Source organism: Oncorhynchus tshawytscha, linkage group LG28 (assembly GCF_018296145.1).
Source record: "Oncorhynchus tshawytscha isolate Ot180627B linkage group LG28, Otsh_v2.0, whole genome shotgun sequence".
NCBI lineage: Eukaryota > Metazoa > Chordata > Actinopteri > Salmoniformes > Salmonidae > Oncorhynchus > Oncorhynchus tshawytscha.
The window spans coordinates 17,404,916-17,545,970 of NC_056456.1; the positions used below are offsets into that span (position 1 = coordinate 17,404,916).

Here is a 141,055-nt window from a genome sequence, read left to right on the forward strand (position 1 = left end):
AGAGCACCAGCACCAGGACCGGCACAGTGCCCAGGACAGGACCGGCACAGTGCACCAGACGACCCAGGACCGACACAGAGCACCAGACGACCCAGGACCAACACAGAGCACCAGACGACCCAGGACCGGCACAGTGCACCAGACGACCCAGGACCAACACAGAGCACCAGACGACCCAGGACCGGCACAGTGACCAGACGACCCAGGACCGGCACAGTGCACCAGACGACCCAGGACCGACACAGAGCACCAGACGATCCAGGACCGACACAGAGCACAAGACGACATAGGACTGACACAGTGCACAAGACGACAGGACTGACACAGTGCACAAGACGACCCAGGACTGACACAGTGCACATAGGACTGACACAGTGCCAGGACTAGGACTGACACAGTGCACAAGACGACCCAGGACTGACACAGTGCACAAGACCAGGACTGACACCCAGGACTGACACAGTGCACAAGACCATAGGACTGACACCCAGGACTGACACAGTGCACGACATAGGACTGACACAGTGCACAAGACGACCAGGACTGACACAGTGCACAAGACGACCCAGGACTGACACAGTGCACCAGACGACCCAGGACTGACACAGTGCACCAGACGACATAGGACTGACACAGTGCACCAGACGATCCAGGACTGACACAGTGCACCAGACGACCCAGGACTGACACAGTGCACCAGACGACCCAGGACTGACACAGTGCACCAGACGACCCAGGACTGACACAGTGCACCAGACGACCCAGGACTGACACAGAGCACCAGACGACCCAGGACTGACACAGTGCACCAGACGACCCAGGACTGACACAGAGCACCAGACGACCCAGGACTGACACAGAGCACCAGACGACCCAGGACCGGCACAGTGCACCAGACGACCCAGGACTGACACAGTGCACCAGACGACCCAGGACTGACACAGTGCACCAGACGACCCAGGACCGGCACAGTGCACCAGAGACCCAGGACCCAGGACTGACACAGTGCACAAGACGATCCAGGATCGATTCAGTGCACAGATCATCTTCTAATCAATCCTTATTTTAATATTGATTTTATGCTGCTGTCATCTACTCTCCTAATCTGTCACCTGTTTCATGTGAAGGTTAGCCGACTTGTACTTCACCTTCCAATGCTGGGGTAGAAAATGTGTCCAGACATTACTGTACACATCACCTAGAGCAAGCACAACAACAACCACAGAGCTAGGTCACAAAGGATCTTACAGACATGGATGTGTGTGTTACTAGCACCCTCTTCTGGTTTCCTGGCTGAAAAATAGACAAAAATCATGCATACTGTCAAACTCAACAAATCTCCATCATATTCTCTCTCTATCGAAAAAATATATAATAATAATAATAATAATAATAATTGTAAGTGGACCAATGACATCATTTTTCCCTTTTGTTTATTCACATTCAACATTGAAAATACCATTTCTCATATACAAATGAACTTTTTATGTCACTTGCTGCAAATCAATATGAAACATAAAAAAATATAATTATTTTTTTCAAACGTGAGATAGTAAAGGTATGATGAGGTACAGACTGTAAATCATATTAGTACATCATGAGCAAAATTTTTTTTTAAAACAACAACTAAAATGTACACAAACAGTGAATGTATTGTATATAAACAAAGTGTATTGGAATTAGGTGGTCCCTGCCCTGATTATTTGACATGAAGAAATGTGACCGTAAAAAAGTTAATCTACACAGAAAAGTGGTTAAAAAGCTGCACTTCATTGAGCTCGCTCGATGCATTGGGTGGGCGGTGTTGACACTTTTGCACTTTTCCATCGATTTCAATCGAGCCCCAATGATCGCCTATTGTTCCAACACAATATTTATTTCATAATTCCAAATGAAATATATAATACAAAATGTCATCTACTGAGTATAAAAACATTAAGGACTCCTGCTCCTTCCATGGACATAGACTGACCAGGTGAATCCAGGTGAAAGCTGATGTCACTTGTTAAATCTACTTCAATCAGTGTAGATGGAGGCGAGGAGACCGGTTAAAGAAGGATTTCTATGCCTTGAGACAATTGAGACATGGATTGTGTATCTGTGCCATTCAGAGGGGGAATGGACAAGACAAAATATTTAAGTACCTTTGAACGGGCTATGGAAGTAGGTGCCAGGCGCACCGGTTTGTGTCAAGAACTGCAACGCTGCTGGGTTATTCACGCTCAACACTTTGCTGTGTGTATCAAGAATGGTCCACTACTCAAAGGACATCCAGCCATCTTGACACAACTGTGGGAAGCAGTTGTGAGCAGGAGTCAACATGGGCAGCATCCCTGTGGAACGCTTTCGACACCTTGTAGAGTCCATGCCCTGACGAATTGAGGCTGTTCTGAGGGCTAAAGGGTGGGTGCAACTCAATTTTAATATTAATCAATACTAATGTTTGGTACACTCAGTGTACTGTATATATTTTAACACTGAGACATTTCAATATATAGTTAGTGCCAATAATATACCACCAAATAGTCCATTTAAACACTTATTTGAGACTAGCCAAAGGAAAAACATACAGAAATGTATCAATTTTAAAACAATCTTCCAGACAAAGCAGTACTGAATGAAGTAGTACATGAGTTCACAGTACATGTAATTGACAAATGATATAAAGGAATCATAGAATATATTAGGGTTTACATATATAATATTTTTCTGTGGTCTGATTCATTCCAACGCTCCCCTTCCAGATCTTTACATTTTTGTGTGTTATTGCTTTGATGGTGGTTTTAATTCGCATGCATATCCAGAGTTGAGCAATATCAAAATTCAAGATAAATGATTGGGATGGTGAAACATTAGTTTAGGGAAAATATTTATATTTTTTTGTTCTAACATAAAGTCAATAGGTATTACTTTTCAAATAGTATATGATGCATTTAAAAAAATTAAGTTTTTCATAACACAAGGAGAAGTTATGATTTACAGTATTTTTTTAATACTGTTTTTAATAGTTTGAATAATGCTTTATATAGTTGATTTATTTTTGGTTAAATATTAAACATGACAAAACCCTTACATGCCAGGCTTCTATGCTTCACTATAGTATAGTATAGTATCACACCATACGGAGCAAGTTGAGAATAGGAATATGTAACTAACTTTAGTATAGTATCACATCATACAGAGCATGTTGAGAATAGGAATATGTAACTAACTTGTAAAGATTTGGGATACATAAAACTGTAAGCCCTTTCGAGACAGAAATGCAAACATCTGTATTAGTTCTACAATGATACATAAAAATGAAATACACATCTTATAACGTAGCTGTTGTATATTATCTTTTTCCTTCCAGACAAACCCCTAATAATCATCATAAGGAAAGAGTCTGTTAGAAAATGATGGCAAAGGAGTTCTGAGTTTTCATTCGACTCAATGAAAGATCTCAATGAGTCTCCTGTCCTGCTGATGGTCCACAGTTCCCTCTGTGTTGTAAGCAGGAGATGACTTGGTTGTGGAGTTGTAACTTGTAAGTCTTTTCATGCTTGTTGCCAATTGTATAAAGGAGAAGGAGACCCGCACACTCTAGGAGCTCAGATGCAAAAATATTTATGTCCAACGTTTCCACAGACAAGCCGTCTTCATAAGGGCAGCACTCCATCACTTGTCTGTCGAAACGTAAACGTTGGACATAAATATTTTTGCATCTGAGCTCCTAGAGTGTGCGGCTCTCCTTTACTTTTTTTAAGTGTTCCACTCCGCTAGCCAGCACCTCGCCTAAATAGGTGTGTGTTTCTTTCGCCTCAAGATTATTGTTATCAATTGTATCCCATTCTTAGGTAGTGTAACCATTGAAATAGTATCTCGCAAAACCCATTCTAGTTCTGTGGATGGAACTCTGTTCCACTGCCTTCCTGTCCAAGTCCTGGCTCATAACCTTCAGGTTGAGGGTTGTACGGTTTTAAGTTTTAGAAACAGCCCCACTAGCCAATTAGCTAGCAGCGTTGCAGCGCTACTTGGTCTTCTGGAAGCCAATCATCACCTTGGAGACGAAGTTGACGATGGCGCTGGCGGGCTGCTCGGGGTCGTGCTCGGCGAACAGGTGGCACACGTTGTCCTGCCCACTGCCCGTCTTCCTCGCCACAAAGCCAAAGATCTTTGCTGAAGTGCAGCCATCTTTTTTCCACCTAAGAATGGATGGGGGAAAGAACACAGAAGGAACATACAAGGCATCATACAGACAGTGTAAGCTGATGACATCATTACCACAGTACTTTTATTTCAAATGATGTTAATTCTGGCATATTTGACTCACTTCCGATCTTGAGGGTCCAATGCACAGAAGATGACAGTGGTCACTGCATAATGCCTTCTGAAGAACAACCTGGGAAGAGGAGAAGAGAACCTGGGTAAAAGAGAAATACATAGTACAACTGTGTATATATGCAGTACCAGTCAAAAGTTTGGACACACCTACTCATTCAAGGATTTTTATTTTATTTTCTACATTGTAGAATGATAGTGAAGGCATCAACGCTATGAAATAACACACATGGAATCATGTAGTGACCAAAAAAGTGTTAAATCAAAATATGTTTATATTTGAGATTCTTCAAAGTAGCCATCCTTTGCCTTGATGACAGCTTTGCACACTCTTGGCATTCTCTCAACCAGCTTCATGAGTTAGTCAGCTGGAATGCATTTCAATTTACAGGTGTGCATTGTTAAAAGTTAATTTGTGGAATTTCTTGCCTTCTTAATGTGTTTGATCCAATCAGTTGTGTTGTGACAAGGTAGGGGTGGTATACAGAACATAGCCCTATTTGGTAAAAGACCAAGTCCATATTATGGCAAGAACAGCTTAAGGTGAGGATAAGTTCATTAGAGTTACAAGCCTCAGATATTGCAGCTCAAATAAATGCTTCACAGAGTTCAAGTAACAGACACATCTCAACATCACTGTTCAGAGGAGACTGTGTGAATCAGGCCTTCATGGTCCAATTGCTGCAAAGAAACCACTACTAAAGGACCCATGAGAATAAGAGACTTGCTTGGGCCAAGAAATGCGAGCAATAGACATTAGATCGGTGGAAATCTGTCTTTAAGTCTAATGAGTCCAAATTTGACATTTTTGGTTCCAACCGCCATGTCTTTGTGAGATACAGAGTAGGTGAACGGATGATCTCCTCATGCGTGGGTCCCACCGTGAAGCATGGAGGAGGAGGTGTGATGGTGTGTTTTGCTGGTGACACTGTCAGTGATTTATTTAGCATTCAAGGCACTCTTAACCAGCATGGCTACCACAGAATTCTGCAGGAATACTCCATCCTATCTGGTTTGTGCTTAGTGGGACTATCATTTGTTTTTCAACGTGACAATGACCCAACACCCCTCCAGGCTGTGTAAGGGCTATTTGACCAAGAAGGCGAGTGATGGAGTGCTGCATCAGATGACCTGGCCTCCAAAATCACCCGACCTCAACCCAATTGAGATGGTTTGGGATGAGTTGGATCACGGAGTGAAGGAACAGCAGCCAACAAGTGCTTACTATACGTGGGAACTCCTTCAAGACTGTTGGAAAAGCATTCCAGGTGAAACTGGTTGAGAGAATGCTAAGAGTGTGCAAAGCTGTATTTGTTTTTATTATGGATCCCCATTACTGGGGTCCAGCAACATTATAGGTTTATACTATTTTAAAAGCATTACAATACATTCACAGACTGTGTGCCCTCAGGTGCCTACTACACATATATATATAATACAAAATCCATGTGTACATGTGTATAATGCATATGTGTGTATGCATATGTCTGTGCCTATGTTTGTGTTGCTTCACAGTCCCTGCAGTTCCATAAGGTGTTTTTTTAATCTGTTTTTAAATCAAATTTTACTGTTGCATGAGTTACTTGTAGACATGGCTGTATTTAGTATTGTGCTCCTTCCATAGTCTGTTCTGGACTTGGGGACTGGGAAAAGACCTCTTGTGGCATATGCATGTGTGTCCGAGCTGTGCGCCAGTAGTTCAAACAGACAGCTCGGATCATTCAACATGTCAATACCTCTCGTAAATACAAGTAGTGATGAAGTCTCTTCCACTTTGAGCCAGGAGAGATTGACATTCATACTATTACTATTAGTGCAGCAGTTTAGCTTCTGTCCCTCTCCTCGACCCGAACCAGGGACCCTCTGCACACATCAACAACTGGCACCCACGAAGCATCATTACCCATCGCGCCACAAAAGCCACAGCCCTTGAAGAGCAAGGGGAACAACTACTTCAAGGTCTCAGAGTGAGTGACATCACCGATTGAAATGCTATTAGCGCGCACCACCGCTAACTAGCTAGCCATTTCACATTGGTTCCATTAGCTCTCTGTATACATCCAAGGGCCAGCCGTGCTGCCCAGTTCTGAACCAATTGCAATTTTCCTATGTTCTTTTTTGTGGCACCTGACCACACGACTGAACAGTAGTCCAGGTGCAACAAAACTAGGGCCTATAGGACCTGCCTTGTCGACAGTGCTGTCTAGAAGGTAGAGTAGCGCCTTATCATGGGCATACCTCTCCCCATCGTAGCTACTGTTGTATCAATATGTTTTGATACAACAATACAACAATATGACAAATTATGATCTAGGGTTACTCCAAGCAGTTTAATCACCTCAACTTGCTCAATTTCCACATTATTTATTACATGATTTAGTTGAGATTTAGGGTTTAGTGAATGATTTGTCACCAAGGCAAAAGGTGGCTACTTTGAAGAATCTCAAATCTAAAATATATTTTGATTTGTTGAACACTTTTTTGGTTACTACATGATTCCATATGTGTTGTGTAATTGTTTTTATTCTACAATGTAGAAAATAGTACAAATAAAGAAAAACCCTTGAATGAGCAGGTGTGTCCAAACTTTTGACTGGTACTGTATTCATTTATATATCATTTTATATTAGCTATACATGCATTACTAATGTGATCATGTAGGTGTGCCTCACTGTCTGTCTGCCTGTCTGTGTATTCTCCATGACTCACTTCCTCTGGTTGTCGGTGAGGGTGATTCCCTGTGAGGAGACTTTCAAGTGGACCACGGTGGAGGTGGGCAGGGGGTCTGAGCCCAATGTTACACTGGTGGCCTTCTGCACAGCCTGGTACCCGGTCAGAGACTCCATCTCCACTGAACCCAGGAACCACACATTACACGCTGTAGAGAAACAAGGAGCAGGTAGGGCTTAAAGTGACACGTTACACACAGATACAAACACAAACTACACAATGAACACAGACTGGATCCACACATTACACACTGCAAGGCCACAGGAGAGAGGCGCTAACACAACATGTTATCTACACAATCCCTTAGGAACAGAAGTTGTTGTTGTTGAGGCTTACCCAATACTTATTTAGCCTAAAAATGGTATCCACAAATTCATCTGACTGAAGTAGATAAAGGACCACATTGCCAAAATCCCGAAGTATCACTTTAAGCCCTACCTGCTCCTTGTTTAAGGAGCTCAGCAGCAGAGTTGGTGACAGATTGTGGAGCAGTATTCTCCACCACGTCTTCAAGAGGATCTACCAACATAGGAAAAACATTATTTTTTTTTTGCATATGATGTAGAAGTAAGATGTTTGACATGAAGAATGGGAGGCAGTGACATATCACTGAATTAAAATACATCTGATTAAACTCTCCCTCGATCTCTCCCCTTCCTCTCTCCATTGACCCTCTGTCACTGATGACATTGGTTTATGGCTACCACGTAAAGGCAATTCATCTACGTTGACATGAGTTGCAGGCACAGGCTTATAAATCACGTCATATAATTCGAAACTGCCCTGCAATTTCCGGCCCTGCCACATTTAGTTACACAGAGAGGACAGAGACTAGTGTTCGTTAAATTGCTTTGGCAGAGGACACAATTATGTTTTATAAAATCTAAACCATCTTTACCTTGTTACTGTAACACAATGTTATGTATAAGGACATTGAGATTTGGCATCTTACCTCTGTCAAGTATGATGAGTTTGCAGGGCAGAGCCAAGGGAGTTATGGAGTGCTGACACACCAACGCAGTTAAGCTACCTGTAAAAAAACAACAAAAAAAACAACTGTAACCATCCTATTACTTCAAAGAAGATTTCATATTAGCTATAAACATCATCTGAAGAAGCACACTTGCAATCATTATCCAGTAGAGGGCACACAAGAACGTTATGCTTTTTTTTTCCAGTACAGAGAGTAACCAGCAGGGGTCACCGTTGTGTTATCACTGTCCCCAAAAGGGTATGACAAAACGTGTGCTACAGAGGAGACACTCACCAAAATAGGGCTCATTGGGACAGCCCTTCAACCGAACTCCTTTCTGTGTACACTCAATCAGGAAGTGACGGACCAGCTCATTGGACAGATCACCTCCAATCATAGAGTGAGAGAGCGATAACATTATTATACACAAGAATGCTATAAATGCTCATACATGCCTACAACACATTATAACGGGTTTACCTGTTGACTGTAAGTTAAGTGTTAGCGGAGTCTCAGTTACCTTACCCCTGTTAAGTCCCATCCCAAATTCTAAGAGATACATACATCTTATCCAATCACAGCTGAGATTAGCGTTATTATGATTTAACAGCAGCGTGTCTGAGGGGCATGACGAGGGTGTGTCTGAGGAATGTCCTCCCATAGAAAAGCTTTCTCCTGGAGCTGGGTTGGGTTTCAACCTCTTAAGTCACAATGCTCGGAGAGGGACTGTGTCATGATGTCCCTACAGGTGAGTGAGGGGGTGAGGGGTGTGAGTGAGGGGGCTCCCGACACCGTGTGGAGGAGAAAGGGAGGGGTTAGGACTTAGTGGGCTGTGCTCTGGGCTGGGCATAAGGACACCAGTGTCTTACAGGAATCCCATTTTTAAAAACTTCTTTCTACGAATAAATAATGATTGTGGACTATGGGGGCGGTTGGAGCAGGTAGACAGCTTCAAGTTCCTCAGTGTCCAAATCACTAAAGACTTCAAATGGTCAAAAACACACATGCACAGTTGTGAAGAAGGCGCGAAAGTGCCTCTTCCCCCTCACGAGGTTGAAAAAGTTTGGCGTGGTCCCTCAAATCCTCGAAAGGTTTTACAGATGTACCACTAAGAGCATATTGACTGGCTGCATCACTGCATGGTATGGCAATACCACCGCCCTCGATAGCATGGCTTTACATAGGGTTGTGAGGACAGCCCAATAATTCACTGCGACCGAGCTCCCTGCCATCCAGGACCTCTATATCAGGAGGGAAAGAAGGCCATGGGAAATTTTCAAAGGCTCCAACCACCCAAGCCATAGACAATTTCTCCTACCACACGCCAAGACTGATATGTCTGACACCAATAGGGTCTTGAACAGCTTCTATCCCCGAGCAATACGACTGAGAAATAGCTAACAAAATAGCTCACAGACTTGAGTTAACCTCGTATCTTTCTTGATCTTTAATTTCAATCTTTGCGGTCTCTATGCACAATCACAGGGCCCTACACACTCACTGTCACTCCAACACAAAGATTTTTTGCTCACTCACATATACATTTATTCGGACTCTACACACCCACACGCACACCCACTGAAATACAAGCTGCTGCTACTCTGTTAATCTTATATCCTGTTGCCTAGTCACCTTACCTCTATACATATTTACCTCCATCACTTCAGTATGTATCCCTGCACATTGTAAATATGGTATTGGAACTGACTTTTTATACATTTCCTGTATATATTATGATTACTTACTTAATTGTGTATTTCATATTTCCTATTCTTATTTCTAGAGTGTTTTTTTTTCTAATAATACATTGTTGTTGATTATTGCATTGTTGGGTTTTGAGTTTGCATTTCACTGTACTTGTGCATGTGACATTGAAGCTTGAAACTTATACAGCCATACCTCAACTACTCCAGTATCTCTGCACATTGCCAATTTGCTACTGGCTCTGACAATGTACAGAGCATTCAGAAAGTATTCAGACCTCCTTCCCCTTTTCCACATTTTGTTACCTTACAAGCTCATCAATCTACACACAATAACCCATAATGACAAAGCAAAAACATATTTTTTGACATTTTTGCAAAGGTTCCCATTGATCATCCACGAGATTCCTCTACAACTTGATTGGAGTCCACTTGTGGTAAATTCAATTGATTGGACATGATTTGGAAAGGCACACACCTGTCTATATAAGGTCCCACAGTTGACAGTGCATGTCAGAGCAAAAAGCAAGCCATGAGGTCGAAGGAATTGTCTGTGGAGCTCCAAGATTGTGTCAAGGCGCAGATCTGGGGAAGGGTACCAAAACATTTCTGCAGCATTGAAGGTCCCCAAGAACACAGTGGCCTCCATCATTGTTAAATGGAAGAAGTTTGGAACCATTAAGACTCTTCCTAGAGCTGGCCGCCCGGCCAAACTGAGCAATCGGGGGAGAAGGGTGTTGGTCAGGGAGGTGACCAATTACTTGATGGTCACTCTGACAGAGCTCCAGAGATCTTCTGTGGAGATAGGAGAACCTTCCAGAAGGACAACCATCTCTGCAGCACTTCAACAAAGTATTGAGTGAAGGGTCTGAATACTTATGTAAATGTGAAATTTCAGTTTTTTGCTTTGTCATTTTGAGGTATTGTGTGTAGATTGATGAGAAGGAAAGCAACTATTTAATCAATTTTAGAAAAAGGCTGTAATGTAACCAAATTTGAACAAAGTCAAGGGGTCTGAATTCTTTCCAATTGCACTGTATACACATACGTAGCTTACTTTCAAGTGTTTTCTTATTTCTCGTGTTTAGTTTTTACTTATGCTATTTTGACATTGAATACTGCCCTGTTGGGAAGGGCTTGCAAGTTAAGCATTTCACTGTACTTGTGCATGTGAGAAACATAACTTGAAACGTAACACAAGGAATGCCATGAACAAAGCGATGTATTGCTTGCCAGGACATTTCTAAATTGAATAGAGGCTGTGTTTCATGGTGCGTAATATAACAAGCTGCAGTGAATGTCACACAAAGTTACATTACTGTATGTAGGGCAAAAAGCACCCATGGAGAAAGGCCTGAAATCTGTGCAGGTTTAGAAAGCCTGCTTATTCTATTGTTTGTTTTAAAGCACTAGCTGCTACATCTAAAACTACTTAACAAAGAGCACGCCTGTTTGATTCTATCACAATGCTGCCCAGAAGAGAGACCCAAAGCTAGGAGCTGTTGAACGAACAGAGAGGGGACGATCATGTTCCCTCCATGGAGTTGAATTCAGAGAGTTGTAACAGTAGAGGGCTTTTATAGCTGTTTGGTTCCCAGGATGCTGCCAATTCTGTGATACCCCTGTTCTAATGGGGCCTTCTGGAGCACGGAAAGGTTCTGGAAATGTGTGGAACCTGCCTGTATGTACAGATCTAGGACCAGCTTATCCTCCAACAATTCTAACCATGACCATGGATAAACACAAAATTGACCCTAGATAAGCATACACTCCCCTGCATATTTATTTAGATAGTGAAGCTAAAACTTTGAATTTGGCTCTAAACTTCAGCATTTTGGATGTAAGATCAAATGTTTTATATGAGGCAACAGTGTGTCATCTTTTAATCGAGGGTATTTTCATACATATCTGTTTTACCACACTTTATGTATCTAAGTATTTGGACAAATTCACTTATAGTGTATAACATTTACCGGTAGTCAAAAGATTAGCATTTGGTCCCATATTCCTAGCAGGCATAAATATCATACCCACCCCAAAAATGCTAATCTCCCCTGTTATTGGTAATGGTGAGAGGTTAGCATGTTTTGGGGGCATGATCTTTGACCCTCTGTAACTTTCTGTAACTTTCTGTAACATTATTCACGATTCATACATGATTATGCGTAACCATGGTAGCATCCACATTAATGTGTAAGTGTTCAGAAACATATTATATTCTTATTTACAAAAAAACGTTTTACAATAAAAGTGACTCCAAAATGGCACAATACATTATTTACCATTTCTATTGGGCACAACATAATCCGAAACACAAGCAAAACAAACTGCAAATGCATTCAACAAGTTTGTTGAGTCAAAAGCTTGATATTGTAGGCTTGGAAAATGGGAATAAATACAGAACTTTTGACTTCTTCAATACACTATAAGTGAATTTGGCCAAATACTGAAGACACCTTAAAATGGGGGGACTAGATACATAAAGTGCTTTCGTTCCTAAACGGTAAAACAGATATGTATGAAAATACCCTCAAATAAAAGGCGACATTCTGTACTGTCACCTTATATAAAACATTTGATTTCAAATCCAAAATGCTGGAGTATAGAGCCAAATTTAAAGTTGTAGCTTCACTGTCCATATAAATACGTGTAGCCTATATGGGCTTCATCAATCATCATCCTACTCCTATGTCCCACATCAAACAGGAACCGGTCTGAACCTAAAGCTCTGCCCCCTTATCTCTCTCAGCCAATTCCTACCTTTCTTGCTCTGCTGCAGGACTGAGGGAGGGGGTGTGGCCACCTTCATGGCCAGCCCATAGGCTCCTTTGAAGGAGTGACTGTCCCGTACTATGAAAAATCCGGGCTCCTTGTCCTTCAGGACTGAGATAGCTGAGAGGAGGAGGAAAGAAGGAGGAAAGGAGAAGAGAAGGACACAGGAATACATTTTAGTGACGATGTCACAGAGGAGTGTGGAAACTGTCAAAATCTCACAACACTGTCAAAATGTTGAAGAGCATTATGGAAATTTGGCAGACAAAAAACTCCTGGGAAACAAAACACATATTTCCTAATGTTTTTACCTTGGTCCCTGGAGATATCAGGCTTGTACCAGAATTTCGATGTGTCTTGCACAAAGTTTACAGTCACATGCTTGCTGGCCAGGACATCTGGAAAAACAGTATCACAAACACACCAGAGGTTAGTCAATGCACAAAGACCTCAGGCATTCAATCACTGTAACCAAGTTCAAAAGACATCCATATGTGGCTAATCCGAATTGACCAAGAAAACTCACCTAAAGGATACAGTACAAACAGTCTCAATAAGAAGTATGTGAACCCTTTGGAATTACCTGGATTTCTGCATAAATTTGTCATAAAATTTGATCACAATGGACAAACACAGTGTGGTTAAACTAATAACACACAAAGTGTTATGTTTCTTGTCCATATTGAATACATAATTTAAACATTCACAGTGTAGGTTGGAAAAAGTATTATGTGAACCCCTAGGCTAATGACTTCTCCAAAAGATAATTGGAGTCAGTCAGCTAACCTGGAGTCCGATCAATGAGATGAGATTGGAGATGTTGGTTAGAGATGCCCTGCCCTATAGAAAACTCACAAAATTTGAGTTTGCTAGTCACTAGAAGCATTGCCTGATGTGAATCATGCCTCGAACAAAAGAGATCTCATAAGACCTAAGATTAGAATGGTTGACTTGCATAAAGTTGGAATGGATTAGAAAAGTATGTTTAAAATCCTTGAAGTTCACAGTAAGACAAATTGTCTATAAATGGAGAAAGTTCAGCACTGTTGCTACTCTCCCTAGGAGTGGCTGTCCTGCAAAGATGACTGCAGAATGGTCAATGAGGTTAATAAGAATCTTAGAGTGTCAGCTAAAGACTTACAGAAATCTCTGTAACATGCTAACTAGAGGTCGACCGATTAGGATTTTTCAACGCCGAAACCGATACCGATTATTGGGGGACCAAAAAAAGCCAATACCGATTAATTGTTCGATTTTTATATATATATTTGTAATAATGACAATTAAAACAAAACTGAATGAACACTTATTTTAACTTAATATAATACATCAATACAATCTATTTAGTCTCAAATAAATAATGAAACATGTTCAATTTGGTTTAAATAATGCAAAAACAAAGTGTTGGAGAAGAAAGTAAAAGTGCAATATGTGCCATGTAAAAAAGCTAACGTTTGAGTTCCTTGCTCAGAACATATGAAAGCTGGTTGTTCCTTTTATCATGAGTCTTCAATATTCCCAGGTAAGAAGTTTTAGGTTGTAGTTACTATGGACTATTTCTCTCTATACCATTTGAATTTCATATACCTTTGACGATTGGATGGTCTAATAGGTACTTTAGTATTGCCAGCCTACTCTCGGGAATTGATAGGTTTGAAGTCATAAACAGCGCAATGCTTGAAGCACAGCGAAGAGGAAAGTGCTGTTTGAATGAATGCTTACGAGCCTGCTGCTGCCTACCACCGCTCAGTCAGAGTGCTCTATCAAATCATAGACTTAATTATAGTATAATAACACAAAAATACGAGCCTTAGGTCATGAATATGTTCAAATCCAGAAACTATCATTTCGAAAACAAAAAGTTTATTCTTTCATTGAAATACAGAACCGTTCCGTATTTTATCTAACGGGTGGCATCCCTAACTATAAATATTGCTGTTACATATCACAACCTTCAATGTTATGTCATAATTATGCACAATTCTGGCAAATTAATTACGGTCTTTGTTAGGAAGAAATGGTCTTCACACATACATATACCCTGACTCTGCTTGCACAGAACGCAAGAGAAGTGACACAATTTCCCCAGTTAAAAGAAATTCATGTTAGCAGGCAATATTAACTAAATATGCAGGTTTAAAAATATATACTTGTATATTGATTTTAAGAAAGGCATTGATGTTTATGGTTAGGTACACATTGGTGCAACGACAGTGCTTTTTTCGCGAATGCGCTTGTTAAATCACCCGTTTGGTGAAGTAGGCTATGATTCAATGATAAATTAACAGGCACTGCATCGACAAGCTATATAAACTAGCAATATCATCAACCATGTGTAGTTAACTAGTGATTATGTTAAGATTGATTGTTTTTTATAAGATAAGTTTAATGCTAGCTAGCACCTTACCTTGGCTCCTTGCTGCACTCGCATAACAGGTAGTCAGTCTGCCACGCAGTCTCTTCATGGAGTGCAATGTAATCGATCATAATCGGTGTCCAAAAATGCGGACTACCGTTTGTTATGAAAACTTGAAATCGGCCCTAATTAATCGGCCATTCCGATTAATCGGTCAACCTCTAATGCTAACATCTCTGTTGACGAGACTACGATACGGAAAACACTAAACAAGAATGGTGTTCATGGGAGGACACCACGGAAGAACCCATTTCTGTCAACAACAAAAAAACATTGCTGCACGTCTGAAGTTCGCAAAAGAGCACCTGAATGTTTTACAGTGCTACTGGCAAAATATTCTGTGGACAGATTAAATTAAAGTTCATTGGTTTGGAAGGACCACACAACCCTATGTGTGGAGAGAAAAAGCCAAAGCACACCAACATCAAAACCTCATCCCAACTGTAAAGTATGGTGGAGGGAGCATCATGGTTTTGGACTGCTTTGCTGCCTCAGGGCCTGGACAGCTTGCTATCATCAACAGAAAAATGAATTCCAAAGTTTATCAAGGCATTTTGCAGGAGAATTTAAGGCTATCTGTCCGCCAACCGAAACTCAACAGAAGTTGAGCTTCAGGACAACGACCCAAAACACAGAAGTAAATCAACAACAGAACGGCTTCAACAGAAGAAAATATGCCTTCTGGAGTGGCTCAGTCAGAGTCCTGACCTCAACCTGATTGAGATGCTGTGGCATTACCTCAAGAGAGAGGTTCACACCAGACATCCCAAGAATATTGCTGAACTTAAACAGTTTTGTAAAGAGGAATGGTCCAAAATTCCTCCTGACCATTGTGCAGGTCTGATCTGCAACTACCAAAAACGTTTGGTTGAGGTTATTGCTGGCAAAGGAGGGTCAACCAGTTGTTAAATCCAAACGGTCAGAAACATTTTCCACCCTGCACTGTGAATGTTTATACGGTGTGTTCAATGAAGATATGAAAACGTAAAATTGTTTGTGTGTTACTAGTTTAAGCAGTGTAACGGTTTTCTAGTGGTGATGAAAGAGAGTCGGACCAAACTGCAGCGTGTCGATTGCGATCCATGTTTAATATAACAAAGAAACACGAACTTACAAAAAAACAATAAACGAAACCGAAACAGCCTATCTGGTGCAAACTAACAACGAGTACACATAGGACACTAAGGACAATCACCCACGACAAACTCAAAGAATATGGCTGCCTAAATATGGTTCCCAATCAGAGACAACGATAAGCATCTGCCTCTGATTGAGAACCACTCCAGACAGCCATAGACTTTGCTAGACAACCCACTAAGCTACAATCCCAATACCACCACCAAAACCCCAAGACAAACACACCACAATTACAAAAACCCCATGCCACACCCTGGCCTGACCAAATACATAAAGATGAACACAAAATACTTTGACCAGGGCGTGACAGAACCCCCCTAAGGTGCGGACTCCCGAACGCACCTCAAAACAATAGGGAGGGTCCGGGTGGGCGTCTGTCCATGGTGGCGGCTCGGGCGCGGGACGTGGACCCCACTCATTTAATGTCTTAGTCCCCTCTCCCTTCGTCCCTGGATAGTCCACCCTCGCCGCCGACCATGGCCTAGTAGTCCTCACCCAGAACCCCACTGGACTGAGGAGCAGATCGGGACTGAAGGACAGCTCGGGACTGAGGCAGCTCGGGACTGAGGGGAAGCTCGGGAGTGAGAGAAAGCTCAGGAGTGAGAGGAAGCTCAGGAGTGAGAGGCTCAGGAAGCTCAGGAGTGAGAGGAAGCTCAGGCAGGTTGATGGATCTACCAGATCCTGGCTGGCTGGTGGTTCCGGCAGATCCTGGCTGACTGGCACTTCTGGCGGATCCTGGCTGACTGGTGGGTCCTGGGAGACTGGCGGATCCTGGCTGACTGGCGGATCCTGGCTGACTGGCGGATCCTGGCAGACTGGCGGATCCTGGCAGACTGGCGGATCCTGGCAGACTGGCGGATCCTGGCAGACTGGCGGATCTAACTGATCCTGGCAGACTGGCGGATCCTGGCCGACTGGCAGATCCTGGCCGACTGGCAGATCCTGGCCGACTGGCAGATCCTGGCCGACTGGCAGATCCTGGCTGACTGGCAGATCCTGGCCGACTGGCAGATCCTGGCCGACTGGCAGTTCTGGCGGATCCTGGCAGACTGGCGGATCCTGGCAGACTGGCAGTTCTGGCGGATCCTGGCAGACTGGCGGATCCTGGCAGACTGGCGGATCCTGGCAGACTAGCGGATCCTGGCTGACTGGCGGATCCTGGTTGACTGGCACTTCTGGCGGATCCTGAAAGACTGGCGGATCCTGGCTGACTGGCGGATCATGGACTGGCGGATCCTGGCTGACTGGCGGATCCTGGCTGACTGGCGGATCCTGGCTGACTGGCAGTTCTGGCAGATCCCGGCTGACTGGCGGATCTGGAAGAGTCTGGTTGACTGGCAGATCTGGAAGAGTCTGGTTGACTGGCAGATCTGGAAGAGTCTGGTTGACTGGCAGATCTGGAAGAGTCTGGTTGACTGGCAGATCTGGAAGAGTCTGGTTGACTGGCAGATCTGGAAGAGTCTGGTTGACTGGCAGATCTGGAAGAGTCTGGTTGACTGGCAGATCTGGAAGAGTCTGGTTGACTGGCAGATCTGGAAGAGTCTGGTTGACTGGCAGATCTGGAAGAGTCTGGCAGATCTGGAAGAGTCTGGCAGATCTGGAAGAGTCTGGCTGACTGGCAGATCTGGAAGAGTCTGGCAGACTGGCGATGCTGGGCAGACCGGCGGCGCCGGGCAGACTGGCGGCGCCGGGCAGACTGGCGGCGTCGGGCAGACTGGCGACGCTGGGCAGACTGGCGACGCTGGGCAGACTGGCGGTGCTGGGCAGACTGACGACGCTGGGCAGACTGACGACGCTGGGCAGACTGGCGGTGCTGGGCAGACTGGCGATGCTGGGCAGACTGGCGATGCTGGGCAGACTGGCGATGCTGGGCAGACTGGCGATGCTGGGCAGACTGATGGCGCTGGGCAGACTGGCGATGCTGGGCAGACGGGGGGCACTGGCGGCGCTGGGCAGACTGGCGGCACTAGCTGCTCCATATAGGCTGACAGCTCTGGCGGCTTCTTACAGACTGACCGCTCTGGCGGCTCCGTGCTGACTGGCAGCTCCTTGCAGACTGGCAGCTCCTTGCAGACTGGCAGCTCCTTACAGACTGACAGCTCCGTGCAGACTGACAGCTCCGTGCAGACTGACAGCTCCGTGCAGACTGGCTGCTCCATGCAGACTGGCTGCTCCATGCAGACTGACAGCTCTGGCTGCTTCATGCAGACTGACAGCTCTGGCTGCTCCATGTAGACTGGCTGCTTCATGCAGACTGGCAGCTCGGGCTGCTTCATGTAGACTGACAGCTCTGGCTGCTCCATGCGGACTGACAGCTCTGGCTGCTCCATGTAGACTGACTGCTTCATGCAGACTGGCAGCTCGGGCTGCTTCATGTAGACTGACAGCTCTGGCTCCTCCATGCAGACTGACAGCTCTGACTGCTCCATGCAGACTGACATCTCTGGCTGCTTCATGCAGACTGGCAGCTCTGGCTGCTCTATGTAGACTGGCTGCTTCATGCAGACTGGCAGCTCGGGCTGCTTCATGTAGACTGACAGCTCTGGCTGCTCCATGCGGACTGACAGCTCTGGCTGCTCCATGCAGACTGACAGCTCTGGCTGCTCCATGTAGACTGGCTGCTTCATGCAGACTGGCAGCTCGGGCTGCTTCATGTAGACTGACAGCTCTGGCTGCTCCATGCAGACTGACAGCTCTGACTGCTCCATGCAGACTGACAGCTCTGACTGCTCCATGCAGACTGGCAGCTCTGGCTGCGCTGAACAGGCGGAGACTCCTGCAGCGCTGTGTCGGAGGAAGGCTCTGGCTGCGCTAAACAGGCGGAAGACTCCGGCAGCGCTGTAGAGGAGGAAGGCTCTGGCTGCGCTGAACAGGCGGGAGGCTCCGGCAGCGCTGTAGAGGAGAAAGGCTCTGGCTGCGCTGAACAGGCGGGAGGCTCCGGCAGCGCTGTAGAGGAGGAAGGCTCTGGCTGCGTTAAACAGGCGGGAGACTCCAGCAGCGCAGGAGAGGAGAAAAGCGCTGGCTGCGCTGAACAGGCGAGGCACACTGAAGGCCTGGTGCGTGGTGCTGGAACTGGTGGTACTGGATCGAGGACACGCACAGGAAGCCTGGTGCGGGGAGCTGCTACCGGAGGGCTGGGGTGTGGAGGTGGTACTGGATAGACCGGACCGTGCAGGCGCACTGGAGCTCTTGAGCACCGAGCCTGCCCAACCTTACCTGGCTCGATGCCCACTCTAGCCCGGCCGATACGAGGAGCTGGAATATACCGAACCGGGCTGTGCACCCGCACTGGAGACACCGTGCGCTCCACAGCATAACACGGTGCCTGCCCGGTCTCTCCAGCCCCGGTAAGCACAGGGAGTTTGCGCAGGTCTCCTACCTGGCATAGCCATACTCCCTGTAAGCCCCCCAAGAAATTTTGGGGCTGACTCTCGGGCTTCCATCCGCTCTGCCGTGCTAGCTCCTCATAATGCCGCCTCTCTGCTTTTGCTGCCTCCAGCTCGGCTTTGGGGCGACAATAATCTCCAGGCTCATTCCAGGGTCCTTTACCGTCCAATTCCTCCTCCCATGTCCATAACTCCAGGTGGTGCAACCTCTCCCACTGTAGCTGCTGCTGCTCCTGCTGCTGCTGCCTCTGTTGCCTCTTCTCCTGTTGCTCCTTTGGGCGGCTACACTCCCCTGGTTTAGCCCAGGGTCCTCTCCCGTCGAAGATCTCCTCCCATGACCAGAAATCCTTGGTGAGCATCTCCTTTTTCGGCTGCTCCTGCCTGTTGACACGCCGCTTGGTCCGTTGGTGGTGGGTGATTCTGTAACGGTTTTCTAGTGGTGATGAAAGAGAGTCGGACCAAACTGCAGCGTGTCGATTGCGATCCATGTTTAATATAACAAAGAAACACGAACTTACAAAAAAACAATAAACGAAACCGAAACAGCCTATCTGGTGCAAACTAACAACGAGTACACATAGGACACTAAGGACAATCACCCACGACAAACTCAAAGAATATGGCTGCCTAAATATGGTTCCCAATCAGAGACAACGATAAGCATCTGCCTCTGATTGAGAACCACTCCAGACAGCCATAGACTTTGCTAGACAACCCACTAAGCTACAATCCCAATACCACCACCAAAACCCCAAGACAAACACACCACAATTACAAAAACCCCATGCCACACCCTGGCCTGACCAAATACATAAAGATGAACACAAAATACTTTGACCAGGGCGTGACAAGCAGACTGTGTTTGTCTATTGTTGTAACTTAGATGAAGATCAGATCAAATTTTATGACCAATTTATGCAGAAATCCAGGTAATTCCAAAGGGTTCACATACTTTTCTTGCCACTGTAGAACAGAACTGATTACCTTCTTTACAGTATTGTACCAACCCAAGCCATTGGCTCAGATAAGAAGTGATTGGCTATTAATTGTGTAAGCAAGGGGGTTACCTGGCAGAGGTGAAGTGGTGCCCGGCATCTGTGCAGAGGCTGAGAGATCAGGCAGGATGTTGGGAAATGGGATACTGAGGGAGCTTCCACTATGTGGGCTGGAGAATCCGCTAGGGGCTGGGGAGGCTGTGCCCAAGGAGTGCTCCCCATCCGATTCCCTCCTCTTCTCAGGCAGCAGTGGAGGCAAGGCCTCCTGGGCCTGGAGCTGCTGCAGCTGCGGCAGGTGCTGGGTCCGGATGGTGCCCAGCCCATCCATGAAACCCATACAGGACAGGCCCCTCTCCATGCCTCCGTTCCCCAGTAGAGGAGAGGCAGAGGGTGGGCTGTCGACTGCGCCATAGCCCCCCAGGCCTAAGTTGTCTTGCTCGTCGAAGCTGTGCGCAAGGCTGTGGGTGAGGCCATAGTGTACCATGTGGCTCTGCTGGCTGCCCCGGGGGGAGCTGTGGGCATTGGGCGCAGGGTGAGTGTGGGGTTGGGGGTGCATGGGAGGGGAGTGGTGTCTGTAGTCCAAGGACATGGAGTGGGGATGGAGGGCTCTGTCCTCTGGCCAGGGCTGACCCATGGAGGGGCTTGAGAGAGGAGGAAGAACACAAAAATGAGAAGATCATGAAAAACACCTCTCTAATGAAACTGTATGACCATAATATATTTTCAGAACATGTAGCCTTTAACCATAATTAGCATCTGCTTAAATGTAAAATGTACATGTACAGTACCAGTCAAACGTTTGAACACAACTACTCATATTTTTACTACAGTTGTGGCCAAAAGTTTTGAGAATGACACAAATATTAATTTTGACAAAGTCTGCTGATGGCAATTTGCATATACTCCAGAATGTTATGAAGAGTGATCAGATGAATTGCAATTAATTGCAAAGTCCCTCTTTGCCATGCAAAATTAACTGAATCCCCCAAAAAACTTTCCACTGCATTTCAGCCCTGCCACAAAAGGACCAGCTAACATCATGTCAGTGATTCTCTCGTTAACACAAGGCTGGAGGTCACTCTGTCATGCTGATTGAGTTTGAATAACAGACTGGAAGCTTCAAAAGGAGGGTGGTGCTTGATTTGAATTGTTCTTCCTCTGTCAACCATGGTTACCTGTAAGGGAACACGTGTCGTCATCATTGCTTTGCACAAAAAGGGCTTCACAGGCAAGGATATTGCTGCCAGTAAGATTTCACCTAAATCAACCATTTATCAGATCATCAAGAACTTCAAGGAGAGCGGTTCAATTGTTGTGAAGAAGAAGGTCTCAGGGCGCCCAAGAAAGTCCAGTAAGGGCCAGGACCGTCTCCTAAAGTTTATTCAGCTGCGGGATCGTGGCAGCACCAGTACAGAGCTTGCTCAGGAATGGCAGCAGGCAGGTGTGAGTGCATCTGCACGCACAGTGAGGCAAAGACTTTTGGAGGATGTGCTGGTGTCAAGAAGGGCAGCAAAGAAGCCACTTCTCTCCAGGAAAAACATCAGGGACAGACTGATATTCTGCAAAAGGTACAGGGATTGGACTGCTGAGGACTGGGGTAAAGTAATTTTCTCTGATGAATCCCCTTTCCGATTGTTTGGGGAATCCAGAAAAAAAGCTTGTCTGGAGAAGACAAGGTGAGCGCTACCATCAGTCCTGTGTCATGGCAACAGTAAAGCTTCCTGAGACCATTCATGTGTGGGGTTGCTTCTCAGCCAAGAGAGTGGGCTCACTCACAATTATGCCTAAGAACACAGCCATGAATAAAGAATGGTACCAACACATCCTTCGAGAGCAACTACTCCCAACCATCCAGGAACAGTTTGGTGAAGAACAATGCCTTTTTCAGCATGATGGAACATCTTGCCATACGGCAAACGTGATAACTAAGTGCCTCGGGTAACAAAACATCGATATTTTGGGTCCATGGCCAGGAAACTCCCCAAACCTTAATCCCATTGAGAACTTGTGGTCAATCCTCAAGAGGCGTTTGGACAAACAAAACCCCACAAATTCTGACAAACTCCAAGCATTGATTACGCAAGAAAGGGCTGCCATCAGTCAGGATGTGGCCCAGAAGTTAATTGACAACACGCCAGGGCAGATTGCAGAGGTCTTGAAAAAGAAGGGTCAACACTGCAAATATTGACTCTTTGCATCAACTTCATGTAATTGTCAATAAAAGCCTTTGACACTTGTAATTATACTTCATACTCCATAGTAACATCATTTCTAAAGACACTGAAGAAGCAAACTTTGTGGAAATTAATATTTGTGTCATTCTCAAAACTTTTGGCCATGACTGTATGTTCTCCACCATCCAATAGAACAATAGTATAATAATAAGACTATGAAATAACACATATGGAATTATGTTGTAACCAAAAACGTGTTAAACAATTTGAGATTCTTCAAAGTAGCCACTCTTTCATGAAAGTTTTTCACACTCTTGGCATTCTCTCAACCAGCTTCATGGGGTAGACATGTGGAATGCATTTAAATTAACAGGTGTGCATTGTTAATAGGTTAATTTGTGGAAGTTAATTTGTTCATTATTAATGTGTGTGAGCCAATCAGATGTGCTGTGAAAAGGTATGGGTGGTATACAGAAGATAGCCCTATTTGGTGAAATACAAAGTCCATATTATGGCAAGAACAGCTCAAATAAGCAAAGAGAAATGACAGTCCATCATTACTTTAAGACATGAAGTCAGTCAATCAGGAACATTTCAAGAACTTTGAAAGTTTCTTTAAGTGCAGTCGCAAACTGCACTTAAAGAGGACTGCCACAGGAAAGGAATGAGGACTGCCAAAGGAAAGGAAGACCCAGGAAGACCCAGAGTTACCTCTGCTACAGAGGATAAGTTCATTAGCGTTACCAGCCTCAGAAATTGCGGTCCAAATAAATGCTTCACAGAGTCCAAGTAACAAGTAACAGACACATCTCAACATCAACTGTTCAGAGGAGACTGTGTGAATCAGGATTTCATGGTCCAATTGCTGCAAAGAAACCACTACTAAAGGACATCAATAAGAAGAAGATACTTGCTTGGGCCAGGAAACACGAGCAATGGACATTAGACCAGTGTCTGATGAGTCCAAATTTGAGATTTTTTGTTCCAACCACCGTGTCTTTGTGAGACCCAGAGTTGGCGAACGGATGACTATCACAATCACAATCACCCGACCTCAACCCAATTGAGATGGTTTGAAATTAGGTGGACCGCAGCGTGAAGGAAAGCATCCAACAAATGCTCAGCATATGTGGGAACTTCTTCAAGACTGTTGGAAAAGCATTCCTCATGAAGCTGGTTGAGAGAATGCCAAGAGCCTGCAAAGCTGTCATCAAGTCAAAGAGTGGCTACTTTGAAGAATCTAAAACATAAAATATATTTTGATTTTATTAATACTTTTTTGTTTTCTACATGATTCTATATGTGTTATTTCATAGTTTTGATGTCTTAACTATTATTATACAATGTGAAAAATAGTACAAATAAATTAAAACCCTGGGAATGAGTAGGTGTGTCCAAACTTTTGACTGGTACTGTACATTTTGAATAAACATGAGCTGGGCTTCTAATAATTGTGCGAAAGCGTTGTATTTGATTGGCTGTACCTGTCTGTCCGTTGTGGCATCCCACTAATGAACGCCGAGCGAGAGGAGCTGAAGGACCTATGGCAGCTGGGGGAAGAGTCTGGAAGGCCCTCTTCTGCGGACTGGGGAACATGACCAATCATCTCTAAGTATCCTCTGGGCTCTGTGGGGGTGTGAGAGGGCATATATATTCCAAATTACACATATAGGTTATTACATTCAAGGAGTAAGGATAGAATACACTAAACCTAAGTCTGTTGACAGACACTCCAAAATAAATCGAATTTCATCCAGTTTCTCCAAAACATCTGGATATTGCATGAACAGAAACGGAGCAGAAATGTCTCATCTGTTAACCATAACTTTAAGAATTTCAGTCACATAAATGTGCTGTCCCCCCAGGTGAGACATATTTAGAGTACATCCAATAGTAAAGAGAGCAGTCAGCAGTGGAGTTAAATGATTCTCCTGTCAGTCTGCTGCTGGCTCAACAGTACAGCAGCCATCCATCGCTCTGTTCAGTACAGAGCCGATTACTCTGCCTAGCAGAACCCCCCAACATAATTGAATAAATCTTTTATCACTGACATGGAGGCCCTGACAGGTGCCTGCCCCCAAAACCTGAAACCACATGTTTCCAGTCCACGTATTCCACACAGTTTAGTGACTGACGGATGTTTCCATGGGTTACCAGTCATCTCTATGGGAATGTGGAGGGCAAGGCAGACAAAGAGACGAGAGAGGGGGACTGGTATCTTTTTGTCCCTCGCCCCTTCTATTGACACTAGCACTTTCATCAAGGAAATGTAAAATGGTGGGCCACCCGATTACTCGACCCGCTGTAACCATGGCACGGCTGAATGCGGTGATTCGATATGCAGTGCGTGCTTGGATGAAGTGGGCACAGTGGGGGAACAGATCAGTCTGGGGATGCTGTCACTCTCACAACCCCTCTGACACAGATCACTATGTCACTATGACAACAGTCACTGTGTGTGTGTGAGTATAACCCCAGACATCATCACTGCCATTCCTCACCAATGACCCACAGTCACGACAGGGCGGCACAACTCTGTCAACTACTCAACTGAATTTGGAACAAAAACCCTCTTCGTGACTGTTTTCAGAGGAAGGGAACCACAGAAGGTAATTATGGCATGTCTGATTATGTCTCTACACCCCAAACTATTGTTTAATAAAGGGGCAAAAGCGAATTAATGCTCCTGAGGCATTTGTAAGTTATATTCTCCGATAATGAATCAGTATATACAAGTGATTTAAAAGTCCCATAATGGATCCAGCAACTGCAGATGGTGCCTTTAAGATATATGCCAGTACATGATAAATCTCTCCATCAGCAAACAGTTCACTTTCATTGCAGCTACATAAAAACAGCATGATCACTTTTCTCATTGTATATATCATTCCTTCTCACAACTATCTATGCACTCTCCTCCTCTCACCTTTTCCCTTCTCTTGTGGACTTCAGTACACAAAACATCAGCCATTGATGTCAAATTGTGATTGAGAGACTGATGAAGTGTGTGCAGCCTGCTTTCCATTCTAAGAGGATGGTCTCTCAAAAACAAAAATTCTGGTTGGTTATTTCTTTGGATTTTCTCCTACCATATCAATTGTGTTGTAGTCTCATACATTTTTTAAAACATTTCCACAAACTGCAATGTGTTTTCTATTCAATGGTACCAATTATATGCATATCCTGGCTTCTGGGCCTGAGTAACAGGCAGTTGACTTTGGGCACGTCAGTCAGGCAGAAATTGCGAAAGAAGGACCCCAGCCTGAAAATCGCTCAACACAGAATAGCCGCATGTGCACACTTTCTTGTAAATCTTTTGGAGAAAATGTATTTTCTATTTTATTCAGCCTCGTTCAATTGTATTCTTCAAACTATAAGATAATAAAAATAACGCCACGGAATTCTAAGCAAATCTTATTTGTTAAATTAATATGGCTTAGCTATATCAAGGCCTAACATAAGGACAAATCAGAGTATGCTATTCTGTTCTTCTGAAATAGACTACATTTTCTTCATATCATGTTTCTGTAGACCTTTTGTGATGGGGTAGGCTCTATTAAATTGATTTATTAGACTTTTTAAAATGTAGATGTTCCAAAGGACTGCATCAGTTGCTTGCAGGCTATGCGTGGAAGCCAGGAGATGCTAAATGTGTTTATGGTAATTAACAGTAAATTACCATGAGACCGGCAGTTGTTTGCTTCACCGTCAACGACTGTGACTGCCACAGCCCTAATTTATGTCAACTTCTGAAGGACTTCCTCCAACCTATCAGAGCTCTTGCAGCGTGAACTGACGTATTGCCCACCCAATCAAAGGCTCATAGAATGAATCTAGTACTGAAAGCATATGCTACAGCTATCACTGCCATGCATAAAAGGTGGTGAGTAGTTTACTCAAAGAGAAAAAGACAATAGTTGATCCGTTTTGAACAATTTAATTTCTTCCAAAATCAAGGAGAAGCAAGAGAGAGAGAGAGATAGTTGCTTGCATTTTTTTTTTTTTTACTTTCACTTAGCTAGCAAATGCAGCTAGCTGGTTTAGCCTACTCAAACAGAGAGGGATGCTATGTTAGCTAGCTGGCTATGGATATCCAACACCGGAACTATGCCAAGTCAAGCTAAGCTTTTGGGTTTATAAATGTATTATAAATTCTTCGGTAGTGCAAACACACACTTTCATCAGCTGTCGGGTGGCTCGTCTCAGAAGATCCCGCAGGTGAAGAAGCAGGATGTGGAGGTCCTGGTCTGGTATGGTTACACGTGGTCTGCGGTTGTGAGGCCAATTTGATATACTGATATAAAAACAATGTTGGAGGTGGCCTATGGTAGAGAAATGAACATTACATTCTCTGGCAAAAGCTCTGGTGGACATTCCTGCAGTCAGCATGCCAATTGCACACTCCCTCGAAACTTGGGACATTGTGTTGCGTGACAAAACTGCACATTTTAGAGTGGCCTTTTATTGTACCCAGCACAATGTTACAATTTTTTATTTAACCTTTATTTAACTAGGCAAGTCAGTTAAGAACAAATTCTTATTTACAATGACAGCCTACCCTGGCCAAACATGGATGACGCTTGGCCAATTGTGTGCTGCCCCATGGGACTCCCAATCATGGACAACTCATAAAACATGGGACCAACACTTGCATGTTGCGTTTCTATTTTTCTTCAGTGTATTATATTCAGCCCAAGGGCACAATGGCCACTTTGGCCACAAAAGGCATGGATTTTTTTAGGTGACATTATGGTGGGAAATATTAGGCCTGGTGAGAATATTATCAACTGATTGAATTTCTGCAAAAACATTCAGAAACTTCTCAGGGAAGCTCATCTGCACGCTTGTCTTCCTCACCAGGGTCTTAACCCGACTGCAATTCAGCATTGTAACTGACTTCAGTGGGCAAATGCTCACCTTCGATGGCCACTGGCATGTTGGAGAAGTATGTTCTTCCCAGATAAATCCCAGTTTCAACTGTACTGGGTAGATGGCAGACAACGTGTATGGCGTCCTGTTGGTATGTTCTTCACAAATAAATCCCAGTTTCAACTGTACTGGGTAGATGGCAGACAGCGTGAATGGCGTTGTGTTGGCAAGCGGTTTGCTGATGTCAACATTGTGAACAGTGCCCCATGGTGGTGGTGGGGTTATGGTTTGAGCTATGGACCATGAACACAATTGCATTTTATCGATGGCAATTTGAATGCACAGAGATACCGTGACAAAATCCTGAGGCCCATTGTCGTGCCATTCATCCGGAGCCATCACCTTATGTATTATTATTTTCTCCCCAATTTCGTGATATCCAATTGGTAGTTACAGTATTGTCCCATCGCTGCAACTCCTGTACAGACTCAGGAGAGGTGAAGGTCAAGAGCCATGCGTCCTCCGAAACAAGACTCTGCCAAGCCTCACTGCTTCTTGACACACTGCTCGCTTAACCCGGAAGCCAGCCGCATCAATGTGTCGGAGGAAACACTGTCCAACTGGCGACCGTGTCAGTGTGCATGCACCCGGCCTGCCACAGGAGTCGCTAGAGCGCGATGGGAAAAGGAGATCCTGTCCGTCAAAACCCTCCCCTAACCCGGACGACCAATTGTGCGCCGCCTCATGGGTCTTCTGGTCGTGGCCAGCTGCGACACAGCCCAGGATCGAACCTGGATCTGTAGTGCGCACATGGCAGTAGGCTAAAAGCGCAAATGTTCCAAAACGCAATTAACTAGCTGGAAAACACTGTTCTCAAAAGGGACCGCAAATGTGATTATGCATGTAATACTTTATTTCAAAGTTGCATTGTTATGGTGAAAATCATCTCTCCCAAAGTTGCAACTCAAACACCGCCTATGTATGACTCTTGGACTCCACACCCGTTGTAAAGCGGATTAATGTGCTTAATTCACTGAGGAGGATGGTCCTCCCCTTTCTCCTCTGAGGAGCCTCCACTGATACAGATGAAGGATCTTAATTTGAGCACCCTTATGCAGGAAAACATTGCTGCAATGCAGGACATTTTAAACATGTATTATACTTTAGGTTTAAAAAGGCTTCTGAAGTTTGTAATTTCCACTTTGAAATTTCAGACTTGAAATGTATCAACCCCTACAAACATGTCTATTCATTATGATCAACATAGTAATTCACAATTCCTGTTGCTGCAGAATTATTTTCCTGCTGAAGCAGACTGGCTCACTTTAAGAGCCTCCATCTGTATAACTGGGTGTGTTCCACCACTGAGAAACATCTAAGACCACAACAAAACTTCTACAGACAAACAAAAAATGCAACTGTTTCAGGCACTGAAGGCTTTGACACAACGTGCTATAAAAGACTAACTTTTCAGGACTGAAACCACACAGACTTTCTCCAAACCAACCATGGGAGGAGAGAGTCTGGTATGGAACCCCCAGGGAAGGGAGGCAGTCCCCGGCTTTGTTTAGTGCACTGCCTCCAACCAAACACAATGTTCTCAGACATTAGTTATGGAATGTGACCAGCACTGGGTCCCTCTCTGTCTCCTAGAGCTCCTTCTCTCACTCACTATCTTTCTCCATCACCCACTCTCTGTTGTTAATTAAGTGAGAGATTAAGTAAAGCGGAAGAGGGGGATGAGAGGGAGAATGAGTGGAATAGACTTCATCACTTCCAATGTGTACACTTCCCTACATAGAACACTTACTAGCAATTGTTTCACTGCCCCATGGTCTGGCTCCTTCAATCAAATGGCTTTGTCAAAGGTCAAGTGCCACATTATCTATTCACCTCACAATGGCCTGACATTTCAACACGTCTATTCACTTTATTTAGAGACTAGTGGTATTTCTACGAATAATTCTATACTCTAAAAATAGAAGTATTTTTTGAGTAACAGCTGTAATCCATTGTGTTAAAAAATATATTTCAACATTTATCTCACTTCATCTGAATGAATGAGAATGTCAGTGTGCTGTGATACACACAGCTTAGAGCCTACATTCTCCAGAGGTACAGTACACATTGCCACAATGACCTACCATGCTCCGTCCTGTAAGCTCCATATGATTGCATGCTGGGAGATGGAGTTTGCCTCAGGTGAGTGAATTCCGCCATGTTTTTCACTATGGAAGCATAGAAGACGAGATGAGTTTTAAAATCCAGTAATTCAGCAACGATCACGAGAGCCATCATATGAACACACACACAAACCCCTGGAAAAATCCACAAGACAATAACGGATGCTCTTACCATAAGGTGTAGGGGGAGAGATGGGGAAGGCAGGAGTAGGAGTCATGTCACTACCAGCCTCCACTCCACTGTCCATCTTTGGACCCTGAGCTCTGTAGTCCACACTGTCACTCCTGAACAGCATGCCATGCTGTAATACAAAACACACAGACGGAAATACACACACACACACACACACACACATGGACACACACATACACACATACACACACACACACACACACACACACACACACAGGAAAAACATGTGTGTAAACATCACCTCATTGTACCCAGCAAAAACAGTACACAGCAAAACCCGGCACGAACACACAAAATAGGGCACACCATGACAAGCAAGATAATGACACGGTATTGACAGACATTGGGAGTCAGTGAGACACGGTTTCAGTATGTTCCTGTACCTGGGAGTGAGGTACGCAGGGTGAGTAGGTCCGTGTGCTCTTGTACTCCTCCTGCACGCCCCAGCGTGAGCCACCGAATCCTGGGTGATCTGTGACATCACTGTCCTGCCGACTCTGCATGGAGTCCACTCTGACGTCACCAACGGACAATGGGGCAGCTGGACAAACACACAAACACAGAGACGGAGAGGAGGGTGAGAACTGGCCATTAAAGTTGAAAATACCAGAAAGCCCTACCACCACAAATCTATAGGAAATACACGCTTCTGAAGAATGTCAACCCGTTAAGCCATGTTAGTGAAATGCAATGTGTGAAGCAATAGCTTACCAAAGACTTCTGGCTCTAACTTCTTCACTACAATCTCTACTAGGAGTCATTATACCACTCCAATAACTTCAGTACTAGTGTCTGTGTCGTTGTGAGTGGACAGGTGAGGAATGCAGCGGGGGCTGAGAGGAATGTGAGGTGGGGGTCAGGATTGTGAATGACTGGCGTGGGGTGACCCTCCTCTTGGCACGGGGTGCTAATTTAAGGCCTCCCGGTGTGTGTGTGTGTGTGTGTTATTTTGGACTTCATTTGCTGTATTTTTCTCTGTCAGCATCTTTTCTTTTGAGTGTGTGTCCGTTTTTTTTCGAAACCTGTATGTTTCAGTCTGGCTAGGCACACTTGTTTGTACATTAACATTTACATTTGAGCCATTTACAGAGGTAGGATCTTAATTTGATCACTCTTTTGTTGCTTTTCCTGCAAATTAGTAAATGCAAACTTGTAGTGGATTTGAGTTTGAAAAAGGCTTCTAAAGTTTATCCGACTTGATTTCCCGAACTAAAAAGGTTATCAACCACTACAAAAAATGTTTATTGATTATAAATGCACATAATAATTCACGTTTCCTGTTGCGACTTAAAATGTGTGCATTCATCTTAAGATGTATATAAATATCACAGTCGTAGTAAATACACTTTCCCTCAGTAAAGAAGTTATCAGCAAAGTCAGTGCTAGTTGGAAAAGACAAGAGCAGGCTGTTTTTTTCTGGGGGCGTGGGATATATTTCATCTACTCTTTGGAGAAGTAGAGTTTCAGACCTTTTTGGGAGATGGACAGGGACTCCACTGTCTTGACGTTAGGGGGAAGCTTGTTCTACCATTGGGGTGCCAGGACAGAGAAGAGCTTTGATTACACCGAGCGGAAGATGACCCATGTAGGGGTGGGAGGGCCAAGAGACCATAGGTGACATAACAGAGTGCTCTGATTGGGGGTTTGAGCATAGCCTGAAGGTAAGGAGGGGCAGTTCTCCTTGCAGATCCATAGGCAAGTACCATGGTCTTGAAGTGGATGCGACCTTCGACTAAAAGTTTGTCTCTGTTGTGGGTTGGAGGCATCATGGGGAGTTGAGCTCTTTGAAGAGGATCTGAATGAAAGGCCATCTCATTACCATGTGATAGCCAAACACTGCAACGACTCACTATCACCTCTCGAACTGCTGATCTCAGGGGGATCTCGTCATTGTCCTTTAGCTTGTAAACACAGTCATTTTTGGGATGTTGCTATCTTTTTCTGTTTTTGGAAGACCTCACTTTTAGAGATATCAGATATTCCTAAAATGATATCATGATTTGGGTTAAGATTATGTTAGTCACTCAGCAAACATAAGCACGACAGTACGACAGTACTTCGCCTATTTCCATGAAGGAAAGGAGACGCTACACAACCCGGAAATCCACTTATAAGTTGGGCTTGACATTGTCTCTCTGTCTGCCATATTGTCAAACCACTGGAACTTATCCAGAATGCTGCAGCCCACATAATGTTCAACCTTCCCTATTTTCCCATGTTATCCCACTCCTCTGTAAGCTTCCAGTCAAAGCTCGCATTCCACTTCAAGACCATGGTCCTTGCCTACGGAGCAGCAAGAGGAACTGCCACTCTTTACCTTCAGGCTATGCTGACTGTCTCTGCACTGCTGTACTGTTGCTACTTGGCTCCCTGCCAAACCTTTTAGCTTTTTACGCTTAATAATTATTTAATCAAACTCTGTTTTTAACAAGTTTACCGAAGTCTTAGGTTTGTCCTCACAACACTTTTTTTGATTAAACTTTTTCACCATGGAGGCTTTATCTGGACATAGATCTGCAGGACCTCCTCCGGACGAAAACAAGCTACTGTTGTCCCGCCTGCTCCCGCTCCCCGTCCCTGGTGCTCGAGTGCGCCAGGCTACCTTTCTTTACATGCACCTGTTACCATCATTACGCCAGCAGCGCTCATTGGACTCACCTGGACTCCTTCACGTTGTTGATTACCCCCTGTATCTGTCTGTTCCTCGGTGGTGTTCTCTGTGTCCGCATTAATTGTTGTTATATGTTCCTGTCCAGACGCTGTTCCTGTTCCGTTTCATGTCCGTCAGCTATTAAACCTTCACTCCCTGTACCTGCTTCTCCTGCGTCGCTCCATAGAGAATGTGGACACCATTACAAGAAGCATCATGGAGTTTTTTAGGGTTTTGTTTTGTTGGAGACAGACCCGGGGGCCGCCTCCGATGAAACCGGGGGTGCCTAATTTGACTCGTCGGGCTGTCACGCCCAAGCTGGCTCAAGAGGTTTCCTTGCCTCGGTTGGCTCGGCAGGTTCCCATATCACGTCATGCTTCAGCGGGATCGTCAGGCTTTCACACCTCAGCCAGATCGTCAGGCTTTCACACCTCAGCCGGATCGTCAGGCTTTCACACCTCAGCCAGATCGTCAGGCTTTCACACCTCAGCCAGATTTCACACCTCAGCCAGATCGTCAGGCTTTCACACCTCGGCCGGATCGTCAGGCTTTCACACCTCGGCCGGATCGTCAGGCTTTCACACCTCAGCCGGATCGTCAGGCTTTCACACCTCGGCCAGATCGTCCGGCTTTCACACCTCGGCCGGATCGTCAGGCTTTCACACCTCAGCCGGATCGTCAGACTCCCATGCCTCAACCGGCTCCCAAGGCTCGCCCAGGTGGGACGCCGGGTGGCGCTCCTAGAAGGGGGTGGCAGGTATTGTCACACCTGCTCCCGCTCCCCCTCCCTGGTGCTCGAGGGCGCTAGGCTACCCTTCTTTATAAGCACCCGTCACCATCATTACGCATGGGCAGTGCTCATTGGACTCACCTGGACTCCTTCACCTTGTTGATTACCCCCCCCCGTATATCTGTCTGTTCCTCGGTGGTGTTCTCTGTGTCCGCATTAGTTGTTGTTAAGTGTTCCTGTCCAGACGCTGTTCCTGTTCCGTTTCATGTCTGCAAGCTATTAAACCATCACTCCCTGTACCTGCTTCTCATCTCCTGCGTCGCTCCTTACAACTGCAACATTATGCCTTCTCATTGCAGTCACTGTACTCTTAATATAAAGGCGAACTATCACCTTATGGTGAGGACAGCCGAGTTGCAAGCTTGGCTTCAGACGCAATCGTTAGGCAAGGACAATTTAAGTGTAGGAAAGGATGATACAGTGTCTGTGCCACCAGTAAATACACGTAGTAGTGTTAATCCCAGGCAATTGTCTTATGGCTACTGGAAATAAATGCTTTTAGCATGTTCAACTGGTGTCGCTCATTCAGCCGCTATAAACTTGCAAGGGGTTTTCCACACAAAGCAACAAATCAGAGGCCGAGCCTTCTCAGGTCTCTCCTCCACCTGTCACTGGATCTGAGCCACCGAAGCCTCCCGCCATTACATCGGACAAATTGAAAACCCTAGTCGTTGGCGACTCCATTGTCCGCAATATTAGAATCATCCAACGATCATACATCGCCTACCAGAGGGCAGGGCTACCCACATAAAGGCTCATCTGAAGATGGTGCTGGCTGAGGCTAAAACTGGTGAGTGTAAATAGTATAGGGATATTGTTATCCACGTTGGCACCAACGATGTTAGGATGAAACAGTCAGATGTCACCAAGCGCAACATAACTTCAGCGTGCAATTTAGCTAGGAAGATATGTTGGCATCGAGTAAAAGATAGAATTTGTAGATAACTGTCCCTCTTTCTGGGACTCCCCCACAAACAGGACCAAGCATGGCCTGCTGAGGAGTGATGGACTCTCATCTTACCTATCAAGATAGGCAGGGCTCTAACTCCTCTAGCTCCACAATGGGATAGCCAGCCTGACAGCTTAGTGGAGTCTACCAATACCCGAGTCAGTGTAGTCAGCTCAGCTTTCCCCATTTCTAACAATGTGTATGTGACCAATACAATTTGATTTGATTTGAGACCATGTCTGTGCCTCGATCTAGGCCGGGCTAAATTAAACATTGCAGGGTTCGCCTGAGCAATCTCACTGGCATAAAGACATCCTCCATTCCTGTCGTTATTGAAAGAGATTGTGATTATATCTCACACCTCAAAATAGGACTACTTAATGTTAATGTTAGTTCCCTCACTTCCAAGGCAGTCGTAGTCAATGAACTAAGCACTGGTCATAACCTTGATGTGATTGGTCTGCCTGAAACATGGCTCAAGCCTTATGAATCTACTGTTTTAAATAAGGCATTTCCCCGCACATCCCGCAAAGGTGCTGGTAACATTTATGACAGCAAATTTCAATATATATATGTACAGCTGAAGTCGGAGGTTTACATACACCTTAGCCAATTACATTTAAACTCAGTTTTTCACAATTCCTGACATTTAATCCTAGTAGAAATTCCCTGTGTTAGGTCAGTTAGGATCACCACTTTATTTTAAGAATGTGAAATGTCAGAATAATAGAAGAGAGAAATATTTATTTCAGCTTTTATTTCCTTCATCACATTTCCAGTGGGTCAGAAGTTTACACACACTCAATTAGTGTTTGATAGCATTGCCTTTAAATTGTTTACTTTGGGTCAAAGGTTTCGAGCAGCCTTCCACAAGCTTCCCACAATAAGTTGGGTGAATTTTGGCCCATTCCTCCTGACAGAGCTGGTTACAGTGTGCCCCTATCACCCCTGTCTCAGCCTCTAGTAGCTAAGTTTCAATAGTTGGGGTACTAGGGTCAGTCTGACCTATCTGGTAAAATTCTACTGTCTTATCTGATGTCCTGTGTGAACTTAAGTATGCTTCCTCTAATTCTCCCATCTCTCTCTCTCTCTCACCTGCTGTCTCGACCTCTGAATGCTCGGCAATGAAAAGCCAACTGACATTTACTGCTGAGGTCCTGCCTTTCTAGGGAGTTTTTCCTAGCCACATCTGCATTGCTTGCTATTTGGGGTTTTAGGCTAGGTTTCTGTATAAGCTCTTTGTGACATCTGCTGATGTAAAAAGGGCCTTATAAATACATTTGATTTGATGCTCAACCCCTACACCCCAAACCGAGCATTCTGTTCTGCCACCTCTGGTCTCTTGGCCCTCCCACCCTTAAGTGGTGGGAGAGTTCTTCTCTGACCTGTCACACCAATGCTGGAACCAGAACAGCAGAGACCCTGTCCATCTTCCCAAAAAATCTGAAACCCTACCTCTTCAAACTTAAACTAGTAGCCTAGTGGTTAGAGCATTGGACTAGTAACCGGAAGGTTGCAAGTTCAAATCCCTGAGCTGACAAGGTTAAGAACAGGGGCAGAACTGCCTGTTCTGCCCCTGAACAGGCAGTTGAAAATATGAATTTGTTCTTAACTGACTTGCCTAGTTAAATAAAGGTCAAATAAACTCAGATGACATCCATAACATTATTTAGCCACCATCATGCTTGAAAATATGGAGAGTCTAGTAATGTGTTGTGTAGGATTTGCCCCAAACATAACACTTTGTATTCAGGACATAAAGTGTATTTCTTTGCAACATTTTTTGCAGTTTTACTTTAGTGCCTTATTGCAGAAAGGATGCATCATTTGGCATATTTTTGTTCTGTACATGCTTTATTCATGTAGGTAAGTATTGTGTAGTAACTACAATGTTGTTGATCCATCCTCAGTTTTCTCCTATCACAGGAATTAAACTCTAACTGTTTTAAAGTCACCATTGGCTTTAGGGTGAAATCCTTGGTACATGGTACTTCCGGCGCCGACAGAGATGGCCGCCTCGCTTCGTGGTTCCTAGGAAACTATGCAGTTTTTTGTTTTTTTACGTGTTATTTCTTACACTAGTACCCCAGGTCATCTTAGGTTTCTTTACATACAGCCGACAAGAACTACTGAATATAAGATCAGCGTCAACTCACCATCAGTACGACCAACAATATGTTTTTCGCGACGCGGATCCTGTGTTCTGCCTTACAACCAGTGTAACCGAGTGGATCACATGCAGCGACCAAAAAAAAAACGACTCAGAAAAAGAGGGAAACGAAGCGGTCTTCTGGTCAGACTCCGGAGACGGGCACATCGTGCACCACTCCCTAGCATTCTTCTTGCCAATGTCCAGTCTCTTGACAACAAGGTTGATGAAATCCGAGCAAGGGTAGCATTCCAGAGGGACATCAGAGACTGTAACGTTCTCTGCTTCACGGAAACATGGCTAACTGGAGAGACGCAATCCGAAGCGGTGCAGCCAGCGGGTTTCTCCACGCATCGCGCCGACAGAAACAAACATCTTTCTGGTAAGAAGAGGGGCGGGGGCGTATGTCTTATGGCCAACGTGACATGGTGTGATGAAAGAAACATACAGGAACTCAAATCCTTCTGTTCACCTGATTTAGAATTCCTCACAATCAAATGTAGACCGCATTATCTACCAAGAGAATTCTCTTCGATTATAATCACAGCCGTATATATCCCCCCCAAGCAGACACATCGATGGCTCTGAACGAACTTTATTTAACTCTCTGCAAACTGGAAACGATTTATCCGGAGGCTGCATTCATTGTAGCTGGGGATTTTAACAAGGCTAATCTGAAAACAAGACTCCCTAAATTTTATCAGCATATCGATTGCGCAACCAGGGGTGGAAAGACCCTGGATCATTGTTACTCTAACTTCCGCGACGCATATAAGGCCCTGCCCCGCCCCCTTTCGGAAAAGCTGACCACGACTCCATTTTGTTGATCCCTGCCTACAGACAGAAACTAAAACAAGAAGCTCCCACGCTGAGGTCTGTCCAACGCTGGTCCGACCAAGCTGACTCCACACTCCAAGACTGCTTCCATCACGTGGACTGGGAGATGTTTATTGCGTCAGACAACAACATTGACGAATACGCTGATTCGGTGTGCGAGTTCATTAGAACGTGCGTTGAAGATGTCGTTCCCATAGCAACGATTAAAACATTCCCTAACCAGAAACCGTGGATTGATGGCAGCATTCGTGTGAAACTGAAGGCACGAACCACTGCTTTTAATCAGGGCAAGGTGTCTGGTAACATGGCTGAATACAAACAGTGCAGCTATTCCCTCCGCAAGGCTATCAAACAAGCTAAGCGCCAGTACAGAGACAAAGTAGAATCTCAATTCAACGGCTCAGACACAAGAGGTATGTGGCAGGGTCTACAGTCAATCACGGACTACAGGAAGAAACCCAGCCCAGTCACGGACCAGGATGTCTTGCTCCCAGGCAGACTAAATAACTTTTTTGCCCGCTTTGAGGACAATACAGTGCCACTGACACGGCCTGCAACGGAAACATGCGGTCTCTCCTTCACTGCAGCCGAAGTGAGTAAGACATTTAAACGTGTTAACCCTCGCAAGGCTGCAGGCCCAGACGGCATCCCCAGCCGCGCCCTCAGAGCATGCGCAGACCAGCTGGCCGGTGTGTTTACGGACATATTCAATCAATCCCTATACCAGTCTGCTGTTCCCACATGCTTCAAGAGGGCCACCATTGTTCCTGTTCCCAAGAAAGCTAAGGTAACTGAGCTAAACGACTACCGCCCGTAGCACTCACATCCGTCATCATGAAGTGCTTTGAGAGACTAGTCAAGGACCATATCACCTCCACCCTACCTGACACCCTTGACCCACTCCAATTTGCTTACCGCCCAAATAGGTCCACAGACGATGCAATCTCAACCACACTGCACACTGCCCTAACCCATCTGGACAAGAGGAATACCTATGTGAGAATGCTGTTCATCGACTACAGCTCGGCATTCAACACCATAGTACCCTCCAAGCTCGTCATCAAGCTCGAGACCCTGGGTCTCGACCCCGCCCTGTGCAACTGGGTACTGGACTTCCTGACGGGCCGCCCCCAGGTGGTGAGGGTAGGCAACAACATCTCCTCCCCGCTGATCCTCAACACTGGGGCCCCACAAGGGTGCGTTCTGAGCCCTCTCCTGTACTCCCTGTTCACCCACGACTGCGTGGCCATGCACGCCTCCAACTCAATCATCAAGTTTGCGGACGACACAACAGTGGTAGGCTTGATTACCAACAACGACGAGACGGCCTACAGGGAGGAGGTGAGGGCCCTCGGAGTGTGGTGTCAGGAAAATAACCTCACACTCAACGTCAACAAAACTAAGGAGATGATTGTGGACTTCAGGAAACAGCAGAGGGAACACCCCCCATCCACATCGATGGAACAGTAGTGGAGAGGGTAGCAAGTTTTAAGTTCCTCGGCATACACATCACAGACAAACTGAATTGGTCCACTCACACAGACAGCATCGTGAGGAAGGCGCAGCAGCGCCTCTTCAACCTCAGGAGGCTGAAGAAATTCGGCTTGTCACCAAAAGCACTCACAAACTTCTACAGATGCACAATCGAGAGCATCCTGGCGGGCTGTATCACCGCCTGGTATGGCAACTGCACCGCCCTCAACCGTAAGGCTCTCCAGAGGGTAGTGAGGTCTGCACAACGCATCACCGGGAGCAAACTACCTGCCCTCCAGGACACCTACACCACCCGATGCTACAGGAAGGCCATAAAGATCATCAAGGACATCAACCACCCGAGCCACTGCCTGTTCACCCCGCTGCCATCCAGAAGGCGAGGTCAGTACAGGTGCATCAAAGCTGGGACCGAGAGACTGAAAAACAGCTTCTATCTCAAGGCCATCAGACTGTTAAACAGCCACCACTAACATTGAGTGGCTACTGCCAACACACTGTCAATGACACTGACTCTACTCCAGCCACTTTAATCATGGGAATCGATGGGAAATGTAAATATATCACTAGCCACTTTAAACAATGCTACCTTATATAATGTTACTTACCCTACATTGTTCATCTCATATGCATACGTTGATACTGTACTCTATATCATCGACTGCATCCTTATGTAATACATGTATCACTAGCCACTTTAACTATGCCACTTGGTTTACATACTTATCTCATATGTATATACTGTACTCGATATCATCTACTGTATCTTGCCTATGCTGCTCTGTACCATCACTCATTCATATATCCTTATGTACATATTCTTTATCCCCTTACACTGTGTATGACAGTAGTTTTTTTGGAATTGTTAGTTAGATTACTTGCTCGTTATTACTGCATTGTCGGAACTAGAAGCACAAGCATTTCGCTACACTCGCATTAACATCTGCTAACCATGTGTATGTGACAAATAAAATTTGATTTGATTTGATTTGATTTGAGGGGTTTCCTTCCTCTCCGGCAACTGAGTTGGGAAGGACACCTGTATCTTTGTAGTGACTGGGTGTATTGACTGGGTGTATTGCCATAACAAAGGGGTTCTGAAATGACTCAAGACATTTCAGCTTTTGATTTGTAATGGTCTTAAAACATGATTCCCCTTTGACATGTTGGGGTATTGTGTGTAGGACAGTGACACAAAATCTGCATTTAATCCATTTGAAGTTCTGTCTGTAACACAACAAAATATGGAAAAGTCAAAGCCTTTGAATACTTTCTGAAGGCACTGTATATGGCCATTTATCATAGATTGCATTGTTGTAAATAAACCAAACACAGAGTGTTCCTGTACTATACTGTGCTGTGTGTCTAGGCTTTCTAGAGTATGTAGCCAATATGCACAGACAGGTACAAGTATCTGGAATCAGATGGAAAATGCAATGCCTCAAGGCACACTTGTTCCTTGCTTGGAAATTCCTTGGTCCTCCTCCCGGCACTGTGCTCACCTCTTTCTGTTCCCACTGGCTGCTCCAGGTAAATATCTTAAAGTGATTCACACTCTACTGACGGCCAGACCACACTCGCACACTCCAGTTAGAAACAAAATGGTGGACCACAGTTCCAGAGTCAATGAATGCACTGCCGTCCTTGAGTCAACAACATTCACAAGTTTAACAACTTAAGATACAGCTACGTTTGGTGAAATGAAAAAGACAGAACATTTGTGGTTTTAGTAAGAGTGTAAGATTGCATATGCACATTTGAATAGCTAGCTGTAAGATACGTATTGCTGATAGTGGGAAACAAACAAAAGTGAGATAGAGAAATTAGCTGATTTCAGATTACAGACCAAAACAATGTGAATGTCTAAGGTCCAAAGCTGGTGGGAGACCTAGGCAACTTTTCAGTCATTGATAAGTACTTAACATTCCTAGGATTCTTTGGCACATTGTTTCAGTCTGTGTCCAATGGCATAACATCAGTCAGGCCAATATCCAGAGGAAATACAATATTTGGCAGCTGATCTGTACATAAGGGTTATTAGAGGGAAACTATTGTAATATTCAAAACATACAAGTAAGTTAGAATATTCCTCCACTTTTTGGGGTTTTCTATTCTTTTAGATGGACAACATGCAAAGGGACCTGCTGACATGGACTCCAACAGCTGTAATATTCCCTTTAAGATACTGTCTTCTGAAAGCAAGACACGTCAAGCTGGTGTCTCTACTGATAACAGTGGCTTCAGTGAGCACCTGAGCTGAGAGCTGTGAGCCTGGATCTACAGAGCTGATGACAGTCATCTCTCTCTATCTCGCTCTCCGAGTGAGACAGTTGAACACAGACAAGCCTCGACAACGGCCTATTCCTCAGAAACACGCAGAAAACATCTGAAAAGCTGGCAGGATGCCTGCTATTTACATTGGCTAACAGCTCTCGAGGTAGGAGAGAGCAACGGTGTGTTTGAGAAAAGTTAACACTGTGTTGTAAGAGAAGTGAGGATTTGAAAAGAAACATCACCAACTCTTCAATCGTCTCATTGATTTCTTACCACCACCATTTTTTTCACGATGCTCTGCTGTGTGCAGATGTTGGATCACATTTCCACCACCACCACTAACATTACTACCACCAGTACTATTGTAAAACATCACCATTATTACAACCACCACCATTCATATCACCACCGCCACCAATCACCACACCCAGAACTTGCTGTCTTACCTGACGGCTGTGTGCTTTGCAGTGCGGCTGTACTGTTCTCTGTGACTCTGGGACTGACTCCGTTGGGGCACCCGGTGGAGGTGGTGGAGGTGGCGTTTGTGGTGGCTGAGCCATTCACATGCTCCCCGCCGTTCCTCTTGACCGAGCTGGAGCGTGTGGGGACAGGCACGAACGTGGGGTCCAGGTCCATGATCAACTGGTTGAGCTGGTCGATGGAGTTATCAATGTCCACAGTCAAAGAGTTGAACTCTTCGTCTCGGCTGTTGTTGTTATCGTTGACGACTGCAGGAGGCTGCTCGTTGTGTGTCTGTGGTGCCACCACCGTTCTCAAGGCAGCAGTGTTCATACTCAGCACGGGTCCTTGTTGTGACACTGTAGGGGTTGGAGGTTTGGGTGGGCTTCCCCCTTGTGGTTTGTTGTCCCCTAGGTACCTCTCCCTCTCCTCACCCTCCTCGGCCTGCAGGTAGGCGTACTGATGGGCTGCTACCATCTGCTGTTGGCGCACCCAGGTGTGTGTGGAGTAGCTGCCCTGCCGGTAGACCTGCTGCTTGGGCATCGGCATGGCGGTGGCGGGGGTGGAGACCGAGGCACTCCTCTGGCCAAAGCAGCTTCTCCGGGCCTCTGCGTAGGCTCTCTCGTACTCCTCCATTGTGGCCGGGGCTGGGTGGTGGTGCTGGGGTTGGTGGTGGTGGAGCTGGTGCTCCTCTCCCCCAGGGCTACCGAAGCCATCTGAAAGCAAGGAGTTCTGGCTGCTCTTGTGGCAGGAGGACGACAGGGTCCCGAGGCTGTCCACGCTGCGCAGGTCGTGACCCGACAGGAGGACCTCATCATCCAGGATGTCCGTCTCCCTCTCCCTGGGGGGCCGCAGGTCCCCGTTGCCATGCACCTGGGCTGGGGCCCGTTTCTGTATGGTCATCACTCCTGGCCCCCCTCCTCCGCACTCAGACATCTCCTCCAGGCCGAACCCGCTCAGCAGGCGCTTCAGCTGGGCCTTCTCCTGACGGCTGGGGCCTTGCTGGGGCCTGGAGCTGGTGGTTGTGGTGATCGGGGCTGGGGGTTTGTCAGTCCACAGAGAGGTGCTGGACAGGCCTGAGTCGCTGCTGGCTGACAGGGCGTGGTCACTGTGGTCGGGACTGCTGGTGGTAGAAGTGGCTTGGTGGGCTCCACGGGCCAGGGTCATGGTGGTGGATCCTTCCCCGTTAGGGCTCCTTTTGGATGGGGAGGCTTTGTCCTGGGCCAGTCCCTGAGAGCGGGGCACTGGAACAACAAGAGATGCAGCGGCTTCAAGCAGTCAGCTGGTACGGAGACACACACAGACATCACCACACACAAACACATGGACACACATATGTACAGGTAGATGACCACAAAGACGCTCACATGACCACAAAAGACAATCATTTTTTCACATAGACTTAGAAGTTCACTGAACAACAAGTACAGCTGTCTGATAAAAACAAACAGGGTTACACAAACGTACAAAGACACAAATGAACACACACATCAACTGAGAGGTATGGAAATAAGTGAGACATTCTTCTCTCATGACACATTTACAGAGCTGGTGGACAATGAGTAGACTACAGGTTGTAAGAATAGCAAAGCATGGGAACGATCAGCACTTCTCACTGCACATAACAAGAGTGTTCTCCCAGACAACTGTGCACCACTGAATAGATTCCCGTCAATCTCAAACCAAAACGACACAAACGGCAAAACTAATCATGGAGTCTAACCATTCTAATGAAATAAAAGCATAAAACTAGCACTTTAACTCTTATCAAGCACTATAACTCTCGTTCGTACCTTGTGCTGCACGTTAGACAAAGGTGTTCCTCGTGTTCAGGTTATATAAGCAACTGGTAATGAAAGCCAAGCATCCATCCGACTGTCTGCCTGTGAGCTGATATCCGGCAGTCAAGGTACTGTTGAGTCCGTGGCCAGTCAGCCACTATGTTTTGACCCCTGCATTCCTCACCGTGGCGTGATTTACCTACCGTTCCCCGCCGCCCTCTGACCCTGCAACATACTGTATGTTCGACCCTCAGCAGAAAAAGTGAACTACAGTCAGAGGTCAAATGGAAAGCAGCACAGTAAAATCCACCTGCGCCCTCTCTCAGGACTCGGATAAATTACTCTGGGAAAAACAAAAGACTTTGAGTTAGCTAACAGGACAAGGAGCCTGGTCAGTGCTTACCAAATGGAGTTCAAAGTACATATTTCAAGTGCAACCAAAAGCTGTGGTAAAGTCGAGGTTAAAAGCACCATTCCATAATCAGTGTCACTCGCCTGTAGTTCAACAAAGGACATGCCTTTGTCTCAATCTAGCGGTGTGAATGACTTCCCTTTCCTGAAACAAACAGGGCTGTAAGTAGGATCCGAATACTAGACACGCATGATAAATTATACCCTCCCCCTCAACACACACACACACACGGTTCTCTGGAACTCACATCTGGCTCTCTACAGCATGTCTCAGGCCTCCTCACCAGGCTACAGTCCAGGTCCAAACTCTGAGGAGTAGTCCAACAGATCCCTCTACAACAATCCAACTGGCAAGGTGGTAACACTTCTGAAGACATATGTCATCCCTCCACTCTCTCCCTCGGTATGTCACCCTCCCACTTCTCTCTCCCCCTCCCCCCTCCTACTCTTCTTGCACGGTCCCCTTTCTCATTCAAGAAAGTAATGCAGCCACAGCTCTAACCTTCTCATTCAAGAAAGCAATGCAGCCACAGCTCTAACCTTCTTCAAGAAAGCAAAGCAGCCACAGCTCTAACCTTCTTCAAGAAAGCAATGCAGCCACAGCTCTAACCTTCTTCAAGAAAGCAATGCAGCCACAGCTCTAACCTTCTCATTCAAGAAAGCAATGCAGCCACAGCTCTAACCTTCTCATTCAAGAAAGCAATGCAGCCACAGCTCTAACCCTCTCATTCAAGAAAGTAATGCAGTCACAGCTCTAACCTTCTCCTTCACCGACTGCAGGTAAATAAGTGCACCAGACAACCACCATCTCCCGCATACCAATATGGAGAAACAGAGAGATGATATGGAGAGGAGGATGGGAAATGAAGAGTAGGAAGTTTAGCTGACAGATAGTGACCAGGATCAGAAATCCACAGAGGTCTTCCAACCACACACACTGGCTCTACTCTCCCTCTCTCCTAGCAGTGAGAAGGAAGGTGAGGGTGTTTGCACTCCACACAATGGGGGACCTTGAGTTCTCCAAATATGGACAGAAGAATGTAAACAAGTCGGGAGGGGCAAGGGGGTGGGGCCGGGCCCTGGGGTGAGCTGTAATCCGACCTCATGCCCTGGCTGCATCAGGGTACTACTCTGCCAGGAGGGAGGAAGAGAGGGACACAGAGAGAACGAGAGGCAGAGAGGGTCTGAGAATGAAAACAACATTCCTTTCCCTCTCTTCCATCCCTCTTTCTTTCACACCGTAAAGACAGACTTTTTAATTAGAGCAAGCCTACCTTCTAGTTGGGCGCTCTCTGCCGGTTTATGAAACCCCTGGGATAGCCAGCTTGTTTTTCTTTCGCTCTCGTGTATCATGAAATGACATGCCTGGCGTCCGTACAACACCAGCATGGAAACAGATGTGCCCTAACCTCAATTATGGGGTTCAACAATTGTTTTGACAGTTTTTTTTCTATCAGAAGACACACATTGCCAAGACTGAGGTCCATAGATGGTTAACCAAGTATGGCCCCATCAGGTGGTCTTCATCTTTGAACCAGTTCATCTATCCTAAATCTACATTTTATGTCGGAATTTGTCAAACAACTTTTTGTTCTAAATTGTCAATTTTCTTAGGTTATTATGTTGTTAAAAAAACACTTGACACTCTGTAAACACAAGGCAAATGGGAATGTGGCAGCAAAACTGTTGCTCCGACTCTTCTTTACCCCCAGAGGAATTGTTGTTGCTACACCTCCGAAATTACCCTGCTGTCACTCCTGCTCCATTCACATCCATGTTATTACCATCTACCATCCCTCCTCCTCCTCTCATACTGTATGCCAGGCCTGTGAGTCATAAAGCTTATTTAACCCTCAACATCACCATCCTCATTTCTATCACCCCTGGCCTGCGTGGCTTGGCCTATAGCTTCCGTTTGGGCTTCCGTTTGGGGTCCAGCCAGACGGCCCTCAGCTAACACATTCCTCGTTAATCCAGCAGTCAAACCAGGGCCCTGTTCCATGGCTCTGGTTTGACTCACTCTCTTACTGGGAGCTAGATGCAGTAACAGAGGGGAGAGAGAGAGGGGAGCCCTCGGTACAGGACAAGCCTGTTGTGGCCTAGACTTTCTCTTGTAATTGACTCAAATGGGGTTATGTCGACGTTGACATACATTGATTGCTTGGACATCCTCTGATGCATGTACACGTTTTCAAAAAAATGTTTAAAAAACACACATTGGCTGGATTTGTTTCTATTGATGGGGAGGAAATCGATCCCGGAAAGAGTAGAGCAGTTTCCACGATGTTGTGTGAGGTAAAGCATTATATCCCTCAATAAAGAACAACCCATAATCAAACACAATACTTAATTCACACGTGTGGATAAAGCCACATTTTGAATGGGGGGGGAATTTAAAAAGCCATTGAAGTAAATGATGTTGTCCTTCCACATATCTAACACTGAAGTGGTAAGCTGTCTTTAAGCTGATTGACAGGCAGTCAGAGGGACACTGGGAGCTGCCAAATCAAACAGACTGGTAAGTAGCTGCTGAATTCCAGTAGAGCTCCCAGTCTTTCGTCTCTAGTCTTGAGTTTACATGAGAAAACAAGGCTGTAAATATTCCACAGGAATGCCTCACTGACTCAATGAAAAGGAGAAAGTGAAAAATTAGTTTTTTTAGGCTGTTGTTTGCCTTTAATTAATCTTTTCACATCCAATGTTTGCTCTTTCATTACATGCCCAGAGACTCTTGATCTAGCACTTCAAACATAAAAGCTAACCTCACTTTAAGATTGTGTAGTAGTTTCTCAAATAAAGCAACTATAACTAGTTGTCTTTATTATCAAATGGCTTATATTGGTATTGTATATAAAATGCTTATTGTATAACAGGCCTGGGTGGATTCATGTTTTAATGTCACCATATTTCTCTATTCTGGTGAGTTGTTGTGAATTCACCGGCTGAGAGGAAAGATTTGGCAGAGCAGCAAGGGATGCCCTGACAGTGTGTGTGTGAGAGTGAGTGAGTGAGTGAGAGAGAGAGAGAGTGAGTGAGTGAGTGAGTGAGAGAGAGAGAGAGATCACACCCACGTCTGTGTAACTGGGTTGGTCGAAGCACGCCCATTCATTTGATAAAACAATTATAATAATCTCTAGGGAACTACTTTTCCAGTGCTTCCATATTCCCCATGGTACTAACATTGCAAAGAGCATCCAGAAAGTACCTGCAAACAGGCACTGTGAAGGATATACTGCTTTCTCAGGAACAGGCCAAAATCCACGTCATTTGCGTGAAGAAAAATATGGAGAAAAAGGGGGCAGAGGTCGGGCTGCCTTCTGAGAATTCATAGTTAGATATTCCAGGACGTGTACTCAAAGCATCCGCGGACCAACTGGCAAGTGTCTTCACTGACATTTTCAACCTCTCCCTGACCGAGTTTGTAATACCTACATGTTTCAAGGAAGCAAAGATAACCTGCCTAAATGACTACCGCCCCTTAGCACTCACGTTGGTAGCCATGAAGTGCTTTGAAAGGCTGGTCATGGCTCACATCAACAGCATCATCCTGTATACCCTTAACCCACTCCAATTCGCATACCGCCCCAAAAGATCCACAAATGATGCAGTCTTAATCGCACTCCACACTGCCCTTTCCCACCTGGACAAAAGGAACACTTATGTGAGAATGCTGTTCATTGACTACAGCTCAGCATTCAACACCATAGGGCCCACAAATCTCATCACTAAACTAAAGACCCTGGGACACCTCCCTCTGCAACTAGATCCTGGACTTCCTGACAGGCTGCCCCCAGGTGGTAACGTATGCCACGCTGATTCTCAACACGGGGGCCCCTCAGGGGTGCGTGCTTAGTCCCCTCCTGTACTCCTTGTTCACCCACGACCGCGTGGCCAAACACGACTCCAACACCATTATTAAGTTTGCTGATGACACAACAGTGGTAGGCCTGATCACCGACAACGATGAGACAGCCTCTAGGGAGGAGGTCAGAGACCTGGCAGTGTGGTGCCAGGACAGCAACCTCTCCCTCAATGTGAGCAAGACAAAGGAGCTGATCGTGGACTACAGGAAAAGGTGGCCGAACAGGCCCCCATTAACATCGACGGGCTGTTTAGGAGTGGGTCGAGAGTGTCAAGTTCCTTGGTGTCCACATCACCAACGAACTATCATGGTCCAAACAAACCAAGACAGTCGTGAAGAGGGCACAACAACACATTTTCCCCTTCAGGAGGCTGAAAAGATTCGGCATGGGTACTCAGATCCTCAAAAGTTTCTACAGCTGCACCATCTAGAGCATCCTGACTGGTTGAATCACCACCTGGTATGGCAACTGCTCGGCATCTGACCAGAAGGCGCTATAGAGGGTAGTGCGTACGGCCTAATACATCACTGGGGCCAAGCTTCCTGCCATCCAGGACCTATATATTGTCAGAGGAAAGCCCCAAAAAATGTTAGACTCCAGTCACACAAGTCATAGACTGTTCTCTCTGTTACCACATGGCAAGCGGTACTGAAGCGCCAAGTCTAGGACAAAAAGGCTCCTTAACAGCTTCTACCCCCAAGCCATAAGACTGCTGAACAATTAATCAAATGGCCACCCGGACTATTTACATTGACACCCCCCTGCCCATAGCCACTTCACCCCTACCTACATGTACAAATGACCTCGACTAACCTGTAACCCTGCACATTGACTTGGTATATAGCCTCGTAATTGTTATTTATTGTGTTACTATTTTATCATTTTTTATTTTATTTTATTTGGTAAATATTTTCTTAACTCTTTCTTGAACTGCACTGTAGGTTAAAGGCTTGTAATTAACCCTCCTGTTGTGTTCGTTGCATGTTGTGTCCCGATCCAAAATGACCTCCCCATTATAGCTGATTATAAATCCATAATAATAATATATATATTATCACCTAATGTTGTGTTAGATCGGAGTCTCCTGCCTGTTCAGCGCAGCCAGAGCTGCCAGTCTGCATGGAGCAGCCAGAGCTGCCAGTCTGCATGGAGCAGCCAGAGCTGCCAGTCTGTATGGAGCAGCCAGAGCTGCCAGTCTGCATGGAGCAGCCAGAGCTGCCAGTCTGCATGGAGCAGCCAGAGCTACCAGTCTGCATGGAGCAGCCAGATCCGCCAGTCAGCCATGATCTTCCAGATCCGCCACTCAGCCAGGATCCGCCAGTCAGCCAGGATCTGCCAGAACCACCAGCTAGCTAGGATCCGTCAGTCAGCCAGGATCTGCCAGAGCCTACTACCTGCCTGAGTTTCCTCTCAGTACTGGGCTTTCCCTCGGTACTAGGCATCCCCTCAGTGCTGAGCTTCCCCTCAGTGCTGAGCTTCCCCTCAGTGCTGAGCTTCCCCTCAGTCCCGAGCTACCCCTCAGTCCCGAGCTACCCCTCAGTCCCGAGCTTCCCCTCAGTCCCGAGCTTCCCCTCAGTCCCGAGCTTCTACCTCAGTCCCGAGCTGCCCCTCAGTCCAGTGGGGTCCTTGGTGAGGGTTATTAGGCCAAGGTCGGCGGCGAGGGTCGCCAATCAAAGGACGTGTTACAGGGGACTAAGACTTGGTTGGAGTGGGGTCCACGTCCCGAGCCGGAGCCGCCACCGTGGACAGACGCCCACCCGGACCCTCCCCTATGGGTTTAGGTGTGCGGCCGGGAGTCCGCACCTTGGGGGGGGTGGTTCTGTCACGCCCTGGTCTTAGTATTTTGTGTTTTCTATATTTATTTGGTCTGGCCAGGGTGTGACATGGGTTTATTTTGTGTTGTGTTTATGTATGGGGGTTTTTCGTAGGTTTTGGGATTGTGGCTTAGTGGGGTGTTCTAGAAAAGTCTATGGTTGCCTGAAGCGGTTCTCAATCAGAGGCAGGTGATTCTCGTTGTCTCTGATTGGGAACCATATTTAGGCAGCCATATTCTTTGAGTGTTTCGTGGGTGATTGTTCCTGTCTTTGTGTTAGTTGTCACCAGGTTTTCACGGTCCGTTTGTTGTTTTGTAGATTTAAGTTATTTCATGTATCGTTCATTTTTACATTAAAGAACATAAGTAACCACCACGCTGCATTTTGGTCCGCTTCTCCTTCGACGGAAGAAAGCCGTTACAGTTTGGTCATTGTGCTGCCACAGAATTAATTGTGAGCAAGGCCTCAAAAAAGCTTTATGTACCAGAGCTGCAAGAAAAGTTCTATATTATTGAAACAATGTTGCGATTGTTTGTGAGAATGCCAACAGGTGTGGTTCCCGTGGAGGAAAGATTCTATTGCAGAAAGGTTCCTGTGGGGGTTGCCATGGAAGCCAAGAAGGGGAGTGAGGTGTGTGTGTGTGTCTGTGTGCTCAAACACACATGCATGTGGGGGTCTGGGAGAGGAAGTGTGTCCATCTGATGGATGGGCATGTGCCTGAACTCAATTTTATACACTAATTGTAGACTCACCCATTCATTTCTAATGACCGGTCATTTTAGACTGGGAACACCACAGGTTTAATAAAACACACAAAATGTTATGAAAATCATCAACATGTATCTTGTGTGTTCAGATGCCCTTTGTGGACAAAGTCATGGAACCTTATGACAATCATTTTGTGAATTGTTCCAATTCGACCAGAACACAGCAGGAGGGTTAAGCATTTCAAGGTAAGGTCTACTACACCTGTTGTATTCCGCGAATGTGACAAATAAAATTTGATTTGAATCTTCTGCATTTGGTACACCAAGGGAAAGATACTATCTTTAATTTTCTCTGTTTACCATTGTAAATAAAGAATGTTTCCATAGGAATTGCCCTGGTACAAGTAAAGACACATAAACCAAGCCGGTGGAGACTGACTACGTTAATGGTTTTACCTAATGGTAATGGGTGTGTTCCTAAATTCACTCTGGCTATCTACTCCGATTTCGGAGCACTCTCGTCTGAATGTGCCAGAGTGCAGAATAACTGATGAATTTAGCAACGCTCAACAGTGTGCGCTCTGAATTTACGAACGGACAATCTGACAACACTCTGAATTTACAAACACCCAGAGAGCACTAGGAGCGCACTCTGGAACTCCAATTTGAATTCACGAACACGCCCCTAACAACAGGCAGTCAAGCACCCACGCTAACTGGCTAAAGTTGGCAAGCTTGCTACCTACTTCCAGACACCAATGAGATAACAGCTCACTCTGAACATTTTACTCGCCCTTGCAAAGCTGGTTAGGCTGTTTTCATTTTATCCAGAGCATTGGTGGCTAACTATACTGCTGGCAACATTTTAATTACGCTTTCTTACCAATGTTTACTGACATCGGCCATATTCAACTGGTGTTAAGCGATCGTAAATTCACCAGTTATTCTGCGCTCTGGCACACAGACGAGTGCTCAGAAATCGGAGAAGACGGCCAGAGGGAATTTACAAACGCACCCCAAAATCTATCATTGCTCTGCAGTACTGAGTCTAACATGAGGTTTACAGGGTTGCTGTGAGATCTGTCTCACTAGAAGCTCTGCATTGACAAAAATACTGTAGTTGTCACTTGGCCCTCTAAGGAAGGATCTCCATTCATTTAGAAAGCAGACACTTTAACTATGCCACTTGGTTTACATACTTATCTCATATGTATATACTGTACTCGATATCATCTACTGTATCTTGCCTATGCTGCTCTGTACCATCACTCATTCATATATCCTTATGTACATATTCTTTATCCCCTTACACTGTGTATAAGACAGTAGTTTTTTTGGAATTGTTAGTTAGATTACTTGCTCGTTATTACTGCATTGTCGGAACTAGAAGCACAAGCATTTCGCTACACTCGCATTAACATCTGCTAACCATGTGTATGTGACAAATAAAATTTGATTTGATTTGATTTGACTGACCCAGATTTGGTTGGTTTTAATGGGTGTACATGGACCTGTGTTGTTAAAAATGTAGCATGTAGCTAAAATCGAGAGTTGTTCCTGACAGAGAGAGCCTAGATATGGCCCAGAGATTTTACTCATCAAGTAATGCGGTCAGATAAAACTCCTGGCACTATTGGTCAATGTAAGTGCATGATCCACAGATATTGCTTGGTTTATCTTGATGAACTTGGTTGTTAGTTATGGTGGACAATATGATATTAATGCAGAGTGACTGGAAGCTTTATGTTTCACATTGTAATGAGGAGAAGTAAGTCCAAGTGAATGCTGTTACCTTCCGCGTCAATTATGTTCTGGTAAGAGTCCCATCGTGTCAGAGGGTCGGCTGTGTTGTAGTCCACACTTATGTCTGCCCCGTTCTGCCAGCGCTCTGCACCTAAAGGATACCATTTAAAAGCAAGGAATCATTGTGTGACGCTCTTATTTGGTCCAATCAACATCAAGGAATAAGTGGGACATTCTTGTAGGGTTCAATCAACAACAAGGGATCAGTGGGACATTCTTCTAGATTTAAACTTTCTGTGGACAGAAGCCATTTTTGTTTATTTCCTGTAAGTGATTTGTGGCCAGAGTGTTTTCATCTTGCAACTAAGAGCTGAAGGAATGTTACATTTTATGAGTTGTTTAGAGCACATATATGCCCACAAAGACACACACAACACACACAACACACACGCTCCCTCCTGTGGGGCTGGGAGGAAGGGCATGCTGTGCTCCTTTACCTCTCTGTCAGCACACACTTCACACTACATTTCCCCTCTACGGATTTCCACATCCTCATCTCAGCAGGGGGTCGAGGGGAAAAGAGGGGGGATCGAGGGGGGAAGCTGGGTGGTGAAAGGACCATGTGTCTGGAGGTTTTCAAACCCTCTTGCTTTTCTAACTGAGTTATAGGAGTTTAGAAAAATACCTGGGATTTTCTCCGGGCCCTCAGAGAACACCAGCTCCACTTTCCCGTAAGCCAGAAATCTGTGATCTGCAGAGGAAACACAAAGGAATGGAGTGAGTGTGGCTGCATCGGAATGCCACAGAAAGATGAATGATTCTGCCTATGACTGAGAGTAATGGATGAGCCAAACCCAAAGGAAGTCCAGTAGTTTTTTTTTAAAATCCTGTGACGGCAATGTGTGTAGACCTTTATTGGCAGTCTCCATGTCTTCTTTCTCGAACACCAGGTTGTAGCCCTGCACTGCTCCTGTGTGGAACTGGAGCCGGAAGATCGCCTCGCGCTCCAAAGTGACATCACTCTTATGGTAACACTTCACCTGCAGGAGCATGGAAAGACTGGCTGTTGTAACAGCTGTTTGTGTGTGTGTTCATGTGACCTTACAAAAAAAAACGTTCTCACTATTTTATGTGTGTAAGTCTAATCGGTCATAACTTGTATCTTTCTTCTTGTATGGTATACCCAGTACATTCTGTAGGATATGTTATGTGATGCTATGAGACGTTATTCTTACCATGATGTCTCCCTTTAACATCTGAGCAGGTTCCAGACTGATACATATCCTGTCTCTGTGTCCAGGCCCAATGTGACTGGGTAATAGAGACAAACAACCAATCAGAGAGAACATGCTATGATGGCCAGGTTTCCCTGGTGGGCAGATGGCCCAGGTGGACAGAGTTTGCACCATAGACATTAAAACCAGTAGATAGTGATAGCGCTGACGTTATCCACGTATTTCAATGGAAAACTCCCAATAACTCATGAAGGCGGAAGTATTTGAATTTGAAGCTTGCCATATTGTTGAATGAGGCTGAATGGCACCCAGAAATTGCTAAAGATCATGGTGAAAATGGTCGTAACTAACAAAGGATCAACATTATAGTCATTTTCATCCTGCCTGAGAGAGTTAACCCAACACTGCTAGATGACGTCGGCATTAATACCGGAAGACTTGGACATAAACAGCCAAGAAGCGTGTGCATGAGTGATCGGTCTATCTCAACATGTGGTCCTGCGTGATGACAAATATAGTAGTCAGAAGGGATCACTATTTAATGAAATATATCTTGATTTGAAGCGAACTTTTAAATCATTCGCTGTGGGGATTAAACTTGATCATAATAAGCACATTTTAGAGCCCAAAACGTCCGTCTACATTTTTTGAGGTTGGCCGTTCTTGTGATCGTAATTTGCTACATCGTAATTTGCTGTAGTCTATCAGACCAGGGCTTTTGGCACCGCTAGGTTGCTACCAGTGGAGGCTGCTGATAATAATGGCTGGAACAGAGCGAATGGGATAGCATCAAACACATGAAAACCATATGTTTTCTGTATTTGATACCATTCCACTGATGCCGCTCCAGTCATTACCACCATCCTCCCCAACTAAGGTGCCACGACCTCCTGTGGTTGCTAAGTAGTAACCGATCAGCAGAGCTCGTGACGCCACACTCCAGACCGGACACTGGGGGCCTGGTTTGCACCAGGTGAAAAGTGATTGCATTGTTTTGAGACAGGGCTGCCTCCCGGCGCGAGCCGGGCTCCCCGTTCAAAGCCAAAGTCGGCTCAATCCAAACTGACGTATGTCAAGCACCTGGAGTAATGACTGATTCTGAGTATTCACATGCCAAAGTTGTGTTTAGTCTTGGTAAAAACGCACACGTGCTTCATCTGCTGCATTCCAAAGGAAAACTATTATAAAAATGTGTGCACGCCTTGTGGAAAAGACGTGTATTTCTGAATGATGCACCATGCTGCCTGGTTGACATGGGTTACCTTCCCCTGCTCAGACGTTGCATGCATAAACCAAAGGTTGCGTGCCACGTCATCGACTGTGCCGTCATAACATATGATGTGGTTAGCTGATACTTGTCTATCCAGGCGTTGTAAGATCTGGAATGCGTCAGAAACGCCTGGGCAGAGGAACGCACCCAATATGACCGGGCGGCGCAGAGTACTGCTCCATGTACGTAGTCCACTCCTGCCATCTCCACTTTAGCCCAGTCACGAATCATGGGCAAAAGTGATGGTGTATAGCCAGAGTCTAACTCCCTCAGTGACACTCACAGAGAGCCGGGCAAATTAGAACAACAAATTGTTATTAAAAAAGAAAATGTGTCACTTATTGTCAAACAAAATTGGAAACTTAAACGAGTGCTTACTAGACCCCTGAGGAGTAGACAGCTTGCATTCCCTGGTAGACTTTCAGGTATGGCCGACACACTGGGGAAAAAATGATTGTATTATGAGAAGAGAAATATAGTACTGCGAGATCAATTTTGTTGTGGCAAAAGTGTGGAACAAAAATTCTTTGAACATTATTCACATCAATAAACTGCATCGTAAGATGTGTGTATTATCAAGCATTGATTCAGGTAGGTTTCAATTCACAATACGTGCTAACAAAATGGCATAAAAACTTCCCCTCAAGCATCTTGTGGGCTATTACAGATGAATGGTGAATGCTCCATTCTAGTTATTTTGGATCTCAGTTTGATACTAATTATCACAACATCCTTGTTCAGGTCATATCTATGTGGCGTACGTTTCTCAGTAAGCATCGGGGGTTCAGTATTTTCCCCAGCACCTATTCACTATGGCAGGTATCATCAACTAGATTCAGCCAAGTGCCAATTTATTCTTGAGCGGATGGTCGAGGGCAGGAACATTATTCAAAAAAAAATGTATAGACTGGAAATTGACTGCAAGAAGCCCAAACAGATATAACATTCAGTTTCACTGCTTTGCGGATGACACACAGCTTTATTTACCAATCAGACCCGGTGACCAAGCTAGCATAGCTGCCCTTCACAAATTTCTCCAGCTTAATGACAAGAAATCAGAGGTTGATTTATTTGGTTGTTTTATTTGCCACCTTGCAAAAAACCACCCACTGGGCACAGAAGTCATTTCAACGTCTAGTTTTTATTTACATTTGGTTGAATTGTCAACTAACGTAAATTCAAAGTGAAATCAACAAAAAAATTCTCCATGTTATTGGCAGACAAAAAAAAAAAGTTATTCTGTGGTGCGTGTTCATGTATGTGCATGTGCGTGCATACACATGTCAGTCCGAGGGAAAGGACAGGTTCATTTAGCATGCAAGCTTTCAAAAATGCCAATTTCTTTCTAGATAAGCACATAGGGATTTTATTGGTAGTTATTTGTCAGACTTCAAGCTTCTCAATGAGTGGAATTTTTTGTTGTTTTATCCTAGTGGGCCGATATGTGAACAAAAGCAGGTAGTAAGTTACCTCCTGCAGTGTCAAAGTTTGGTATCCCACGTAGAATGATGCAATGCAAGAACAGTGGAGAGGCGTTGATTTTCATCGACCCACTCAGGAGACTGTTCAGGATCCAAACGTACCTGGCATGGCAGAATAGTAGAGATACAGTAATCCACACAATAGCTAGCAAGAGGATCCTCAATAGCTAAACCCCTCTGCATATACTGTAGGTTAAAGTAAACAACAACCGATCACTTACAACAATTACATCAATGGCTGGGCCCAACCATGACAAGTATAACAGAGATACTGTAGCACGCATGGGAATGCTGCTTTTCTGAAGATCCATTGAGGTTGTGTGTTTGTGATGGGGACATTCTTACAAAGGCGCCCAGGGTATGACTGAGTCACAGTGATTCAGTGTGATGCAGCAGGATAAGATTACACCAGGTCACCACGGGATGCCATTCTGTTTCAATTACTCACAATGGCATGATTATCACGGGCCCTTTTCTATGGGAATGAATTAACAAGACCAAGACACGCAAAAGGTTTTCTATTGGCTCAGGTGGGACAGGGACCTGAACTTGCCCTAAGGTGGGCGGAGAGGGATATGTGTGTGGGTGTGTGTGTGTTGGGTGTGGGAAAACACCTTTACCTCACCATCCTTATCACACAATGGGCATTCTCTCAATACTAAAAGAGTAGATTCATATTATGCCCGAGAAGAGGTCTTACCTTTTCTGAGAGGGTGTCATTAATGCTGAGACCTTGTCGTCGTAGTACTTCCTCATTGCAAAGCGGTCCAGGGCCTGATCAGCACTATGCAAGACAGACACAGACATGATTTAGGCTTAAACACTGAGTTACCCTCCTGTTTGGGCTTAAACACTGACAGGGTAAGCATGACAATCATGGTAAGTAAGCTGTAGATAAGAGCTTTAGTTTTAAATAAGAGTGAATTAAACTGAACTGAGCGTAAGTCATCTGAGTATTACCAGAAACCCTCCTGGCTGACTGAGTGGAGTGACACACTGTAAACAAACATTTGCAAATATTCAACACATTTAGAGGGACCGTTCCTCCATACAGAACCTTTCCAGATCCTTGATATCCTTAGTCTGCCCCTATGGACTGCCCTCTTCAATTCAAACCACAGGTTTCTAATCAGGGCATCATGCACCCCAAAAATCTGAGGGGGCACAAAGTACGTGAGGATGGCTGGGGGTTGGTCCATAGGGGGGCCAGGCCCCCATCCATAAATTGGAGAATTTATACTTTTTAAAACGCCTGACACAGCTTTTTCCTACAATCTAGAGCCATAATCATTTCGTTTAACTCTATGTAAAAAAAAAGTATATTTTTCTGCATCTCTAATAATACCTCTTTTTTTTAATAACCTGCATCTCTGCATCTCTGCATCATCAAGCTAACTACTCCAACCTGATTGATAGTCTGAAATAGTTTAGGTAGTTATGAGGGTGGGAGATTGGGAACCTATCTGGGCTAGCTAAAGCAAACTTCATAAATTGAGGCTAGTACTATTACAGAGATAAACACAAACAAATGTTTTATTATAATCATTTTGTAGTTTTTTTAACACTAGAAACGCTGGAACCGCCTTCAAGTCATTCTGACTGCAACATTCTAGCAGTGTAATTAATACATTTCATACATATATACTATTGCAAAAATAACAATTTGGTTGTCTTTAAGAATGCCTTTGGTAACATTTGAATACAATTCTTTTAAAAAGCACATTAGCATTTGCATTGGTTAATGTTATTCTACGCTATATGCAAAAACCAAAAAACATAAAAAAAACACAAAAATGTTTCTAATACGTTTTGAAACATGGTAACAGCTATTTTTTATAACAACAACAATAAAAGAATACCCCAGCCTAAAAAAATAAAATAATCAATTTCAAATGATGACAACATCAGTAGCCTAAACATTATTATAAGTGGCCTTGATGAATAGTAAATCTCAGCACAAAAGCAATGATGCATTCAGAAAGTATTCAGACCCCTTCACCTTTTTTTTAACGTTACAGCCTTATTCTAAAATTGATATCAATCTACATCAATCTACACACACTACCCCATAATGACAAAGCAAAAGCAGGTTTTTAGATTTTTTGGGGAAATGTATTAAAATTAAAAAACAGAAATACCTTATTTACATAAGCATTCAAACCCTTTGCTATGAAACTCGAAATTGAACTCAGGTGCATCCTGTTTCCATTGATCATCCATGAGATTCTTCTACAACTTGATTGGAGTCCACCTGTGGTAAATTCAATTGAATGGACATGACTTGGAAAGGTACACACCTGTCTATATAAGGTCCCACAGATGACAGTGCATGTCAGAGCAAAAACCAAGCCATAAGGTCGAAGGAATTGTCTGTAGAGCTCCAAGACAGGGTTGTGTCAAGGCAGCATTGAAGGTCCCCACGAACACAGTGACCTCCATCATTCTCAAATGGAAGAAGTTTGAAACCACCAAGACTCTTCCTAGAGTTTGCCGCCCGGCCAAACTAAGCAATTGGGGGAGAAGGGCCTTGGTCAGGGAGGTGACCAAGAACCCGATAGTCACTCTGACAGAGCTCCAGAGTTCCTCTGTGGAGATGGGAGAACCTTCCAGAAGGACAACCATCTCTGCAGCACTCCACCAATCAGGTCTTTATGGTAGAGTGGAAAGAAAGTAGCCACTCCTCAGTAAAAGCTACAAGACAACTGCCTGGAGTTTGCCAAAAGATTATCTGGTCTGACGAAACCAAGATTGAACTCTTTGGCCTGAATGCCAAGCATCACGTCTGAAGGAAACCAGGCACCGCTCATCACCTGGCCAATACCATCCCTATGGTGAGGCATGGTGGTGGCAGTATCATGCTGTAGGGATTTTTGTTAGCAGCAGGGACAGGGAGACTAGTCAGAATTGAGGGAAAGATGAACGGAGCAAAGTACAGAGAGATCCTTGATGAAAACTTGCTCCAGAACGCTCAAGACCTCCGACAGGGGGCGAAGGTTCACCTTCCAACAGGGCAACGACCCTTAGAACACAGCCAAGTCAATGCAGGACTGGCTTCGGGACAAGTCTCTGAATGTCCTTGAGTGGCCCAGCCAGAGCCCGGACTTGAACCTGATTGAACATCCCTGGAGAGACTTGAAAATAGCTGTGTAGCGATGCTCCCCATCCAACCTGACAGAGCTTGAGAGGATCTGCAAAGAAGAATGGGAGAAACTCCCCAAATACAGGTGTGCCAAGCTTGTAGAGTCATACCCAAGAAGACTCGAGGCTGTAATCGCTGCCAAAGGTGCTTCAACAAAGTACTGAGTAAAGGGTCTGAATACTTATTTACTTATTTTTGTAAAATTCTAAAAACATTGACAGTGTTTTGGAAATGTTTATGTTTGTGCTTTTCTATTTACCCATTTCAGTGTTCTGTTTGTGCGTCTCTATAAACCAATTTATGTGTTCATGCAAGTGACTGATCGAACGAGTCCTCACTATCAGAATCTCCAATTTGGCAGTGCGTCCAGAACCTTGTTTAGAGAAAGGGATATCTCAGTTTCAAGGTCTCAGCTTAGAGAGAGGAAGCCTTATGAGGTATTGGTCTGTCACATACTGTACATGACCCAGTATTGGTCGTTACATATATGAAGCAAACATTAATTGTGAATGACGAATAAGCTAAATCATGCAAATATAGCTTGTCAATATATAAGGGAACTAACGGGACTGCCCTGTTAGATCTCCTGACAGACGTTCACCATGGTGCATGCATTTTGTTGGAATCTCTCCAGTTCACTGTTAATAAACAATGATTCATTTAAGATTGACTTTGAGTGTCCCTGTGTACGAATTTCCACGGCAACAGCATTCAAAACAAGTAAATTATTGTCAGCCTTTGCTTGTGTGCGTCTTCACGCAGTGGATTTCATTTAGCTGTTATCCCTTGTCCTAACAGAAGACACCATTTTCGAAACTTTCACTTGCTTGACACACTTTGACATATACTCTTTGAAAAAATGCTTCCAAAAGGGTTATTCGGCTGTCCCCATAGGAGAATCCTTTAAGGTTCCATCTAGAACCCTCTGTGGAAAGGGTTCTATATGGAACCTGAAAGGATTCCATCTGGAACCAAAAACGGTTCTTCTAAGGGATCTCCTGTGGACAGCAATTGAACCCTTTTAGGTTCTAGATAGCACCTTTTTTTCTAAGAGTGTACCTTTGTTTGGTTGTATTGTGTAATAGTCTCCAGTTCTCTTTATTGTGTCCTGTCTTTTTTTCATTCTTCAGCCCTGTTGCATGATGGCTGTGCCGGTGCCTTATTTTGCGCAGAGCGAGCTCCCTTCTCACTTTGTCCATGGTGCCGGCCAGACTTGTTTTCTTTTCAAGCAACTTGTTCGCCAATGACAGTGAGGTGAATAAATTGTCCATGGTGACATTTCTCCCCTTGCCAACGAAAGGTTGCGCAAGCCTCATCACCACATTCTCCGAAACTCGCTCACCTGCTGCCCAATGTGGATATTTTCCCAGACATTAAAAGCTGTTCTGCACGTACAATTACGCACGCTCTCACTGTGTAGCCTATTCCAAGTAGGCCAGAGTAGCCTAATAAGATGCTTTGATTCTGTGGACTGATACAGGGTACATTACATTTTAAGATTAGAATTATAATGGATCAAAACAATAGAATGGCCTGCCCTGTTCTTCATTCACAGTTGGGGATTACATACATTTGCATTGTTCGATTTCTATGATCAACTCACCCATTCTCCCCCTTTCTCCCCATCAGACTTTACATCATTTATTTCATTTGTTGTTATATGTGTGGAAATAGTTTTGGTATAGTTTTGGTTCAGTTTCGAGGAAATTATAAGGGTGATTTTCAGCTGGACATTGCACTTTCAACTGTCAAAGAAGGAGCAGAGCAGGCCCTACAGTTGGGAGAAAGAGGGGCAACAGGGAAAACCATAAAAAAACGACATACCCTACTAAAACTGGTTATAACTCCAGTTCTGTTTGTGGTATTAATATTCTAACAATGACAGTGTCTTATATAGACTTATTTAGGAAAAGTCAAGGACAGAGGGTGGCATGACTTTAAAAAAATGGGAGAGTAATAAAAATGACTTCTTTGGCAGTTATAGTGTTAAACGGGACAAATCTGAGTGACATGTGCCTCTGTGCCCCCTATGGGCATGACACCTCTGTTTCCAATCAGGTGCCAATGCCATTTAGCAAACTGTAGGCGGTGCTATGTTCTGATGACATGCAAATATAGCTCTTTGGCCACTCACACCAGTGGCGTAAAAAAATGGAAGCATGTGTAGAAAAGTACCTCATACTTACTCTTAAATATAGTGGTGGATCTTTGAAGTTATAGGGCTATTTTGCTGCCACTGGTTCTGGGGCCCTTGTTAAGGTCATGAACTTTACCTAATTACCAGGACATTTTAGCCAAAAACCTGGTTGCCTCTGCCAGGAGGCTGAAACTTGACCACATGTGGATCTTCCAGCAAGACAATAACCCCAAGCACACATCAAATACACAAAGAAATGGTTTATTGACCACAAAATTGTAAAAATGTAATGGCCATCCCAGTCTCCTGGCTTGAACCCCATTGAAAACCTATGGTTTGAATTGAAGAGGGCAGTCCAGAAACACATCATCTGGAAGGATTCTGTATGGAGGAATGGTCTAAGATCCCTCCCAATATGTTCTCAATATGTTCTCTCATAAAACATTTGAGAAAAAAGCTCATTGTCATTATCCTCACATTGGGAGGGTGCTCAAGTTTTGAAAACAGGGGTGCCAATTATTTTTACCCCTATCCTTTTTTAGATGTTTTATTACTTGTTAAACCCCCTGATCTCTGATCAATTGTATTAGTATAACATAATAGAATTAGCCCATTTTCAATATACTATTTGTATTATTTAATTCATACTGTCTCTTTTGCTCCTCCTTATCAAGAGTGTCAGTAATTTGGGTCCTGAATGTATATTCTGTTTCTCTCTGACACAAAAGCACACACACATGCACGTACATATGCAAGCATGCACACACATACACACACACACACACACACACAAACACACACAACACTTCCCTTGACCTTATAACCCGCTTTCTGCCTTAATGTGTGCTGTCAGTTGATGACTTTAGGTATTGCCCTAGCTGCAGCTCCTCTGAATAGACTTTCAGACGGGAAATGACCATGTGTTAATATCGTTCATCTCCGTTTGTGTAGCTTCATCCAAAAGGAACTGCATGTCCTTGAGGGGAAATGATTTTGAACTCAAGTGCCTTACTGAAACTCACATTTCATTACTAAATTAATTTCCACGTCCATTCAGGAAAAATTGCATTGACCTTTGTGCTAAATTACAAATGGTGTTACGCTCTGTTATCATTAATGTCTCGTGTGTTTATGTTGATTTAGAGTGTGTAAATACTGTAAGCGTTACTCATGACATATGGCTTTCCTTTGATCCCATATCCATAACTATTGTTTGACTCATGCTCTGACACAGTGAAAGGGCTGAATAGGCCAGTAGTGGTCAGGCACTGTGAAAGATTATACTTGTGTCTATATTTATCTGAGATGTGGTTGTAGTTGATGAGGATATAAGGGTTTGAGCAAAGTCACATAAATTAATTGAAGGAAAAGCCATGGGAGCTGCCATTGGTTGCAGCAGTTAGCCTACCTGGCAGATATGTCGGTGAAATGCACAAATGATGAGATGACCACTCCAATTCGGCCTTTCCCACCCTGAAATACAAGAGAGAGAGGAGAAAGAAAGATAGAGAGAGCATTAGCCTACATTACTTTGAGAATGTAACAAGATAAGTCATATTTTGCCACTGCGTAATAATTTTAAAAAGCATTAACATTCTGAATAAACAGCTAATGTTTATTCAGCAAACAAATAGCAATAGTTGTTGAACTCCCCGGAACCATTACCCATGAACCCCATCGCAAAACGGAAGTAGATCCCGCTAAAACTTAAACAAATTTGCACTACCGCGGTGGAAAGTCCTTCGAACCCTAGACACGTTTCACTGCATTTCACAATGTTCGGTTAAACAAGGTACTTCAATAAACATGTGAAACAATGGTAAAACATTAGCAGGGAAAGCTAACCTGTTGGCTAAGTTGCTAACCTCTTAGGACTAGGGGGCAGTGTTCGGAAGTTTGGATGAATGACACGCCCAAAGTAAATCGCCTGTTACTCAGGTCCAGAAGCTAGGATATGCATATAAAAAACACTTTGAAGTTTCTAAAACTGTTAAAATAACAGAACTGATACGGCAGGTGAAAACCCAAGGAAAACCCATCCGGAAAAAGTTTTTTTGAGATCACAGTCCATTTCAATGATTGTCTATGGGATATTCAAAGGAATTCCTCCCAGATTGCAGTTCCTATGGCTTCCACTAGATGTTAACAGTCTTTAGAAAGGGTTTCAGGCTTGTTTTTTGAAAAATGATTGAGTAGTTCTAGTTTTTCCAAAGTGTCTCTCATTAGAAATGTAGTCTTGTTGAGCGCATGAATGAGGTGTGCGCTCTTCCTTATTTATCTTCCCTACTGAACATACTATTCTCTGTTGTAAATTGTGTCATTTATTTAGATATTAGAGTACCTGAGGATTAATTAGAAACATCGTTTGACTTGTTTGGATGTACTTTACTGGTAAGTTTTTGGATTTGTTGGTATGCATGTTGAAAGAGTGGATTACTGAATCAAGCACGCCAACTAAACTGATATTTTTGGGATATAAAGAAGGACTTTACCAAACAAAATGACAATTTGTTGTGTAGCTGGGACCCTTGTGATTGCAAACAGAGGAAGATCTTCAAAGGTAATGGATTTATTTTATCACTCTTTATTACTTTTGTGATGCCTGTGCTGGTTTGGAAAAGTATTTTGGTGTGGGGGCGCAGTCCTCAGATAATCGCATGGTATGCTTTCGCCGTGAAGCCTTTTTGGAATCTGACAAAGCGGCTGGATTAACAAGAAGTAAAGCTTTTAAATGATGTAGGACACTTGTACGTTCATGAATGTTTAATATTACAATTTTGTCATTTGAATTTGGCGTGCTCCAGCTTCACCGGATGTTGTCGATTTTGATCCCGTTAACGGGATCCGTGCGCTTCCCGCAAAGATGTTCTATTACAGTTGAAGTCGGAAGTTTACATACACTTAGGTTGGAGTCATTAAAACTTGATTTTCAACCACTCCACAAATTTCTTGTTAACAAACTATAGTTTTGGCAAGTCGGTTAGGACATCAACTTTGTGCACGACACAAGTTCTTTGGCATCTTGGGAAAATCAAAAGAATTCAGCTGAGACCTTAGAAAACAAATTGTAGACCTCCACAAGTCTGGTTCATCCTTGGGAGCAATTCCCAAATGCCTGAAGGTACCACGTTCATCTGTACAAACAATAGTACGCAAGTATAAACACCATGGGACCACGCAGCCGTCATACCGCTCATGAAGGAGACGTGTTCTGTCTCCTAGAGATGAACGAACTTTGGTGCGAAAAGTGCAAATCAATCCCAGAACAACAGCAAAGGACCTTGTGAAGATGCTGGAGGAAACAGGTAGAAAAGCATCTATTTCCACAGTAAAACGAGTCCCCTGTATCGACATGACCTGAAAGGCTGCTCAGCAAGGAAGAAGCCACTGCTACAAAACCACCATAAAAATGCCAGACTACGGTATGCGACTGCACATAGGGACAAAGATTGTACTTTTTGGAGAAATGTCCTATGGTCTGATGAAACAAAAATATAACTGTTTGGCCATAATGACCATCATTATGTTTGGAGGAAAATGGGGGAGGCTTGCAAGCCGAAGAACACCATTCCAACCATGATGCACAGAGGTGTCAGCATCATGTTGTGGGTTGCTTTGCTGCAGGAGGGACTGGTGCACTTCACAAAATAGATGGCATCATGAGGGGGGAAAATTATGTGGATATATTGAAGCAACATCTCAAGACATCAGTCAGGAAGTTAAAGCTTGATCATAAATGCGTCTTCCAAATGGACAATCACGCCAAGCATATTTCCAATGTTGTGGCAAAATGGCTTAAGGACAACAAAGTCAAGGTATTGGAGGGGCCATCACAATGACCTGATCTCAATCCTATAAAAAATGTGTGAGCAGAACTTAAAAAGCATGCGCGAGCAAGGAGGCCTTCAAACCAGACTCAGTTACACCAGCTCTGTCAGGAGGAATGGGTCAAAATTCGCCCAACTTATTGTGGGAATCTTGTGGAAGTCTACCAGAAACGTTTTACCCAAGTTAAACAATTTAAAGGAAATGCTACCAAATACGAATTGAGTGTATGCAAACTTCTGACCCACTGGGAATGTGATAAAATACATAAAAGCTGAAATAAATAAAAGTGGAAATAAAGTGGTGATCCTAACTGATCTACGACAGGGAATTTTTACTAGGATTAAATGTCAGGAATTGTGAGAAACTGAGTTTAAATGTATTTGGCTAAGGAGTATGTAAACTTCCGACTTCAACTGTATATTGACAAGCTAGTCGAGTGTCCGCTCTAACATTGGAAACACAAGTACGCAAAGATGGAAGGCGGGTGGGAGGAGGCGAGATCAGGTGAGACCATTTAAGCCAATGAGTGGGCAGATACACATGTGAACAACTCCGATATAAAGTCTTTTTTTTTAAGTTGCTGAAATTCCGCATGCGTCTACTTATATGAGTGCATCCGTAACAACCTAACCATTAGGAATCTTGTATTAGATCAAATAATCCTCACGTAGCAAATTAGCATTATTTTTTAAACCAAATTTGACACCCTCTCGTTGACCTACATACAGAAATTATTTTCTTGGGAAAACACTCTAGCTTCACCTCGCTACTTCCCGTCTAATCTCGTTCCGAGATCCTTCCACCCGAATGTGCTGAGCGCAATGGCATGGGGACGAGGTTTCTTCAGGGGAGTATGACTGCCCCCTCTCATGGAAGTCATGGAAGTTTAAGGCCGACCGTGGTACTGCAGGCATTGTTAGCAGAAAACAGGATCCCCCGTTATAGTGAATGGAAAAATGGTAATCTTCGTGGTTATCATTGTGTAAAAAGTTCATAAATCAAATACAGTCATGGTACCAATTGCTTTGCACACACAAGAAGAAGTTATAAGGACAATTAAGTTACTAATGGCAGCCTGCAGTATCCCGGTTGGCCTTCAACTTCAGTTACTAAATGAGAGGGGGCAGCACTGGGCTAGCATGCAAAGTCACTTTCTGGAGTAGCTCAAACTGCGCATGTTATGTCTCCATGAGACGCCATCTTAAACGACTTCATTTGGCTTCAATGTGCTGTTGAGTCTTCACATAGGAATGAATAGTGTCAATTGATCGATTGTTTTGTCCATTCATATTTACAGTCATTGGGTTACTTCCCAGCTAGCTGCTAACAGAAAGGAAGAGGCAACCATCTTTGCTGCTAGCCAGATATCCCCATGCGGACATCTTCGCCACAGTGCTCTCTCCTGCACTGTCTTGATGGATGTGTTCCAAAAATCAGCTTTGAATAGATAAGTCAACGCAAAGTGAAACAAATGAGGCCAGAAGAAGAATGAGAGATAATGAAAAGGTGACGATGACAGGGTGATGAGGATGCTGCTCACCCTGCAGTGTATGACCACCACGTGTAGCGGGTCAGCATTGAGCCAGTTTTCCATGGCCTTACAGATAGTACAGATCTTATCCAGAGGAGGAGCATGCAGGTCAGGCCAGCCCGTGTCCAGAGTCTGCAAACACACACAAGGTAAGTCACACATAGACATACGCACTTTGTAACAGATGATGCTCGTCTATTCAACCTCTATACAATATATATGTTAATCTAATTAGCATGGGCAGAGTCTCCAGAAATCCTAGAGATAGCCTTCCGGAATTAAAGGGTTATCTAGTGATACATTTGTTCAAACGGATGGGTCATCCACGAAACGAGTGCCTTTGGCGTCCCTTTGATATTTTAGGTAGAAATTGTGCAACATTACATTTTAAAAGGCTGTTATTCAAGGAAATGCCCTTTAATACACAGTACCAGTCAAAAGTTTGGCCACACCTACTCATTCATGGGTTTTTCTTTATTTTGACTGTTTTCTACACGGTAGAATAATAGTGAAGACATCAAAACTGTGAAATAACACATGGAATCGTGTAGTAACCAAAAAAGTGTTAAACAAATCAAAATAAATGTTATATTTTAGATTATTCAATGTAGCCACCCTTTGCCTTGATGACAGCTTTGCACACTCTCGGCAATCTCTCAACCGGCTTCACAAGGTAGTCACCTGGAATGATTTCAATTAACAGGTTTGCCTTGTTATTAAAATTTCATTTGTGGATTTTCTTTCCTTCTTAATGCATTTAACACCTTTTTGGTTACTACACAATTCCATATCTGTTATTTCATCATTTTGATGCCTTAAGCCTATTAATCTACAATGTAGAAAATTGTAAAAAATAACAAAAAACCCGGTAATGAGTAGGTGTGTCCAAACGTATTATATTTATCATATCTGCATTTTGACATCCGTCTGTGACATCCAGGAAGATTTGGCGGTGGAAAACTGAGCGGGTTGAGCATAACACATCAACCCTGTTGCCCATAGATAGACAGCCCCCCCCCAAAAAAATTTTTTGTCGCATTTAATTGCCACTCACTGTCGCATACAACAAGCTTCCATTTCCCCTGTCAAAAGGGGATTTATGGCTGATTTTTAAGATGAAATCGTCAACCCTGTTACTTTATTTGGCACTTAGTAGGCACTTACTATAGTCATTTTTTTTATTTAACCTTTTGAGATTTGAAAACATGTTTTTATGAAGTCAAACATGTGCTCTTTGTGACAGAATCTTTAAAATGAGGTGAAATCAAACCAAGTTATACACCTCGAAAGGTGCCGAATTGGTGGAACGACCAGGATACGGTTGAGATCCTTGTTACCATTGATATTCATTGATTAATGGAAAATACAGCTCAGTCGATCTGCGGCTTGTTGATACCTGTATGTCTTCGTGTCCTGCCCAAGGATTTGTTTATACTCTACATTTGGAAAAACACAGTATGGTTGCTTTACCTTAGGGTTCATTTTAGAGAGATCATGTCTCTTCTCCGACAGGTTGATAATCTAGAAAGAAAAAGTATACAGATATGTATGTATGAATACATTCATTTATTTCACTATTTAATTCTATGCCTTTATATTACTATCTTATTCAAATGTAACCATTTCAACTGTTTTCACTCTTTCCAATATGAACTAAAAAAGGCTTCTGTGCTTCACACTATACCACACTAAAAGGTGGTTGTGCTGAGGTTAAAGTAGGCTATTTTCCTGTTATCATCACTTCTATAAAAATAAAAAAAATGTGTCAAAGATACAGGGTCACTTGGTTAATAACAGTCACAGCTGAAACTTTTCCAAATCAAGAAAACAAACAACCCAGTAATAGAGGACTAGGCTTTTAAGTTTGAAATGACTAGGTATCAGTGAGATGAAGGATGGCGTGAGACACAGGGACGCGACTAGTGCTAACTGACCAGGTAGTTATCAGCGTGCTTGGACTTGAGCATCCGTGTGACATCCTTCAGGTTGTGAAAGTAGATCTCCTCTGAGCATGCCCGGGGGAAGGACACAGCGATAATGCGCTCCGTCACGTAAGTCAGGTCAAGTTCGTATCCCTCCTCCATCTTCACATCTGGGTCTTCTTCCTTTTGAGGAGAGAGAAAGAGAGATGCCTCAGGCCTTGTGATGCAATTTCCTCTGCCCATTGGTAGTATACATGTTTTTTTTTTTACTGTAGTCAGTGATTGATGTGCAAAGTCCTAGGTGTCAGCAATTGTGACCGGCCACCCCGCTGATACCTTTAGAATAGGAACACAGGCCTACTGTAGCTTGTATGACAAAGAAGGACGCCTGTTTACATTCAACTGTCTGTCTGCACAGGTGTCACACTGACTTCCATTATGCCTCATGGAGATATAACAATATTTCCACTATTATGTTTACTTTTAAGTGTATTCCTAATTTCTATTAACTCCATGTAAAAAAAAAAAAGTAACTGCTGCTGAATAGGAAAACAATGAAATAGTCACCAACTAATCATGCTCAAGTTGACACAGTAAAAACAAGACAGACCGCAACAATGAAGCAAAAAAAACTTCTGAAGACTGTAAGAATTCCGGATGAAACCAGTCGTGTGCAGTGTGCCATGTAGCCCTGAAACATGGCGTATTCCTGTGACCTCATGGCCATGAACTTCCTGTGTAGCTGCTAGAGAGAGAGAGAGAGAGAGAGAGAGAGAGGGAGGGAGGCTTCCCCCACACATCTCTTATCTAGCCTATCCATTGTAATCTGTGTTCTAGACTTCTGGCCCAGCGCTCTGTCTTGCCTGTCAGCTGGGAAGTGATTCTTTAAACAACAGGCAAGCTGTTAGCTGGCATCCCTACAAAGATAATCCATCAAAAATACCACAATACAAATCTCAGTGTGAATATTTCTTGGAATCATTTTTTACATCAGAATCATATTCTATTTCTATGCCATTCTATCAGTTTCCCAATTTCACTGACAACGACAAGAATGAAACTAAGTACAGTTAATAAATTTTGATGAGTTCTCAAACAGTATTGATTTCAAGGTAGTTCCCCAACAGGACATGGCTCTGTAAAACTCTCAATATGTACATGTAAATCTATTTCATGCCTGTTCTCCTTCCAATCTAGACCAACACGATGGCGACAAATAGTCAGCTTGGAATTTTCTGTTCACAGCCCAACACCACACACACATGTAGGCCTATAGAAAGGCTAATGAATCAAAATGTGGTGTTCCAGTCGAGTCACCTGCTTGCTTGTTGTGATTAACAGTGAAAAGGCCTTGGTCTGTCCCATTGGGGAATGTGCCTGTTAATTAAGTCTGAAGTGACTGCAGGCTAAAGTCAAACACTTTGAATGACTCTGGAAAGAAGGGCCAGGGTTGTAAACCAGGGAGCCGTGGCCTACTGCAACCCAGGGGACTTAAACCACCCCTCAGAGTGGAATAAAAGGGGGCTATGTGTGTGTGTGTGCGTGTGTGTGAGAGGGTCATCGCTAGGGGAAACGGACTGGGGGTAGTGGAGGTGTGTGTGTGTGTGTGTGTGTGTGTGTGTGTGTGTGTGCGCGTGTGTGTGTGTGTGTGTGTAAGGGGTGGTCACACACAGTTGGTGTTAATAGTGGGGTTAGTCTATTTCCCTCAGGAGCTGCAGGAAAAACTGTTGGCTAATGAGAGTTTAATGAACAGGTTGACCGGTCAACACTTGAAAGTTGTGTTTTCAGTGGTGAAGGGAACTGTGTGAGAGGAAGGCTGGACTGGACTGTGTTTTAGAAAGTGTCTGAGCATGGTGACAGAGAGAGGAGAGGGGTTCTGGAAACCACCACAACTTAACCTCTGAATGACTCTAAGGTGTTATAGAATGTTGTTTCAATGAAGGTTATTCAAACACTGAAGTTAAAGATGTGTTTGTGTTTAATAGTCTACCCTCGCAGAGGTATTTGAAAGAATCAATGTGTGCAAAGTCTTCCCTTATCCCATGAAGTTCTACGGAGTGTAGGCCTAAATCATAGTAAAGTTGAATTACTTTATTAACAGACTATCCTACTTTCATTCAATTGAGACATTTTAATTTCCAAAACATAGGTCTATTCGATACATCGAAACATATGTCAGTCTACTTGATGACAAATGTACATTTTAATGTGAGCACAGACATGTGGAAGAAGTTATGGTAGCCCACTCCTGGGTTACATTTCATCCTGAAACTCCTTAATTTTATACTCAATTACATATCAATATAAATCATCCAGACATACGCTATGCTGCGGTAGTGCTTTTCAAGTAGGCCCCTCTCTCCGATAGTCCCATTCTGCCTCTCATCACTCAAGTCAGGCAAACAGCAGCGACTTGCCCCAGCATGCACTACAGATAATTGCTCTTTAATTTACACAGAGTGCTTTTGTTCCTGGTTCGGGGCATGGTGCTCGGCCACAACAGCACAACACAACAACCGACCAAGGCAGCCGTGCCAAGGATCGCAAAGTTCAGCCCACAGCCCACCCATGGCACAATGACTGGGAGTAGACAGTTGAGCAACTGCAGAAGAAAAAGGGTAGTAGAGCTAAGCTATGTGTTGATTGAAAAAGTAGGTTGCCAGCAGACTCCATAGAGAACAAGCTGCAACAGGGCTGCTCGGGTTAGGATGCTAGGGATTTAGGTGTTACTCTGGATTCCCTGGCTGACACAGCCCCTGGAGGTATGGGTAAAAGCTGGGCTGTGGTGCATGGGCGCTGTCAACAGGACTGAGATGAGCATAGAGCACTCAGCACTGAGACCTGGGACTGCATCTCAATAGTCTTCAATGGCTTCATTTCTTCCAGACATCCTGAAGGAGAGGATTGAGGTAAAGAGAGGTGCCACCTCAGAGTATTGACACACAGCCCTGATCTCTCCTGGGAACCACACCCCTCACCTGGTTGTAGCTGACACAGCATGGAATCTCAAATCATAAACTGCAGGGGAGGCAACAGAAGAAACACTGAGCGCTGTTGACAGGCTGGGGATAAAATCCACCCACTAATAATCCATGTTGGTCAGCCTCTGAGAATTGAAGCATGGTCCAATCATGTGAACATTGATGGTTGTTTACATTTTTGATCACATTGTGGTGACAACATTTGCCAAAAACCCAGCATTCTGCACCGTCACAAATAATAAAGTAATCTAAGGGACTGTTCAAAAATTACTTGGGGGGTGGGGTCCAAAATAGGAGAGGGGGTGTAACTTTTTATTTTGCTTTGGGGAGGGTTGTATGTCTTTTTCTTGGGCACAGAGGAGGGGAGTGCATTTTCTCCAAGGTTTACATTCAGTATTTTCAGTTTACATTCAGGTTTTCCTATATAGGCCTAATTTCTTGCATCCTAGTCACATTTCCTCATCTGCTTGCATGTGCCTCCCTAATCAAGGTGTTTTGGTGCTTCCCCACCCTACACTTTTCCGTGTGCTAACTATACCACAAGTCAATATAGTCTACCAGTCTTACTGTCTATCCTGCCCTCTATTCACCATTCATAGTGAAAATAGTGGTAGGTGGATCGATTGCCAAGATCTGCTATAGGCTAACTAGCAATCATACCACACATCAAATCATTCAAAGCTGCACCAACATGTTCAATATACAGTACCAGGCAAAAGTTTGGACACACCTACTCATTCAAGGGTTTTTCTTAATTTCTATTTTCTACATTGTAGAATAACAGTAAAGACATCAAAACTATGAAATAACACATATAGAATAATGTCGTAACCAAAAAGGTGTTAAACAAGTCAAAATATATTTTACATTTGAGATTCTTGAAAATAGCCACCCTTTGCCTTGATGACAGCTTGCACACTCTTGGCATTCTCTCAACCAGCTTCATGAGGCAGTCACCTGGAATGCATTTCAATTAACAGGTGTGCCTTGTTAAAAGTACATTTGTGGAATTTCTTTTCTTCTTAATGTGTTTGAGCCAATCAGTTCAAATCAAAGTTTTTGTCACGTGCGCTGAATACAACAGGTGTAGTAGTCCTTACAGTGAAATGCTTACTTACAGGCTCTAACCAATAGTGCAAAAAAGGTATTAGGTGAACAATAGGTAGATAAAGAAATAAAACAACAGTAAAAAGGCTGTAAACAGTAGCGAGGCTATAAAAGTAGTGAGGCTACATACAGACACCGGATAGTCAGGCTGATTGAGGTAGTATGTACATGTAGGTATGGTTAAAGTGACTATGCATATATGATGAACAGAAAGTAGCAGTAGCATAAAAGAGGGGTTTGGGGATGGGAACACAATGCAAATAGTCTGGGTAATAAGGGGGTAAAAACTGTTGAGAAGACTTTTTGTCCTAGACTTGGCACTCAGTTGTGTTGTGACAAGGTAGGGTTGGTATTCAGAAGATAGCCCTATTTGGTAAAAGACCAAGTCCATATTATGGCAAGAACAGCTCAAATAAGCAAAGAGAAATGACAGTATATCATCATTTGAAGACATGAAGGTCAGTCAATGCGGAAAATTTCAAGAACTTTGAAAGTTTCTTCAAGTGCAGTCGCTTAAACCATCAAGCTCTATGATGAAACTGACTCTCATGAGGACCGCAACAGGAAAGGAAGACCCAGAGTTACCTCTGCTGCAGAGGATGAGTTCATTAGAGTTACCAGCCTCAGAAATGGGCAATTAACTGCACCTCAGATTGCAGCCCAAATCAATGCTTCACAGAGTTCAAGTAACAGACACATATCAACATCAACTGTTCAAAGGAGACTGAGTGAATCAGACCTTTATGGTCGAATTGCTGCAAAGAAACCACTACTAAAGGACACCAATAAGAAGAAGAGACTTCGTTCGGCCAAGAAACATGATCAATGGACATTAGACTGGTGGAAATCTCTCCTTTTGCCTGATGAGTCCAAATTTTAGATTTTTGGTTCCAACCGCAATGTCTTTGTGAGACGCAGAGTAGGTGAACTGATGATGTCCGCACATGTGTTTCCCACAGTGAAGCATGGAGGAGGAGGTGATGGTGTGTGTGTGTGTGTGTGTGTGTGGGGGGGGGTCGAATCACTGTCGGTGATTTATTTAGAATTCAAGGCACACTTAACCAGCAAGGCTACCATAGCATTCTGCAGCGATACACAATCCCATCTGGTTTGCGCTTTATGGGACTATCATTTGTTTTTCAACGGGATGGTGTTCTGCGTCAGATGACGTGGCCTCCACAATCACCCAACCTCAACCCAATTGAGATGGTTTGGGATGAGTTGGACTGCAGAGTGAAGGAAAAGCAGCCAACAAGTGCTCAGCATATGTGGAAACTCCTTCAATACTGTTGTAAAAGTATTCCAGGTGAAGCTGGTTGAGAGAATGCCAAAAGTGTGCAAAGCTGTCATCAAGGCAAAGGTTGGCTACTTTGAAGAATCTCAAATCTACCCTTGAATGAGTAGGTGTGTCCAAACCTTTGACTGGTACTGTAAATTTGGAGGCGGCAGGTAGCGTAGTGGTTAGAGTGTTGGACTAGTAACCGAAAGGTTGCAAGATTGAATCCCTGAGCTGACAAGTTAAAAATCTGTTGTTCTGCCTCTGAACTAGGCAGTTAACCCACTGTTCCTAGGCTGTCATTGAAAATAAGAATTTGTTCTTAACTGACTTGCCTAGTTAAATAAAGGTATAAAAAAAAATCTACTAAAGAAAGCGTGTCTCATTATCAGAAGTAAAAATACAGCCAGAAAGGTCAGCTACTGTGCCTTCCTAGACTGTATAAACTGTTGACAGTAGACCCACAACTGATCCAAATGGTTGCCTAGGCTAGATGCATTCTTTAGTGGATCATCAATCTCCTAAATTGTCCTAAAGTAATGTGGCCACATATGCTCCCAGCTGGGCCAGTTATTCAGGAAACCTTAACACGCTCTCTGCCTCCTATTTGATCTGAGTGGCTTTCCCTCATGCTCCTAGAACCTAATTCTTCAATATAGCCTTAATATTTGTCATTTCCCTTTTAAAGTGTATTACTTTTTATGTGTGGCATGAACACAACAAGTCACAATGTTTTAATCTGAATAGGCTACTTCATAAGTCTGCTGTAGGCTGCCTCCGCAAGTTTATCCACTAATATACTGCGATTCCAGCATCCAAACAGGGCACTGTGCGCCCCCCATTTGATGAATGGAAAGAGAAATCTCCCACTGGGCATACCACCAGTGGGGTGTCCAGAACATTTTGAATGGGGTGGCCAAGGTGGGGCCCAGACCCAGTTTATGGGGGCCATAACATTTTGAATGGGGTGGCCAAGGTGGGGCCCAGACCCAGTTTATGGGGGCCATAACATTTTGAACCTTAATCGTTGGAAGGTGGATTTTTTCAAAATAATTATGATGGTTCAACACATTAAATGCTTCAGCTTTGGTTTGGTATATTTCCATGTTCAAATAAATCAGCAATCAATTCCAAAAGTCTTGTTACAGTGTTTGCATCAGGGACATCAATTGGATATGGCTAGCTAGCTTAACACCAACAATTTAAAATACATTTGAGTCATTTAGCATACATTCTTCTCCAGAGCGACTTACAGGAGCAATTTGAGTTAAGTGCCTTGCCCAATCAACAAATGATTCACCTACGGTTTTGAACCAGTGACCTTTTGGTTACTGGCCAAATGTGCTTAACCACTAGGCTACTAAAACCATTCCAATCCCTACTTCAAGGCAAATGCAGTTTAGCGGTATGAAAGGGCTGACTTTAAGACCATGGGGACACCTGGCCATTGGAAGGGAAGGCTGTTTGTATGGCTGGCTTTATGGACAGCCAGTCCATTCAGCTGCAGTGCAGAAGTAAAGATGGCTGTAGTAGATGGCTTTGGCTAGGTAACTGCTTGCGTGTGCACACATTTTTTTATGGGCTTTATAGTACATGTAATTTAACTGTAAAAATGTCCCTTTAAATGTGTCAGGAACCCACCAGTCATTATATTTTCATCTGATTGTCAAAGAAATCACTTCAAACCTTAGGTTAAGTTTGTCTACTCCACAGTAAGTCCAGCATCTGAACAGTGTACTGTGCACCCGCAATTTGAATGGAAAGGGACATCTATTACAAACACCATAAGTGTAATGACATTCAGCCTACAAAGTGGTGTGTATTCCTAAAAAAATATATACAATAACAAAAGAAACAAACTTCTAAAATAATTTCTCATTCATGTCTATCCATGTTTCATAATTGAATCTATTTCACCAAAGAAAGCATCCGGGCAAGGCAAACAGTGGCACTCTGTCTTAGTATTTGTAGCCCATGTATCTGATGCTGTCTGGCCAAAAATAATATGACAATATGATAATATGATAATAAGTCCAGTCAGCATCAGATACATGGGCTACACATACTAAGATAGAGGGGCTCTGTTTCGCTCGCTCTGATGCTTTCTCTTCTAGGCAGAGTTGCAAAGAAAAAGCCATATCTCAGACTGGCCAATAAAATGGAAAGATTAAGATGGGCAAAAGAACACAGACACTGGACAGAGGAACTCTGCCTAGAACACCAGCATCCCGGAATCACCTCTTCACTGTTGACGTTGAGACTGGTGATTTGCGGGTACTATTTAATGAAGCTGCCAGTTGAGGACTTGTGAGGCGTCTGTTTTCAAACTAGACACTCTAATGTACTTGTCCTCTTGCTCAGTTGTGCACCGAGGCCTCCCACTCCTCTTTCTATTCTGGTTAGGGCCAGTTTGCTCTGTTCTGTGAAGGGAGTAGTACACAAGCGTTGTACCAGATCTTCGGATTCTTGGCAATTTCTCACATTGAATAGCCTTCATTTCTCAGAACAAGAATACCCTGATGAGTTTCAGAAGAAAGTTATTTGTTTCTGGCCATTTTGAGCCTGTAATCAAACCCACAACTGTTGATGCTCCAGATACTCAACTAGTCTAAAAAAAGGCCAGTTTTAATTGCTTCTTTAATCAGAACAACAGTTTTCAGCTGTGTTAACATAATATCAAAAGGGTTTTCTAATGATCAATTAGCCTTTTAAAATTATTAACTTGGATTAGCTAACACAACGTGTCATCAGAACGCAGGAGTGATGCTTGCTGATAATGGGCCTCTGTACGCATATGTAGAAATTCCATAAGAAATCTGTAATTTCCAGCTACAATATTCATTTACAACATTAACAATGTATACACTGTATTTCTGATCAATTTGATGTTATTTGAATGGACAAAAAATGTGCTTTTCTTTCAAAAAGTGACCCCAAACTTTTGAACGGTAGTGTAGTATTGAATTATGTTTGGTTGACAATACAACCAAATATCAACATTTAAATGTGATGTATCTATTGCTTGGGTAGATTAATCTGTACCACTGACTTAGTCTGGCTTTAATTCCATTTTGTCTACAAATTAATAATTGACCTGTTGGATTCACATCTCCATCGCACCCAAAAATCAGAAAACCAAAAAATACAATTAAAATAAAGTTTGAATTTGTCCAATTCTTTAACTTAGATTTTTGGGTCGATACAGTTATTGTTATTTGTGGTCGTAATCATTATTTAGAGTTAATTTAATGAGTGGGGAGGGTGTGCATTTGTTACAGTACAAGGGGACGGTCATGTGAAAATATTGTTTATGTTGTGGAGGGGGGTATTTTTTTTATGACACCTCGAGTGCTTTCGAAGGTTACCTAATCATATTGGAGGGTTGGACCAGAGCAACTGAGTCCAATTACGACGTCCACATTTTGTTTGTACCTTATTTGGTTGCATTTTCCATTTTTAAAAAACACATTGTGGTGATCGTGACGGAGATGTATGTTAGTGCGTGCTTTTGACTGTAAGAGAGATACATTTAAAAAACAAGATATATATGGACGGAAATAGACAAGGAGCTGAGATGTGGATACAACTCAAGAGAAGTGAAACAAGCCAGACATATGAATGGTAAAGGGGAGGGAAAAAGAGAGGGAGCCCTGTGTTTAGAGGGAAAATGAGGAGCACGTGAAACAGCTTAAGGTGAGAGAAGCAGTATAATCCTTTAAAGCCAGTGTCTAAAACCACACAGATGGGATTTAACTCATTATGCAGCTATAAAGTCCTCAGTCCTGACTTCCACAGATGACCATCTTTAGAAGTTCTACTAATATATTTATTGGCTAATGTCATATATCCTGACTTACCAAGCAAGCACCGTTTCAACAGCACTGTCTGGCCAGAAACCATTACAATAACTGCCATAATAGTCCTTAGACTAGATATGGGAGGGTTTGATACGGGGAAGGAATGTAGTGAACAAAGTACATGATGTAAAGATCACTGGAAAAGTAGTTGGCATCAAAAAGGGCCCATTCTACTAAATAATTTGACTGTAACTCCACACAGAGAAACAGCTATAGTGGTGAGTTGTATCTCCACACAGAGGAACAGTTAAAGTGGTGAGTTGTGTCTCCAGAGGAACAGTTAAGTGGTGAGTTGTATCTCCAGACAGAGGACCAGTTATAGTGATGAGTTGTATCTCCACACAGAGGAACAGTTAACGTGGTGAGTTGTATCTCCAGACAGAGGAACAGTTATAGTGGTGAGTTATATCTCCAGACAGAGGAACAGTTATGGTGGTGAGTTATATCTCCACACAGAGGAAAAGTTATAGTGGTGAGTTATATCTCCAGACAGAGGAACAGTTATAGTGGTGAGTTGTATCTCCACACAGAGAAACAGTTATAGTGGTGAGTTATATCTCCAGACAGAGGAACAGTTATAGTGGTGAGTTGTATTTCCAGACAGAGGAACAGTTATAGTGGTGAGTTGTATTTCCAGACAGAGGAACAGTTATGGTGGTGAGTTGGATCTCCAATCAGAGGAACAGTTATAGTGGTGAGTTATATCTCCAGACAGAGGAACAGTTATAGTGGTGAGTTGTATTTCCACACAGAGGAACAGTTATGGTTGAGTTGGATCTCCAATCAGAGGAACAGTTATAGTGGTGAGTTATATCTCCAGACAGAGGAACAGTTATAGTGGTGAGTTGTATCTCCACACAGAGAAACAGTTATAGTGGTGAGTTGTATCTCCAGACAGAGGAACAGTTATAGTGGTGAGTTGTATTTCCAGACAGAGGAACAGTTATGGTGGTGAGTTGGATCTCCAATCAGAGGAACAGTTATAGTGGTGAGTTATATCTCCAGACAGAGGAACAGTTATAGTGGTGAGTTGTATCTCCACACAGAGAAACAGTTATAGTGGTGAGTTGTATCTCCAGACAGAGGAACAGTTATAGTGGTGAGTTGTATTTCCAGACAGAGGAACAGTTATGGTGGTGAGTTGGATCTCCAATCAGAGGAACAGTTATAGTGGTGAGTTGTATCTCCAGACAGAGGAACAGTTATAGTGGTGAGTTGTATCTCCAGACAGAGGAGCAGTTATAGTGGTGAGTTGTATCACAGTGGTGAGTTGTATCTCCAGACAGAGGAGCAGTTATAGTGGTGAGTTGTATCTCAGACAGAGGACAGTTGTATCTCCAGACAGAGGAACAGTTATAGTGGTGAGTTGTATCTCCAGACAGACAGTATCTCCAGACAGAACAGTTATAGTGGTGAGTTGTATCTCAGTTATAGTGGTGAGTTGTATCTCCAGACAGAGGAACAGTTATAGTGGTGAGTTGTATCTCCAGACAGAGGAACAGTTATAGTGGTGAGTTGTATCTCCAGACAGAACAGTTATAGTGGTGAGTTGTATCTCCAGACAGAGGACAGTTATAGTGGTGAGTTTATAGTGGTGAGTTGTATCTCCAGACAGAGGAACAGTTATAGTGGTGAGTTGTATCTCCAGACAGAGGAGCAGTTATAGTGGTGAGTTGTATCTCCAGACAGAGGAGCAGTTATAGTGGTGAGTTGTATCTCCAGACAGAGGAGCAGTTATAGTGGTGAGTTGTATCTCCAGACAGAGGAGCAGTTATAGTGGTGAGTTGTATCTCCAGACAGAGGAGCAGTTATAGTGGTGAGTTGTATCTCCAGACAGAGGAGCAGTTATAGTGGTGAGTTGTACCTCCAGTGGTGTTTTTTTTATTGTATTTGTTTTAAATATCAGCTGGTTAAAAAAAAGAGGAGGGCCAAGACTCACCAGTCACTGGTACAGAAATGGTTCAGAAATCGTGTACTGTAGTGCCAATGTTATGTGTCAGTGCTACTGCCTGAGTAGGGTGTATCGGGTGTGTGTGAGTTGGCGTCACGCTGCGATGTGGGCTGGTGTGGATAAAATGCCAGGGCTGAATTCTTGTCCCAGTCCGCCCCTGGCAACCTGATGGCCAACAACCTCCCCCCCATTCTTGGCTCAAAACATCAAACTTAGAACTGTTCTTATTGGCTGGTCTTGGTTCATGATTGACACCTTTACAAAAAAATATTGCAGTTTTAAAACTGCAGTAAAAGTGCAGTAGCTGCAGTCGACTGTGGTATTTGGATGCAGTAATAGCAGAATGACTGCAGTGTACTGCAGTTCAACTGCAGTTATACTGCACTCTGACTGCAATATTTTGTGTAAGGGTAGTTTGTGGCAATGCCGTCCATTTTGGGGTTAGTTAGAATTCACCATGGTCACATTAAACCAGAAATATGTTCCAGTGATGAAAAGGAGAGCAGTCAATGTAAGCAACACTCTAAAAAAGAAACCTCCCAGTTCTCTCTTAACCAAACATTGACAAAACCCAAATCTATAGTCAATAAAGTACAAAGTCAGCCTTTCCACCATGGCCTAAGGTTAGTATGTTATGAATGAGTCAAACGTGCCATACTTCTATTTAAAAAAAGAAACAGGGAAACTAATGTGATATTGCTGCAGGGGGGATATGGCTCAGTACAGCTCAGCATGGGAGGACTTGGCCATGCTGTGGACCAATGTATAAACCAGCCACACGGAGCCTACTGTCTCTCTGGGAGTCAGTGTGCTTGGCCCGGCAGCCAGGTGCTATATTTAAATTTTAACTGCTGGCACGGCTCCAAAGCTTGAGCCTTAAACTTATCTTTGTACTCATCCCCATTAATGGGTGCTGGGGTCCTGTTTAGAGGCCCCTTTGTTTATACATTTCTTGCCCGCTATATATACATATTAGTAGTTATATTATGTTGAGGCCCTCTGGTCGTCTGCTGATTTCATTTCGGTTTTTAGTTCCCTTTTCTTGTATTGTATTGAGTTTGTTTGCCCACGCTCCACTATCTTCTGGGGCTTGTCTCTAAGAGAGTCATAGTTACTCCCGCCATTTACCTGCGCTTCATTGAATTTCTTCACTTTGACATTCAGAGCACTGGGCAGAAATCACATCGCGTCATCACCCACCTTGGGCCTTCGCGATGCTTTGTTTGAATTAAACAGTCGGATTCCCCTTGTCCGCACCAGTTCTAAGTCAGCTGCTAGGCGCCGGCCGAGGCAACCCGCCGGAGACCCCGCATAAACGAGGCCAATGAGCACCGTAGCTGGGGAGATCCGCAAGAAGGGCCCGGCACGCGTCCAGAGTCGCCGCTGCCAACCACCAACCCAACCCCCACCGATCCACCTTCGGAACGCCGACGGACACCACCCCAATGAACCCCCATAAGCAGCCCCTTGCAAGACCACAAACGAGAGCCCACGAGATGGGCCGCACAACGAACTTCCAGCAGTGACGAGAGAAGGGAGGCGGAGCAACTGCTCCCCCAGCCGCGGCTCGAGCCCAGCCCCGCTTCGACCGACCCAGCCCTTAGAGCCAATCCTTATCCCGAAGTTACAGGTACACATGAATGATCTTCTAAGCTGTTTGTCTTCGACCCTCAGCCACACCAAACGTGCCGTTAACGCTTCAGGAAGTCTAGCTGCTTACCGGGATATTGTTAAGGTGTGTGTGTGTGTGTGTGTGGGGAGGGGGCGCTGTAGTTGTGAATGGATGAAGTTCATCTTTTCAACTCAGCACTGCATGTTCTTTGCTTGTGGTGCAGTATATCAATTATCCTTCCTACGGCTAGTTTGCAGAGACTGTGGGCTCCTGAAGGTATTTAGCATTCAATCTGGACGCCATCTAATAACCCTCCCTGATTCCTATCAGTCACTCAGACAACTTGGCATGGATAGAAAGCAGCAGTACGCTTCAAACAGTAGAAGGGATAACATCTCCCACCATGACATGACAGGCTGGGTGGATGAAGTAGCTTTGGGGAGAAGAGAATAGGCCACAGTTTGTTCTGCCCGTTTCCTGTCTCGCTCGATAGGTTTACACTGTGGCTTTGACCCTCATTCAACACCGAAGAACCAGAAAAGAAACGATAGAACAAATATTACAACAAATGTTATGGTTAAACTCAAATATACTGATTAATAAAAAAACATTCTTTATGGAAAAATTCTAGTTTAAAAATTCTATTATATTTATTAATGATATTATGAATAAAAATGGAGGAGTTGTGTCACATATGCAGTTATCAAAAATAATTGGGAATATCTGCTCAATCCAAATTTACAATCAACTGATTGCAGCACTACCACAAAAATGGGGGAGGCAAGTGAAAAAGGGAGAAGGTAGGGAACTTGTTATCCTGCCATATATTAAAGAGTAAAGACAAATTGTCTGAAAGGAACAGGCATAAATAGAAAAATATACCCGTTTCATCTGAGGACAAAAAGGTTGACAGCTGCGCCATACAGGTTGCAAAGTAAATTGGATGAGATTTTTGATGTACCAATTCCATGGCATATGGTTTATGAACTGGTACAAGAAAAACTACACTTGACTCAACAATTAGAGTTATTCAATATACATTATTATATACAATTCTATATACAATACAACAATCTCAAGTTTGTAGATTTTGCTGTGAAGAGACAGAATCAATAGGTAATTTATTCTGGTATTGCCCCTATGTAGCTTGTTTCTGGTCACAGGTTCAGGAATGGTTAAAAAATCACAACATGCACTTAAAATTAACCTTACAAATAGCAGTGTTGGGCAAATCTGGAAAGCCATAGTCAGTCAATAAATAATATAATAATACTCGTAGGAAACGCTTTCTTCTTTAGCTCACAATCTGTGGATAATATACGATTAGAACGATTAAAAAATGTTGTAAATAATCACAGCACAATTGAAAAATATATGGCACATGGAAACCAAACAAGGGCGGTCTATAGTGATAGATGGGATGGGCTGAGTGTGGCTGAGGGGTGGTCTATGGTGATAGGTGGGATGGGCTGAGAGTGGCTGAGGGTTGGGATTAAAGAGTTTGTTTGGTAATGTATTATTGTTATATATAAAAGTACCATGTATTTGAAATGTATATGTTAAAAGAGTATGTCAAATGTATAGGTAAAATGTATGTACAGTGGGGAGAACAAGTATTTCATACACTGCCGATTTTGCAGGTTTTCCTACTTACAAAGCATGTGGAGGTCTGTCATTTTTATCATAGGTACACTTCAACTGTGAGAGACGGAATCTAAAACAAAAATACAGAAAATCACATTGTATGATTTTTAAGTAATTAATTAGCATTTTATTGCATGACATAAGTATTTGATACATCAGAAAAGCAGAACTTAATATTTGGTACAGAAACCTTTGTTCGCAATTACAGAGATCATACGTTTCCTGTAGTTCTTGACCAGGTTTGCACACACCGTAGCAGGGATTTTGGCCCACTCCTCCATGCAGACCTTCTCCAGATCCTTCAGGTTTCGGGGCTGTCGCTGGGTAATACGGACTTTCAGCTCCCTCAAAAGATTTTCTATTGGGTTCAGGTCTGGAGACTGGCTAGGCCACACCAGGACCTTGAGATGCTTCTTACAGAGCCACTCCTAAGTTGCCCTGGCTGTGTGTTTCGGGTCGTTGTCATGCTGGAAGACCCAGCCACGACCCATCTTCAATGCTCTTACTGAGGGAAGGAAGTTGTTGGCCAAGATCTTGCGATACATGGCCCCATCCATCCTCCCCTCAATATGGTGCAGTTGTTATGTCCCCTTTGCAGAAAAGCATCCCTAAAGAATGATGTTTCCACCTCCATGCTTCACAGTTTGGATGGTGTTCTTGTGGTTGTACTCATTCTTCTTCTTCCTCCAAACACGGCGAGTGGAGTTTAGACCAAAAAGCTCTATTTTTGTCTCATCAGACCACATCAGACCTTCTCTAAATCCTCCTCTGGATCATCCAGATGGTCATTGGCAACCTTCAGACGGGCCTGGACATGCGCTGGCTTGAGCAGGGGGACCTTGCGTGCGCTGCAGGATTTTTATCCATGACGGCGTAGTGTGTTACTAATGGTTTTCTTTGAGACTGTGGTCCCAGCTCTCTTCAGGTCATTGACCAGGTCCTGCCGTGTAGTTCTGGCCTGATCCCTCACCTTCCTCAGGATCATTGATGACCCACGAGGTGAGATCTTGCATGGAGCCCCAGACCGAGGGTGATTGACCGTCATCTTGAACTTCTTCCATTTTCTAATAATTGCGCCAACAGTTGTTGCCTTCTCACCAAGCTGCTTGCCTATTGTCCTGTAGCCCATCCCAGCCTTGGGCAGGTCTACAATTTTATCCCTGATGTCCTTACACTGCTCCCTGGTCTTGGCCATTGTGGAGAGGTTGGAGTCTGTTTGATTGAGTGTGTGGACAGGTGTCTTTTATACAGGTAACGAGTTCAAACAGGTGCAGTTAATACAGGTAATGAGTGGAGAACAGGAGGGATTCTTAAAGAAAAACTAACAGGTCTGTGAGAGCCGGAATTCTTACTGGTTGGTAGGTGATCAAATACATATGTCATGCAATAAAATGCAAATTAATTACTTACAAATCAAATCAAATCAAATCGGCTCTCACAGTTGAAGTGTACCTGTGATAAAAATTACAGACCTCTACATGCTTTGTAAGTAGGAAAACCTGCAAAATCGTCAGTGTATCAAATACTTGTTCTCTCCCCACTGTATATGTAGCAAAAAAGCAACAACAACAAAAAACTACGATATTTGTCCTCCGAAGAGGGAGGGGTTAACTAACACAGCAATTTAAAAAATATATATTTAAAAAACCCCACAGAAGAACCTAAATAAATAATTCAGTGGAATCTGTGTGTGACAGCAGCACCCACCAGGCTCCTAAAGCACCACCTAATTACCGCCTTCGTTCCCAAGGTCATAGAGGAATGTGTTCCAAAATGAATTACACTCCCACTTTATCTCTCCTCCCTCTATTTCTCTCTCTCTCTATCCCTCTCTTTCACTTACTTTCTCTCTTTCTCTCTCTCCTTCTCTTCACTCTAGCTAATGGCTCACATATGTATGCTGTGTGGCTACAAAAGAGATAGCTTTCATTTCTGTGACACACAATACTGCCCCAGCAGCCCTCAGACCGACAGTCAGTCTGTGCCGTGTGAAGAACAGAATGCCCTGCTAAGCTTAGCTTGCTGTACACACACACCAGCCATTTGCCAACCCACCTGTCCAAACCACGAGGTCCTACTAATCCGTTGTTGTAATTGCCGCCTATTTATCAAAGGAAAGAGAGAGACAGAGAAGATAAGAGAACTCATGTGTTGTCTAACTTCTTTCTACACTTGTTTCACATTTCACACCTGATAGTTGAAAAAACATCTTGATGTGTGTGTATAACGGATGTGAAGCGGCTAGCTAGTTAGCGGTGGTGCGCACTAAATGGCGTTTCAATCGGTGACGTCACTTGCTCTGAGACCTTGAAGTAGTGGTTCCCCATGCACTGCAAGGGCTTTTATGGAGCGATGGGTAACGATGCTTTGTGGGTGACTGTTGTTGATGTGTGCAGAGGGTCCCTGGTTCGCGCCCTGGTATGGGCGAGGGGACGGTCTAAAGTTATCCTGTTACATGTGTTCTAATGTGTGTTCATGATGCATTAGAGCTTTTCTTCGGATTGTTTTATAGATACGAAGGTGTAAATGCAGGTGTGTGTGTCTGGATCCAGACTTTTAAGGAGATAAAGGGGAGGGATCTAGACACCGGTAAGGAGGCAGGGTGTAGCCTATGTGAGGTAAGAGGGACTCTTGTACATGTCATCAACAATGGGCCTGAGGCCTCGAATACCACACAGCAGCTGTGGCTTGAAGAGTTGAACTTGTTTTTTTTCTCTCTTTCACTCTCTCTCTCTCTCTGTCTCTGTCTCTCCCCATATTTTTCCTTTCCCAGCAGACCAGCCATTCAACAAAAGAGGTAGAAAAAAGGTGTTTTTAAATGCAAGACTCATAGAGCTATGTGAGGCCTATGCTACCTCTGGAATGGCCCCATATGTTTCACATTATAAAGGTCTCCAGCACAGCAAAGCCCCAAAAAGCATGGAGACCCAAACCAATGCAAAAGACGGCTCAACAAATAGGACATTTACAGTTGTGCAATTCTCTCACTGTGTGAAAAGCTGCAGCCAAAGCTTGATGAGGAGATCATGGTTTTTAATTAACTACACTCACTGTCGAATTCAAACAAATCACAACCACACTGCTTGTAGTTTGAATGACACCGGTAATAACCCACTTCTCTCTCTGTCCTGAATCCCGCCTGGTATTTTGAATCAATTCCCCGAAGCGAAATGTGCCTGAACCACAGGTTAAAACTTCCCCAGACTCCATGAAACTACTCCAGAACTACTTTGATGAACTAGCGCAACACTGAAACCAGCTCCCCTGCAAGTATAGCACTACAAACAACTTCAAAACACCAAACCTTACCGTTTTAGAACCAAAGAAAGTCACTTTTATTTTCCTCCTTTCTTTAAAATCCTTCGTCAGTCAGACACTGCTAGGGAGAGGTGGGTAAAGTCCAGTCCAGGTGAAGACGAGTAAAATAGCTCTCTGCCCGTCACACAGGCTTAGAGGAAGTTGACTGGCTCTCCTCTGCTGGAATGCGGTGATTAGAGGCACTTCTTCTGTGAGCTCACTTTGTTCAGGCTCTGCTGCCCCCACTGCTGCTCCCTCCCAGGCTGTTGCTGCTGGCTCCTACTACTGGCTGTTGCTGCTGGCTCCTACTACTGGCTGTTGCTGCTCCCTCCCAGGCTGTTGCTGCTCCCTCCCAGGCTGTTGCTGCTGGCTCCTACCACTGGCTGTTGCTGCTCCCTCCCAGGCTGTTGCTGCTGGCTCCTACTACTGGCTGTTGCTGCTCCCTCCCAGGCTGTTGCTGCTGGCTCCTACTACTGGCTGTTGCTGCTGGCTCCTACTACTGGCTGTTGCTGCTAGCTCCTACTACTGGCTGTTGCTGCTGGCTCCTACTACTGGCTGTTGCTGCTGGCTCCTACTACTGGCTGTTGCTGCTGGCTGGCTCCTACTACAGGCTGTTGCTGCTGGCTCCTACTACTGGCTGTTGCTGCTGGCTCCTACTACTGGCTGTTGCTGCTGGCTCCTACTACTGGCTGTTGCTGCTGGCTCCTACTACTGGCTGTTGCTGCTGGCTCCTACTACTGGCTGTTGGCTGCTGTAGGCCGTGTTAAAATGGAAGCTCTGTTCCCATCAACCCTCAACACACTTCCTCCAGTCAGACGAGGCTGCTAGCTGCTGCAGCCGCCACAAGTTCTGGCACGGGATAGTCCTCCCACTGTGTTGCTGCCTCCCTCCCTGATCCCTCCCTCCTCTACTTTCCCTCTCTCCCCCTCCCTTTCCACACACACACACACACATACATATATACACCAGTGGTGGAAAAAGTACTCAATAGTCATACTTGAGTAAAAGTAAAGGTACCTTAATAGAAAATGACTGAAGTAAAAGTGAAAGTCACCCAGTAAAATACTACTTGGGTAAAAGTCTAATAGTATTTGTTTTATCAACAACAACATAAAACATACTACCTACTCATTCAAGGGTTTTTCTTTATTTTTACTAGTTTCTACATTGTAAAATAATATTAAAATGGAAGCTCTGCTCTGTGCCTGAACTGCTGCTCTGCTCCCATCAACCCTCAACACACTTCCTCCAGTCAGACGAGGCTGCTAGCTGCTGCAGCCGCCACAAGTTCTGGCACGGGATAGTCCTCCCACTGTGTTGCTGCCTCCCTCCCTGATCCCTCCCTCCTCTACTTTCCCTCCCTCCCCTCCCTTCCTCACACACACACTTTCCACACACACACACACACACACACACACACACACACACACACACACACACACACACACACACACACACACACACACACACACACACACACACACACACACACACACACACACGCACACACACACATACATATATACACCAGTGGTGGAAAAAGTACTACTCAATAGTCATACTTGAGTAAAAGTAAAGGTACCTTAATAGAAAATGACTGAAGTAAAAGTGAAAGTCACCCAGTAAAATACTACTTGGGTAAAAGTCTAATAGTATTTGTTTTATCAACAACAACATAAAACATACTACCTACTCATTCAAGGGTTTTTCTTTATTTTTACTAGTTTCTACATTGTAAAATAATATTGAAGACATCAAAACGGTGAAATTACACATATGAAATCAAGTCTTCAACAATTAAAACACAATTTATATTTGAGATTCTTCAAATAGCCACCCTTGCCTTCATAACAGGTTTGCACACTCTTGGCATTCTCTCAATCAGCTTCAAGAGATAGTCACCAAGTCCAAGTCCAAGTCCAAGAACAGCTCAAATAAGCAAAGAGAAATGACAGTTCATCATTACTTTAAGACATGAAGGTCAGTCAATGGAGGAAATTACAAGAACGTTGAATGTTTCTTCAAGTGCATCCAGCTCTATGATGAAACTGGCTCATGAGGACCGCCACAGGAATGGAAGACCCAGAGTCACCTCTGCTGCAGAGGATAAGTTCATTAAAGTTACCAGCCTCAGAAATTGCAACCCAAATAAATGCTTCACAGAGTTCAAGTAACAGACACATCTCAACATCAACTGTTCAGAGGAGACTGTGTGAATCAGGCCGTCATGGTCAAATTGCTGCAAAGAAGATACTTGCTTGGGCAAAGAAACACGAGCAATTGACATTTTTGACAAATTTGAGATTTTTGGTTCCAACCGCTCTCTCTTTGTGAGATGCGGTGTGGGTGAAACGGATGATCTCCAGATGTATATTTCCAACTGTAAAGCAAGGAGGAGAAGGTGTGATAATGTGGGGGTTCTTTGATGGTGACACTGTCTGTGATTTATTTAGAATTCAATTCATACTTAACCAGCATGGCTACCACAGCATTCTGCAGCGATTCAGCATCCCATTTGGTTTTGGCTTAGTGGGACTATCATTTGTTTTTCAACAAGACAATGAAGGAGAGTGATGGAGTGCTGCATCAGATGACCTGGCCTCCACAATACCCCGATCTCAACCAAATTTAGATGGTTTGGGATGAGTCGGACTGCAGAGTGAATGAAAAGCAGCCAACAAGAGCTCAGGATATGTGGGAACTCCTTCAAGACTGTTGAAAAGCATTACAGATGAAGCTGGATGAGAGAATGCCAAGAGTGTGCAAAGCGGTCATCAAGGCAAGGGTTGGCTTTTTAAAGAATATCTAATCTATTTTGATTTGTTTAACACTTTTTTGGTTACTACATGATTCTATATGTGTTATTTCATGGTGTTGATGTCTTCACTATTATTCTACAATGTAGAAAATATTAAAAATAAAAACCCTTGATGAGTAGGTGTTCTAAAACTTTTGACCTCTAGTGTACTTAAGTATCAAAAGTAAATGGAATTGCTCAAATGTACTTAATGTCCCACACTGACCATAGTTTGCTTTGTATGTTTCTATGTTTTGTTTGGTCAGGGTGTGATCTGAGTGGGCATTCTATGTTGGATGTCTTGTTTGTCTTTTTCTGTGTTTCTGTGTTTGGGCCTGATATGGTTCTCAATCAGAGGCACGTGTTAGTCATTGTCTCTGATTGGGAGCCATATTTAGATAGCCTGTTTTGTGTTGGATTTTGTGGGTGGTTGTTTCCTGTCTTTGTGTTTGTTGCACCAGATAGGGCTGTTTCGGGTTTTCCACGTTTATTGTTTTGTATTATGTTCATGTTTAGTTTTCTTATTAAAAAACATGAACTTCAACCGCGCTGCATTTTGGTCCGCCTCTCCTTCCCAGGAAGAATCCCGTTACAGAACCACCCACCAAAACAGGACCAAGCGGTGTGGTGACAGGCAGCGGCAGCAGGAGCAGCGCAAGGAGAACTGGACATGGGAGGTAGAGTTGGACGGAAAAGGACCCTGGGCACAGCCAGGAGAATATCGCCGCCCCAAAGAAGAGCTGGAGGCGGCGAAGGCGGAGAGGCGCTGGTATGAGGAGGCAGCACGGCGGCGTGGATGGAAGCCCGAGAGTCAGCCCCAAAAATGTCTTGGGGGGTGGCACACAGGAAGTATGGCGAAGCCAGGTAGGAGACCTGCACCAACTTCCTGTGCTTACCGGAGGGCGAGAGAGACCGGGCAGGCACCGTGTTATGCTGTGGAGCGCACGGTGTCCCCAGGGCGGGTGCATAGCCCGGTGCCAGGTAAGGTTGGGCAGAAAATCTTTGGAGGGAGTTGAAAGTCCGTGTTGCCCAGCAACAGCTCCAAAACATCACTGCTCTAGAGGAGATCTGCATGGAGGAATGGGCCAAAATACCAGCAACAGTGTGTGAAAACCTTGTGAAGACTTACAGAAAACATTTGACCTCTGTCATTGCCAACAAAGGGTATATAACAAAGTATTGAGAAACTTTTGTTATTGACCAAATACTTATTTTCCACCATAATTTGCAAATAAATTTATTAAAAATCCTACAATGTGATTTTCTGGATTTTTTTTCTTCTCATTTTGTCTGTCATAGTTGAAGTGTACCTATGATGAAAATTACAGGCCTCTCTCGTCTTTGTAAGTGAGAGAACTTGCACAATTGGTGGCTTACTAAATACTTTTTTGCCCCACTGTATCTGTCCCAAACCCACTGGCTCCAGGTCATCTATAAGTCTTTGCTAGGTAAAGCCCCGCCTTATCTCAGCTCACTGGTCACCATAGCTGCGCTCCAGCAGGTATATTTCACTGGTCATCCCCAAAGCCAACACCTCCTTTGGCCGCCTTTCCTTCCAGTTCTCTGCTGCCAATGACTGGAACGAATTGCAAAATTCACTGAAGCTGGAGACTTATATCTCCCTCACTAACTATAAGCATCAGCTGTCAGAGCAGCTTACCGATCACTGCTCCTGTACACAGCCCATCTGTAAATAGTCCACCAAACCACTGTTATTGTTATACTGTTATTCTTTTGCTGTTATGCACCCCAGTATCTCTACTCACACATCATCATCTGCACATCTATCACTCCAGTGTTAATGCTAAATTTGAATTATTTTGCCACCATAAGTGCTCACTGGCAAGTACACATAAATAAGATCCCACAAAACACAGTGGGGAAATGGCTGCCTAAATATGATCCTCAATAAGAGACATCGATAAACAGCTGCCTCTGATTGGGAACCATACCAGGCCAACCTAGAAATAAACAACCTAGAGTACCCACCCTAGTCACACCCCAACCTAAAACCAAAATAGAGGAAAAAAAGGCTCTCTATGGTCAGAGCGTGACAAGTGTGCTGGCCTTTCTGTCTTTTTCAAGCTTTAATCCTGCAATTTTTTTTAAGGAAAGTTAAATGATTATTATGGATTTAATATGATATTGGCCAGCTTGCATATGCTTTGTATCTATAGCAGTCCTAATAACATGAAATCAGTGCTGGCAAACCTAAAAGCCTTAAAACTTATTTTGCTAACTTAAGTGTCTGGCGCCCTCAAGGAAATAGCTCCTTCAAGGGTTCCCTTCACTCTCATTTAAATGTTTATTCACAACATACATCTGGTATAAATTAATAAAGATAGGACCACCATCAAAATTTGATTTGTGAATGGAAGTATTGTATGTATCACATTAGAGGTATTCTCTCACCAGCAATATTTATTTGTATTTGTTTTATGATTACACATTTTTATTTTAATTTTACGTGAAATATTTAGCTTTGTCTGAAGCAGAAAAAGGCAGGAAATGCAAAAGATAATTTGACCTTTGCACTAACAAGTTGTGAAGCTGTGTATGCTAAAAAACCTAGGTCAAATTAGCTTTGGAATTTTTTGTCTTTTTCGGCTTCAGACATAAACTAAACTTTTCACTTAAAATGTAGTTTAAAATTAATTATCAGGGGGGATTCCTAGAAGCTGTGATAGCAGGGACAACAGTGTAATTGTGACACCCATTTTACTGTGATAGAATATAAACTGACAACTGTGTACAGTGCTATGTATGTTCTTTGCATACAGTATGTTAGCATGAGACAGACTTTCCACAGATAACAGCCCACAATAAAAGCAATCAGCAAAGAGCAATGAGGACCCTGGGTGTATTTACCTTTTATCTGTTGTGTAATGTTGTAGCTACCTTAACTAGATATATGTAGCGGACACTGTACCATTAGTAAGCTAGCTAGCTAGTTAGTTGCCATCGGCAAAAAGCTGGTTTTCAAGGGAAAAGGAAGAGACCCTGTGAACGACCTCTGATTTTGGACGTGTGCCTCGCTGTTTACAGTGAAACATATAGCAGTTAGCTAAGGCACATTTGCTAGTTTACATCCGGAATATTAACAAGGCGGCCCTCCATCTTAACTCCTCCTTCACATTTACTGAAGTGGTTGAATAGTGTAGAAGGGAACCTCCCCTGACAGTTTTTTCTCTCGTCATGAGCAGAATGTGGTTCAGCTAGTTTCAGGCATTTATTCTACTCCTGCTACGTTAGGTTGACGTAACATGGACATCATTAACAACTGTAGGCTTGCTAGTTAGCCTCACTTCTTCCTGCTAGAATGTCAGCAAACGTTAACTAACTGAACGTTAGCTAGCATTAAGGGTTAAAACATTAGCTAGCTAGCCAGTTATTTAGATATTTTTTTGTGTACCTAGTTATATATTGCTTTGACCTACTTAGCCAACGTTATCAACGAGAGAGACATTCAGCTCGTAAGAATCCAAGCTTGTTGTCTTACGTTAACGTTAGCTGTAACCAGGCACCTGAGTTGACTTACTATTTCTACAGACAGGGGGAGGCCAGGGTGCTGTAACCCCGGATAAAGCGGCGATAAAAGTTGGCAAACCCCAGGAAGCATTGCAGCTGCTCCCTGGATGTAGGCTGAGGCCATTCCACCACCACTCTCACCTTCTCGGGATCCATCTGGACACTCCCATCAGAGATGATGTAGTCCAGAAAGGGAATGATGGAGCGATGGAACTTGCACTTTTCCACCTTAACAAACAACCAGTTCTCCAGAAGGCGCTGAAGAACCTGTTGGACGTGGTGCATGTGTTCTTGTGGGGGAGCGGGAGAAGATGAGGATGTCATCAATGTAGACGAAGACAAACCGGTTCAGCATGTCACAGAGAACATCATTAATCCGAGCCTGGAACATAGCAGGGGCGTTGGTGAGGCCAAAGGGCATGACCAGATATTCGTAGTGGCGGCTGGCCGTGTTGAAGGCGGTATTTCACTTGTCCCCCTCTCGTAACCGCACCAGATGGTAGGCGTGTTGTAGATCCAGCTTGAAGAAAACAGTGGCCCCCTGGAGCAGCTTGAAGGCCGAGGAAGTGAGTGTTAGCGGATATCGGTTCTTCACAGTAAAGTAGTCCCCGTTAGTCAATGCACAGATGCAGGGTCTTGTCCTTTTTCTCCACGAAGAAGAAACTTGCGCCAGCGGGAGAGGAAGAGGGATGGATAAATCCTGTAGCTAGGGAGTCCCCAATGTAGGTCTCCATAGCCTTGGTCTCTGGTCCCGGCAGAGAGTACAGACATACCCGGGGTGGAATGTAAATCCCGCCGTCATAGGGGCAGTGCCGTGGAAGGGAAGTGGCCCGGGAATTTCTGAACACCTCCCGGAGGTCCTGGTAATCCACGGGAATGGTGGAGATGTCCGGAGCAACTTCCGAGCCCCCAGGAAGACATCCCGGGGCAGGTTGCGCCGACTTCTGACAATGGACAATTGCAGAACGGACTGCAGCCCATGATAGCACCCATACACAAGTTGATGAGGGGATTGTGTCGCTGGAGCGAGGAGAATCCCAAAACCATGGGAATCTGGGAGGTCTTAATGAGCAGGAATTGAATTGTCTCGCTGTTATTCCCAGACACAGGTAGGTTGATGGGAGGGGTGTTATGAGTGACCTGATCAATAGAGCGCCCATCCAGTGCTCTAACATCCATGGGAATGGAGAGGGGCTGAGTGGGGATGTTCAGCTCGGAAGCCAGTGTGTCGTCCAAAAAGCTCTCATCGGCCCCAGAGTCAATGAGGACCCAGAGAGATTTGGACTGATTTCCCCACAGCAGAATGACATGAGTTATAGTTATAGTTTTATCTAACATTAGGATGATAACATCTCTACATTCAGAAATGTGTTTTAAATTAAATATCCTTGAAATGTTATCCTACCATTCACTAAAATGTTGTGCACAACCTTTTTTATTTTATTTGACCTTTATTTAACCAGTTAGGCCAGTTGAGAGCAAGTTTTCATTTACAACTGTGACCTGGCCAAGATAAAGCAAAGCAGTGCTGTCACGACTTCCGCCGAGGTTGGCTCTCCTGCCCGTTCAGGCGGTGCTCGGCGGTCGTCGTCACCGTCCTACTAGCCACTACCGATCCCTTTTCGTGTATCTGTTTATTTTGTCATTCATTTTCGTCTGTCGGTGTTATTGTGTTTCTTATTCTCCGGTTAGTCTGTTATCCTGTGTTGGATAATTTCACCCTGTGTGTGTTTGGGTTGACCGTGTTTGTTTTGTTCACCGGAGAATAAACTTTATATCGCTATCTGCTCTCTGCGCCTGATTCCAACCACCTTGATTAGACGTGACAAGTGCGACAAAAACAACAACACAGAGCTACACATAAACAAATGTACAGCCAATAACACAAAATAAAGAAAAACAGAAAGATCTATGTTCAGTGTGTGCAAATGTAGAAGAGTAGGGAGGTAGGCAATAAATAGGCCCTAGAGGCGAAAATAATTACAATTTAGCATTAATACTGGAGTGATATATGTGCAGATGATGATGTGCAAGTAGAGATACTGGGGTGCAGAAGAGCAAGAGAGTAAGTAATAATATGGGGATGAGGTAGTTGGGTGTGCTATTTACAGATTGGCTGAGTACAGGTACAGTGATCGGTAAGCTGCTCAGACAGCTGATGCTTAAAGTTAGAGGGAGATATAAGACTCCAGCTTCAGAGATTTGTTTGTATAAAATATTCACCTCATGTTACAAGAACATTCCTAGAACACATTTCGTCTTTTCTTTAAAGGTTCCCAGAATGTTTCATTAGGTTGTGGGAACCGTTTGGTCTGAACACTGTGGGGACATCACAAAAGATACCGTATGTTCCCAAAACACAAAGAATGTCCAGTTGGCCTGATTATTACAATGCTTCTATTAGGTTGCAAGAACCATTCACCTGATGTTGGAAGAACATTCCCAGAAAACATTGTTATGTTCTTTAAAAGTTCCTAAAACATTTCTTTAGGTTGTGGGAACTTTGTGGGGATATGACTAGGTAGGTTCCAAAAACACTAAAACTGTCCTGACATTCAGATAATGTTTGACTGTTGCAAGAATGTAGACAGAACAGGCTTGCTGAATTCTTTAAAGGTTCCTAAGAACATTGAATTAAGTTATGGGAGTTGTCTGGGATGTTGAACAAATATTATTGTGATATTAACGAAAGTTGCACAGAACATTCCCACAATGTTCCACAATGTTCCACAATTTCTAAATAAGTATGTTTGTATGACGATAATAGTATCATTGTTTTAGGTTTAACATAATATTCCATTGAATTTCATACAAAAAACATTTTACCTTGTCTTGGAGGTCCTCAGAACATTTAAAAAACGTTATATTTAAGTTTTTACCTAATATTACCACAACATTCTCAGTAGACACATGTCTAGCTCCTTAAAGCAGATTTAAATACATCCCCATTATGTTTCTCTCCAGATTTAATGCCAATTTGCAGACTGTGTTGTAGGCCCACTACAGCGTGGTACAGACACCCATGGCATTTTATTTATTTCATTGGACATTTGACCCGCTTTTAATCATAGAAAAACAACAATAAAACTTTTTGGGTTGAAATCACGTGGAAACAACGTCGATTCAACCAGTTTTTGCCTAGTGAGATGTGACTCCAATAATCAACACGATCTTCAGTTTGGAATGGAAATCATTTCATCAGGTGTATTAGCATTAGGGCTGGAGAAAAAGTTTGACACCAATCACGCCCTCGAGGGCTGGAGATCCAGATGCAATCAACAGACTCGTGCTATGTAGAGCAAACATGCATCTCTGACATGTAGAATAAGGAATCATGTCAGCTCTATTTGTGATATTTCTATCTGAAACTTTTCAGAATGTTTTTGTACTGAACATTGTACTCTCCAACCCTGTTCCTGGAGAGCTTATAGTTTTTTTCCCCGTTTTTTTTCTCCAACCCTATCATCGTGACTAATGTATCTAATTAACTATAAATCTGTCAAATCTACACGCGGTATTGTCATTGTAATGTTTACCCAACTGAACTGCTTATTTTTCTATTCATAGTTGGCATATTATCCATCATGAAGCAAATCACGTCCTACATGAAGAGCGGAAGTGGTTTACAGAAATACCAATCACATGACTACACTAAATACAAATAAGAGCAAACTGCAGTACATTCAGTACAGTAACTGTCGGCAACAACAGCTTTCCCAACCCCCTCGGCCATTGTTTCCCAATTCCATCCCTCAAGTACCCCCAAAAGCACACATTTGTGTTGTGGTCCCGGACAAAGTCACCTGATTCAACTCATTGAGGGCCTGATGATTAGAGGAAGAGGCAAAGCGAGAGGGATAACTGTGCCCAAGATTGGTCTTCTCCAGCAGGTGGCTTTCTTTGTTTCAATCACCAAGCAAGGAGTTTTTGCATGGAAGTCAATGAGTTAACAAAAAAATGTAATTGCTTATTAGCTACACGTGGCTTATTTGATCGAATTGAAGTTTTGTAATGCTTAGGTTGTTACGAGTGTAGAGGGAATAATCCCGGCAACTTTGAGAAAAAAACCCACTTTATATCGGAGTTGTGCCTGTTATTCACACGTACAGTTGGGCAAAAAAGTATTTAGTCAGCCACCAATTGTGCAAGTTCTCCCACTTGAGAGAGGCCTGTAATTTTCATCATAGGTACAATTCAACTATGACAGACAATTTTTTAAATTAATTTATTTGCAAATTATGGTGGTAAATAAGTATTTGGTCAATAACAAAAGTTTATCTCAATACTTTGTTGTATACCCTTTGTTGGCAATGACAGAGGTCAAACGTTTTCTGTAAGTCTTCACAAGGTTTTCACACACTGTTGCTGGTATTTTGGCCCATTCCTCCATGCAGATCTCCTCTAGAGCAGTGATGTTTTGGGGCTGTTGCTGGGCAACACGGACTTTCAACTCCCTCCAAATATTTTCTATGGGGTTGAGATCTGGAGACTGGCTAGGCCACTCCAGGACCTTGAAATGCTTCTTATGAAGCCATTCCTTCGTTGCCCAGGTGGTGTGTTTGGGATCATTGTCATGCTGAAAGACCCAGCCACGTTTCATCTTCAATGCCCTTGCTGATGGAAGGAGGTTTTCACTCAAATTCTCACGATACGTGGCCCCATTCATTCTTTCCTTTACACGGATCAGTCGTCCTGTTCTCTTTGCAGAAAAAAAGCCCCAAAGCATGTTTCCACCCCCATGCTTCACAGTAGGTATGGTGTTCTATGGATGCAACTCAGCATTCTTTGTCCTCCAAACACGACGAGTTGAGTTTTTACCAAAAAGTTCTATTTTGGTTTCATCTGACCATATGACATTCTCCCAATCTTCTTCTGGATCATCCAAATGCTCTCTAGCAAACTTCAGACGGGCCTGGACATGTACTGGCTTAAGCAGGGGGACACGTCTGGCACTGCAGGATTTGAGTCCCTGGCGGCGTAGTGTGATACTGATGGTAGGCTTTGTTACTTTGGTCCCAGCTCTCTGCAGGTCATTCACTAGATCCCACCGTGTGGTTCTGGGATTTTTGCTCACCGTTCTTGTGATCATTTTGACCCCACAGGGTGAGATCTTGCGTGGAGCCCCAGATCGTGGGAGATTATCAGTGGTCTTGTATGTCTTCCATTTCCTAATAATTGCTCCCACAGTTGATTTCTTCAAACCAAGCTGCTTACCTATTGCAGATTCAGTCTTCCCAGCCTAGTGCAGGTCTACAATTTTGTTTTTGGTGTCCTTTGACAGCTCTTTGGTCTTGGCCATAGTGGTGTTTGGAGTGTGACTGTTTGTGGTTGTGGACAGGTGTCTTTTATACTGATAACAACTTCAAACAGGTGCCATTAATACAGGTAATGAGTGGAGGACAGAGGACCCTCTTAAAGAAGAAGTTACAGGTCTGTGAGAGCCAGAAATCTTGCTTGTTTTTAGGTGACCAAATACTTATTTTCCACCATAATTTGCAAATAAATTCATTAAAAATCCCACATTGTGATTTTCTGGATTTTTTTTCTCTCATTTTGTCTGTCATAGTTGAAGTGTACCTATGATGAAAATTACAGGCCTCTCTCATCTTTTTAAGTGGGAGAACTTGCACAATTGGTGGCTGACTAAATACTTTTTTGCCCCACTGTATATCTGCCATTATATTGGCTAGAATGGTCCCACTTGATCTTGTCTTCATTTTTAAGACATTTATTGTAATTGTTAGAGCGGCCACTTGAGTATCTGGTCAATATAATGGGCAATCTGTGCTGTTGGGGGTAGACTGGAATTGTAAAGCACTGCCCTAGGCTATGTGACATGGTATGGCAAGAAGCAAAGAAAGTGCACGAGCTGAAACTTGGGAGGGATATATACATGTAATATGAGTCGTGACAATAAGTTGTAAGGACAGGTCATTTCTATAGAGTAAGTTAGTCACTTTCAGTCACCATAGGGTTTCAGAAGCACACATTTCAACACCATTGGAGGACAGTTACTGTACCTCGTATTGTGTAGTAGTACAAAGGTACATGATGATTCAATTGTTTGGCACCTGACCTAAGGACAGTGGAATCTGGCTTACATAACAGCACTTTGTGAGTGGTGGACCTTGGTTACTGAAGGAGTGACCTGCTTAATGATTGACTCTGTCCAAACTAAAGCCAGGCATTAGCGCACACACACACACTGATATTCCTGTGTTGCTGTCCTCTAAGTCAACTTTCTGTTACTATATCATCTCATGAAATGATTGTGTTAATTTTCATTATATTGCTAATTTGCAGTTGTACCGTTATGTCAGTTATGATTGTGTGTGGTAAATGTACACAGTAAAAATGCTTTAGAACAGTGTGGACGGTATGGGACATGGTCTTCAACGACCCCATTGAGTGTGTGAGAGTGCAAGCTTCGACAAACTGTCAGTGAGTGAACCCACTATTGCATTATCATCATAGTTGAGGGCATGTTCTCCCTATTTTCATGCTTCTTAAAGCTCCATAGACTAATGATGGACTTTAAACAATCTCTACATGACACTTACAAAAGACAGTGTTGGGAAATTAACTTTTATTTTTCAATTGTTTGGAATACAAAATATATCATCACATAAAATCTATTCAACGGGTAAATTCATAATGGTTTATTACTTGTTTTGTAATTCAGTACCATTGGGACATTGTGTTGTGAGGCATTAGTCATTGTCAAGTACATTCATTGTTACTTCAAAGGATTGCTTGAAAACCAAAATCAGATCAGCAAATGTTTGCCAGTGATTGAGTGATATTAAAGCAAAATTAAAAGTCAGATAAATTAATATTGTAGACATTGTAGATTAGATGCTGTGAGTCAAGGACATTGAAGCAGTAAGATATTCCCTTTACATAACAACAAAACATTTGGTAAAACGTTATATATTTCAATACTACATTTATTTTCAAGTTTAAAAAAAATCTAAATATCTACATGGATTTTAGATTTCATTCTAACAAACTGTTATCCATCAAATGGTTGAATATGTTCAACCTTTATACCCCCAAACCAGATTTAGCTAACAGCACAAAACAAACTAAACACAATCAATCAATGAAAGATATACCACATCACAAATTCTACCCTATCTAACCCACTTTCCCTCTCCTCAACCATAACAAATGTGCCACATCACATCTACCCCCATCTACTCCACACTAGAGTTGCCATTTTCAGCCCAAACCCGACCCAATCAATGAAAGATATACCACATCACAAATTCTACCCTATCTAACCCACTTTCCCTCTCCTCAACCATAACAAATGTGCCACATCACATCTACCCCCATTTACTCCACACTAGAGTTGTCATTTTCAGCCCAAACCCGACCGCTGGACATAGAGTTCTGAGAATGTATTCGGGCCGGATGGGGTTCAGATTTGCCGCACTGTGTAAAATACATTTTTGGACTGTGATTGTCTTCGTGACTACTAGCGTACCTTGGCTTCTACTACTGCTCTCTCTCTCTAAAAATCTCTCTCCCCCTCCCTCTACTAGGCTTAATGATGGAGGAGAACAGGGAGGGTAGGACCGAGCGCTGCGTGCGTATTTGTGTGCCAAACAGGTGTTAGATTAAAAATGGTTTAATTTCTAGACTTATTTTTTTTATTATTCAAGGCTCCCTTTGTTATTTCATTTTCAAAATAAAATGCCTGATTGTATTTAAGGCCATGAATAACTTGTATGCTGTGTGACATGAATGAATGACAGATTAAATATTGATGTCAATTTCGCTACAACAGCTAAAACAGGACGTGCTCTCATCTCGATGGTGAATAGATTATATACGTTTACTACAGCCTACCAAGCCTGATAATGATGATGATAATAATAATAATAATAACACTTAGTTCATTCATCATGATACCAATAGAAAATAATAGCAATCAATATTTTCAAAAGCATGTGAGTCTCGTGTTCATATTTCCATAACCTCTGCAGGCTTTTGGAGTTGCCTATACAGAGTCAAGTGCAAAATATGAACTTGATTTAGGCTACATTATTGCATGCAAAATGTTGCTGATCGGTGACAAGATGAGCAAACTAATAAATGAGCTACCACCTCCACTTGTTTGCCCAGCCAGAGATCAACCAATTACACAGACTCAGTGAAACAAAATAACATTGATTGATTATTAGACAAGTCACAAGGTTTAGGTTACTACGGGAGTGAAGAGTAAAATCCACGTGTTAAGCTATATAACAGGCTCATGAGCACTCACCTCAACTTAGCTAACATTTCCCCAGCCTAATTGTAAACACATATCCAAATGGAGATTCAGTGAAAACAAATCCCCACGCTTGTCTAAAAGCAGTGCGAAGGCACTGTCCCAATCAAAACGGTGCTGAAAATATCATCAAGGTTGACCACCCATGGCTATTGCTTTAAATGTATTATAGGCTAACGGTTGGATATGACTTTGGGAGTTTCCATAAGCAAAAATGTGATACATGCCTTCAATTGCATTAGCCTATAGCCTACTTAATTCCAATATTTTCGTAATTCAGTTGATCATAACTAGGCCTAGGGTGAGTTTTCCTCTCTCCTCGCTTTTCTAAGACAAGGGCTGTTTCCACGTCTCCTCACTCCGCTGCCTCCCGCTTCCGCCGCATCGTTCTCAGTTTAAATCAATATGATGTCTTCTAGAAATCTAGCTTTTTTGGGGGGTTTGGGTTCATAACATTTCTATGATGTCGGACCGGGCCTGAGCTCGGGCTTCAGCTCATCGGGCTTCAGCTCACCGGGCTTCAGCTCATCGGGCTTGGGTAAGACCAGGCTTTAATTTTCAGACCCCAAAACAACTCTACTCCACACCCTCCTTCCCCATATGTGTGTTTTAATATTAGAACTTTGAGTTGACGCTTAAGGTGTTGGAGGCAGAAGTGGTGAAGGTGCTGTAGCTGGAGGAGTAATCCACACTGCCCCTGCGGGAGCCACTCCTGGACCCGGCACGAGAGTTAGCCAGTGAGCCAGCCCTGGAGCCCGAACGGGAGCCTGGGTTGGACACGTTGTAAGGGCTGCTAATGCCCTTGCTGGACATGGAGGAAGCCTGGAGCATCTTCATGCCATTGCCTTCCTCCACCATGCAGCTGTCCATGGCCTCCTTGTAGGAGATCTTCAGCTTGGTCTTGGGGCAGGTCAGGTTCTTGGTATGGCTCCTTGTGTCCTGAAGCTTCTGTGCTCCTTTCCCATCCAGCCAGCCCCTCCGGATGGCCTTCTCAATGCTGGTCTTCTGTCCCTTGCCGGGTTCTAAAAGCCCTCCTGTCAGATACTGGAACTCCATGAACCTTGTGCCAGCCTCATAAGGCAGCCATTTCTCCTTCATGGCCTCGACCACAGACATCTTCCTCTTAGTCTTCACATCCTCGAAGCCCATGAAGGCTTTCTGGGCTGGCTTCAGCTTGGTGGCCATGTCATCATCGATGAGGCCTTGGTGGACTGCATCCTGCAGGTTAAGCCGCTGGCCATTGGTGGGGTTGATGATGCCTCCAGTACAGGCCTGGGCCTCCAAAAGCCTCTGAGCTGTAATGGCATCAACTATGCCTCTCCGTAGAGCCTCTGGGATGGTGATCTTCTCCATTGTCTCCATGTCAAAGATGGCCGCTATGGGGCTCCCTTCATCAAACTCATCTGTTGGGGAGAAGGTGATGGATATGCTGTTGAAGCGCTTGCGTACGGTGGGGGAAGAAGGGCAGGCCTGGGTGGGACTGGTGCAGGTGGCCACATCTTCCATGTTGCTGGCGGTGATTGACAGCTCGCTCAGGCTGCTCTTGCTGGTGATGAGGTCGGCAAACTTGGTCAGAGTCAGGGTTCCTAAACGATACTGATCTAGGGAGGTCTGGTCGATGATGCCGCGGTCCAGGGAGTCCTGGATGTCATACTGTGTGCCTGTCTTCCTGTCCACCACAACCATACGGGCTGAACCATCAGAAGCTCTGATGGTGATCTCCTCCCACTCACACTCCTGCTCTGAGAGATCCAGAAAGGTGTCATAGTCGATGAGCTCCTTATGGTAGGCTTCCCTCACGGTCATCTCTTTTCCAGTGTCAGGGTCTACGATCACTACCCTCCTCTTACGGAGGATGTTCTTCTGGCTGCTCTGCTGAACCATCTGCTGAGGATTGGTCCTGTCCCTCAAAGGCAGAAGAACCAGACCAGTCTTGGGGTCGGTGATACACCTCTCCTTCAGCTGCAGATAGGTCAGGTTCTCCTGGGTGTTGGGGTCAAAGAAGCCCTTGGTGTCGTCTCCTTCGTAGGTCAGGATCTCATTCATTTCCTCATCAAAGTAGCCCCTCTTGTAGGCAATGTCTACATCGATACGGTGGCTCTCCTTGGGGTCGATGATGCCACCACTGGCGATCTGAGCCTCTAGAAGCCTGATCCCATGGCCCTTCTCAATCAGATCCTTCTCGATGGCTTGGAAGAGGGAGATGGTGTTGCCAGTGTGGGGGTCTTTGTATCCAGTGACTGCTTTCTCTGCAGACATCAGCTTGTCTTTGAACTCTTTGCCCACAAGGCCTCTCTTCCAGGCCTCCTCCACATTCATGCAGACATTGTTGATAGGGTCGATCACAAAGCCGGAGGCAGCCTGGGCTTCCAGAAGTTCCAGGGTGGTTCCTCGTCTGAGCAGACCTTCCTTCATGGCCTGGTAGATGGTCATGATCCTGTTGTTTGCCTCATCATAGATCCCCGCAATACAGGTAGAACCATGCAGGTAGTTCTTGAGCTTGTCCTCAATTTCCTTGCTGCTGAGCTTTCCCTGGTTCAGCTTCTGCACATCGGTCTCAGACAGCAGGTTGGAGTTGATCAGCTCTGTGACAGACACCTCTCCCCTGAGACCCTGCACAGTCATGGGCTTCTCTGGGACTGGAAGGAGCAGCAGGCCAGAGGCGGGCTCCATCCTACACTTCAGCCTCAGATCACTGTAGCTGATCTTCTCCTCAGTGATTGGGTCCAGATAGCAGGCAGGTTTCTTGTTCAGAGCCCTGTAGAGGTCTTCGTCGATCAGGTTGCGATCAAGCGCAAGGTCTTTAGGCAGGAACACGCTCAGAACAGGGTCCAGGATGCCGCCAACGGACTCCTGAGCCTGCAGCAAACGGAGGGCTGTCTTCTTGTCCAGACGGTTTTGCTTTAGAGCCTGTCCGATGGACAGCAGCTTTCCGGTGTATGGGTCTTTGAAGCCTGTGCCGGCTGCTTCAGCTGTCATCAGGGTGTCTCTATCGTCTGTGTCCACCACCCCTCTGGAGCAGGCAGCATCAACTGACATCTTCTCGTTGAATTTGGGGTCCATGATGTGGCCGGTGGCAGCTTGGGCCTCCAGTAGCATGATGGCGCTCTCTTGGCTGAGCAGGTTCTTGGTCTTGGCTTCAGTGATGGACATCCTGCCCTGGGGGCCTCTGACCATCCCTGCAATGACGCCTGTTCCCTTGAGGCTGAGCTGGATGTCCACTGCCACATCCTCCACAGTCCTCTTTCCCTTCAGCAACTGCTCCAGTGTGGCCTTGCTGATGATGCCACAATCACACAGCTGGTGGGCGGTGACCTTTCGGCGAACCCCATCAAACACCAGCTTGGACGGATCCACAGTGACCACTTTCTCGTCCGTCTGGGTCTGGATGCTCATGGAGTCAGGTCTCTGCTGCAGCCTCCTTAGCTCCCTCTCCAGGGAATCTCTCTTCAGGGCCAGATCCGACACTTCCCGCTGTGAGCTTTGCAACCTGCCCTTATACCTCTCCTCCACAGTCCTCAGCTCCACCATCATACGCTCCAAATCGCTCTTCAGGGAGAGCCTCTCCCTCTCCATCTTGTCCTTGTCTGAGTCACATTGCCTCATCTGCCCCTCCTTCAGTTCATACTGGCTCTTCCAGTAGGTAAAGTCCTTGTGGATCTTGTCTCTTTCTTCCTGGAGACGCTGTTTGTTGCGGAGCTCAGTCTCAAGGGAGACCTTGACGCGGTTCAGTTCCTCTTCGTAGCGACCCTGGCGAGTCTTGTCCTGTTCCAGTTGCTTCAACTTGATCAGAAGGGTGTCCCTCTCAGACAGGATCTCAGTGTAGTGGTTCTGAGACTGCTGCACCATCATGGAGGTCTGGAAGGGAAAGAGAAAATAAGACATATTGGTCAACACTCCCATTTTTTTTAACTGTATGGATAAAGACTGTATAAATCATTACACATTGAAAAAATTTACCCTCTTCCCTTCTGGTAAAAATATTGAGGGAAGAAAGATGAACACTCTATTGTTAGCAGATTGTTTGCAAATTTCCAACAACCAGCGAATGTATAGCCTTAATTTACTGTAGATATCGTGAGTGCAGTGCAAACCATGGAAGCAGTCAGGTGGTGAACATTGGTCCTCTGAGAAAACAATTCAGTTATTGATGAAATACTTATAGAATTTAGCCAGTTAGTTTAGGAATTATTAATAATTAATGAATATTTCATAGTTGAGTAATAGTTATTAATTGTTAACAACAATAAAATTGTTATTTGAGTGAACAAAAGGAAAACCATTTTCTCATGCAAAAGTTTGAGAAAAAAACCAAACAAACAGAATAATAGAAAACATTAATTTATCATGTAAATAATTTGAACTTGATCCTCCTAGTGCCAGTCATTCATGCAGAGTTGTTAGAAATAGTTGGAATTATTTGGAATTGGCCCCTCAGATCAATCAAAATACCTCAAATGATTGCTTTTGGACTTTGTCTAAATCCGATTTGAGTTTTTCCCTCTCCTTGGTCATGTCCTTGATGAGCGCTTGAAGTTCCAGTGTCATCTTGCTGCTGCTCTGGAGCTGGACATGCAGGGAAGAGATCTGGGATGTATCTCTGTCAAGTTTCAGTTGCTCTTTCTCCTGCTTTACTCCTCTCATTTCCTCCTCCAGCCTCAGCCTCTCCTTGGTCAGCTTCTGGGTCAGGCACTGGAGTTTCTCGATTTCTGTGGTGGCATCATTGAGCAGCCGGCTCTTCTCCTCAATGGTTTTGTAGAGGCTCTCGTTGCGGAGATTGACCTCACGGACCTTCGCATGCTCCTGTAGGAGCTGCTGTTGGAGTGCCTTTAGCTCTGCGGATACCTGACCCAGGCGATCTGTGGTAGCTGTGTGCACACGCAGGCTATTGTCCAGAGCCTCCTGGAGAGGCCGGAGCTCCTGATCATACTTCCTTTCTGAGGTGGACACCTCTTCCTGCCTGGCCCGGAGGGTGTTGATGGTGGTGGTGTGTTCTCTGCAGCTCTGCGTCATCTTCTTCAGCTCAGACTCTATCCTCTTCCTGCGGGTGAACTCATCCTGGGTGGTTCTCTTCTGCTTTTCCACCTCCGCTTCTAGACTGTTCACTATGACCTGCACATCCCGGATGTGGTTCTGAAGACTGGCGGACGTCATCTCAGCCTTGGTCCTCTCATTGGTCTGCTTTTCGAGCTCCACTCGGACCAGGTGTATCTCATGTTCTGAGCTTTTGAGCTTGTTGATGACCTCCCGAGAGGTGGTCTTACTGGTCTGCAGCTCAGTGTAGGACTGCCTCAGCTTGATGACCTCTATCTCCAGGGCACTCCTACTCTTGCCCTCCTCATCTAGGTTGTATGTGAGCAGGCTGATCTGCCTGCTCTTTTCATGGCTGCTCTTGGTGGCCTCGGCCAATGCTTCTTTCTGCCTTAGCTCCTCTTCTCCTCTCTGGGTGACCAGGGTCTGGAGCTGTATCTCCAGCTCTCTCCTCCTCCTCGATTCCTCCATCCCCTTAGACCTCTGCTGGTGGGCCTCGTCCTCTGCCTTCCTCCTCATATCCTCAGTCTGAGTCACAGATAGTCTCAAACTCCTCAGCTCCTCTTCAAGATCACTCTTATCAGCTTCTAGTCTTTCACACTGCAGTTTGAGCTCGGCCCTGTCCTCTTGTTTCTGCTGAGAAGCCTTGAGGATGGTGGTCTTGGTGACACATATCTCCAACTCATAGTTTTGCTTAAGGTTACTAATCTCCTGGTTGCACTGCGTTCTTACCTTAGAGATATCCTGCTCCGCCCCGCGCCTCCTTGTGGTCTCCTCTTCCAGCTGCATCCTGAGCCTCTCCAGCTCACGCTCCTTGTCCTTCACCGCTTTTTCCAGGTCAATCTTGGACCAGTTGACCTCGTCAAGCTCCTTCTGGCGCCGGCGCACGGCTGCCTCGTACTCTTCCTGCTGGCTCGTATAGCGCTCCTCGGCCAGCCTCCTCTTCCTCTTTTCCTCATCCAGCTGGTAGGTGAGGCGGGCCAGCTTGTCACTGAGCTCAGTCAGCTGGCTGCTGGTGGTGTCCAGGCTCTCCCTGGCCACGCTGGCCTGCATGGCTGTGGTCCTCTTCACCTCCTCCATGGAGATGAGCTGTTCTTTAGACTGTGAGAGCTCTAGCTTATAGCTGGACAGGGCATCCTCTAAGGAACGGTTCTTCTCGCTGCGGTCCTGGATGTTATTCTTCAGACGCCTCAGCTCCTCCTCCAGAAGCTCGATCTTGGTGTTCCTTATCTGAGGGGGGAAAATAGAAGAGTCACAATGAGATAATAGTCGCAATGAAAAGTAGTTGCACTTAAAAACTAGGATCAGATTAACCCAACTCTATCATAACCAAGGAAAGTCATATCACTTCCAGAAATTAATAATTTGGAGGAAACTCATATGCTACATATGGCTAACACATTATTTTTATGATTCTGCCATTACGCCCTTACCTTCAGTTCCTCCATGTTTTTCAACATCTCCCCCAGGAACTTGTAATAATCACTGGAGCGGGTCAGGAGCTCAATGTAGCGAGACTGGAGGTCAGTTGCCTAGTGGGGTACAGTTAGATTAAATAGATAAACAAGCAGTCGTAGACTCTCTCTCTCTAAAACATTATCATAGAGGAACTGCTATGTACACTTAGAAAAAAGGGTTCCAAAAGGGTTCTATGGCTGTCCCCATAGGAGCACCCTTTTTAGTTCCAGGTAGAACCCTTTTGGGTTCCATGTAGAACCCTCTGTGGAAAGGGTATTACATTTAAGGCATACCTGGAACCAAAAGGGTTCTAGCTGGAACCAAAAAGGGTTCTTCAAAGGGTTCTCCTATGGGGACAACCAAAGAACCCTTTAAGGTTCCAGATAGCACCTTTTTTAATAGAGCCAAATAGCAAATCAATCCAAAAAACAAGGATTACCACACTGGGATTAACATCACTGTAATACCTGTAGGGTATTATGACTGGCATTATGCCACCTTAGGTTTCATGAACTCCTTTATCCACATTACCAGGGTGATTATCAGGGTGATGAAGAATGTGTTTGTTTTCTATGATGATAGTGGATTGTATTCCTGCTTTGCATTTCACATGTGTACTTGATGTGCATCTTTGTAATTACAGGGCTCATTTGAAAAAGAAAAGAAAAAAAGACCAGGCCCTGCATAAAACATAACAACCCCCCCTCCTCCACACACACACACACACACACACACACACACACACACACACACTGCTCTAAACAGCAAAACTGATCCTACTCTGAGACGCTTTATATATACGGGCCCTGAAATCTTTATAACACTGTCTACTGCCCCCTGTTGGACCGGCTGGTTCATTACCTCTTCTCTGACCACAGTGGCAGGGGACTGGAGCACGGTTCTCTTAATGGGGATGTTCAGCAGGGTCTCCAGTCCAGCACTGTAGGAGGCCAGCTGCAGCTCATAGTCCTGGAATGATGTAGAACCACGTATGAACACAAGGATTTTGTTTTTATTTCATTCTACATGCTACAGTATGATACGGTTTTTAGTTGGCGGTGTGATATGCAAACTGGTACGATACTTTTAGTGACAACCAAGTTCAAGGTGTTGAGAGAGGTTGTGAAAGGTTGACCTTCACCTTGATGGAGGCAGCGCAGGTGTCCGCATCCTTCTGTACAACCTCCACCTTCTCCTTCTTCCCTTTGATCTCACTGTGCAGCACCTGTCCATCAAACATATCGTGTCATGAGTGTGTTCAAATCTATCAATCATACCCAAAACAGTTAGTCGCTGTCCTGTACAGAATTGTACGACAGCATTTTGGGAGGAGAAAAAAAAAATGTTTGGGGATGGCTGTGCACCTTCTGTCTGTTGAGGTGCTCCATGAGGTTCTGGATGTCGCTGAACTTGGCTGCCTGCAGGGTGTCCTGGCGCTGTTTAGCATTGTCTATCCACTGGTCTACCACTCCACTGCTCTGCTGGAAATGTCTTAGCTGTTTCTCCTGCTTCTCCAGGTCCCACACTCTTATTAGAGGGATGGAGAAAAGGAGGGAGGGAGAGAGGGAGGGAGAACGAAAAAGGAGAGTCAGTCCCATGGTCAATTGAGTTGCTGACTACCAGCAAAAAGAAGACTATGGAATGCAAGGAGGCTGAGTGTGATGGATCCCCTACTAGTGCATAGAAGCAATTATTATGAAACATCAGAACTGGATTTGAGAGTGATTTCACGCACAGCAAACTGGCCAGTCTTACCTTGCTTGATTTCTCTGTGTAACATGTCGAGTGTTGATTCAGAAGTGAAATTAACACTCAGTGGTGTAAAAGTACCCCGGTGTTGGTGTTAATAACTAGTGTTGAGTGTGATTGAGACATTTTTACTCTGTGGAGAGTGAAACACTCCCGTCAAAACCACGGCCATCTTTATCTTTATTTACCAGCATGCTCTACTGCAGCTCCATTGTTTTGGGATTGTTTTTAATATCTGTTTTTGCATATACATCGATTGTTTCATCTTATGGTACACAAAGATAAATAACATACATTTTACTTGGTTAGATTGATTGCACCAGTTGAAATGGTTAAGGTTGTCTCCTTTATCAAAGTTCCCAAAGACTGACAGTCATTCTGAATGCAGGTCGTGGGTGAATCAAAATGTTGTATTTTGAAAGCCAGCATAATGTGACTGGGAGGCCTGATGTGGTTCGCGAAGGGGAAACAAAGCTTCCTGAAGCATTTAGCATTTCTGGCCAATTGTGTCGAAAATAGGTTCATTACGCGAAGCTATGATCAACACGTTGTACACTAGTGGCACTTGTGGGTCAAAAGAATTTAGAACGGACAAATTAGTATAGATAATGCCGTAGCGCGTTGTGCGTGCGCACAGTACCAATTTTGCCTTCTACCGAAACCAATACCAAACCAATCAGGTGGTTGTTTGACAAAACAAAGCCTTGGGCGTCATTGATCACGTGCTTCTGATAAAGTGATACAAGCATCGCACTGCTTCAAAGCAAACTGCTTAGCGATTTCGGCGCATGCCTCGGAGCTCCGGTATCAAACATTACATCACTAAATGTGGCCTGTAAACCAGTAGATTGCTAACATCACTGTGTTAGGGTAAAACATGGCCTTCAAAGTAAGGCCTTATGATATACTGTATGTAATGTATTTTAATAAACAGTTACATTTTTATGATAACATACAGTAGAAACTCAATTAGTAAAGTCCACAGAACAAAGAATGTTCTAATTTAACAACCATGTCTCTGTCACTAACAAATATAGTCATGGGTGGTAACTCTACAAATCACTCAAGAAGTTAAGGAACACTGGGAATTTATATTCGAGGCATGGCTTAGTGGCAACATGGCTTCCAATTCGTTATTTTTGGCCACCGGTGAGTGGAAGTGCCTTTCTAGGAAGTTTTTCCTAGCCACCATGCTTCTACAGCTGCATTGCTTGCTGTTTAGGGTTTTAGTTGAGTTTTCTGCTTATGTAAAAAGGGCTTTATAAACACATTGAATTGATTGATTGAAGTATTGTACCGTTTGTGGTCTATGGTTATGTTAATTTAAGTTTGAGAATGTCTGCTGCCAGTTCTGAAGTCTATAAATGCTCATGAGCATGTTGCAGTAAAGACTAGTAGGTATTATATTATATTATATTATTTCCTTAACCCAACACAGATCTCTTGCTGTGATGGTTAAAAATAGTATGAGGTGTTATTGCATAACACCATTGGTACAAACTATATACACTTCCTAGTGTTAAAAAATACTATATAAGGTGTTATTGCATAACACTGAACGTGTTAATTACCTAACATCAGCACTAAGCTGATCAGCACATCAGCACTAAGCACTGTGTTCATTTAACACAAGTGTGGACCCGTATAGACACTGGGCCAGTGTTAAATTGAACACTGTCCGTGTTGATTTAACACTGGAGAATTTGCTGTGTGTGTTTAGAAGAGTCTGTAAGAGTGTATGTGAGAAGTGTATGTTTAGAGATCTAAGTGACCCTCACCTGCTGTCAATCTGGGTCTGGATGCGTCGCCAGCGGTCAGACATCTGACCCACCAGGTCAGCGTACTTGGACAGGTCCACATCACACTTGTGGAAGGAGGCTGAGATCTGACTGTTCACGTGCACTGCATTGACCAGGTCACTCTCCATGGCCTTCAGCAAGTCTCTCTTATGTTCCAGTTCAGACTTCATTTGCTGTAGGGGCAGACAACAGACAGACAAGCCTCAGGAAAAACACTGACACTCTTCTAGTTGAAATTACACTCCCCTTTGCAATGCCATCACCGACATAGCCATTGTGCAGCAGACCCCACAACAACCCAGAAGCATCGTTCAGAGGGCCGTTCCAGAAGGCCGTTCAGAGTCAAACAGTCACAGCACTCCATAATGTACACACTAAACATGGATTGAAAGATATGAATTGACAGCAGTTGTAACTGATGGTTTATCTGACCTTGAGGGAGGATCTGTAGTTCTCCACCTCGTTGAGATCCAGGGAGGTGGTCTCCTTCTCAGTCAGACGGGCCTCGTGGACCTTGATGACATCCTCAGCCTGGAGGAGGCTCTGTAGCAAGTTCCGCAGATATGACAGTCTACAGAGAAAGCAGACACACGCACCACGTTACAACACTTTCTCAACAAATGACATTTCAACAGTGAAACAACACCACAACAAACTATAACCATTTCACAGAGGTGACACATACCCCCAACAAACATTTGCTAACCAGTATGTTTCCGCAACCATTTCTTAACATAGGAAGAAGACTAGAAGGTGGGAGCTCCCGTGAGAGCCGTACCTCTGGAGGTAGGCAGAGGATAGTCCCTGCAGATCTCCCAGTTTCTGGTTGAGGAGGTCCAGCTCTTTCCTGAGGAACTTGGCCTGCTCTGAGTCTGCTGCTGTCCCTTCCAGCTGCCTGAGGACCCTCTCCCTTAGCCTCAGGTACTCATCACGCACCCCGTCCAGATCATGGCGTATGCCCTGAGAACCAGGATCAAGGGTTAGTCCATCATGTACAATAGGTTGCGTTGAGGACTATCAAGATTATTCAAAGAGAAATACACAATTGGATAGGATTAACCACACAGGTTTCCCTTCATTGCTATCGCCTATCCAGTCATGTTATCTCAGATACATTGAAGACAGGAGGAAGAATTGCAAAGTTTGTAAAAGTTTTCACAGGCCCATTTTCTCTATCGAACGTCTTTGTCGTTGATATGGTTGCATACCTCCAGCTTTAGGAGACGCTGTGAGCACTCCTGCACACTGTTCTCCCCCAGGGGCACATGGAGGTGGTGGCTAAGGCCGGACTCGGCCAGCTCCAGCCTGCGTCTGAGGGCGTGGAGGTCACTAAGCAGGGTCAGGCTGAGGGTAGAGCCCTGCAAGGTATTGGTCGTCTCTGCCTTGATGGGCGGCTCATGCTGGACCACCAGCTTGACCACCTCCTTCTTGACCACGTCCACTTTGGATTGATCTGTGAAATGAAATGGAACCAATTTGAATTTAGTGCACTGGCATCAAATCCAGTAGCATAACATATTAATGTAGTAACCTATATCCAACATAATATGAGTGATTTCTTGGCAAACATCTGTAGCAATTGGGGTCACAGTGCCCTATTTCAATGACTAAATTCATTCTCTTAACCTCCCTGACTCTACGATTTCTATTGAACTGATGTGGTTTGCAGTGTAGACAGGGAAGGAGTTCAGCCATCTAAGAAGCTCCACAGGGTAGACTAGGTGCCCTAGGACTCACTGTATGTAGGCAGCCCTATGACCAGTGTGTCGTAGTGGGTCTGGGCTCCAGAATACTGGCCCTCCATCTTTTTCTTCTCATCCTCTCCAAACATCTCGGAGCCTTGGCTGCTGCGGAGGAACTCCTGGTAGTGAGTCTCCAGACTCTTTATGATGTTACGGTACTCCTCAGGACGCATCTGGGACAGCTAGGAGAGAGAGTGACAGAGAGGAAGGAAGAGTGAGATTTACAACTACTGTGGGCTAAGAAGCCTACTCTGAAAGACCACCAAGGGTAGAGAGAACGCTTACTATACATACCGTTGAAGTAGGGAAGTTTATATACACTTAGGTTGGAGTCATTAAAACTCGTTTTTCAACCACTCCACAAATTTCTTGTTAACACACTATAGTTTAGTAGGAAAACTTGCAAAATCGGCAGTGTATCAAATACTTGTTCTCCGCACTGTATTTCAAGGCCTACCTTCAAACTCAGTGCCTCTTTGCTTGACATCATGGGAAAATCAAAAGAAATCAGCTAAGACCTCAGACAAAAAATGGTAGACCTCCACAAGTCTGGTTCATGCTTGGCAGCAATTTTCAAACTATAGAAAATTTGTGGGCAGAACTACAAACCTGACTCAGTTCCACCAGCTCTGTCAGGAGGAATGGGCCAAAATTCACCCAACTTATTGTGGGAAGCTTTTGGAAGGCTACCCGAAACGTTTGACCAAAGTTAAACAATTTAAAGGCAATGCTACCAAATACTAACTGAGTGTATGTAAACTTCAGACCCACTGGGAATGTGATGAAAGAAATAAAAGCTGAAATAAATCACTCTTTCTACTACTATGACATTTCACATTCTTAAAATAAAACGGTGATTCTAACTGACCTAAGACAGGGAATTTTTACTAGGATTAAACGTCAGCAATTGTGAAAAACTGAGTTTAAATGTATTTGGCTACGGTGTAAGTAAACTTCCGACTCCAACTGTACTTACTTCTTGTTGTGGATGAAAAATATTGAGATGTTAGAGTTAAACAATAATGTATGAATAAGACCAACACTTGACATTTCTAAAACACAAGTTAATAGATCTTATCTCCAAATGGTAATGTAGGATATTTGCTTCCTAAAACCTTTGTTCCCTGTTCACATTGTGAGTACAGTACTATTGTATTATGTGACAGATGCTGTGTAGTACATCTAGCAGATGAGGGCCGCTGTGTAAGTGGTAGTCTTGTGTAGGGCCTTACCATGGTGAGGGTGAGAGAGTTAATGTAGTTGATGTCTTTAACACAGTACTGCCAGGAGATGAGGCTCTTGATGTTGATGTAGAGCTGATTCCAGATGCCCATGATGGCCTCGTAGTACTGCTCATTCCTGCAATACACAACATAGGATCAGTTACTAATCAATGATCTGTTTGTGTCATAATAGTAGGAAGTCAGTTGATCTAGTCTGACACCAGCTTTAATGAACTTTTAATATGTATTGTAATGTCATTTTTATGGCAGAGATATTGAAATGGCAGTAATGTCAGAGAGCCAGACAGCTTTAATGTTGAGGGAGTCTTACTTGTTGGCCAGTCCGATACTGAGGGGGTTGGGAGGGGGGATGAGGAGGCACACAGATGGGATCAGCATGTCCAGACCTCCAGGACCCGTCACATGCCACTTACTGCGCTGGGTGTTGTCCGTCAGGATGCCCTCGTCCCCCTTGAAGATCCCTTTCTGATGGACACAAAGAACACATGCAAAACAGTGTAAACTCGCTATTGTTCCAGTTCTTCTCTGCAAATATTGTATGTGTGTGTTGGTGGTGGTAGTGGTAGTATACAAGCATTGTAGTATACAAGTATATACACAAAAATGTGCATGTGCTACATAAGATCATGGGTTAACAATTTAGAATCCATGTTTTTTCTTATCTGTGTGCCTGTTGTGTTGTGTTGTGTTGTGTGTGTGTGTGTGTGTGTGTGTGTGTGTGTGTGTGTGTGTGTCTGTCTGACCTGGTCTTGCTTGAAGTCACACAGGGCCTGTACTATAACAGGACTAGGACTACTACTCTTCTCCTCAGGGTTACGTGGTCTCAGGCTCACGATGCTCTTGGACTTGTTGACCAGGTTTTTGACCTGCCTCTTATTCTCCATGATCGTCTCCTTCTCTCTCTGGGGACAACACACATGTCATAGAAAGGTCACGGAGACAGGTCCAATAGTCCTATAGTTATCCCTAAAGCTAATAGTCCTCCCATTGAAAAAATTCCAACTAGTTTTATATCCGCAACTTTCTCACCAACAATAATTCAGTTACATATCAATCATGTCTTGGAACACATGAACCACCCTAAACAATTGCAATATAACTGTATGTCATTTGCATTCTGTTGCGCAATTGCATTTTTTTTTTAAAACAAGCCAGAGCGGTTGGCCTTGCTAACATATGAGGGAAGGAGTTACCCTCAACAACACACAGATATCGGATCTTAATTTGAGCCAGTTTGCAACAGCAGGAAAATAATCCTGCAGCAACAGGAAATGTGAATTATTATGTGGATTATAATTAATGGACATTTTTGTAGGGGTTTGACACATTTTTTCGTTTGGAACTTCAGAAGCCTTTTGAAACCTCAAATACACTGAACGTTTCACATTTCCTGGATTGCAAGTAAATTCACCTGCAACAGGGGGATCAACTTAAGATCCTGCATCTGTATGAGTAGTAAGGAGGGTTGTCTAATATATAGAAAAAATGCTCACTCCATGTCCATCATACTCATGTCAACTATTTGTTGATATTATGATAGTTGTGGGAGAGGTCCTGTAGAAACATGCCCAGGTGTCAGTCAATTTTAGCTACCTCAAGGTTCTTGAGGAGCTCAGTGAGGTTCTCCAGAGATGTTCCTTTATCACAGGTGAACTTCTTACGGATGTTCTCATGTTCCTTCTGCAGCTTGCTGTAGGTCTCATTGGCCTCCTTGAAGAACTGAAGTGGAGTGGGAAGTTTAGTAAAAATGACCTATGGTAGCTTTTAAGCAGTATTTTGTGTGTGTGTGTGTGTGTGTGTGTGTGTGTGTGTGTGTGTGCGCGTGTGCATGTCTGTGCACACGTCTGTGTGTTTATGGAAGTATGCACTTGTGTGTTCACCTGACTGTAGGCAGCGTTCTCCTTCAGGTGGACATGAATACACTTGGTGATCTGGAGCAGCCAGCTCCACTGGGTCTGCAGAGTGTCCATGTAGGCCTAGGGAACAAACACTGCCTTTTTAGCTAGCAGCACCTCCATAAATAGTGTAGAACAAACTGATGTTTCCACTTCACTACTTATGGGAGGCTAAGGGTAGGGTTGCATAATGCTGGTAACTTTCCCCAAATTCCCAGGTTTTCCTGTGTTTACCTGTCTGATTCCAGGAATCTTTTGGGAACGTTGGGGAAATGTTCAACACTAGCTAAGGGTAAAGCGACTCTCACCTCGATCTTGTCTGAGGCTGGGTGATTGTTCTTCAGGAGGCCATCGACTTTTTGCTTCAGTTTGTTTAGCTCCTTCTCCTTTACCTCCAGGGCACTCATCAGTTTCTGGAAAGAGACAGCGCGAGGACCTTCAAAAAGGCTACTACAGCATAGGAATCTAGGCGTGTCTACTCATGGTTACCAGTGCAAGGACTTTGATGTCCGTTGTTCCCATGTTAGTTTGTAAATAGATAGCAAAGTGAAAACGAAACTAGGAAGTGTAACATGAGACCAATGAGTGTTCAGAACTGTTATTATGTCAGTGTAAAGCCTTACGGAGTAGCTTTCCTGTTTCTTGGGGATGTAGACGTCGATGTTCTTGTCTCCCCAGTTGAACACCAGCTCCTCCTCCTCTCTCTCGTTGACCCACATGATGGCCCTGGAGATCTCCTCGATCATGTTCTGCAGCTCTCTCAGCTGGCCCGTACGAGCAAATGACATTTTCTGACAGAGGAGAAGAGTTGAATGTTAATACACTAATCATAACTCTGAAGAAATGAATGATCAAATCATTGTATTTTGTTCAATTGATTGTTGTTTAATATGGACTCATACTTGAAGACTGTCCCATTCTTGCTGCAGGGAATGGAGGCCACCCTTGTCATCATTTTGGGCCTGAGTAAAGACACAGACGATCAGTAGGTTATATGTGAACCATGTGACCTGACCAAGGGGAACTCTGGGCCCAAGTTATAGTCAACTCTACAGTACGTACCAGCTCATCTCTGGCACGTTCCACCTCTTGGCTCCTCTGTATAGAGCTGTGGAACTTGTTCTGGTTCAGGATCTGTTGCTCGATGGCGGCTGCGTCCTCACCCCACGGAGACGTCTCGATCAGACGCTGCATACAGACAGACACACAGGAGAGATACAGCTTACTTTACCACAGCAACACTGCGAAACAGCATGCCACCAAAATATTCATTACATTATTATTACTGAATAACAAAAGTACAATTTGGTGTCATTTAGTTAGCAATTCTATTGAATATTTCCATATAAGCTGTAGGACAGTGACAACGTGCTATTGAAACCACATCTGTTTGTATGGAAGCCTAAATAAATGTGTTTCCTAACTCCATCCTCTAGATGGTAGTAAATCATAATTAACTGTTCCCACTGTCAGTGTGTCTGGCATCAGCAGGAAACTATTCCACCTATTCCCCCTGTAGAGAGTTCACTTCACTCCACTCATCTTTGATAATAAAAAGGGTGAGTGCTGTGCTCAGTAGAAACTAGCTGGGATGGTTGGCCACCCCACCACCCCCAGACAGTTTCTACAGAACTGCACTCCCTTTTTCTTCTCTCTCTCCTTCCTTTTGTTTTCTTTCCCCACCCTTTTTTAAAATGCATTTATGTTTGTAAGCTGGTATGCACAAATGTCTATTCGGTGAGCTACACTGTCGCAGTGAATATAGAGGTAGGAGAGGGATATGTGGGTGGGGAGAGAGGGTATGTGGGTGGGGAGAGAGAGGGTATGTGGGTGGGGAGAGAGGGTATGTGGGTGGGGAGAGAGAGGGTATGTGGGTGGGGAGAGAGAGGGTATGTGGGTGGGGAGAGAGAGGGTATGTGGGTGGGAGGAGAGAGGGTATGTGGGTGGGGAGAGAGGGTATGTGGATGGGGAGAGAGTGTATGTGGGTGGGGAGAGAGGGTATGTGGGTGGGGATAAAGGGTATGTGGGTGGGTAGAGAGAGGGTATGTGGGGTGGGGAGAGAGAGGGTATGTGGGTGGGAGAGAGGGTATGTGGGTGGGGAGAGAGGGATATGTGGGTGGGGAGAGAGGGATATGTGGGTAGGAAAGGAGGGTATGTGGGTGGGGAGAGAGGGTATGTGGGTGGGGAGAGAGGGTATGTGGGTGGGGAGAGAGGGTATGTGGGTGGGGAGAGAGGGATATGTGGGTGGGGAGAGAGGGATATGTGGGTAGGGTGAGAGGGTATGTGGGTGGGGAGAGAGGGTATGTGGGTGGGGAGAGAGGGTATGTGGGTGGGAGGGGGTATGTGGATGGGGAGAGAGGGTATGTGGGTGGGGAGAGAGAGTATGTGGGTGGGGAGAGAGGGATATGTGGGTGGGGAGAGAGGGTATGTGGGTGGGGAGAGAGGGTATGTGGGTGGGGAGAGAGGGATATGTGGGTGGGGAGAGAGGGTATGTGGGTGCGGAGAGAGGGTATGTGGGTGGGGAGAGAGGGATATGTGGGTGGGGAGAGAGGGTATGTGGGTGGGGAGAGAGGGTATGTGGGTGGGGAGAGAGGGTATGTGGGTGGGGAGAGAGGGATATGTGGGTGGGGAGAGAGGGTATGTGGGTGGGGAGAGAGGGTATGTGGGTGGGGAGAGAGGGATATGTGGGTGGGGAGAGAGAGTATGTGACGGCTCAAATAGGGTCACGACAGAGAAACGTTTTCATTGTTGCCGTTTTACTGTTGCCAATACTTCTGTCAACTTGACAGAAGGAGAGAGTGTCAGACATCTGGGAAAGAAAAACATCTGAGATAATGATAGGTAAGGAGTGAGACATAGGGATGTCATTTACCTAGTCAAGTCGGTTAAGAACAAATTCTTATTTACAATGACGGCGTAGGAGCAGTGGGTTAACTGCCTTGTTCAACGGCAGAACAGCGTGTCAGCTCAGGGATTCGATCCAGCAACCTTTCAGTTACTGGCCCAACGCTCTAACCACTAGCCTACCTGCCGCCCCAAATAGGGAGAGGTAGGGAGTGGTGTGTGTGTGTGACTGAGCAGATTTAGTTGGAAGCAAGGCGTGCAGGGTGTGTTCACATAGGCATGTAAGTCATCAGTCTAACAGTCATGTTCCACAACACTGTCAGTAGTGAGTGTTAGATTTCACATTCCTCTCCTTCTTTTGCCCCCTTTTCACTCTCTACTGCTCAATCTCTCTCTCTCTCTCTCTCTCTCTCTCTGGTATGTGTTCTCTCCCCCTTGTTTGTCGTTTCTCTTTCATCACTCTCCCTCTCTCTCTTTTCCCTCCCCCCTTCATTCGCTCTCTGTCTGTCCCCACCCTCTCTCTCTCTCTCTCTCTTTCTGAGCAGCTTACGTTTTTGCATCGTAGTGGTTTGAGTTTCAGCAGGCCAGAATCTGTGATAAGATTGGTGTCATGCTCCAACCTCCCTGCACACACACACGCACACACACACACACACACACACACACTCAAACTATCTATCCTACTGCTCTAAACCGGTTTGGAGCTTCGAGAGAAGGATGGCATGTCTAGGGGGTGAGTTCCAGAGTGATGCAGTCATCTATTTCAACCTTTGCAATCACCTTGAGGGGGAATCGGTAGATAAATTATGCAGGTTTAATTGCAGGTTTTCTAGCTTTAATACCTTCTGTTGGCCGATCCAAGACATGGCATCAGTGTAGGTCCTCCCCCTCTCTTCCCAGCCAATGCTGCCCCTGCTCTTCCTCTTGGTCGAGCCACTGATGGAGGAGGTGATCCCACTCTGCAAGTTCTGGAGATGCTGTATGCTGTAGGGAGGGTGAGACAGCAAATGTCAGACATGAAAGATAAGAGTGGATTCGTCCCATCTGTTTTTGAGCACAAATGTAAATGCAAACACATATGCAAATGAATGTATCAAACACACACAATCTCTCTCTCTCTCTCTCTCTCTCTCTTTCACACACACAAACACATGAGCACACTCTCACTAGCTCTCTCTTCCTCTGTCTCTCCATCTCTTTCTCTGTTTTACCTCTTGATGATGTTGTCTTTGGGTTGTTTCATGTGCTGCAGCTCCATGGCACATCCCTTCAGCTGGTCTATGGCCTCAGAAGACATACTCATTAGCTTGTCCACCTCCCCCGCTGGACCACCCTGGGGGAGGACAATCATATGGTCAGTGCAACAATACACACACACACACAGTCAACACAGTACTGTCAATACACCCACACTGTCCACAAGACTGCCCAGTAAGCTACTATGTCAACATGGTAAGCACACCAAAACAGCCAACAAGACAACCGCCTAACACCTGAACATGGCAACACAGCACACACCAGTGGAGGCTTCTAAGGGGAGGACGGCTCATAATAATGGCTGGAACGAAGCAACATCAAACACATGGAAACCATCCCACTTAATCAGCTCCAGCTATTACCACGGGCCCGCCCTCCCTAATTAAGGTGCCACCAACCTGCTGTGGTACACACTACACCAGCATTTCCCAAACTCTGCCCTCGGGACCCCAAAGCACCCCCTAGCACTACACTAATGATCCAAATAATTAATTAACAAATCATGAAGCTTTGATCATTTGAATCAGCTGTTGAGTTTTTTAAAAATATATATAATTTAACTAGACAAGTCAGTTAAGAACAAATTCTTATTTACAATGACAACCTACAGAGGAAAAGTGGGTTAACTGCCTTGTTCAGGGGCAGAAAGGCAGATTTTTACCTTGTCAGCTCAGGGATTTGATCCAGCAACCTTTGTTTACTTGGCCAATGCTCTAACCACTAGATTGCCTGTCACCCCAGTGCTAGGGCAAAAAAATGAAACGCGCACCCCTTGGGGTCATGAGGACCGAGTTTGGGAAACGCTGCACTAAACTGTCAAAAAGACAACGAGGAAGACCAACAAGGTCAAAAAGACCACACCATTATGACCCATAATGGCTGAAAACACTTCAGGGAGGGGAGATCATAATGGACCAATCATGGACGAGAAGGCAAACAGCACTTTTCAGGACAGTAATTCTAGAGGAGTGCAATATTATCAGTACAGCTGAAGACAGCTGCTACCAATGTTGCATCAACACAGAAAAAAACAGCATTGCAAAATCCTCCTGTTTTACATAGAAACATCCTGGATAATTAAAAAAATATGACTTTATATTTTGTAAGTGGAAGATGAATTATTATGCTAAAGCTAAACCCATTTTAATGCTGCTATTCCACAACCAAACATGTTTGTGTGTGGGCATGTGCATCCACACGTATGTGTGTTTCTATCCATAATTGACCTGTGTAAGGTACTTACTGCCTGGAGAATCTGCTGTACTCTCTGCAGATACTCCTGACACTGGCTTTGCAGGAAGAAAACTTTGTGTTGGATGCTCTGCACACTAAACATGACAAAACAAAGAACACACCATCAGCGTTTGCGACATTGCAACACAACACATCCATTATATTGGCATTATACTAATATTAACAATAACAACAAGGTACGTGACATCGTGAGGTGACATCACGTTCTGGGGGAGGATCAAGTTCAGGGGTATGTGTGTGTATGTTGTGTGTTGCAAGTTTCCAACACTTTTCACTCTTGAACACGGTCAAATATCGATCTCAGATCTCAATCTATCGATTTTGACCCAGAATATGTGTTGAGTTGAGTAATCTGTGATTGTATTCTGGATAATGTAGCAGAGGAAAAGTGGGTTAACTGGATAATGTAGCTTAGGATATTGAAGCCCTGTATAGAATCAGGGCAATGACCACTATTGTGAGTGTAGTTTTGTCATTTAATACATAACGTAAAACAGTACTTTGTATAATGCTAATCATAATGTAATAATGTGATTCCTAATATCAAAGATAGGCCTAGTTTCAATGTAATCTGATTTATCTTAATTAAGTCTAAACAGTGTATTTCTTCAGTATTTAATATTCCAAAATACCATAAAGATCAATGTATCAAAATAATGTATTTAATTAAAGTACATGTATTTTGTATTTTAGAATACAAAAATACATTTTCAAATAGCCAGCCTAACAACGTTCTCAGTAACATATTACATAAATGTTGACAGTGACTGTGATATGTTGTTGTTTATCTATCTTAGTTGAATACTCTGACTGTAAGTCACGCTGGATAAGTGTCTGCTAAATGATCAATATGTAAATATATATGTGAAAATGAACATTCCTAAATGAGCTGCAAAGCACACTTGGTATTATTATTGGCCTTGTTTCAGGGCGAAGTTTATTAGAATAATACTAAGCATGCTTTGCAATCATATACTTTTTATTTAGTTCATTTAGCAGACGCTCTTATCACACCATAGTGCCTTCAGAACTCTGATACCAATGCAGAGTGAAAGTACAAATTACAGCTCTCGAAAGTATCTTGTTGCAAAATACACTAGAGTGTAGTTCAGGCCAATGTATTTCAAATGACGAAATACTCAGAAGTAATTGAAATATATTTTTCAAATACTTACAACAGAAATACTGCCCATTTCTGCTCAAGGGGCGCCACAACCGGTACGCGAACCCTGGTCCAGCTACTGTCAAACCAACACCTAGCCACCTAAACGCGTGATTCGGACCTCTTGGACTAACGATTAAGGTGTTGGCTAGACAGTTGCTGGAACCCGGTTCGACTTCTGGTCGGGGATAATCCCCGAATTCACTATGATTAAAAATGCTGATCCAATGTTGGATTTATGTATTTGACAAAAAAAAGTTTGATTTTTTTTTTCACTGTCTATATACAATGCATTTATTCATCAGATTCACAATAAACTAGTCATTAACTATTGGTCCAATTTGTATCCTCTCCTTAACCAGCCTTTAGCCTAATTCTGAATGCAAGGTGCACATACCTTGCCCCCCTCCAAGTCCCCCTCCGTAGCCCCCACCACCTCCCCCATGGACGTTTTGGAGAAAGTTTGTGAATAGTTGTATCCGTCTCCATATTCCTGTTGATAGCCGTTTCCACCAACGGCGAACTGAGTGCCGCTTGTCAGGTCTGGTCGAGAATTAGTCCTCCGACTCATTGTCGGAAGTCTATTTTGAGAGCCGTACATACTCATTTCAAGTACAGTTTCTGATTTGCAATGTTGTTTTTAAAAAAAAGCTAAATGGTCTTGAAAGAAGTGTAGTCCTAAACATCGGAGGAGTTCGTCCCTACGCCCACCCTCTCCGACGTCGCCTGTCGCGCAGATATTGTAGTTACTAGTGTGAGAACACGGAGGAGTGTCGTTTTTGGACAGACCACTCCTAGCGCCAAAGTGTCTTAAACGAAGACAGACAGTAGGTTGCTGTAACGCTCTTTTGTTCATTATATTTGGGGGTAACTTTTTTCTGCTGGGAATAGGACGGAGAGCTGTGCAAAGAATTTGTCACGCTCTTCACAAGCAAGATTCTTGAGGTCGGTGTGGTCGAATGAGTATAATAATATTGTCTCACTTTTTTTCCAAACTAAATGCTCAAATGGACAAGTGATTATTATACAATAAATTCGTTGGTACAATGATATTTTCTGTCTACAACATTAAAAAAAACAAAATACTTTAATATGGGAATTGGTTTTATTAGGTTGAATAAATTAGATTTAGACACACATAGCGGAGAGGTGTGTCTGAGCAGCAGGCTTTAAAGGGGAATGAGGATAGAGTAATGGAGGAGAGAGGGGAGTACACACCCAGTCTGAGGCAGAGGTTAAGCTCTGCTCCAGTATGGGAGAATTGGAACACCTACGTGTATGTGCTTTCAGCAGACAATAAGTGAGCATTAGGCTATATCAGTGGTATTCAAACTTCTTCAGCGGGACACCATTTTTTCCGCCAGAATTTCTGGGGACCAATTTCTTTCCACAATAATTTCTCTTGACCCCACCCCAAATATAATGACACAACCTTAAAATCTGACATTTTTACATCAACAAATAACCATCAATTCATTACATTTTCATCTCTTATTAAAATGAAAAGAAACCAAAACATACGTTTACACAATAAAATTGGATTTTTCAAATGATCTTTCTCAAAAACATTTGTATATTGTCCCATACAATAATCTGTAATCTTAATCTTCTGTTCCTTTTTGGTGACCCCATTGCAGACCCCGGCTTGAATACCATTGGGCTAATCATAGCGTTAACACAAGACAGCAACGTCACACAAGCGAATAGCTGATTGCTGGAACAAGTGAAGCTGATCTGAAGTGCTTTACAAAACCTTCAAAACCTACAAAACCTACAAAACCTTCTCAACCTTCAACAATATGACACTCACATGTTCAATGTTATCAAACACTCCAACACTCCATCTTAAATAGATAGTGGCCAGACATCCATATTTTGGCCAGAAGGTAAAACAACTGAGTCATGTGTCTCTTTTTAAACAATGTGTCTGAGAGTAGATTTTTTCAGAATGACATATTCTGCCCTCTGGTGTTTAAATCTGATCTGTGTCGATCCCTAATGGATCGAGTGCACTCTCTCTGTGTGTGTGTGTGTGTGTGTGTGTGTGTGTGTGTGTGTGTGTGTGTGTGTGTGTGTGTGTGTGTCTGTGTGTGTGTGTGTGTGTGTGTGTGTGTGTGTGTGTGTGTGTGTGTGTGTGTGTGTGTGTGTGTGCATGTGTGCGTGTGTGTGTGGTCATAGCCACTACTTCCAGTGTCTACCTCCAGTAATTACTATAGTAAAGATTCAGCCATTCATATTTGCTTCTCATCAATTATATGAGGCTACTGTAATTACAAGAGGGATAAACATCAATGCACCCACATATAACTGCATGCTGAATAATACATAACATGTGGTCCTATCCAGTGATGCAGTGTTAAACCAAAAAATCGGTGGGTAAACTTTGATAGCTGGTCACAGTGAAAACAAGTAACGCTACATATACTCCCTGCTAAAATAGTGGTACATGTTTTTCATGAAATACAATCCCCCAAAAGGTGGGTAAACTGTCATGCAAAAAAAAGGTGATTAAAGGGTGTTTACTTGTGTTTACCCTCCGCTACACCACTGGTCCTGTCTCTGTATCATGAGATATCTCTTTGATATGTATGGAGCAGCAGAATCCATGATTCGTGTCTCTTATTGAACGGACCATGTTTAGAATGAAGAGTGTTTGGCATGTGCATATACAGGTAACTGTCAAAATAAAGGAAACGCCAACATAAAGTGTCTTAATAGGGTGTTGGGTCACCACAAGCTGCCAGAACAGCTTCAATGCACCTTGGCATAGAGTCTAAAAGTGTCTGGAACTCCATTGGAGTGATGCAACACCATTCTTCTATTTGAAATTCCATCATTTGGTGTTTGTTGATGGTGCTGGAAAACGCTGACTCAGGCGCGCTCCAGAATCTCCCAGATTAAAAAAAAAAGTACATTTAACATTTATTTAACTATGCAAGTCAGTTAAGAACTAATTCTTATTTTGTGTTACATTGGGTTGAGATCTGGTGACTGACACACACTGACACACACACACTGACACACACACACTTTTAAACCCCCTATGCTCTTTTATACATTACCCATGATAGGATGTTAATTGCTTAATTAACTAAGGAACCACACTGTGTGGAAGCACCTGCTTTCAATATACTTTATATCCCTAATTTACACAAGTGTTTATTTTGGCCAGTTACCTGTATCCTTCAGAGGTGTTAATGAGTGTCCTCCTAGGGCTATTAATATAAGGTAATTAAATGTTTATAACCAATTCTGAAATGTTTATAACCAATCTCTGCTATGGGTATGGAGGTGTGTAGACACTTCGCAGTGTATTTTTGGGTGAAAACAACAATGACAGTAACATTTCTATTTTGCAATGTACCAAACAGTTCTACCCCATTTCTTCTCTACCGTATGCATAATCAGAACCAGGTTCTCGACTTGAAGGGCCAAACACACCCCACACCCAAGGGACACACCTTGTTTTTTTCAGCAGAGATAGAGTGATGGTGTTCGCTTTTCTCCTTTCTTTCCCTCCTTAGATCTAATAATCCTTACTGCACCAACAAACCCCAGAGCGAGACTGAACGCGCCTGTGTTTTCAAATGTCATGTGTACAGTGGGGAGCCACCCTGAAATAGCTGGACTAAACACTACCTAATATCCCCTAACAAAGACTTCAACAGACATGATGTGTCACTCTGACTCCCTCCAGCATAATGGGGTTGGGATCATTAGATAGTAAACAGAAAGATGACAATGAGTTGCAGTTATGTCCATGCCTCGTTTTTGTATTTGTTGTTAATGTCTGATTCTAGAATGGAAAGTTGGTAAGTCTAAGGGGTTCAGTAGGAAGGCTCCAGTCAGAATGTATGAATCTCTCTTCTACAGTATAGTAGGTGTGGCACAGGGTTGGGCCTTCATGTCTGCCCCCCTCCCTCGCCCACTTCTCTGATTGTCAGCAATGCTAAGAGCGTGTGTCCATTTTAATACCCTGTCTAACCCTATCTAACCCTTTCTCAGTATCCTATTGGCTACATCTGCTGCTATGAACAACCTGGAGAACTTTTGGAAGCTTTTACTTTCGATTGGCAGTGCACGACCAGTTTGGTTGCATGTCTATCCTAACCCCTCTCTCTCTCTCAACTATTTCTGTCTGTCTCTGATCTTTCACACTCAATCTCACACACACACACACACATCGTCAACATGTTTTGAGGTACCTGCATTTCCAATTAAAACATTTAAAATAAAATAAAATTAAAAAGTGTTAAAAAAATCTAAATATATTTTAGAATTTAGATTATTTGAAGCAGCCACCCTTTGCCTTGATGACAGCTTTGCACACTCTTGGCATTCCTTTAACCTTTAAATCACTCCAATGTTTGCTTTCCACTCTACGACACTGCACATTGGAGTATACACTACTACAATTCAGACAATGACAGAAAAAATATGATTTACTAAATAAATCTAATATCCCTTTACATTTAAACAGTTGTATTTTTTAAAACAAATATAAACAGCATTATGAGGCACACCTTGTCTGAAATGTGTTATGGGTGTCTGTGTGTGAGATAATTACTCCAGTCCCAAAATACAGTGTTCACTGTGAATCACAGTGATTATGAGCAAGTCAGAAGACAGCTGGTACCTGTAGAGACACACCTGATTCCACCAGACAGTGACATCCTTATCATCTGAGTAAGACAGAGAACGGACTGTGACAGCTAGGTGATGAGCACTTCCTATGTATACTCAGTGGCGACCCGTCATCCACGGCAGGTGGAGCAGAAACCCACCTGTTCTGAGCCCCACCTGTTAAGCTAAATATATGTAGTACCAGTCAAAAGTTTGGACACACCTACTCATTCCAGGGTTTGTCTTTATTTTTACTATTTTCTACATTGTATAATAATAGTGAAGACATCAAAACTATGAAATAAAACATATGGACTCATGTAGTAACCCAAAAAGTGTTGATCAACATATATTTTATATTTGAGATTCTTCAAAGTAGCCACCCTTTTCCTTGATGATGGCTTTGCATACTCTTGGCATTCTCTCAGCCAACTCTTCAATTAACAGGTGTGCCTTGTTAAAAGGGGTATACAGCAGTTATCCCTACTTGGTAAAAGAAAAGGTCTGTATTATCGCAAGAACAGCTCAAATAAGCACAGAGAAACGACAGCCCAATATTATTTAGCTTTTCATCTAAAACACTTACAAACTTTTACAGATGCACAATCGAGAGCATCCTGCCGGGCTGTATCACCACCTGGTACGGCAACTGCACCTCCCTCAACCGTAAGGCTCTCCAGAGGGTAGTGAGGTCTGCACAACACATCACCGGGGGCGAACTACCTGCCCTCCAGGACACCTACAGCACCCGATGTCACAGGAAGGCCAAAAAGATCATCAAGGACAACAACCACCCGAGCCACTGCCTGTTCACCCCACTATCATCCAGAAGGTGAGGTCAGTACAGGTGCAGCAAAGCTGGGACCGAGAGACTGAAAAACAGCTTCTATCTCAAGGCCATCAGACTGTTAAACAGACATCATTAACATAGAGAGGCTGCTGCCAACATACAATCTCAAACCTCTGGCCACTTAAATAAATGGAATTAATAAAGGTATCACTAGTCACTTAAAATAACGCCACTAATAATGTTTACATATTCTACATTACTCATCTCATATGTAAATACTGTATTCTATACCATCTACTGCATCTTGCCTATGCCACACGCAATCGCTCATCCAGATATTTCTTTGTACATATTCTATTCATCCCTATACATTTGTGTTTATTTGTGTGAATTTGTTAGATTTCTTGTTAGATATTACTGCATAGTCAGAACTTGAAGCTCAAGCATTTCGCTACACTCGCATTAACATCTGCTAACCATGTGTATGTGACCAATAACATTTGATTTGATTTGATTTTAAGATACGAATGTCCATCAATTTGGAAAATTTCAAGAACTTTGAAAGTTTCTTCAAGTGCAGCTGCAAAAACCATCAAGCGCTATGATGAAACTGGCTCTCACGAGGACCGTACACAGGAAAGGAAGACCCAGAGTTACCTCTGCTGCAGAGGATAAGTTCAATAGACTTAACTGCACCTCAGAAATTGCAGCCCAAATAAATGCTTCACAGAGTTCAAGTAACAGACACATCTCAACATCAACTGTTCAGAGGAGACTGTGTGAATCAGGCCTTCATGGTCGAATTGATGCAAAGAAACAACTACTCAAGGACACCAATAATAAGAAGAGACTTGCTTGGGTCAAGAAACACGAGCAATTGACATTAGACCAGTAGAACTCTGTCCTTTGATCTGATGAGTCCAAATTTGAGATTTTTGATTTCAACCGCTGTGTCTTTGTGAGACGCAGAGTAGGTGAACGGATGATCTCCGCATGTGTGGTGCCCACCGTGAAGCATGGAGGAGGAGGTGTGATGGTGTGGGGGTGCTTTGCTGGTGACGCTGTCTGTGATTTATTTAGAATTCAATGCACACTTAACCAGCATAGCTACCACAGCATTCTACAGCAATATGCCATCCCATCTGGTTTGCGCTTAGTGGGACTATCATTTGTTTTTCAACAGGACAATGACCCAACACCAGGCTGTGTAAGGGCTATTTGACCAAGAAGGAGAGTGATGGAGTGCTGCATCAGATGACCTGGCCTCCGCAATCACCTGACCTCAACCCAATTGAGATGGTTTGGGATGATTTGGACCGCAGAGTGAAGGAAAATCAGCAAACAAGTGCTGTGGGAACTCCTTCAACACTGTTGGAAAATCATTCCAGGTGAAGCTGGTTAAAGGAATGCCAAGAGTGTGCAAAGCTGTCATCAAGGCAAAGGGTGGCTGCTTCGAAGAATCTAAAATATATGTAGATTTGTTTAACACTTTTTGGGTTGCTACACGATTCCATGTGTTATTTCATACTTTTGATGTCTTCACTATTATTCTGCAATGTAGAAAATAGTCAAAATAAAGAAAAAAACTTGAATGAGTAGGTGTGTCAAACTTTTGAATGGTAATGTACATAAATATTTTTGGGTAAGCCTGTTTTGCATTTTTTTGACATTAATACGTGTCACATATCAGTTTGTAAATAATATTTTTTTTCCATTGAGTTATTAAAGCCGCATGCAAACATGGTCTCTTTTTTGCTTTCTTGAGGAAGGCAGCTCGAAAATGCCGGTGTTTCAGCCTAACTCATTGTTTTCTGTGGTGGTGGAGCAGTCAGCAGAAAATACAGAGCACAGGGGTTGGTAATGTTTTCTAGTTGCGACATGTTTCGCTCAGTGTTCTGTCACTCATGGAGACACTACGTCACCTCAAAATCTATGGGGAGAGCTCGAACATTCAAGCCCCTTGGGTGGGGCCATAGAGTTACATTAGAAGTGCCCATCCAAGAAGACTCAAGATCATTGGCCACAGATAAAATGATTAAAAAACTTGTTATATTTACTGTAGCTTTGATTAGACTTGTCAACATCATACTTTCGAAATCTTAGCTAGCAACCTAGCAATTATCATCATGAATCAAGTCGACAATCTACTGGCAAATCCTTTTTAACCCTTGTAAGAAGCTATGAAGATAAATTATAGATAAAAGGTTTTGGGTGCATACACATTTCTAGTTGGAAATCGCAAATTCAACAATGAGTGGTTTGGAAGGAATCAGTGGTTTACTGCAAGCATTGCAAAGCAATCACTAGCGTGCTATTCAGTGGAGTGGGTGTGTGGTCTTTAATGGTCTATTTTCTAAGCTTAAAATTGTAAACATTCAACATTGACTTCTGCTGTGTTCAAAACAACTGGAAACTCAGAACTGTGAAATCTCAGACTTCAGTGAGTTCAAGACAACTGGGAAAATACGCTTTGAACGGTCATCCAACTCAGAATTCCAAGTCGGGAACTCAAGCCTCTTTATAGAGCTCCGACCTGAAGATGACTGACGTCATTATTCAACCTTGTTTTTTTTTCAGAGTTCCCAGTTGTCTTGAAAACACCATAAATCCATAGAATGCCAGACTTTGATAACAAAGTTTGATGACAAAATTTGCCTACAAGAAGGACCTCACACCTCCTTCCTGTTCAAGTGAGTACAGCACAACAAGGTAAGTCCAAAAAAGTATTGTATGCTGCTTTATAAATTATGCAATTTATCAGGGAGATATGTATACTGTAGATAAGAAAGTAATACTAAGTATATGTTGTGTAGTAAGCTGTTAGTAGCCCATGTGCCTCACCCTAATATTTTGGTCCCTTTCCCCCTCACAACTTGGCCTACTGTTCTGACTACAGTAGGTGGTGCACATGTAGTCTATAGCCTGTGTTAGATAAATGTCATCATCGAAAATTGTAAGAGCTTTCATTTTCTGCTGATAAGCCCCCATTATACCGTATATTCTATGGTTCTGACTTGGTGTACAGGGAGAATACTGTAAGAACAGCCCATGTTCTTAATTCTGTCACTTTACATTTCAAGAGTGCCAAACAAATAAACTCAGCAAAAAAAGAAACGTCCTCTCACTGTCAACTGCATTAATTTTCAGAAAACTTAACATGTGTAAATATTTGTATGAACATAACAAGATTCAACAACTGAGACATAAACTGAACAAGTTCCACAGACATGTGACTGACAGAAATGGAATAATGTGTCCCTCAACAAAGGGGGTCAAAATAAAAAGTAACAGTCAGTATCTGCTGTGGCCACCAGCTGCATTAAGTACTGCAGTGTATATCCTCCTCATGGACTGCACCAGATCTTGCTGTGAGATGTTACCCCACTCTTCCACCAAGGCACCTGCAAGTTCCCGGACATTTCTGGGGAGAATGGCCCTAGCCCTCTCCCTCCAATCCAACAGGTCCAAGACGTTCTCAATGGGATTGAGAACCGGGGTCTTCGATGGCCATGGCAGAACACTGACATTCATGTCTTGCAGGAAATCACACACAGAACGAGCAGTATGACTGGTGGCATTGTCATGCTGGAGGGTCATGTCAGGATGAGCCTGCAGGAAGGGTACCACATGAGGGAGGAGAATGTCTTCCCTGTAACGCACAGCTTTGAGATTGCTTGCAATGACAACAAGCTCAGTCTGATGATGCTGTGACACACCGCCCCAGACCATGATGGACCCTACACCTCCAAATCGATCCCACTCCAGAGTACAGGCCTCGGTGTAACGCTCATTCCTTCGACGATAAATGCAAATCCGACCATCACCCCTGGTGAGACAAAACCGCGACTCGTCAGTGAAGAGCACTTTTTGCCAGTCCTGTCTGGTCCAGCGGCGGTGGGTTTGTGCCCATAGGTGACGTTGTTGCCAGTGATGTCTGGTGAGGACCTGCCTTACAACAGGCCTACAAGCCCTCAGTCCAGCCTCTCTCAGCCTATTGTGGACAGTCTGAGCACTGATTGAGGGATTGCGTGTTCCTGGTGTAACTCGGCAGTTGTTGTTGCCATCCTGTACCTATCCCGCAGGTGTGATGTTCGAATGTTCCGATCCTGTGCAGGTGTTACATGTAGTCTGCCACTGTGAGGACGATCAGCTGTCCGTCCTGTCTCCATGTAGTGCTGTCTTAGGCGTCTCTAGGTACAGATATTGCAATTTGTTTCCCTAGACACATCTGCAGTCCTCATGCCTCCTTGCAGCATGCCTGAGCCACGTTCACACAGATGAGCAGGGACCCTTGGCATCTTTCTTTTGGTTTTTATCAGAGTAAGTAGAAAGGCCTCTTTAGTGTCCTAAGTTTTCATAACTGTGACCTTAATCTCCTACCGTCTGTAAGCTGTTCGTATCTTAATGACCGTTCCACAGGTGCATGTTCATAAATTGTTTATGGTTCATTGAACAAGCATAGGAAACAGTGTTTAATCCCTTTACAATGAAGATCTGTGAAGTTATTTGGATTTTTACCAATTATCTTTGAAAGACAGGGTCCTGAAAAAAGTGTACTTTTTTGCTGAGTTTAGTTATATTGACCCTGTCCGTCCTAGCTCGCTCATACATGTCTTAATCGAAATTACGGATTGCCTCTCATCCGCTAGTTGTGCCCTTATGCTATAGTTTGTACATCTCAATTGTCAGTAGAAACCACATTTGTTAAAACAAGTCAGCCATAACAGCTATGTTTTTTTTTAAGGTAGTAAATGACGCTGAATTAACTGTTTCGCTCCCAGACAAGGCTCTGTCCCACTGTTGTTGGGACAGATTTATATAAGCCCTTATAGTTTGTGGCCATCGTTTGCCACCGTTATAATGTATTCTTTAGTGTTGTGTTGTGTTGTGCAGTGCCTTGCTGGCACGCATCTACAAAAATTGGGGGGAGTTTGCCCCACAAAGATTTACATGCTGAAATCCCCACTGCGTATACTGTACATTACATCTGGAATGTCTATGATACTGTAGTCTTTTTTCCAATAAATCACCCATGTACCCAATAAATCAAAGGTAACTGGAACTAAATGACTATCGCCCCGTAGCACTCACTTATGTCATCATGAAGTGTTTTGAGAGGCTAGTTAATTAAGGATCATATCCCCTCTACCTTAAAACTCTTAGGGCTAGGGGGCAGTGTTCGGAAGTTCGGATGAATGACGTACCCAAAGTAAACTGCCTGTTACTGGTAGCGTTGGATAAAAACACTCTGAAGTTTCTAAAATTGTTAAAATAATGTCTGTGAGTATAACAGAACTGATATGGCAGGCGAACAAATGGTTGAACCCCGCCCTGTGCAACTGGGTCCTGGACTTCCTGACGGGCTGCCCCCAGGTGGTGAAGGTAGGAAACAACACCTCCAATTCGCTGATCCTCAATACAGGGGCCCCAGAAGGGTGCGTGCTCAGTCCCCTCCTGTACTCCCAGTTCACTCATGCCTGCGTGGCCAAGCAGGCCTCCAACTCAATCATCAAATTTGCAGACGACACAACAGTAGTAGGCCTGACTACCAACAATGATGAGACAGCCTACAGAAAAGAGGTGAGGGCCCTGGGAGTGTGGAGCGAGGAAAATAACCTCTCATTCAATGTAGACAAAACAAAGGAGCTGATCGTGGACTTCAGGAAACAGCAGAGGGAGCATGCATCTATCCACATCAACAAGACCACAATGGAGCATGTGGAAAGTTTCAAGTTCCTTGGCGTACACATCACTGACGATCTGAAATGGTCCACCCACACAGACAGTGTGGTTAAGAATGTGCAACAGCGCCTCTTCAACCTCAGGAGACTGAAGAAATTTGGCTTGGCACCTAAAACCCTCACAAACCGTTACAGATTACTTTTACAAACTTGCACAATTGAGAGCATCCTGTCGGGCTGTATCACCACCTGGTACGGCAACTGCACCACCCCCAACCGCAGGGCTCTCCAGAGGGTGGTGCGGTCTTCCCAACGCATCACCGGGGGCAAACTATCATCCAGAACGCAAGGTCAGTACAGGTGCATCAAAGCTGGATGAGAGACTGAAAAACAGCTTCTATCTCAAGGACATCAGACTGTTAAATAGCCATCACTAGGCAACCCCATATACATAGACTTGAAATCACTGGCCACTTAATAATGGAACACTAGTCACTTTAATAATGTTTACATATTTTTGCTTTACTCATCTCATATGTGCACTGTATATACTGTATTATATTCTACAGTATTTTAGTCTATGCCTCTCCGACATTGCTTTCCTAATATGTATATATTCCTTATTTCCATTATTTTACTTTTAGGTTGTGCGTATTGTCAGATATTACTGCATTGTTGGAGCTAGAAACACAAAGCATTTCTCTACACCTGCAATAACATATGCTAACCATGTGCATGTGACAGATGAAATTGGATTTGATTTAGTAACCTTATACCATTATAGCTTGGGGATTGGATTGGTTAGTAGATCTCTCTTCTGCCTTACACACCAATATCACCAATGCTCTAGCAAGATACACATATGATTTATCTTTGTGTGTGTTTGTGTGTGTGCACATGCATGTGTGCGAGATGAGTTAAACAAACTCAACACGTGTACATTGCTCTCACATGAACTCTGTATACGAGAGTAGACACATGGCAATAAAGCCTTCTGAGTAATAATAAATGTGTTCATCTGCACCTCTCAGTTGGACTTTGAATTCAGTGATGCGCCTGGACACATCAAAGTGATACTATGTATGTAAATCTCATACAGTGCCTTGCAAAAGTATCACCCCCTCTGCGTTTTACTACTTTATTGCATTACAACATGTAATTTAAATGGATTTTTATTTGAATTTCATGTAATGGACATAAGTGAAGTGAAAAGAAAAAATAACTTGCTTCAAAAATGTCTAAAAAATAAAAAACTGAAATGTAGTGTTTGCATATGTATAAACCCCCTTTGCTATGAAGCCCCTAAATGGTGCAACCAATTACCTTCAGAAGTCACATAATGTGTGCAATCTAAGTGTCACATGTCACGTGATCTCAGTGTACATATACACCTGTTCTGAAAGGCCCAGAGTCTGCAACACCACTAAGCAAGGAGCTGTCACATTTGTCATAACGAGGAGACCAAGGCGCAGCATGATTGGAATACATTCTTCTTTTATTTAAAAAAGAACAATTAAACGTGACACTATAAAAAAAACTAGTGCTGACATACAACTACACATACACAATAACCCACAAAACCAAAATGGAAAATGGCAACCTAAATAGAATCCCCAATCAGAGACAACGATAAACAGCTGTCTCTGATTGGGAACCAATTCAGGCCACCATAGACCTACATATACCTAGACATACCAAATCCCCATAGATATACAAAAAACCCTAGACAAGACAAAAACACACATACCACCCTCGTCACACCCTGACCTAACCAAAAATAATAAAGAAAACAAAGATAACTAAGGTCAGGGCGTGACAAGGGCACCACCAAGCAAGCGGCACTATGAAGACCAAACAAGTCAGGGACAAAGTTGTGGAGAAGTACAGATCAGGGTTGGGTTATAAAAAAATATCAGAAACTTTGAACATCCCACAGAGCACCATTAAATCCATTATGAAGAAATTGAAAGAATATGGCACCACAACAAACCTGCTAAGAGAGGGCCGCCCACCAAAACTCAGGTACCAGGCAAGGAGGGCATTAATCAGAGAGGCAACAAAGAGATCAAAGATAAACCTGAAGGAGCTGCAAAGTTCCACAGTGGAGATTGGAATATCTGTCCATAGGACCACCTTAAGCCGTACACTCCACAGAGCTAGGCTTTACGGAAGAGTGGCCAGAAAAAAGCCATTGCTTAAAGAAACAAATAAGCAAACATATTTGGTGTTTGCCAAAAGGCATGTCGGAGGCTCTCCAAACATATGGAAGAAGGCACTCTGGTCAAATGAGACTAAAATGTAGCTTTTTGGCCATCAAGGGAAACGCTATGTATGGCGCAAACCCAACACCTCTCATCACCCCAAGAAAAGCATCCCCACAGTGAAGCAGGATGGTGGCAGCATCATGCTGTGGTGTATGATGTTTTTTAATCGACAGGGATGGGAAACTGGTCAGAATTGAAGGAATGAGGAACTAAATAAAGGAAAATTCTTGAGAGAAACCTGTCTTTCAGAGATTTGAGACTGGGACGGAGGTTCACTTTCCAGCAGGACAATGACCCTAAGCATACTGCTAAAGCAACACTTGAGTGGTTTAAGGGGAAATATTTAAATGTCTTGGAATGGCCTAGTCAAAGCCCAGACCTCAATTCAATTGAGAATATGTGATATGACTTAAATATTGCTGTACACCAGCAGAACCCATTCAACTTGAAGGAGCTGGAGCAGTTTTTCCTGGAAGAATGGGCAAAAATCCCAGTAGCTAGATGTGCCAAGCTTATAGAGACATACCCCAAGAGACTTGCAGCTGTAATTGCTGCAAAAGGTGCCTCTGCAAAGTATTGACTTTGGGGGGGTGAATAGTTTTGCACGCTCAAGTTTTTTGGGGGGGTCTTATTTCTTGTTTGTTTCATGACAAAAAATATTTTACATGTTCAAAGTGGTAGGCATGCTGTGTAAATCAAATGATACAACGCCCCCCCCGCATTTTAATTCCAGGTTGTAAGGCAACAAAATAGGAAAAATGCCAAGGGGGTGAATACTTTCGCAAGCCACTGTACAGTCTGCATTGTCTTGGAGTCTTGCCTGGCACAGCTACAGTAGCAGGGTGTGGCACTGCTAGTATAACTCAGCAGACAGCTAGGATGGGAAATCCAGTTTAACAATGTCACATAAACACCTCAACTCACACTCTATGACCTAAAGGCAGAAAGGGAAGAATTAAATAATTACTCATTCGTTTGAAAGGTGATTTTCTTGCAGCTTCTTCTGTGGGAAAACTATGAGTCTGGTATCAACTGTTTATCCTCTAGCAACTGACAGTTTTGGATAATTTTAAACAATTTGATTGATATGGAGCAATGATGGTGTGCTCACAAAGCTTTGGTCATTAGATACAGTGAGACAGAAAAGGGGGAAATGTGTGTGTGTGTATGTGGGGGGGTTATCTATTCCTGTGGGGACCTAAAATCCCCAAAGTCCACACAAGGATAGTGAAACAAGGAAAATTCTCCCTCGTGGGGACATTTCCCACATTCCCCTGAGGGGTAAGGTTTAGGGTTACAATTAGGGTAAGGGGTTAGTGGTTAGGGTTAGGGTTTGGGTTAAGGTTAAGGTTAGGGTAAGGGTTTGGGTTAGGGCTAGGTTTAGGGTTAGTGGTTAGAGAAAATAGGATTTTGAATGGAAATGTATTTTAGGTCCCCCCGAGGATATAAGATCCTTAACATGTGTGTGTGTGTGTATGTGTGTGTGTCTGTGTGCGAGCAAGAGAGAGAGTGTTCTACACAGCAAAGTTACAATTGACAGCACTGTTTAAGCCTGAGGCAAACCACCAGTGCTTTCCAGCCAAGCATTAATCACCAGCCTAGTGAGTGTTGACAGTTTCCGACACACACACCTACACACATCTAGGCACACGCGCGCACACACACACAAACACACGCAGGTCAACCGATGCACATACGGTTTGGCTTCCCGCCACACCTGAGATTGTTGCCATGGTGACAAAGAAGCAGGTTTGAACAATAACAAACAGTATGGTGAGACAGGGCTTGTTTGAGTGGTAAGGCGAAAGCAACCGACTGTGGACGAAAGTCGAGGAGTGAAGTCGGGGGAGGTGAATCTGCGACAGCCGAAAGTCGGAAAGTCGAAAGTGGATTTCCAACAGCAAGGCTTAGATCATCATGGCAGTGTCAACATAGATTGTATTCTTTATAAAAGTATTTCTAAATGTTTCTATACCCCCATATCACATACAAACTGAAAACATAACGTGTGAAAAATGTATTCGTTAGACTGGTCTCAAATACCACTTTTCATTTGTTAAAGCTATCCCTTGTAGCTTTAAAATCGCCCAAAGTTTGGTTCCTGTTTCAGTCACGTATTTGGCCATATTCACGTGGGTCAAACAAAAAACACTCTAATGATTAGTTGACAAATAGTGCCTCGCATGATGCAGTTGGTGAGAAGCAACTGCAGCGACTTGAAGGCGACTTCATCAAAAACTGCATGACCTTTGATCAGTTCATGCAGTCGACATGTCAGGCAAGTCGTACAATTTTTATAACCATAATGCAACACGCTTTGAAAGGCAGTTGACAAAAGTGACCCATTCGAACGTGCCCACAGATAGTGTTGTGGTGTGAGGGCAGGTCAGGTTTTATTGGCAGACACTCAACAAAGTGGGCAAAAACTGGTTGAATCAATATTGTTTCCATGATGATGTTGAATGAACGTAGAAAACCAATTGGATTTGCAAAGAGTCATCTACGTAAGGGAATTTTGTATTTTTTGACAACTCAACCAAATGTAAATCAAAACTAGACTTTGAACTGACGTCTGTACCCAGTGGGTTGTAAAACAGGCTACATTGACATGACCAGGTTTTGTGGGAAAGGTTTGTGAGCATATTAGTGATATTGCACAATTATAAAAAGTTTCCCTGAAACATTACTGTTAACTCTGTTCAGCTAGGATGGGAATAATTGTATTTTTGTAAATCAAATCAAATATTATGTGTCACATGCTTCGTAAACAACAGGTGTAGACCAACAATGCAGAGAGAAAGATACATTTATTTTTTATAAATAGAAATAGTGACACAAGGAATAAATACACAGTAAATAACGAATAACAATAACGAGAAAATGTAACATGTATACAGGGACTACCAGCATCGAGTCAATGTGCAGGGGTACGAGGTAATTGAGGTAGCTATGTACATACAGGTAGGGGCAAAGTTACTAGGCAACAGGATAGATAATACACAGTAGCAGCAGCGATTCTGTGGTGTGTAAGTGTAAGTGTGTTGGGGTGTCAGTGTAAGTATGTCTGAGTGAGTGGGTGTGTGTGCATAGAGTCAATGCAGAAGAGTTAGCGCAAATAATTGTTTGTGTGTGTTGGGATGTGCATGTGTGTGTTGGGGTGTTAGTGTAAGTATGTCCAGTGTGTGTATGCATAGAGTCAGTGCAAACGAGTCCAATAAAGGGTCAATGCAGGTAGTCCAGGTAGCCATTTGCTTTGCTATTTAGCAGTCTTGTGGCTTGGGGGTAGAAGCTGTTCATGGTCCTGTTGGTTCAAGACTTGGTGCAGACACAATAAAGGTAGCCTAGTGGTTAGATCGTTGGGCCAGTAACCAAAAGGGTGCTGGTTCAAATACACAAGTTAATTTGTCAAAAGGTGAAAAATCTCTTGATGTGCCCTTGAGCAAGGCAATTTGCTATAGGGGTGCTGTACTACTATGGCTGACCCTGTAAAACAATGCATATGACAATACATTTATTTTTTATTTTTTACACGATATCTTTTCATAACAACTATGCCCTAAGCCACATTGAGCGTAAGAATAGTACCTTGAACAGTCAAATGCTACATGACAGTTACATTTGTAGATATATGTCTTTGATCTTTGCTAAGAGCTGTGTAATTCCCACATCAAGGTTGACAAGAGTTGTTATTCAGGTTTAGCAGTGCAGGTCAGCAGTGTGTCAGTTAAGACAATGGTAACAAGCTGGAACTGCTCCATGGTCTGTTAAGACTACAGTAGGTCTGTATTCTACAGTAGCGGAGAGGAGCTCGGAAACAGTCAGAGAGTTGCATCTTTGGTTGGGGCTGTTACCAAATGGAGCCTATGCTAGTGGTGCTTATTGAAATGTCAAACAAGGAAATAAGTAACTGAGTTATGTGTCATTTGACTAATTTCCATTTACTATCTACATTCAAAATAAATACCTTGTAATTTCTGTACTGTAAAATGAAGTGGTACCAAAATCATAATTGAAAAACATCACATTTTGGGGACAGTTCCATTACCAACAAAACCTCTACCGACAATCCAAGGCCTATGTCAAGGCCTACGTCCTTTAGAATGACTGTTCACACTTTTTGTGAAAACTAAAAATGGCTATGCTGTAGTGACACACTGTAACCAGCAGAGGGGAGCATTGCCACTAAATAGAAAGAAAAGAGGAAGGGGTGAAAGGGGTGAAACGTTAAATCAAATATAAACCAGTCAAAAGTTTGGACACACCTACACATTCAAAGGTTTTTCTTTATTTTTACTATTTTCTACATTGTAGAATAATAGTGAAGACATCAAAACTATGAAATAACACATATAGAATCATGTAGTAACCAAAAAAGGGTTAAACAAATTGAAATAGATTTGATATTCTTCAAAGTAACCACCCGTTGCCTTGATGACAGCTTTGCACACTCTTGGCTGGTTTTCCTTCACTCTGCAGTCCAACTCATCCCAAATACCTTGTTTTTTCCCACCCCTTTTTCGTGGTATCCAATTGGTAGTAGTTAAAGTCTCGTCTCATGGCTGCAACTACGGACTCGGGAGAGGAGAAGATCGAGAGCCATGCATCCTCCGAAACACAACCCAACCAAGCCAGAAGCCAGCCACACCAATGTGTTGGAGGAAACACCGTACACCTGGCGATCTGGTCAGCATGCACTGTGCCCGGCCCGACACAGGAGTAGCTAGTGCGCGATGAGACAAGGATATCGCTGCCGTACAAACCCTCCCCAACCCGGACGATTCTGGGCCAATTGTGTGCCGCCCCATGGGCCTCCCGGTCACGGCCGGCTACCAGAATCTCTGGTGGCACAGCTAGCACTGCGATGCAGTGTCTTAGACACCCGGGAGGCCATACGGGAGGCTATCCCAAACTATCTCAATTGGGTGGAGGTTGGATGATTTTGGAGGCCAGGTCATCTGGTGCAGCACTCCATCACTCTCCTTCTTGGTTATATAGTCCTTACACAGCCTGAAGGTGTGTTGGGTCATTGGCCTGTTGAAAAACAAATGATAGTCCCACTAAGCCCAAACTAGATGGGATGGCGTATCGCTGCAGAATGCTGTTGTAGCCAAGCTGGTTAAGCGTGCCATGAATTCTTAATAAATCACAGTGTCACCAGCAAAACACCCCCACACCATCACACCTCCTCCTCCATGCTTCACTGTGTGAACCACACATGCGGAGATCATCCACTCATCTACTCTGCATCTCACAAAGACACAGTGGTTGGAACCAAAAATCTTAAATTTGGACTCATCAGACCAAAGGACAGATTTCCACTGGTCTAATGTCCATTGCTTGTGTTTCTTGGCCCAAGCAAGTAACTTGTACTTATTGGTGTCCTTTAGTAGTGGTTTCTTTGTAGCAATTCGACCATGTAGGCCTGGATTTCCGGATTGACTGACCTTCATGTCTTAAAGTAATAATGAATGTACTGTTTTCTGTGCTTATTTGAGCTGTTCTTGCCTTGTCTTTTACCAAATAGGGTTATCTTCTTTATACCATCTCTACCTTGTCACAACACAACTGATTGGCTCAAACACATTAAGACAGAAAGAAATTCCACAAATTAATTTTTAACAA

At 43.8% G+C, this 141,055-nt stretch overlaps 2 protein-coding genes across 2 annotated transcripts; both read right to left on the bottom strand.

Moving 5' to 3' along the window:
• Nucleotides 1–2,883: 2,883 nt before the first annotated feature.
• Nucleotides 2,884–86,505, bottom strand: LOC112226842 (tensin-3). Its single transcript, XM_024391442.2, has 26 exons — nt 86,050–86,505; nt 68,325–68,495; nt 67,861–67,911; nt 66,400–66,522; nt 62,440–62,504; nt 56,456–56,539; nt 55,745–55,857; nt 54,653–54,713; nt 53,005–53,080; nt 52,680–52,809; nt 52,455–52,520; nt 51,819–51,920; nt 41,438–42,694; nt 30,235–30,392; nt 29,831–29,960; nt 29,620–29,703; nt 24,091–24,232; nt 20,505–21,073; nt 12,810–12,896; nt 12,487–12,618; nt 8,318–8,410; nt 8,003–8,080; nt 7,489–7,569; nt 7,030–7,198; nt 4,313–4,381; nt 2,884–4,184 (listed from the first exon to the last, which is right to left on the bottom strand). The coding sequence occupies exons 2-26, from the start codon at nt 68,472–68,474 to the stop codon at nt 4,010–4,012; spliced, it is 4,245 nt and encodes a 1,414-aa protein (XP_024247210.1). The 5' UTR covers nt 68,475–68,495; nt 86,050–86,505; the 3' UTR covers nt 2,884–4,009.
• A 12,428-nt stretch (nt 86,506–98,933) lies between these two features.
• On the bottom strand, nt 98,934–120,983 carry LOC112226843 (desmoplakin). Its single transcript, XM_042307643.1, has 23 exons — nt 120,903–120,983; nt 119,614–119,735; nt 119,245–119,386; nt 116,621–116,746; nt 116,461–116,520; nt 116,182–116,349; nt 115,867–115,971; nt 115,544–115,639; nt 115,257–115,382; nt 114,407–114,565; nt 113,974–114,128; nt 113,652–113,778; nt 112,415–112,601; nt 111,886–112,130; nt 111,456–111,637; nt 111,110–111,248; nt 110,657–110,850; nt 108,494–108,656; nt 108,271–108,354; nt 107,991–108,098; nt 107,105–107,203; nt 106,404–106,901; nt 98,934–104,498 (listed from the first exon to the last, which is right to left on the bottom strand). Exons 2-23 carry the CDS (start codon nt 119,703–119,705, stop codon nt 101,256–101,258), a joined length of 6,498 nt encoding a protein of 2,165 aa, XP_042163577.1. The 5' UTR covers nt 119,706–119,735; nt 120,903–120,983; the 3' UTR covers nt 98,934–101,255.
• Between the last annotated feature and the right edge of the window lie 20,072 nt (nt 120,984–141,055).

Excerpts from the sequence above, each read along its gene's own strand:
- LOC112226842 (XM_024391442.2), bottom strand. The coding sequence starts at position 68,474 with ATGGAGGAGGGATACGAACTTGACCTGACTTACGTGACGGAGCGCATT. Across the intron at positions 29,961-30,234 it reads CCTGCGTACCTCACTCCCAG|CATGGCATGCTGTTCAGGAG; the intron begins GTACAGGAACAT and ends TTTGTATTACAG. Across the intron at positions 12,619-12,809 it reads TGATATCTCCAGGGACCAAG|CTATCTCAGTCCTGAAGGAC; the intron begins GTAAAAACATTA and ends TCCTCCTCTCAG.
- LOC112226843 (XM_042307643.1), bottom strand. The coding sequence starts at position 119,705 with ATGAGTATGTCTTCTGAGGCCATAGACCAGCTGAAGGGATGTGCCATG. Across the intron at positions 119,387-119,613 it reads AAAGACAACATCATCAAGAG|CATACAGCATCTCCAGAACT; the intron begins GTAAAACAGAGA and ends CCCTCCCTACAG. Across the intron at positions 108,099-108,270 it reads CCTGCGCTGCCTCCATCAAG|GACTATGAGCTGCAGCTGGC; the intron begins GTGAAGGTCAAC and ends ACATCATTCCAG.